This window comes from Schistocerca serialis, chromosome 5, assembly GCF_023864345.2.
Source record: "Schistocerca serialis cubense isolate TAMUIC-IGC-003099 chromosome 5, iqSchSeri2.2, whole genome shotgun sequence".
Classification (NCBI taxonomy): Eukaryota; Metazoa; Arthropoda; class Insecta; order Orthoptera; family Acrididae; genus Schistocerca; species Schistocerca serialis.
In genome coordinates this window covers 558642304-558786482 of record NC_064642.1, presented here as the reverse complement: position 1 = coordinate 558786482, position 144179 = coordinate 558642304, and the positions used below count along the sequence as shown (strand labels likewise).

The 144179-nt window shown below is 43.4% G+C and overlaps 1 protein-coding gene across 1 annotated transcript; it reads right to left on the bottom strand.

Moving 5' to 3' along the window:
* Positions 1-59224: 59224 nt before the first annotated feature.
* Positions 59225-100622, bottom strand: LOC126482078 (uncharacterized). Its single transcript, XM_050106054.1, has 4 exons — positions 100485-100622; positions 100220-100419; positions 59775-59899; positions 59225-59337 (listed from the first exon to the last, which is right to left on the bottom strand). The coding sequence occupies exons 1-4, from the start codon at positions 100620-100622 to the stop codon at positions 59225-59227; spliced, it is 576 nt and encodes a 191-aa protein (XP_049962011.1).
* Positions 100623-144179: the final 43557 nt, after the last annotated feature.

Below are 144179 nucleotides of genomic sequence, written 5' to 3'. Positions count from 1 at the left end.
CGACTGAACAGACATGGTTTAATCGTCCGGAGACCTGCAAGGTGCCTTCCACTGACAACTGGTCACAGGAGAGCCCATAAAGCCTGGTGTCAAGAACAGTACAGGGTCATTGGAACAGCGGTCCCAGTTTATGTTTACAGACAAGTCCAGGTATAGTCTGAACAGTGATTCTCAACGGGATTTCATCTGGCGTGTACTAGGAACCAGAAACCAACCCCTTATGTCCTTGGACCTGTATGGACGTCGTGGTTTGATGGTGTGGGGTGGGATTATGATTGGTGCATTTACACCCCTGCATGTCTTTGACAGAGGAACTGTAACAGGTCAGGTGTATCGGGACATCACTTTGCACCAGCATGTCCGCCTTTTCAGGGGTGCAGTGGGTCCCACCTTCCTCCTGATGGACGATAATGCACGGCCCCACGGAGCTGCCATCGTGGAGGAGTACTCTAGGTCGACGTATCGCTTCACGTCTTTAAACCCCTAGCACACTTCAGGAGCTCCCACAGGCACTGGTGCAAGAATGGGAGGCTACACCCGAGCAGCTGCTCGACCACCTGATCCAGAGTATGCCAACCCGTTGTGCGGCCTGTATACGTGTGAATGGTGATCATATCCCATATTGATGTCGGAGTACATATGTAGGAAACAGCGGCGTTTTGTAGCACATGTGTTTCGGGACGGTTTTCTCAACTTATCACCAATAACGTGGACTTACAGATCTGTTTTGTGTTTGTTCCCTATGTGCCTATGCTGTTAGCGCCAGTTTTGTGTAGTACCACGTTGTGTGGCATCACATTCTGCAATTATTCTTAATATATGAGCATGAGTGTACGTATTAAGCTCTGCATTGCTCATCAATGCCGCCCAGCTACCTTGAGTAAGTGCAGTTCATTTACACTTGGCGTCCGCGGCTCGTGGTCTTGCAGTAGCGTTCTCGCTTCCTGCGCACGGGCTCCCGGGTTCGATTCGCGGCAGGGTCAGGGATTTTCTCTGCCTCGTGATGACTGGGTGTTGTGTGTCTTTCATTCTCCTTGACTCGCAAGTCGCTTTAGTGGCGTTAAAGAACTTGTGGAGTGGCCGCCGAACCGCCCCGCGAGGGGTCTACCCGCAACTAATGCCATACGCTCATTATTATTATTATTATTATTACTAACACCTGACAAACACAAACAAGTTTCAGACTTGAAGAGCGTCACACAGCCGGAGTTGTTGATGCATGTAGCGTCGTAAGTGTGCAACAACGATCCATAGTTTCATATTCCTTCTTTGATGCTGTCATTCTGCCCTACACTTTTGGTCACATTGTTTTTCCGCACCATGTATATAGTGATCTAAGCAAATCAGCTCGTGCTATGATCGTGGCATCAGTTGAGTTTGTCCGTGAAGTTGTCACCGACTCTCTGCAGTAAAAATTTACTTTTTTCTATAGTTAATGGGACACTCGCAGCCCAAAAGTAAACAAGTGCTGAACTCGTCCGTGGCTGTTACGAAGGGGCGTAGCGCGGCACTTGTGTGGAGGCACTCTGTAAATATGGCCTTCACCGCATTTTGGTTCCGCAGCGAGCGACGGGATGATACGCCTGCAGTACGTGACGTGATTGCGCGCAGCCATTATGCGCCCCACAGCCGACGTCAGTGGACAATAAGGGCTGCGAAGTCAGCGCCGCTGGTAAGAGGCGGCGCTAATGGACGCAAAGTTGGCGGCCCTGATTGATCGCCCGGGGTCGCGTAATTAAAAACTCTCGTCCAGTGGCGCAGCGACCCCCGCTTCGATCGGGCCATTATTATTTTTCCGGCCGCGGCGCGTCCCGTGTCCCGCGTCCCGCGTCCCGGTGGATAATCCTCTCGAAAAGTCGTCCGCCAAACGAGAGGCGAGCCCGCCGCGGCGGCACGAGACCGGCGCGGATTACCAATTTGCGAGCGGCGACTTTGATCTCCGTCATTGTGCTCGTTACTGTCGCGCGGCGCGGCGCCTGTCCTCGCCTGGACTGGGCCCCTCCCCAAAGCCGGACGCCGTGTGGTTGTCTGCCACTTGCTCCCGTGCAGCGACTGTTGCTTGCTGGATATGTCCCTCTGCGTCATTCTGTTGTATTCTGTGAGGGACGATGCATGCAACATATTATTGATTAATAAAGAAAATAACTCCAAACTTTGATCTGACACCACTGTCCATTTATGCTATAAAGCCGTCTACTCGCTTAAACCTTTAAGTGACCCTTCTAAATACGCTGACTTAAAAAATCGCGTGGTGTCATCGCCAGACACCACACTTGCTAGGTGGTAGCCTTTAAATCGTCCGCGGTCCGTTAGTATACGTCGGACCTGCGTGTCGCCACTATCAGTGATTGCAGACCGAGCGCCGCCACACAGCAGGTCTAGTCTAGAGAGACTCCCTAGCACTCGCCCCAGTTGTACAGCCAACTTTGCTAGCGACGGTTCACTGACAAATTACGCTCACATTTGCCGAGACGACAGTTTAGCGTAGCCTTCAGCTACGTCATTTGCTACGACCTAGCAGGGCGCCATATTCAGTTACTATGAATCTATTCTGAACAGATAATATTGTGAATCATGTACCGTCAAGAGCGACGTTCATCATTAATGGATTAAAGTTAAGTATCAAACTAATTACGTCCGCTTTCTGAATTCTAATTCCTTGTCATGTTCCAGACCTCACGTCAGTATAGTTCTTCCCTCCTCACGCCAGCCTGCGTGAGCTAAAAGGCGTGCATTTCGGCCTGCACTAGTAGCACGGTGTTGGCTCTTCTGCCAACACAACAAATCGTATTACCAAAAGATAATTAATGTAGAGTAATGAAATTTCCTAAACAGATTTGTCTAGGTAACATATGTAAGTGATCAACGTCGCAAGATCATAGATTAATATAAGCGTGAGATAAGTCATTGCAAATGTGAAATGTTGGTACGTTAATAGCCGGTGTGGCCGAGAGAATGTTGAATACAAGATTGCAAACGTGCATGCATTCTGTTGTACAGGTACCGGATATGGGTTTGTAGGATGGAGTTCCACGCCTGTCACACTCTGTCGGTCAATACAGGGATGGCTAATGGTGGTTGTGGATGAGCAGTTCTCCGACGATGTCCCATATATGCGCGAATGGAGACAGGTCTGGTGCATTAGCAGGCAAAGGCAACATGTCGACATTCTGTAGAGCATGTTGGGATACAAAAGCGGTATGTGGGCGAGCGTTATCCTGCTTGAAAATACCCTCTGGAATAGTCTTCATTAATGGCAGCAGAACAGATTGCATCAACAGTCTGATGCGAGATTTACACAAAATAAACAAACGGCGGAGCTGGTCCTCCTTAGTACACAAAACGGGTTAGAACACTGTTGCAGAAACAACGAAACAAATATGTCAATCCCCGAGATTGGCGATCTTTTGCAGAAGCTCGAAATTTAGCGCGAACTTCAATTCGAGATGCTTATAATAGTTTCCACAAAGAAACTTTGTCTCGAAACCTGGCAGAAAGTCCAAAGAGATTCTGGTTCAAATGGTTCAAATGGCTCTGAGCACTATGGGACTCAACTGCTGAGGTCATTAGTCCCCTAGAACTTAGGACTAGTTAAACCTAACTAACCTAAGGACATCACAAACATCCATGCCCGAGGCAGGATTCGAACCTGCGACCGTAGCGGTCTTGCGGTTCCAGACTGCAGCGCCTTTAACCCCACGGCCACTTCGGCCGGCAAAGAGATTCTGGTCCTATGTGAAGTATGTTAGCGGCAAGAAACAATCAATGCCTTCTCTGCGCGATAGCAATGGAGATATTATAGAAGACCGTGCTGCCAAAGCAGAGTTACTAAACACAGCCTTCTGAAGTGCCTTCACAAAAGAAGACGGAGTAAATGTTCCAGAATTGGAATCGAGAACAGCTGCCAAATGAGTAACGTAGAAGTAAATATCCTCGGAGTAGTGAAGCAATTTAAATCACTTAATAAAAGCAAGTCTTCTGGTCCAGACTGTATACCAATTAGGTTCCTTTCGGAGTATGCTGATGCATTAGCTCCATACTTAACAATCATATACAACCGTTCGCTCGACGAAAGATCCGTACCCAACGACTGGATAGTTGCACAGGTCACACCAATATTCAAGAAAGGTAGTAGGAGTAATCCACTAAATTATAGGCCCATATCGTTAACGTCGATATGCAGCAGGATTTTGGAACATATATTGTATTCGAACATTATGAAGTACCCCGAAGAAAACGGTCTATTAACACACAGTCAACATGGGTTTAGAAAACATCGCTCCTGTGAAACACAACTAGCTCTTTATTCACATGAAATGTTGAGTGCTATTGACAAGGGATTTCAGATCGATTCCGTATTTCTGGATTTCCGGAAGGCTTTTGACACTGCACCACACAAGCGGCTCGTAGTGAAATTGCGTGCTTATGGAATATCGTCTCAGTTATGTGACTGGATTTGTGATTTCCTGTCAGAGAGGTCACAGTTCGTAGCAACTGACGGAAACTCATCGAGTAAAACAGAAGTGATTTCTGGCGTTCCCCAAGGTAGTGTTATAGGCCCTTTGCTTTTCCTTATCTATATAAATGATTTGAGGGACAATCTGAGCAGCCGTCTTAGGTTGTTTGCAGATGCTGTCATTTATCGACTAATAAAGTCATCAGAAGATCAAAACAAAATGCAAAACGATTTAGAAGAAATATCGGAATGGTGCGAAAAGTGGTAGTTGACCCTAAATAACGAAAAGTGTCAGCTCATCCACATGAGTGCTACAAGGAACTCGTTAAACTCCGGATACACGATAAATAAGTCTAATCTAAAAGCTGTAAATTCAACTAAACACCTAGGTATTACAACTGCGAACACCTTAAATTGGAAGGAACACAAAGAAAATATTGTGGGGAAGGCTAACCAAAAACTGTGTTTTATTGGCAGGACACTTAGAAAATGTAACAGACCTACTAAGGAGACTGCCTACACTACGCTTGTCTGTCCTCTTTTAGAATACTGCTGCGCTGTGTGGGATCCTTACTATATAGGACTGACGGAGTACATCGAAACAGTTCAGAGAAAGGCAGCATGTTTTGTATTATAAATATGGGAGAGAGTGTCACAGAAATGATACAGGATTTGGGCTCGAAACATAAAAAGAAAGACTTTTTCGTTGCGGCGGAATCTTCTCACGAAATTCCAATCACCAACTTTCTCCTCCGAATGCGAAAATATTTTGTTCTATACGAGATTGGAATAATAGAGAATTGTGAAGGTGGTTCGATGAACCCTCTACCAGGCACTTAAATGTGATTTGCAGAGAATCCATGTAGATGTAGATGCAGATGCAGATGCGTGGGATAATCACGAGACTGTTACTGCTGTCATACGAAATCGCACCCCAGACCATAACTCTGGGTGTTGGTTCAGTGTGTCCAGTAAACTGACAGATTGGTTGCAAGCCCTTAACTGGCCTTCTTCTGATCAACACACGGCCATCACTGGCACGGAGGCAGGACCAACTTTGATGAGAAAACGCGACAGACCTCTAACCTGGCCTGCACTGAGTTCTCGCTTGACACCACCGAAGTTGCTAATGGCGGTGGTTTGGGGTCAGTGGAATCTTTTCTGTAATATCGCGAGAAGATACATCCAGCTTCTCTAGCCCTATTACACGAGCTCGTTCAAACTCACCGAGCTGCTGATAATGGCGTCTTTGTCGCCTTAAAGCCGTCCTTGACTAACATCATCACATCCAATCTGAGAGGTAAATAACCTTCACGACCGTTCAGCGTGTATTTAAAGTAAACCTGGTTTGTGTCCTCATAGCCGGCCGTTGTGGCCGAGCCGTTCTAGGCGCTTGAGCCCGGAACCGCGCGACCGCTACGGTCGCAGTTTCGAATGCTGCCTCGGGGGTGGATGTGTGTGATGTCCTTAGGTTAGTTAGGTTTAAGTAGTTCTAAGTCTAGGGGACTGATGGCCTCAGATGTTAAGTCCCATAGTGCTTAGAGCCATTTGTGTCCTCATAGTGGTGCTGCTAGTGCCACTCTTATCTGATTGGTGCTAAATCTGAATAGATGTATAGATGTCATCCTTCAGATGCAGAAACACGCCTGATCCCAACTTTCGTTTATGTCGCACAGCTCCTTTTTGGTGTTGCGATTTTTTTTTCGGCAGTGTATTGTAAGTGAAGTGCGTTTACTTGTGTCGAAATTCTTCCAATCCATATGCGGCATACAGCAAACCAGTGCTTAACAGTATTGGTTAAAAACGGTCTTGGTTGCAATTTTAGTTTTTTTTATTTTTCAACGACGCGTTTCGCCTTATTTAGGCATCTTCAGGATATATTTTCCAGATGGACGCGAGAGGCACCAAGATCTGCATAACGCGTTTTCGTTCACAGGAGCGAGTAACAGAGTAAGATGGGGGCTCAGGTAGTAAGCATAATGCGCCACAGCGTCGCAACTACTTGACACGACGCTGTGGCGCATTATGCTTACTACCTGAGCCCCCATCTTACTCTTGTTACTCGCTCCTGTGAACGAAAACGCGTTATGCAGATCTTGGTGACTCTCGCGTCCATCTAGAAAAGATAACCTGAAGATGCCTAAATAAGGCGAAACGCGTCGTTGAAAAATAAAAAACTAAAATTGCAACCAAGACTGTTTTTAACCAATACGTTTACTTGTGTGTGTGTTATCGTAAATACAAACCTGGGAATGTGAGCTGACAACCTAAATGTGCTACTGAACTCAAAAGCCACATCACTTACATAAAATTGATGAGAACCCTGTGTGTGTGAAACTGGTCTTATTCTTAAACAATTAACTAAGCAAACCAATAATTTCAAGCTCAATAGACTTGGTCAATGCGAACTGTTTAAAAAAGACGTAACTGCATAAAAAACTGTAATGTTGATCTCTATAAGAATGTAAACCGAAACACACGAAAATTTCTGCACTGACATATGGCCCTAGTAAAATAAAGAAACGAACAGAACGTACATTGCGGAAAAGGAAATAAAAGAATCACATATTATGAATCTCACCTGCAAAATGAAATACTGGCGGAAACAGCAACACAGCAACAGTCCGCAACAGCTAAAAAAATACTACCATAAACTACAGTTGGTCCAGGGAAATTGGGTTGGTAATTTTGACACATAATGCCAATGAAACACATGACTAAACTTTTAAATTCCGAAATGTCAGTTAGGAAGAAACTTACAAGAAGAAAAAAAAGCTATAGACACTAATAGGAAAATTCATTTAATCTGATAACTTCCATGGTACAGTAAAGTAATTCAGAAGATCGATCAACAGAATAATTATCAAAACTCCACTGTGACGAGGGTGATCTGGACCAACAATACATGTCTAAAAAAATTGAAAGTAAACTTTTTACCTCATGCAATAATACCTTGTTCTTCATTTCAAAACCTTTTCATGTCATTGTGCTGAGTCATAATTACTCCTCGTAATAAATCTGCTACTCACATAGTTCCGCCGGCCAGTGTGGCCGAGCGGTTCTAGGCGCGTCAGTCTAGAACCGTGCGACCACTACGGTCGCAGGTTCGAATCCTGCCTCGTGCATGGATGTGTGTAATGTCCTTAGGTTAGTTAGGTTTTAGTAGTTCTAAGTTCTAGGGGACTGATGACCTCAGATGTTAAGTCCCATAGTGCTCAGAGCCATTTTTGAAGCATAATTCCAAAAGTGCTTCCACGCATTACACTGTGCGCTCAACGAAACTCCGTCTGCTGCACACTGCAGCTATTCACTAATGACTGTCAAAGATTCTACAACTCCACAGCGCTGCCATCGCAGACACAGATACTGTTTGTTGCCTAACAACTTTTTCTCTGACCACAATTCTAGAAAATATATCATTTTCCTTTACAAATATTAACACATCCAATAAAATCGCCAAAAAATATCCATTTTACTGTATATAAGGGACAGTCAAATGATACAGAGACAAACGGAAAAAGTAAGTAAACCGTCAATTATTTCAAACGTAGTTACAATAACTGTTAACAAATTCATCCCTCTGTCAGACTAGATGTGCTATGCCTTCGTGGAAAAATGTTTACGGTTGTTTACAGAGTCATGATTGTCCCAGGCATGCATCACTTGTCCGAAACAAATCGATGGCCACATATAGAAATTGCATGAGGAGAGACGGGGACTGAATGGAGGATGTGTAAGGGCTTCCCAGCGAAACTTCTGCAGCGTAGTCTAAACAACCTTGGATACATATGGTTCCTGACCGTCTGGACGTGATGGTGCGCTCCATTTTTTAGCGCATGGAGCTGTGGGTTAATTGTGATGCCGTGTTCCAGAAAGTCAGTGGGCAGCGGGCCCTTGCGATCAAAGAAGAAGGACACTGTGCCTTCACTGGAACTGGCACCCTCGTCTTTGGATCTTTTCGGTGGGGATGAATCCATATTCTTCCATTTTATACTCTGGTAGTTGCTCTCTTGCTCAAAATGATGGCGCCCTGTTCCAGTGAGAATACGGGACAGGAAACGATCTTATTCATCGTGATAGCGTTCCAGGTGCTGCAGTGATGTAGACATTCTGTTCTTCTGCTTCTTCGTCAGACCGTGGGGAACCCACTGCACACAGATTTTCCGGAACTTTGGATGCTCTGTCATGATGGCGTAAGCGATACCGCGACTGATGCCCAACAAGAGCCGAATGTCGTCCATTGTTCGACGCCGGTACTTTCTGACGGCAACATCCACCGCAGCAACGACGGAATGGCTAACGACGCTATGAGCCTGTCCTCGCTGACTGCTCGCTGAAATCGTTTATTCCACGCAAATACATACACACGTCACATACTGGGTTCACCATACACAGCAGACATTTGGGCACGGATTTCTCTTCCTGACAATCCTTCCGCAATCAAAAACGGCACTACACCTAACTGTTCCTCTTTCCCAGCCACCACAGTGAAGTCGGACGCACACAAGACTAGCTGACATCACGTCGAACACGTGTAACACACGAATGGCACAGCAGTGAACATTTCCGCTGTTCCTTTCTGATTCCCAATACGGGGCACTTCCATACACAAACCTATCTGCCTTACGTCAGCTCCGTGCTTTTTATGTAGTCTGGTTTTCATTGGATGCCCCTAGCTCTTAAATGCTGTGCAATACTTTATTTACTAAAACGATCTATTTTATTGCTATTAACCTATCCACAATAGTTTCTATTATAAGTAAGAATATCGCTTTCATGTTTCTACGTCGGTAGGATTGAGATAGCAAACAAGTGAGCAACAGTATGAATATTAACCGATGATCTTTCATACACTAGTCTTCAGAGCTGGTTTTGCGTCCAGGTAGCATTTGTCATCAGTAGAGTTGCACTTCTGATATCTTCTGACATTAACTATGGCAAGTTCAATTCATAGATACATTTTCTACCTCGTAATGTATAAAATCAACACGGGAATCGCTTGTAAGCAGATTTACAGCTACTTTTCATCTGCGCCGTGCATGTAAACAAATAAATTGTGAATTCAGTTCCTGTTTACATACAATTTTACTCGTTGTATGCTGCGAAATGTTTCTTTTAATGAAGAATGAACATTGCAGTTAATATTGTGCCCCGAATTATCGAAAATGTTAGCCGCTGAGGTAATGTAATTTTCTTCCACCGAGAGTGCACATTTACGATTATTACTGAAAATATACAACAAAACTAAAACAGTTTATGCACGTACTGTAATGTAATAGGCATATTATTAACTTATTTTTGGTTGGCTTTCATAGTTAGAAGAATCATACTGATATTCGAGAATACTTCTCTTAGGTCTTCAATAATTAATGAAGGTAACACAGTACAGTGGCAAACGTTCTGGCTGGTCGTGTAACGAACCGCTGGGAGGATGTTGCGGCAGATCATGCACAAGATTCAGACTTTGAAGGAGACTCTGATGCAGGTGATGGAGAGACTATTTCTACAGTTTCAAACGCTACTACAGTAACTGATGGTAGTCTGGATAACACTGTCAAATTGGTCAGGGCGGAACTTCCAGTTGAGATGCAGCATCTAGGATGGACTGCTCCCCCGTGTCTGATTAAATATTACATGGAAGTCGCGCAGCTGCTAGATACTAAAGCGGATGCAAATATAGATTTATATGCATGGTCTAAAGTTGGTTGTGAGCCCTAGTCCTTTGGGAAGTTTCTACCTGCTGAGGACATACGTTTATTAACGAAAATGTTCAAATGTGTGTGAAATCGTATGGGACTTAACTGCTAATGTCATCAGTCCCTAAGCTTACACACTACTTAACCTAAATTATCCTAAGGACAAACACACACACACCCATGCCCGAGGGAGGACTCGAACCTCCACCGGGACCAGCCGCATAGGTTTATTAACAGATCCAGACATCGCTAATTGTCTCCAGATTTTGTCAATATTTTTCAGCACAGATTTTGTACTCCTGATTGATTAGTATGAATATTTACATCATAACTCATGGTTTGAAATCTGCTGCGGATGAGGATATTGACATAAGAAATATCACAGTAGACATTTCATTTGAAGAGGACGGATATCTCTAAAAATGGCAATCACAGATGTTGGACAGTCAACATGTTACAAGAAAGGTAGCTCCGAAGAGGCATTCGGTAACAGAAGTAACAATACAGGGTGAGTCACCTATCGTTACCGCTGGATATATTTCGTAAACCACATCAAATACTGACGAACCGATTCCACAGACCGAACGTGAGGAGAGGGGCTAGTGTAATTGTTTAATACAAACCATACAAAAATGCACGGAAGTATGTTTTTTAACACAAACCTAGGTTTTTTTAAATGGAACCCCGTTAGTTTTGTTAGCACATCTGAACATATAAACAAATACGTAATCAGTGCCGTTTGTTGCATTGTAAAATGTTAATTACATCCGGAGATATTGTAACCTAAAGTTGACGCTTGAAACCTCCGACGTTCAGTTGCGTATTGTAACAAACACGGGCCACGGTCGGCGAGCAGCATCTGCAGGGACAAGTTTACGATGACGACCGTGTTTACGAGTGGGGCTGTAGTGCACTGATGTGGTTTGGTCTAGCTGTCGCAGTGTCCGCATGTAGCGCTTGCTGCTATTGTTATTCTGCATTCGTCTCCGCACGCAGACCAACTGTAGTACACCGTGTTACCAGACGTCTGTGATAGTGTAGTGTTGTAGGAACTGTGACCATGGTGTATTCGAACTCTGAAAGGGCGGAGATGATACTCATCTATGGCGAGTGTCGACGAAATGCAGCTGAAGCCTGCAGGGTGTATGCAGAACGGTACCCGGACAGAGAGCATCCAACGTGCCGCACATTGCAAAACATCTACCGCCAACTGTATGCAACAGGTATGGTCCTAGCACGCAAACGGGTCCGTAACAGGCCCGTCACAGGAGAAGCGGGTGCAGTTGGTGTGCTTGCTGCTGTTGCCATGAACCCACACATGAGTACACGGGACATTGCGAGAGCCGGTGGACTGAGTCAAAGTAGTGTCATGCGCATACTGCATCGTCACCGCTTTCACCCGTTTCATGTGTCGCTACATCAGCAAATACATGGTGATGGCTTTAATCATCGAGTGCAATTCTGTCAATGGGCATTAACAGAGAATGCGTTGCAGTTCTACCCGTTTACCGACGAAGCGGGTTTCGCAAACCACGGGGCAGTGAATCTACGGAACATGCATTACTGGTCCGTGGACAATACTCGCTGGCTCAGACAGGTAGAGCAACAGCGACCGTGGACTGTAAATGTATGGTGCGGAATCATTGGCGACCACCTCATTGCAGGTGCCCAAACAGCTGCAACATACATCGCGTTTCTACAGAATAATCTGCCAACGTTGCTCGAAAATGTCCCACTGGAAACGCGTCGACGTATGTGGTATCAGCATGATGGTGCACCTGTACATTCCGCAATTAACACTAGGCTGACCCTTGACAGGATGTTCGACGGGCGTTTCATAGGACGTGGAGGACGCATAAATTGGCCAGCCCGTTCTCCTGATCTTACACCTGTGGACTTCTTTCTGTGGGGTACGTTAAAGGAGAATGTGTACCGTGATGTGCCTACAACCCCAGAGGATGTGGAACAACATATTGTGGCAGCCTGCGGCGACATTACACCAGATGTACTGCGGCGTGTACGACATTCATTACGCCTGAGATTGCAATTGTGTGCAGCAAATGATGGCCACCACATTGAACATCTATTGGCCTGACATGTCGGGACACACTCTATTCCACTCCGTAATTGAAAACGGAAACCACGTGTGTACGTGTACCTCACCCCTCATGGTAATGTACATGTGCGTCAGTGAAAAAGACCAATAAAAAGGTGCTAGCATGTGGACGTAATGTGCTGTTCCAGTCTCTTCTGTACCTAAGATCCATCACCGTTCCCTTTGGATCCCTACGTAATTCGGTGCTCTCCGATACACACGATCGAACAGCGGAGGAGTAGTACTCAAGCGTCAATATTTCCGGATGTAATTAACATTTTACAATGCAACAAACGGCACTGATTACGTATTTGTTTATATGTTCAGATGTGCTAACAAAACTAACGGGGTTCCATTTTTAAAAAATCTAGGTTTGTGTTAAAAAACATACTTCAGTGCATTTTTTTATGGTTTGTATTAACCAATTACACTAGCCCCTCTCCTCAAGTTCGGTCTGTGTAATCGGTTCGTCAGTATTTGATGTGGTTTACGAAATATATCCAGCGGTAATGTTAGGTGACTCACCCTGTATAATTGATCGATAAAAGGAGAAAGTACGAAAGTGTCACAAAAACACAGGGAAACAATAATATAAATCCCATAGGAATCAAATGAACAGGGGGAACAGAGCAGCCAAGATGAAATGCCTGCAGGAAAAGTGTGAAGAAATCTAAAAAGAAATGATCGTCGGAAGAACTGACTCAGCATATAGAAAAGTCAAAATGGCCTTCGGTGAAATTAAATGCAAGGATGGTAACATTAAGAATTCATTGGGAATTCCACTGCAAAACGCAGAGGAAAGGGCGAATGGATAGAAAGAGTACATTGAAGCCCTCTGTGATGGGGAGGACTCGTCTGACGAGTTGATGGAAGAAGAAACAGGAATCGACAGAGGATACATAGAGGATGCAGTATTAGGATCATAATTTAAAACAGCTCTGAAAGACTTGGATTAAATAAAGCCGAAGAGATCGGTATCATCCCTTCGGTATTTTTAAAAATACTGGGGAAATGGCAAGTAAACGACTATTCAAGTTGGTGTGTAGAATCTACGAGACTGGCGACGTACCATCAGACTTTCGAAAAAACATCATTCACACGTTTCTCGAAGTTAGCAAGAGCAGATAAGTGCGAAAACTATCAGCTTAATAGCTCATGCGTCCACGATGCTGACCTGGATAATATACAGAGCGATGGCGAAGAAAGCTGAAGATCTGTTCGACGACGCTCAGTTTGGCTTTAGCAAAGATAACGGCACCTGACGGGCAGTTCTGAAGTTGGGCTTCATAACTGAAGCGAGACTGAAGAAAAGTCCAGACACGCCCTTAGGATTTGTCGACCTAGAAAAAAGTATGAAAATATAAAATAGTGCAGGTTGTTCGAAATTCTGAGTAAAATAGGACTAAGCTACAAGGAAAGATGCCTCCGGAATCAATGTGAAAGGGTAAAGTACGGCTGCACCAGCGTAAGGTTGTTGAATGATAGATATTCACAGCTCCCTGCTCTCAGGTGAACCGCAGTTTGTGGTGTACTTGGTCGTACTTGATTCCATTTGAACAGAGTTGGGTCTCACGGTGGATTGATGTAAACATAGTCAGCTTGCACTGTAAAAGGGCTTAATTCAGGAGAGAAGTTCTACAGTTCCCACCCCAATGACGTATACTTTGACAATCAAACACCATCCCTGTTCTCATTTCTGTTTGCCATTTTTTCGGGTTAGATTTATAGGTTCGTTGTAGATATACAATAATTAACAAAACTTGTCACTGTTTTGTAGGCTTAAACACACCACTGTACTGCCGGCCCGAGTGGCCGAGCGGTTCTAGGCGCTACAGTCTGGAACCGCGCGACCGCTACGGTTGCAGGTTCGAATCCTACCTCGGGCATGGATGTGTGTGATGTCCTTAGGTCAGTTAGGTTTAAGTGTTGTAAGTTCTAGGGGACTTATGACCTCAGCATTTGAGTCCCATAATGCTCAGAGCCATTTGAACCATTTTTGAACACCACCGTACTGATTCAAATTCCCTCAACAATTTACAACAGTTCACTGTTTTTATTTTATTATGGTGGTACTTTAGTGCACCATCAATTCAAGGTACAATCTTATTAAATAAAATAACTTGATTACTAATTTGAGTTCTGAAACTGACCATAGGCACAGGCAACAAAAGTACGATGAGTAAATACACTAAGTCGTATATACAGGGTGAGCCGCGTAAGACGTTACACCCCCATTATTCCGTTGGCGATTGCACGTATCGACAAGCGGTGTTCGGCGAGTCATAGCAGACTATGGGGCACATACTTTGGTACAAAAAAAATAAAAAAATAAAAAATAAAAAAAAAATAAAATAAAATAAATGGCTCTGACCACTATGAGACTTAACTTCTGAGGTCATCAGTCGCCTAGAACTTAGAACTACTTAAACCTAACTAACCTAAGAACATCACACACAGCCATGCCCGAGGCAGGATTCGAACCTGCGACCGTAGCGGTTGCGCGGTTCCAGACTGTAGCGCCTAGAACCGCTCGGCCACTCCGACCGGCCGTTGGTACCTGCAAAATCATCACAACGTTTATATTGACCGAGATAATGATTCAAGTACATGTTTTTTAAATGGGACGCTATACTTTTTTACCATCATTCGAACGCTCTGAAAAAGACGCGTATTGTGATGTGACGCTTGTTGCTATTGTGATTCAAACTTCGCTTAAAAGACGCTGGGAAATATTGTACGATTGAAGGTCGAGGCGGTCGGAAGCGGCTGCAGACTGTAAACACGCCTCGCACGACCCGCAGGCTGAATTTCCGTGCTCTATGCAGCACGCACGGCCTACGCTACGTAGGTAAATCTTCATCCGCCCTCTTTTAAGCAAAGTTTGAATCACAATAGCAACATGCGTTACATCACTATACGCGTCTTTTCCAGAGCGTTCGAATCATGGTAAAAAAAGTGTAGCGTCCCATTTAAAAAACATGTACTTGCCTCATTATCTCGGTCAATATAAACGTTGTGATTATTGTGCACGTACCAACGTATGTGCCCCATAGTCCGCTATGATTCGCCGAAAACCGCATGTTCATACGTGCAGTCGCCCCCGGTATAAAGGGGGTGTTATGCCTTACGCGACTCACCCTAAGAATGTAACTCACGATTTGATGGTTATTGAAAAGATAATACTTTTCTTTATGTAAAAATAATAACATTTAGCATCACTCAGACATATATTTATGATTAAAGCAAGTGACGGCTTGCAGTATGAAAGATGGCCGTTTATAAAGGACACCGTTCTACAAAATGTCTTCGTAGACTCGTGGCTTACAGTAAGAAAGTTAAATTGATACACTTCAGTAGACTGTATGTGACTGTGAAAGCTCCTCAAAGACATATTCAAAAATGGTTCAAATGGCTCTGAGCACTATGGGACTTAACTTCTGAGGTCATCAGTCCCCTAGAACTTACAACTACTTAAACCTAACTAACCTAAGGACATCACACACATCCATGCCCGAGGTAGGATTCGAACCTGCGACCGTAGCGGTTGCTCGGTTCCAGACTGTAGCGCCTAGAACCGCTCGGCCACCCCGGCCGGCCTCAAAGACATAAACTGACATAATTATTTAAGCCAGAATCTATCTAGATGAATGTGTGAAGGATATAGTCCTCTCTCTTAAGTTTTTGCGGATTTTGAATGCTATTCTTTCTTGTACCCTCTCCTTGACATTTAGTCCACTTTATGTTGTAATTTTTCATTTTTTCACATCTCTCTTTTTTTGTCTCCATCAGTCCGAAAATTGGGAACCTTGCTCTGTCTTAAACTCTGTCACTACTGCCACTTGCTTTCCTGACGTTATGTGCTTCATACCTTCATTACTTCTTCCCCATGATATCGTCACTTGTTTTACCAGCCACTCTTCGTTTCTCTTCATATTTGATAATTTTGAGTATATGGGTTACAGGTCCACACTTACTTACAAGGGAGACTTCTCATCGATTTTGTTTGTGGGAAGATGGCCCAGTGGATAGGCCCTCAAAAACTGAACACAGATCAAGCCTGAAAACAGGGAGAATGTGTACTGAACTGTGAAAAAAAGGCAAACGGGAAACAGTGAACCATTCAAGAACAGAAAGTGCAATACAGAGTAGCCTGTAAATGGAACGGCGTCTTGGGTAAGTGGTCATGTTATTGACCTGGAAATTATATATATATATATATATATATATATATATACATATATATATATACAATTATGAACTATCCGTCCGGTCATTGAAATGTTTGTTTCCTTCTGTAGTCTTGACAGTTATTGTTAGCTACAGAATATGAGTCGTGTGGTAAGAATACATTACTTCCGCAAGTAAATGTGATGAATAGTGAGAGCAAGCGAGATGTCACATAGAAGTCTCACAGAAACGAAAACAACAAATAAACGGGTGTGAACTATATTGTTGTTGTTGTTGTTGTGGTCTTCAGTCCTGAGACTTGTTTTATGCAGCTCTCCATGCTACTCTATCATGTGCAAGCTTCTTCATCTGCCAGTACTTACTGCAACCGACATCCTTCTGAATCTGCTCAGTGTATTCGTCTCTTGGTCTCCCTCTACGATTTTTACCCTTCACGCTGCCTTCCAATGCTAAATTTGTGATCCCCTGATGCCTCAGAACATGTCCTACCAACCGATCCCTTCTTCTAGTCAAGTTGTGCCACAAACTCCTCTTCTCCCCAATTCTGTTCAATACCTCCTCATTAGTTATGTGATCTACCTATCTACTCTTCAGCATTCTTCTGTAGCACCACATTTCGAAAGCTTCTATTCTCTTCTTGTCCAAACTATTTATCGTCCATGTTTCACTTCCATACATGGCTACATTCCATACAAATACTTTCAGAAACGATTTCCTGACACTTAAATCTATACTCGATGATAACAAATTTCTCTTCCTCAGAAACGCTTTCCTTGCCATTGCCAGTCTACATTTTATATCCTCTCTACTTCGACCATCATCAGTTATTTTGCTCCCCAAATAGCAAAACTCCTTTACTACTTTAAGTGTCTCCTTTCCTAATCTAATTCCCTCAGCATCACCCGTCTTAATTCGACTACATTCCATTACCCTCGTTTTGCTTTTGTTGGTGTTCATCTTATATCCTCCTTTCAAGACACTGTCCATTCCGTTCAACTGCTCTTCCAAGTCCTTTGCTGTCTCTGATACAATTACAATGTCATCAGCGAACCTCAAAGTTTTTATTTTTTCTCCATGGATTTTAATACCTACTCCGAACTTTTCTTTTGTTTCCTTTACTGCTTGCTCAATATACAGATTGAATAACATCGGGGAGAGGCTACAACCCCGTCTCACTCCCTTCCCAACCACTGCTTCCCTTTCATGCCCCCGACTCTTATAACTACCATCTGATTTCTGTACAAATTGTAAATAGCCTTTCGCTCCCTGTATTTTACCCCTGCCACCTTCAGAATTTGAAAGAGAGTATTCCAGTCAACATTGTCAAAAGCTTTCTCTAAGTCTACAAATGCTAGAAACGTAGGTTTGCCTTTCCTTAATCTCTCTTCTAAGATAAGTCGTAAGGTAATATTGCCTCACGTGTTCCAACATTTCTACGGAACGCAAACTGATCTACCCCGAAGTCGGCTTCTACCAGTTTTTCCATTCGTCTGTAAAGAATTCGCGTTAGTATTTTGCAGTTGTGACTTATTAAACTGATAGTTCGGTAATTTCACATTTGTCAACATCTGCTTTCTTTGGGATTGGAATTATTATATTCTTCTTGAAGTCTGAGGGTATTTCGCCTCTCTCATACATCTTGCTCGCCAGATGGTAGTGTTTTGTCAGGACTGGCTCTCCCAAGGCCGTCAGTAGTTCTAATGGAATTTTGTATACTCCCGGGGCCTTGTTTCGACTCAGGTCTTTCAGTGCTCTGTCAAACTCTTCACGCAGTATCGTATCTCCCATTTCATCTTCATCTACATCCTCTTCCATTTCCATAATACTGTCCTCAAGTACATCACCCCTGTATAGACCCTCTATATACTCCTTCCACCCTTCTGCTTTCCCTTCTTTGCTTAGAACTGGGTTTCCATCTGAGCTCTTGATATTCATACAAGTGGCTCTCTTTTCTCCAAAGGTCTCGTAAATTTTCCTGTAGATAGTATCTATCTTGCCCCTAGTGAGATAAGCCTCGACATCCTTACATTTGTCCTCTACCCATCCCTGCTTAGCCATTTTGCACTTCCTGTCGATCTCATTTTTGAGACGTTTGTATTCCTTTTTGCCTGCTTCATTTACTGCATTTTTATATTTTTTCTTTCATCAATTAAATTCAGTATTTCTTCTGTTACCCAAGGATTACTACTAGCCCTCGTCTTTTTACCTACTTGATGCTCTGCTGCCTTCACAAGTTCATCCCTCAGAGCTACCCATTCTTCTTCTACTGTATTTCTTTCCCCCATTCCTGTCAAAAAATGGCTCTGAGCACTATGGGACTTAACATCTATGGTCATCAGTCCCCTAGAGCTTAGAACTACTTAAACCTAACTAACCTAAGGACATCACACAACACCCAGCCATCACGAGGCAGAGAAAATCCCTGACCCCGCCGGGAATCGAACCCGGGAACCCGGGCGTGTGAAGCGAGAACGCTACCGCACGACCACGAGATGCGGGCCCATTCCTGTCAATTGTTCCCTTACGCTCTCCCTGAAACTCTGTACAACCTCTGGTTCTTTTAATTTATCCAGGTCCCATCTCCTTAAATTTCCACCTTTTTGCAGTTTCTTCAGTTTTAATCTACAGTTCATAACCAATAGATTGTGGTCAGAGTCCACATCTGCCCCTGGAATGTCTTACAATTTAAAACCCGGTTCCTAAATATCTGTCTTACCATTATATAATCTATCTGATACCTTCTAGTTTCTCCAGGATTCTTCCATCTATACAACCTTCTTTCATGATTCTTGAACCAAGTGTTAGGTATGATTAAGTTATGCTCTGTGCAAAATTCTACCAGACGGCTTCCTCTTTCATTTCTTACCCCCAATCCATATTCACGTACTATGTTTCCTTCTCTCCCTTTTCCTACTCTCGAATTCCAGTCAACCATGACTATTAAATTTTCGTCTCCCTTCACTACCTGAATAATTTCTTTTATCTCATCATACATTTCATCAATTTCTTCATAATCTGCAGAGCTAGTTGGCATATAAACGTGTACTACTGTAGTAGGCATGGGCTTCATGTCTATCTTGGCCACATTAATGCGTTCACTATGCTGTTTGTAGTAGCTTACCCGCACGCCTATTTTTTTTATTCATTATTAAACCTACTCCTGCATCACTCCTATTTGATTTTGGATTTATAACCCTGTATTCACCTGACCAGAAGTCTTGTTCCTCCTGCCACCGTACTTCACTAATTCCCACTATGTCTAACTTTAACCTATCCATTCCCTTTTTAAATTTTCTAACCTACCTGCCCGATTAAGGGATCTGACATCCGATCCGATGCGTAGAACGCCAGTTTTCTTTCTCCTGATAACGACGTCCTCTTGAGTAGTCCCCTCCCGGAGATCCGAATGGGGGACTATTTTACCTCCGGAATATTTTACCCAAGAGGACGCCATCATCATTTAACCATACAGTAAAGCTGCATGTCCTCGGGAAAAATTACGGCTGTAGTTTCCCCTTGCTTTCAGCCGTTCGCAATACCAGCACAGCAAGGCTGTTTTGGTTAGTGTTACAAGGCCAGATCAGTCAATCATCCATACTGTTGTCCCTGCAACGACTGAAAAGGCTGCTGCCCCTCTTCAGGAACCACACGTTTGTCTGGCTCTCAACAGATACCCCTCCTTTGTGGTTGCACCTACGTTACGGCCATCTGTGTCGCTGAGGCACGCAAGCCTCCCCACCAACGGCACGGTCTATGGTTCATAGGGTTGGCCGGGGGGGGGGGGGGGGTGGGTGGGTGGGGAGGGAAGGAAGGAATACAGGAGTAAAAACTTCCAAAACAGAACGCAACTTCAAAAACGTTAAAAACACATGTTTTGACAGAACACGAAGAAACTCTGTGATTGTGAGACTGTTGCGTTCATTTGTCCCATCTTATGTGACAAATTATTATGTTTTCTTCATTTATATGTTTTCTTCATTTCCTTGGGCCTGATCACATTCACATTCATATGAACATCCATATCGGGAAAGGAGGCATATCTCACTTCTTACTTCTTACCAGTCGTACAAATTAGGTGCGTGATAAGAGATTCCTGTCATATGACACACGTATATGACAAACCATTCGTGTTTTCCGGTGGAGAATTCGGTTGACTTGTCACCTTGTAACGGTTCTCATTTGAAAGCCACTTCCTTTCGGTTGCTAGCAGAGTAGTTATACAGAATCAACTGTCATTACAGGACCCTACCTCAGACCTCGCTGTTGCAAACGGACGTTACACAACGACACAAACACAAATTTGAATAAAGCGATCAGCGAAAAAAAAAAAAGGGCCATGAGGAAGGCTTCAACACGGCTCGCCCGCTTTGCAGTCCAACGCCGTAACCCCTCTACCCTGTGCATGCAGCTCCTCTATATTGCACTTCTTGTTTTTGGACCGCTCACTGTTTCTCTTTTCCTTCTTTTTCCACAGTCCAGTACACCCACTTCCTGCTTTAATGCTTGACCTGTTTTCAGTTTTTGGCGGGCTGTTCATTGGGCCATCTTACCACTAAATCTGACGCGGATGCGATGGGGAGTTTCCCTTGTTGGCACAGACTCGAGGCAGCGCCACTTCAACGGCAGCCAGGATTTGCTGTCCTAGGTCGGTTGGCTTTCCTTCATTCAAACATATCCCCCTTGGTTACGTTGTGGGACACAATTTGTCTAGCACCTCCGTCGAGATTTGTCCGCTTTGGGTGACACCGGCAGCAGCTACACTACCTCCGCTATAGCCCTTGGCTCCGTCAAAGCTCACAAAATATCCTGCCCGGCATTTTAGGTCCCTTCGGTGATGCGGTATCACATTGGAGCGTCAAAGACGAATATTTCCGTGTGTACGGGAACTTCACTTACCCGGACTAGGTGGAGCCAAGGTCTTCCGGATTATCAAAAATCCAGATAACCGGAAAAATTAGAAAGAAAATGTAATTGACAGTGGTTAAATGCCATAAAACATTAGTAATATTTATTTTCACATAAACACAAACGCTATATACGTGGTGATTATAATCAAACTTTCAAACTGCTGTAGAAATAACACCACTGGTCAGAATGATGTCAAATAGCATCGGAATATTATCGGAGAAGGGGGGAAAACGTATGGCGGAAAAAATAGTTACAAAATGTAGCAATAGATGGCGCTGTAAGCATCATAATTTAATAGTGGTCGACTACAAATGACAAATGATTCATTCAACAATGCCTAAAGTGTACGTTTGACGGTAAAGAAACTGTACTACTCAGTGTGCATGGATGTACAGGTGTGACACTGTTAGTTACGTAAGCCCATCCACCACGGTGTTTAATTGTCCCGAGACCTAAAAGCGCACAAAAAGCATCACTCACAACGGTTTTTAACTGTCCAGAGGCCAAAAATCGCATAAAAAGCATCAATCAAAATCAAATCGGATTATTAATTTCCGTGTAATTGGCGAAAACATGTTCAATATGCTGTCCACCGTTTACTGCAACAAATTGAAATCGAGAAACAGCAGGTTCCACAACTGATCGAAGTGTTTCCGGGGTCACGTTCAGAATGTGTTGCGCAATGCGTGCCTTCAATGCAGCTAAGTTTACAATCTAAACACTGAACACAACATCTTTCAGATAGCCGCACAGCCAGAAGACACACAAATTAAGATCAGGTGATCGGGACGGCCAGGCTTTACGGATATGGCGGCTGATAATTCTAGCATTTCCGAAATGGCGCTTCAGCGGCTGCTTAACTGGATTTGCAATGTGCGGAGGTGCGCAATCTTGCATAAAAATGATCCCATCCACACATCCAAGCTGTTGGAGAACTGGAATGACGTGGTTGCGCAAAAGACATTCCTAGCGCTTACCAGTGACTGTGCAGGTAACAGGACCCGAGGCACCTGTCTCTTCGAATGGATGTGGCCCTATGATAAATGATGCCGTAAACCTGCAACATACAGTGACCTTTTCATGATGAAGTGGTACTGGTTGATTTGCGTGTGGATTTTCCGTTGCCCGTATCCTACAATTCTGTATATTGGCGTATCCTTTCAGATGGAAGTGGGCTTCGTCTGTCCACAAAATCTTCCACGGCCAATCATTGTCCACTTCCATGCGAGCAAGAAATTCTAAAGCAAAGGTCTCTCTTGCTGGCAGGTCAACAGGAAGCAACTCGTGCACATGGGTAATTTTGAATGCATAGCAAAAAAGGATGTTTCATAGGATTTTACGCACCGTGCTCACTGGTATGCCCAATATTCGGGCAATTCTCCGTGCACTAGACGTTCGCACACACCCACTCGTCTCCTCCTGCACTGCTGTGGCCGCTGCTTCGATTGACGTCGAATCATTTCGTTTCCTGCCTGCACCAGTTTGCATACCAGAAGAACTCGTTGTTAAGAATTTCCGAATCAATTTCTCCAGACCCACGGCAGTCATCGGACCGACGCCTTTTTTCAAACGGTTCAGTGTCCGGAACTTCTGCAGAGCGACGTGTGCACAGTCATCATTCTTATAATACAGCTTTACAAGCAGAACGCGATCCTGCATTGAGACAGTCATGGCAAACGTCGCAGACGCGAATGGAGAAAAAGCCGTGTACCCGGCGTTTTTTCTCCAACTTCAGTGCGTCGTGCGCATGACAGGTGTTTTGTTTTACGTATTCTAACACATACAGCGGCATCTATTGATCAATTTTCACACAATTTTTTTCTTCTTCTGCCAAACGTTTTCCCCCTTTTCCGTTAATATTCCGTTGCAATTTCACGTCATTCTGACCTCTGGTATTATTTCTACGGCTTTTTGAAAGTTTAACTTTAACTATAACCAACCTCCATTACTTGTACATAAATTCTGCCCAAATGTTGAAAAAAATGCAGTGGGTTTTATACCCAGAAACACTCAGTAAGTTTCTGTAGAGTCAGATTAGTGTGTCGTTTACGTGCAGGACGGTGACGTAGGCGTTTCACCATCATAAGTTCGACTGGAGTTGTTTTCTTGTAAAACGTAAATTTTCGTGGCCAGAAATGTCACAGTTCATAAAATGTTCAGGGATATGATGCTGTGGTCGAATGGATTTCACATAAAAACACAGCCAGTTGCGAGCAAGGGTTTGAATCGGACACTCGAGGAAGCTATGATCCCACCAAAAAATGTACTCCGAAGAGGGAGACGAAACGTTGGTTTTAAGTGTGAAATCCATTCGACCACAGCATAAGAGCCCGGAAAATTCTATTAATTGTAACTGTGGAAGTTGTTTTCGCCTGAACCACTATCTTGTGCAGCTGCGCGTTTTTGCCTCTGTATGTTCGCGTCTTCGGATTGAGTGCCATCTTCGTCAGCAGATCCATCATCAAAAATAAACATTTAATGTCAGTGAATGTCAGTTGGCTGAATTTAATCCTCTGATGGTAACAGGGCTGATGTGTCACCCCAACAATAGTTTTTCTTCTGTGTAGCTGTCTACAATAATTTTACTTTTCTGTCATGTCTGTTTCCCGTCCGGGTCCACCAAGTGGTGTTGGCAAGCGGGGTGCACTCAGCCCTTGTGAGGCCAATTGAGGATCTACTTGACTGAGAAGTAGCGACACCGGTCACGAAAACTGACAACGGTCCCTGCAAGAGCAGTGTGTTGACCACATGCACTTCCGTATCCACATCTGGTTACGCGTAAGGGCTGAGGATGACATGCTGGCCAGTTGGTACCGTTGGGCCTTCAAGGCCTGTTTGGATGGTGTTCCTGTGTTCCTATCTTTTCCTTTGTCATTGTTGCATAAATCAGTTACTGGTCAGTCGCGCTGTTAATTAGTTGCCTTCAACTGATAATTGAGATTGTCGCAGCCGTTGCCATATGTAGCTAAAACTTCTTTGCTAACCTTGATAGCTTTCACAAGCTTTTCATGTATGTAAGCTGTAAATTTGAATGTTTCAAGGCCTTAGCACATAATGAGAAGTGTTTTGGAGGAAGACAATGGCAATCGCAATGAACGCGACGACAATTTAGATATACAATCTGACCATAATTCTGAATTAAAGCTGCAGCTTCAGAAGATGGTGATAATGGGGAGGTGGAGCAGGAGGAGGAGGAGGAGGAGGAGGAGGAGGAAGTGGAAGAGGCATTATCAACAAACACAAAGGTAAGAAGGAATTTTTACTACCGCCTAAGGAAACAAAAACCGAAAGTCGAAACATTTTGGAAAATCCTCAAACTGCTAACTTTGCCTACAAAAACTGCAGACCCACATAACTGCAGTAACAAGGAAGATGTCAGCAAGATGTCATTACTTATGCTCTAGAAATGAAGACAGGAAAGTGAAAAGGGTTGGTGTAAAGTGTGATAGTCCTGCATGCAAGAGCAACAGAATAGAAGATTTTATAAAACTTTTATCCATTCTGGTTTTGGAATACTGCGACTGTCTTGTTAAAGGATTCAGGAATTACTGCAACCAATCGCCGTTTTGTGTCTTGTTTCTATTGAAGCACACTGTCCTAACAATCGTTATTAAATACTCTGAAGTGTTCATATGTTAATACCTAACAATATACCAATTTTCATTCTAAAAGTTTTATAATGCTGCAGTTAATTAGAAAACAAAATAGTGGAGTGATGAGTCACCCCTGTTGCCATTGAATGCTGTAATATTCATGTTAGCAACGGAGGGCTAAATTTAATGACGATCATCGTCGATTGTTAACTCTGGAGTTCCAAATACTGAACAGTTACTGTTCTGTACTAAGAAAATAAATGTATGTGATTTACTTCTATTATCTAATACATTTCTGTCTTTCATTTTTGGGGAAGATATTGGCCAGATAATTCTGACTATAGTGATAACTTTGGTAGTACAGTAACAGCATAAGAAAATTAGTTAATAGTTACTATGGGATTTGTAAATGTCTAGCAACAACAGGAATGATATACGACTGCATGGTTTTGAGGCGGTATTTACTGATAAAACCCTGTCGAGCTTCCAGCCGCGTCAAGTGGTTTAAAATCCACAAGCTTTCGGCTGGGAACTCCTCGCCCATTGTCAAGTGTTGCCTGTCTTTTCGTTGCTACTACCGTCATTATACAGCCGTGCGGCCTTCTGTGACGTCACTGATGTTCGCTGCAGCGCCATGTTGGGGTAGTGTTTTCGTTGCGCTTTCGCCCGATTCAACCTTCTGATGGCCGGGTTCAGAGCCGCGCTGTAGGCCGCTGTCTTTATTGAGGGTGTTGTCACAAATTTTACCTCGTTCTCTTCTTTAATTACGATGTTTCAGAAAGTAGTAGTCCACGGAGTAACAGATGTCTCTTCTAACGCAATACGACGTCCGTTTTCTAGAGCATGCTCCGCTACCACTGGCTTGTCAGAGCACTGAAGGCGAAAGCATGTTTCTTATTCTACACAGCGCTGTTCAGTAACACGCATTGTCTGTCCGATGTAAAACTGTCCACATTCACACGGTATTTGATATACTCGTGGCGTTCTGAGGCCTACATCGTTTATCACAGGCCTCATGAGTTGTAGAATTTTTTATTTTATTTTTATCTCTGAAGACCGAATCAGAGATTCTCTTTGTGAGCCGGCTAATCTTTCCTGTTACTGACCCATAGAACCGCAGAACGCAACTTTCTTCCATTCCTCCTCGAGGTCCTTCCGCTTCCATGTTTTCGGAAAGATTGCTTGCGAAGTCTGGCCGTTTTTCCTAAATACTTTCCGTAAGTGACTCAATTCCTTTGGCCAGTTTTCAGCGTCTGTGACGGCTACCCATCGATGGACCAAGGTCCTCAGAACAGGACGTTTCTGCGACGGATGGTGACAGCGTGCAGATATCGATCAGTGTGATTAGGTTTCCCGTAGACACTGTGGCTGAAACATCCATTTGTTTTACGGCGGATGAGGGCGTCAAGGAGCGGAAAGGCATCATCGGTATTTACTTCCATCGTGAACTTGATGTTATCATGGATATTCTTAAGGTGGTCCAAGCATCCTCCCAGCTTTTCATGTCCTTGAGACCAGACACGAACGCTTCGTCGACATAAAGATAAAAGCAACCAGGCTTTGCAGGAGCTGTGTGTAGTGCGATTCCCTCAAAGTGCTCCATAAACATGTTCGCTGTAACTGGAGCTAGCCATTCGTTTGATTAAAATATTCTTCATCATATAGAAAATATGTCAGAAAGTGCTTAAATAAATCCTCAACAGTGTCACCAAATAACCGGGAGAGCAGATATACCAAATCCTGGATGGGAACGGGTATGAATAACGACGCCACATCGAAGTTGACTATAATATTTCCTTCTCAAACATGTAGGCATTTAATTCGACTTATGAAGTCTGTTGCAATCTATATATGGTGCACACAGTGATCGACGTGCGGAGTGAGGAGATTGGCCAGAGTTTCACGACTCTGTAAGTCGGCGATTCAGTGGTGCTCAAGATGGGACGTAGAGGTGCGTACGTCTTCTGAACCTTCGGAAGGCCTACTACGTAGGTGGTCCAGGTGTCCGAGGGAGGAGATTTCTTATAAACATCTCTAAGCATGCTATAACAACAGTGGGTCATGTACACAACTGGCCATTAAAATTGCTACACCACGAAGATGACGTGCTGCAGACGCGTAATTTAACCGACAGGAAGAAGATGCTGTGATATGCAAATGATCAGCTTTTCAGAGCATTCACACAAGGTTGGCGCCGGTGGCGACACCTACAACGTGCTGTCATGAGGAATGTTTGCAACCGATTTCTCATACACAAAACAGCAGTTGACCGGCGTTGCCTGGTGAAACATTGTTGTGATGCCTCGTGTAACGAGGAGAAATGCGTACCATCACGTATATGACTTTGATAAAGGTCGGATTGTAGCCTATCACGATTGCGATTTATCGTATCGCGACATTGCTGCTCGCGTTGGTCGAGATACAATGACTGTTAGCACAATATGGAATCGGTGGGTTCAGGAGGGTAATACGGAACGCCGTGCAGGATCCCAACGGCCTCGTATCACTAGCAGTCGAGATGACAGGCAGATTATCAGCATGGCTGTAACAGATCGTGCAGCCACGTCTCGATCCCTGAGTCGACAGATGGGGACATTTTCAAGACAACAACCATCTGCACGAACAGTTCGACGACGTTTTCAGCAGCATGGACTATTAGCTCGGAGACCATGGCTACGGTTACCCTTGACGCTGCATCACAGACAGGAGCGCCTGCGATGGTGTACTCAACGACGAACCTGGGTGCACGAATGGCAAAACGTCATTTTTTCGGATGAATCCAGGTTCTGTTTACAGCATCGTGATGGTCACATCCCTGTTTGGCGACATCGCGGTGAACGCACATTGGAAGCGTGCATTCGTCATCTCCATAATGGCGTATCACCGGGCGTGATGATATTGGATGCCATTGGTTACACGTCTCGTTCACCTCTTGTTCGCATTAACGGCACTTTGAACAGTGGATGTTACATTTCAGGTGTGTTACGACCCGTGGCTCTACCCTGCATTCGATCCCTGCGAAACCCTACAATTTCAGCAGGACAATGCACGACTGCGTGTTGCAGGTCCTGTAAGGGCCTTTCTGGATACAGAAAAGGTTCGACTGCTGCCCTGGCCAGCGCACTCTCTAGATCTCTCACCAACTGAAAACGTCTGTTCAATGGTGGCCGAGCAACTGGCTCGTCACAATAGGCCAGTCACTATTCTTGAACTGTGGTATCGTGTCGAAGCTGTACCTGTACACGCCATCCAAGCTCTGTTTGACTCAATGCCCAGGCGTGTCAAGGCCGTTATTACGGCCAGAGGTGGTTGTTCTGGGTACTCATTTGTCAGGATCTCTCTAGCCGGACCGGGTGGCCGAGCTGTTCTAGGCGCTACAGTCTGGAACCGCGCGACCGCTACGGTCGCAGGTTCGAATCCTGCCTCGGGAATGGATTTGTGTTATGTCCTTAAGTTAGTTAGGTTTAACTAGTTCTAAGTTCTAGGGGACTTATGACCTCAGCAGTTAAGTCCCATAGTGTTCAGAGCCATTCTCTCAGGATCTATTCACTCATCTCTCAGGATCTATTGACTCATCATCATCATCATCATTTAAGACTGATTATGCCTTTCAGCGTTCAGTCTGGAGCATAGTCCCCCTTATAAAATTCCTCCATGATCTCTTATTCAGTGCTAACATTGGTGCCTCTCCTGATGTTAAGGCTATTACTTCAAAATCATTCTTAACCGAATCCAGGTACCTTCTCCTTGGTCTACCCCGACTCCTCCTACCCTCTACTGCTGAACCCATGAGTCTCTTGGGTAACCTTGCTTCTCCCATGCGTGTAACATGACCCCACCCTCAAGCCGGTTAGCCCTGACTGCTACATCTATAGATTTCATTCCCAGTTTTCCTTTGATTTCCTCATTGTGCACACCCTCCTGCCATTGTTCCCATCTACTAGTACCTGCAATCATCCTAGCTACTTTCATATCCGTAACCTCAACCTTATTGATAAGGTAACCTGAATCCACCCAGCTTTGACTCCCATACAACAAAGTTGGTCGAAAGATTGAACTGTGCACAGATAACTTAGTCTTGGTACTGACTTCCTTCTTGCAGAAGAGAGTAGATCGTAGCTGAGCGCTCACTGCATTAGCTTTGCTACACCCCGCTTCCAGTTCTTTCACTATGTTGCCATCCTGTGAGAATATGCATCCTAAGTACTTGAAACCGTCCACCTGTTCTAACTTTGTTCCTCCTATTTGGCACTCAATCCGTTTATATTTCTTTCCCACTGACATTACTTTTGTTTTGGAGATGCTAATCTTCATACCATAGGCCTTACATTTCTGATCTAGCTCTGAAATATTACTTTGCAAACTTTCAATCGAATCTGCCATCACAACTAAGTCATCCGCATATGCATGACTGTTTATTTTGTTTTAACCTATCTTAATCTCACCCAGCCAGTCTATTGTTTTCTACATATGATCCATAAATAATATGAACAACAGTGGAGACAGGTTGCAGCCTTGTCTTACCCCTGAAACTATTCTGAACCATGGACTCAGTTTGCCCGCATCTCGTGGTCGTGCGGTAGCGTTCTCGCTTCCCACGCCCGGGTTCCCGGGTTCGATTCCCGGAGGGGTCAGGGATTTTCTCTGCATCGTGATGGCTGGGTGTTGTGTGCTGTCCTTAGGTTAGTTAGATTTAAGTAGTTCTAAGTTCTAGGGGACTGATGACCATAGATGTTAAGTGCTCAGAGCCATTTGAACCATTTGAACCATGGACTCAGTTTACCGTCAACTCTAACTGCTGCCTGACAATCTATGTAAAGACCTTTAATTGCTTGCAAAAGTTTGCCTCCTATTCCATAATCACATAGAACAGACAATAACTTCCTCCTAGGAACCCGGTCATATGCCTTTTCTAGATCTATGAAACATAGATACAATTCCCTATTCAATCGTAACACTTCTCCATTATTTGCCGTAAGCTAAAGATCTGGTCCTGACAACCTGTAAGAGGCCTAAACCCACACTGATTTTCATCCAATTTTTCCTCAACTAATACTCGCACTTTCCTTTCAACAATACCTGAGAAGATTTGACCACAACGCTGTTCAAAGAGATACCTCTGTAGTTGTTACAATCTTTTCTGTTTCCATGTTTAAAGATTGGTGTGATTACTGCTTTCGTCCAGTCTGATGGAACCTGTCCCGACTCCCACGCCATTTCAATTATCCTGTGTAGCCATTTAAGACCTGACATTCCACTGTATTTGATGAGTTCCGACTTAATTTCATCAACCCCAGCCGCCTTATTGCGCTGCAATCTATTGACCATTTTCTCCACTTCCTCAAATGTGATTCTATTTCCATCATCATTCCTGTCCCATTGTACATCGAAATCTGAAACATTACTGATCGTATTTTCACCTACATTGAGCAACTCTTCAAAATATTCCCTCCATCTGCCCAAGGCATCGGCAGGATTCACCAGCAGTTTTCCTGACCTGTCCAAAATACTTGTGATTTCCTTCTTACCTCCCTTCCGAAGACTGCTAATTACACTCCAGAATGGTTTTCCAGCAGCTTGACCCAAGGTCTCCAACCTGTTTCCAAAGTCTTCTCAAGATTTCTTCTTGGATGCTGTAATTATCTGTTTGGCTTTGTTTCTTTCTGTCTACCTGAGTTCAAGCATTTAGCCATTTTTGATATGCCTTCTTTTTCCTTTTACAGGCTGCCTTGACTGTGTCATTCCACCAAGTTGTTTGCTTCATCCTACCTTTACAAACTACTGTTCCAAGACATTCTTTGGCCACTTCTAGTACTGTGTCCCTGTAACTTGTCCATTCCTTTTCCAGTGACTGCAATTGACTACATTCAACTAACTGGTACCTTTCTGAGATCACTGTTATGTACTTGTGTCTGATTCCTTATCCTGAAGTTTCTCCACTCTTATCCTCCTACACATGGACCTGACCTCCTGCACTTTCGGCCTCACAATACCAATTTCACTGCAGATTAAATAGTGATCAGTGTCATCAAAGAATCTCCTGAATAAACGTGTGTCCCCTCACAGCCTTCTTGAATTTCTGATCTGTTACTATATAATAATTGACAGATCTGGTTCCCCTGCCTTCCCAAATATACCGGTGGATGTTCTTATGTTTAAAAAAGGAGTTTGTGATTACTGAGCCCATACTGGCACAGAAATCCAAGAGTTGTTTCCCGTTCCTGTTGGCCTCCATATCCTCTCCAAATTTACCCATAACCTTTTCATACCCTTCTGTTCGATTTCCAATCCTGGCATTAAAATCACCCATGAGCAGAACACTGTCCTTGTCCTTTACTCTAACAACTACATCACTGAGTCCGTCATAAAAACTATCCATCTTATCTTGATCTGTCCCCTCACAATGCGAATATACTGACTCAATCCTAATTTTCTTGCTAGGCACTGACAAATCTATCCACATCAGTCGTTCGTTTACATACCTTATTGCAACTACGCTGGGTTCCATTTCTTTCCTGATGAAAAGCCCTACACCCCATTGTGCTATTCCTGCTTTGACTCCTGACAGGTAGACCTTGTATTCTCCCATTTCCTCCTCTTTCTCACCCCTTACCCGAGTGTCACTAACAGCTAAAACGTCCAGCCCCATCTTACTTGCAGCCTCTGCCAGCTCTACCTTCTTCCCAGAGTATCCCCCATTGATATTAATTGCTCCCCATCTCGTTACCATTTGTTTGCCGAGTCGTATCTTAGGAATCCATTGTTTGTCAATTAGAGGTGGGACTCCGTCACCTCCAAAGGTCCGAGGCATTTTCCTCTGATTGTTGCCAGCATCATATTTATAGTACCAGGGAAGCAGGTTGCTAGCCTTACTTACCCCGGGTCCCATTGAGTTTTACCCCTAACGGTTGAGGGACTAACCGGTGGATTTGGTAGTCTTTGCCGTCTGAGCACAAAGGTGGCCACGACTCGGAATATGTCCGAGATGCCCAGCCTTATTCCAAAGTAACTGGTATCTCGACTGTCAGGACCACTTACTTGGCCACTCATACGTTGCCCGTGGTTCATGAACTAGGACATGATACCAGGAACCCACACCATGAACCACAATGCACACAAATTGCGTGAAAACGTAATCACATGTCAGTTCTAGCATAATATATTTGTCCAATGAATACCCGTTTATCATCTGCATTTGTTTTTGGTGTAGAAATTTTAATGGCCAGTAGTGTAATTAAACATTATATACGTACAATCACTTAAAGTTACTTTTTCAACACAAAAACTATGTGATGCGAAACAAGTGCATGGAGATACGTTTATGCATTATTGATTTCATGTTTTGTTGTTAGTGTAATATTGGCATAAGTTTTACCAGTGGGCTAGTATAGATATACTTGTTGAACAGTGAGAAATCCGTAAATATTCTAGAGAGAGAGAGAGAGAGGGAGGGGGGGGGGGGGGGGAATGGGGACGGAAAATACGTTTACACATAAAGTTTGTGAAGCATGATGAAAAATAGTCTTTAACAATTCAACTATTCTGCTACCGTAATTAAAAATTTAAGTGGTAAAGATATTACAACTGCACAGCATTCATTAGATGTGAATACATAGTTCGCTAGATTTGGAACTTCCCAATAGCACGGTCTTATTAATAACAAATACCGATACAGGGGTTATAATTCGTATGGTTACTCCATCTCAAATACCACGATTAGTCACAGTCATTAAATTTCATGCGTAATTTCAGTGTACTGGTCGTACTGGTATGTCACCGCAATATGTACACGCACGAGCCATTGTTCCGGGGAGAAAGGCGCAGAATGTCGCTCAGACGAAGATAAATGACTGCCGTTGCCAGACAAATGAGCCGCAACTGTTTGCATCTGAATGCAGACGATCGCTTTGTGGAGCGCCGCGCGTGCACCCGTGAACTGCATTTCCGGGCCCCGAGTGTGCGCACCGCTTGTGCACGGGACACCGGAAATGCACATTCGAATGGAAACCATTAATCAACGGTCCCGCGTCTGCGAACAGAGCAGGCGCTCGCGGGGCAGTTGATACGTTTCTCTAAGACCGTGTCCTGCGTGAAGTGAATCCACTATGACCGAACACGATGCTGTTTTATATATTTCTGATTTCAGGTAGCGTTAAACGTGGCGCCAGGTCAAAATTAAGAAGTTGGGCGGTGAAAACAGTGCCTGAAATGTGCTTAGAAACGATTTCCTATGAAACAAGATAAGCAAACGAATTATCCTCGTTGACACGAAACGAATAAAATGGGAACAGGCGGTCTACGGCTGGGGAAACAGAAGAAAAATTGTCGACATAGCGTCTTGGAGTTCAGTACCAGAGGAAAGTTTGATGTGGATGATAATTTGGAGTGGAAAAATGAAGAGGAAAATCAGCTGAGGTCCTTAAAGACAACTGAGGTCAGTAGCCATCTGTTATAGATCTACGTTCCATTACGAACGATAGAAATAAATTGTTGATATACGAGGCATTTCAAATATTGGAAAACAGCCTACTTACAACGTATTAATTATTTACTTTTTTCTTTAAGTATTGGAAAATTATTAAACATTCATTCCCATGCTGCTATTGTCCAAAGGCATCGCCACGTGCTGAAGATATTGCATATCGACTCCACCGGTACACAAACAGCCAGCACAGACTACTGCCATTACTAATAACATTATAATTTTTTTTATCCCCTTAGTCTCTGTCGACCATACTTACTTTGGTTTCGAGTTTCAGCAACTTGTTCATACGACGTTTATTTATTTTTGTTTGCATGGTGCCGCGGAGGGTAGCCGCGTGGTAGGAGCCGCGTTGTCATGGTTCGCGCAGCTTCGCCGTCGGAGGTTCGAGCCCTCCCTCGGGCATGGGTGGGTATGTTGTCCTCAGGATAAGTTAGTTTAAGTTAGATTAAGTAGTGTGTACGCCTAGGGATCGATGACCTCAGCGATTTGATCCCATAGGAACTTACCACAAATTTCGAATTTTTTTTTTTTCATGGCCGTCTTCCGCAGCAGCTGTTACTATCAATTATCATTGGTTTCTCCGCGTTAAGCTTAATGTAATTAATGAGAATTTTATGCCAGGCACGTTTCGCTTTTATTTACCAAAGAATCTTGTGTGGTCATTAGTCTGCCTCTTGTCCACAAATACCGCAAATTACTGTTGTTTACTCTGTTATCGGAGCTTGAGGCCGAAGGAAACCTGGCGGTTTTTTGCCTTTTTTGAAAGCACTGACGTTGCATTGGCGTTATTTGCACTTCACCTCACTTCAGAAATAGAACTGCAGTAATGTGTGTTTCACACTCAGCACAGTATTACTCTGTTTATCTTTATTAATCTGTTTTTCATATCGACAACTATTTAGCTTGAAACTAAAATTTATTTCTATTACTTCTATGGCTGACACGCTTCCATTAATTTCAAGGTATTCTGCAGTTCTTGATTCTATGTTTAAGGTTTTTTTCTACTACGCTGGTCCAGTCAGATTCTTCACGCAATTTCTTGTTTTATATGGGTTTATCTTTGGGTTCCAAAATATGTTTCAGCATCTTCTTCCGTCAGTATGCTGTAGTTCTTCGTCTTCAAACGGACAATCATTCTTCATGAGTTCTCGTACACATTTTAGAAACGAGCTCTAAGATTGTTATTCCTAATTTTCATGTTTCTCACGCAGAAACAACATTCGTTCGTACAAAATGGTAATATCAAATCGTGTCTCCCCACCAAATATTTTTCTAGTTGTAACTATTTAGGGGCTCCTTGTAAGCTTACTTACTCTATATCATGTCCTGTGTCTCGGTGCTTCTCATACACAACCACATTTGAAAGCATTTAAGGTTTTCGATTATTTTATATCATCCTGAGTTGTTTTTATCTTGACTGGACAATTCTTAATGTTGTTCATGCATATCGTTTTAAAGTTGAGATACGGGGTCCTATTATACCCACTTTTTTGTAAAGTTCTTCAGTTAGATGATCAGTTTCTACAAGTAGAGATGCCAAGGCCACAATGCTGTCCTAGAAAGCTAGGCAATATTTGCCGGAACGAACATTATGTCCTCTGAAATTGAGTAAACTTTTGACTTCTTATTCTTTGAGGGCTTGTCTTCGTCCTCTAATGACCTTTCCGAGGTCACACTTTGAAGAGAAATAAGAGTGACAAATTTGAGTTCAGCATATCAGTGAAGTTTGCTTGCACCAGCTTCGTTCTCCTTATGTAACCTTGATGATAAACTGCACTAGGCGTGGGACTGTTCACTTTTCGGCTTTCGCTGATACTGCTATGATACAGCGTTTAGGTCTAAAAAGTATTCGATGGTAGTCTCATACAGACATGAAAACATTTCGTTGACAATGTACCTCGTTTAATTCGATTTTTGGAGTTACTGCTGGTGAAAATTTGATTGCTGTCAGCAACTTTGAAAGTTGCGAGCTCTTTCTTCTTATCTCGTGTTTTCTACTGAAAATCTCGTGATCGTACTCTTGTTGACTTTACTATTACCGAGATCGCCTAAACTTTATTTTATTAAAAAATTGGTCCTGTGCGCAACAAATAACTTACTTGATCTTTCTGCTGCCACTGCTTGATCTGCTGCATTCCATTATTTAACAAAAAAGTAAAGAAACCTATTATTCTTGCTGAGTGCAATGCATGTTCTGTATGGGGGCTCCTGCTGTTGCTGCGGCTGCTGATGCTTACTAAAACTACGTATAATTCAAGAGAAAGGGTTTGGTCAAAACTAAACTCGATAAATGATAACCCAAACAAGTAATTCCTTTTTTCAAAAACTATATTCTGAAAGCGATTGCTTCTCATTCAATTGACAAAACGCTAGAAACTCTTTGAACAATCGCTTCGTATGTAAATCTGCCTCCAGTGGAATTAAAGCAATATTACAAATTAATCAAACTCTTGAGACAGACTGAAATACTTTTCAATTAAATACATAGTGAAACAATTCCCTGATAATTACAAAAGAAATAATCACAAAAATCAATACTTAATCTATTCGCTTAACAATGGTTTCCCTTAAGAATTCAACTCGTATCATTATCAAAATTACCGTCTGCTGCTACGCACATACACAAACCCTTTTCTGTAAATTAATAATCGCGCTGCAAATTATAAAAAATATCAACTCAATACCAAATCCTGTGTCGCTGCTGGCGGACACGGCAGTACGGCAGCTCGGCGACGACCCCTCGCCCAACACACGTGCGCACCACAGCAGGCGGGCTCCTACACTGGCTTCCAAACTGCCACTAATTAATCCGTGCGCTGCGAAGCGCGACAACAATATCTTAGATTCCAGAGCTTGTGTATGCGCGCTGTAGCCAACCTTTAAATCCTAAGATAGTATTGCCAACTCTCAACTTTTATTGAGAGGAACACTGAACGTATTCCGATTGGTGTTCGTTCTGCAGCGATAAAATAAAATTTAGCGTCGCAGTTGCCCTTCTTGAGCGAATATTAATCTGAAGAAAGTTGGCTTCTTCTCGATCGTTGAAGTCTCTCTCATGAGGATCTTAATTCTTGTATTTTTTTATTTGAGTATGCTGTCACTATACTCAGTTCCACAACATTGTTCACAAAATCTGAATAATCAATAGATTTTCTGTGGACGACACGGATTCCGAATACTGTGAGGATCACAGCAAATAGCACCTGTCAGTGACGTGCGGTCTGATTCTATGCATTTGAAAGCATTGCCAAGAACGTAATTAATTTCTGGCGGCCAACACGAGCACATTCTCTAGCAATGTGAATCCGAGAGGGAACACATTTAGAAGCAACGATGGAAAGTGTAGTGCATTTTCATCAGGCATTTTGTAGTTTAATAGTCTCCAATCTGATTAATAACAGCTGAAAACCGTCTAAAACAGCCCCCTCTCAGGAGCAAATACGAAATGAAACGAAGAAAACACATAACAGGGCGCCTGATCCACGTGTTGACTACTTTGCAATAATTATTCTAGTGCCACACAAATTTCGTTTGAGCGGAACAGTAATGCGAGACTCATTTAAGAGAGTAATTTGAGTTCGATAGTTTACATGTGACATTGCCGGCCTATTTATTAATTTATTATTTGTAAAACCTGATGAAATTAGGGCTTTCAGGCCTTCCGTTACATGGGACCAGAGTTTCACACATACAGTACCTTTTTCTACATCAGAGTTACCTAAGAAACAACAACTATTTTAATATGAAGAATACTGTTAAAAGATTTAAGTGTCGGTAGAGACAATGTGTAATAATGATAATAGTAATAATGACAGATAAAAAAGAACTTAGAGGTGTACAAAATAGATATATTCTGATATAGCGAGTTCTGAGGAAGGGAAATTTAAGTAGACTGCAAAGCTAAGAATTCTGGGAATTGAAAGTCTGGTTCGAAAGAAGAACGTACAAGGATAATGAGTGCGCACAGGGATAACGGTAATTCTTATTATTGCTTTAGTAGCCATGTCATTAACTGTCTTCTGAAACTGGAAGCCTCTAATATAATGGGGGAGGTTATTTCAGACTCGGGTTCCTGCTACTAAGAAGGACTTCGAGAAAGTAGGTGAGTGAGGGAGCGGGACAGAAAGGATTTTGCTCTGATGGGAACGCCAGTTTCCGCCTCTTGTTCAAACAAGAGAGTTACGGTCAAGGAGATACACGAGGAACAGTGTACTTTGATAAGATAGTAGATGAGACAGAGCGTATGAAACACTCTGCGCTTGTCTGCACGCAGTCAGGATAGCTGTGCATAAAGGATGACATTGTGAGCAAGTAGTCGAACGTCACAGTTATATCATAAATGGTTCAAACGGCCCTGAGCACTATGAGACTTAACATCGGAGGTCATCAGTCCCCTACAACTTAGAACTACTTAAACCTAACTAACCTAAGGACATCAAACACATCCATGCCCGAGGCAGGACTCGAACCTGCGACCGTAGCAGTCGCGCGGTTCCGGACTGAAGCGCCTAGAACCGCTCGGCCACCGCGGCCGGCAGATATATCATAAACAGGCGTTCATAGCCAGTGAGCTCTCCTGAGGAAGACTTTCCACCACAACATCACTGTAATCAATAGTTGGAAGTATAAGTGTTCGAACAACTTTCTTTCTCAGGTCAAGAGGAAAAAGCATTTTATATTTTTTGGAAGGCATGGAGAAATGTTGATGGTTTCTTGCACATTGCAATTATGTGCTCAGTCAGATTTACATTTTCATCTATGTCATATTTATTCATTCAGTAACTCGAGACTGACTTTAACTGCTTAATGTGGTTCATAAATTAGGTTGTTCAGTAAGTGTCATTTTTTTTAGACAGTCCAAAATGTTTTATTTATGGACCACGGAGTAACGACACTTTGGGGATACTACAGTTAAAATCATTCATTACTAATGTCCAGACAGTAATACAGGACTTCTCTCAAGAGGAATGTTCTACGGTGCCTTAGCCAGATAAACACAACAATTGTGAAACTGATCATGTAAGTCACTCATTTATGTCCTGATTAATAAAGTTCTGATATCAACCATAACAGTTATTAGGCTGGTGCGTATTTTCGCAGCGTTTTTGTTTTGTATGTTGGTATTCCGCCCGCTATGTAGTTATTTATCGCTTGTCATTGTTTATTCGTAGTTCACTGTTGTTGTTTGAGTTTACATGTTGTCATTTGGGGATACTGAGTGGACCTGTGAACGCTAGAAAACGGAGTGCCAAGTGGGGAGATCGGAACATTTCCGACATATTCTTCTGTTTGAGTTCAATAGAGGGCTGACAGGAGCGGAGGCAGCCAGAAAAATTTGCGCCGTGTATGGGGTGATGCTATTGTACAGAGCACGGCAACAAAATGGCTTTCTCGTTTTAAGGAGGGTCGGTTTGACATTAGTGACGCTACGTTCAGGAAGAACCTCTGGGTTTGATGGAGATCGTTTAAACGCATTAATCCACAATGATCCACGTCAGCGTACTCGAGAACAGTCAAATGTGATGAACTGTGATCATTCCACCATCGTGTGTCGTTTGCATGCAAAGGGGGTTACGGGTACCACGTGCTCTAAGCCAAAATCACAAAAATCAGCGTTGGTCATGCGTGCATCTTTGACCGCTCGTCATTAGTCGGCTCGTGAACAACACCAACCATTCCTATCCAGTGTTGTTATTGCTGGCGAGAAATGGCGTCTTTATGCTAACATAAGGAAAAGAAGACTTTTAACAATCGCATATTTCAACCTGTCTGGAAAAATTCCCTGTGTCAGTGATACATTACGTACACCGAGGAGACAAAGGTTGGTTGATTTCGGGGGAAGAGACCAAACTGCGAGGTTTTCGGTCTCATCAGATTAGGGAAGGGTGGGGAAGGAAGTCGGTCGTGCCGTTTCAAAGGAACCATATCGGCATTTGCCTGAAGCGATTTAGAGAAATCACGTAAAACCTAAATCAGGATGGCCGCGCGCGGGATTGAACCTTCGTCCTCCCGAATGCGAGTCCAGTGTGCTAACCACTGCGCCACCTCGCTCGGTGAGACAAAGGTCATGGGATACCTAGGATACCTCCTAATATGGCATCGGACCTCCTTTTACCCGGCGTAGTGCAATAAGTCGCCGGCCGGAGTGGCCGAGCGGTTCTAGGCGCTTCAGTCTGGAACCGTTCGACCGCTATGGTCGCAAATTCGAATCCTGCTTCGGGCATGGATATATGTGATGTCCTTAGGTTAGTTAGGTTTAAGTACTTCTAAGTACTAGGGGACTGATGGTCACAGATGTTAGTGCTCAGAGCCATTTGAACCATTTTTTTTTCAATAAGTCGACGTGACATGGATTTAACAAATCTTTGGAAGTCTGCTGCAGAAATATTAAGCTCCCTCTATAGTCGTCTATAATTAATATAGTGTGGCCAGTGCGGGATTTTGTGCACGAACTGACCTCTCGATTATGTCATATAAATGTTAGACATGATTCATGTCGAGCAATCTAGATGGCCAAATCATTCGCTTGAATTGACCGGCGTGTCGCGAAAAATTGTGACAAAGTGACTCATTGCATTATCATCCATGAAAATTGCACCGTTGTTTGGCAATATGACGTCCATGAATGACTGGAATGGTCTCTAAGTGGCCGAATATCCAGAAGACTAACTCCATTCCATGTAAGCACAGCCCACACTATTATGCAGCCACCACCAGCCTTGTTGACAGCTTGGGTTCACGGCTTCTTGGGGTGTGCACCACACTCGAACCCTATCATCGACTCTTACCAACTAAAATAGGGACTCATCTGACCAGGACAATGTATTCCAGTCGTCTAGTATCCAACAGATATGGTCACCAGCCCAGGAGAGGCGCTGTAGACGATGTCACGCTGTAAGCGAAGGCACTGGCGTTGGTTGTCTCCTGCCACAGCCCAGTAACGCCAAATTTGGCCGCACTGTGCTAACGGGTACGTCCGGCGTAGGTCCCATATTGAATTCTGCGGTTATTTCAGGCAGTGTTGCTTGTCTATGAGCACCGACAATTATTCACTAACGCCGCTGCTGTCTGTCGCTAAACAAAGGCAGTCTGCCACTGCGTTGTTCCAGACGCGATGTAATGCCTGAAACGTGGTTTTCTCGACCCACTCTCGACGCTGTGGATCTCGGAATACTGAATTCCCGAACGATTTTCGAAATGGAATTCTCCATCTACAATTCCGTCATCAAAATCTGTTGATTCCCGTTGTACGACTATAATCGCGTCAAAAACTTCCTCACGAGAATCACCTGATTACAAATGACAGCTCCGCCAGAGTGCTACCCTTTTATACTTTGTGTATGCGTTACTACCGACATCTTAATATGTGCACATCGCTATCCCACGAACATTTTCAGTTCAGTATATGCCCCTAAGGACATTATTTAATAAGACAGAATAATTTTTCAGAATTGCGTTTGACATTCAGTCAACTTTTTTTTTTAGAATTTCTTGATCTATTATTTCCAGTAAAGGATGTTGGTGCTAGTTCAATGTTTTGTACAAAGACCTAGCGGCGTACTACGGTACGATGCAATGCGGATACCAGGATGCATGACGACTACAGCCATATACTTGTGAATAAACTTAATATTAATTACACTACTGGCCATTAAAATTGCTACACCAAGAAGAAATGCAGATGATAAACGGGTATTCATTGGACAAATATATTATACTAGAACTGACATGTCATTACATTTTCGCGCAATTTGGGTGCATAGATCCTGAGAAATCAGTACCCAGAACAACCACCTCTGGCCGTAATAACGGCCTAGATACGCTTGGGCATTGAGTCAAACAGAGCTTGGATGGCGTGTACAGGTACAGCTGCCCATGCAGCTTCAACACGATACCGCAGTTCCTCAAGTTTACTGACTGGCGTATTGTGACGAGCCAGTAGCTCGCCCACCATTGACCACATGTTTTAAATTGGTGAGAGATCTGGAGAATGTGCTGGCCAGGGCAGCAGTCGAACATTGTCTGTATCCAGAAAGGCCCGTACAGGACCTGCAACATGCGGTCGTGCATTATCTTGCGGAAATGTACGTTTTCGCAGGTATCGAATGAAGGGTAGAGCCACGGGTCGTAACACATCTGAAATGTAACGTCCACTGTTCAAAGTGCCGTCTATGCAAACAAGAGGTGACCGACGTGTAGTGAGTGCTTGTTCAGAAGTTGTAGTATTGTTTTGATCGGCTAGACACCAGATGTTGTTGGATTGGGGTGCTGTAATGATCATAGTGTACCTTTTCGTCAGTATATATGAAGGTAAAAAAATTCCTTTTTTTTCATTATTTCAATGTCGTAAACAATAACGCCTATTGGTCACAGGTTCAGTCAACAAAGCATCTGGCTCGTGTTCTTGTATTAGACTGTATATCTGGTTTCTATGTGCCATTATAGTATTTCTGTTTATTTTTTAAATTACTTCAGTATAAATGGTATTTAAAATATCTTGTCGTATTGAGGAAGAACCGTGCCAGATGTGTACGTTGAATCACACTTCCACACACAGAACAGCGACACTTGTGCCTTGTTGTTTCGTAGCTTTCATAGTTGCTGGGGACTTAATTAATTAATTGTGTTAACGGAAATTTCGTTTCATTCTTTGTTGTTGTTCTATGCAGTCAGATTGCATACAAATACTAATCAGGGCCAACCGTTTACGAGACGCCGTAATCGGAGAGACAGCTACTAAAATTAAAAAGTATTTGCATTCATTATATATATAATTAAGCCCCCATGCACGTGGCGATCGCTGCTTCGGATCGTCCCTTGGAGTTCTTCTGATAGCAGACAGTAGTATTGTTGTAGTAATTTGTAGTTTAGTAATTGTAGTCTATATTGCATGTGTAGATTTGGTAATTGTCATTCTATTAATGGTATTTTTTGCAGAATTTAATTTTTGTTGTCTTGTATACGGGTTTGACAATTTTGTACAATTATGAAGATTTCAATTGTTCGTTAATCGTGTTTGAGGGAAGCATTCCGTGTGAATGATATTGTTGGTGATAAAGTGTCATTGTGTGTAATTTTCATATAGTGACGAGTTTTGTATGTTTTGTAAATGATTACGCGATCGATGAAAAAGGCAAAAATGATGGATAGTCAGAATAACGAAATTGTTGACATGGCGAACTCGCCAACACAGGAGAACAGGATGATGAATAATGAAGTGGAAAACAATTTAATAAGTCGGGAAAATAGTCCGGAACCAGTTCAAAATTTTTCACAATCAAAAAATTTTCAGAATACGAGATTAACGACAGAACATTCTGGAATAGTATCGAACACAGATAGCTTTACAGCTTTGTCAGAAGAAGTTGGTTTTGCGGGAAATGTTAGGGGCGAAAAGAATTACGAACCAGTTAATATGGAGCAGTTGATGGGTGCTATATTAAATTTGGGATCACAAATAGGAACAATTAAAACAGATATAGGAACAATTAAAACCAAGATGAAAGCAATGGCAACACGGTTAGAAACTGATATGGGCACAATGGAAACACGGTTAGACTCACGGATAGGGACATGCTTCAAAAACATGAAAGATGAATTAAAGAAAGAAATTAGAGAAGACGTACAACCGATTTTGAATGCTCACAATAATAGATTCATTTCAATAGAAATCAGACAAAAGGAACTGGATAGAGAACAGGAAGAAAGAGATCGCGTGATAGTACAAAAATTTTCAGAGTTAAATTTACAACGTGCACACGATAAGGAAGAAATATTTGAGAGAATCGAGGAATCCGTACCAAATGACAGAATAAATAACCTAACACAACAGTACGAACAGTTAACTACTAAATGTGTCAATACTGAAACCGGAGTCGCGACACTTACGGAAGACGTAAATAAACAGAAGGAACAATTAGGTGACTTATCGGAAAGAGTTGAGGAAATTTCAGATAAATTGACAAGTCTTAGTTTAAATGGGGACAGAGATTCGGATGATACAGCTCCATTACCATTTGCAGAAACCGAAGAGTACCAGAACATAAATAAGCATGTTGAAAAACAGGGAAAATTTAATGAACGCGTCAAAAGGGAATTTGAGGCATTACGAAAGCAAGTCAAACAAATTAAAGGCGAAATCGTAGGAAAAGACAGCAGAAGAAATTTAGAATAACAGATAGCAGAGGGGTTTGAAGAAAGTAATTTATTTCATTTACGAGAAGCAACAAGAGAGCGCCAGGCGCGCGAACTTGACAATGATCGACATTCGAACTGGGACAGACGCGGTAGGTCTTTGTCGCCACGAGGAGAAAACTTTGACTATAAACACTTCTTAACTGTTCGGAAATTTAAGATCTTTCGCAATTCTAAGAATGACATACATCCATGTTCATGGTTAGATCAATTTACGTACGCACTTCCGCCAAATTTGCCACTAAGTCACAAACTGGAAATTATGTGCTGCTATTAAAGTCCTCAGGGGATTCGCTACACTAAGTGAATATGTGCCGTAGCGTGCACAGGGCCCCGAGCTGTAGTGGTGCTATTTCCCTTTTAGTTTTCTGCACCGCTACCTACTCTTCTACTATTCTTTGAGTCTATAAAAATAACTCTTCAACTATCAATCTATCTAGAGAGTCGGTAAAAAATAACCGGATATGACTATTTTACCCAAAGGTGATTTCGGAAATTACCGTTTGGACTTACTATATCTTCTGCAGCATTCATTCGTAGTTTAAACGAAATTTTACCTGTTTACCTTCGTGACAATATTACTTCATATGTTGACGATATTCTTATTGCTAAACGTTCTTGGAGTGAGCATAACAAAATTTTGGATTCATTATTACGTATTTTGCAAGAGTTGGCATTACAGTGAACTTGAAAAAATCTGAATTTGGTCGTTCTCAGGTGAAATTTGTTGGTCATATTATTTCTACAGAAGGTATTCTTCCTGATCCAGAGAAACTAGATGCTATTCGTAATTATGCTGTTCCTACTACAAAACGTGATGTTCGTAGTTTCCTTGGTGTCTGTAATTTTCTTAGACGCTTTGTTAGATTGGACAATTTGGCCTCACCTCGTTTATGTGAACTATCTGGAAAGAATTCTAATTGGTGTTGGGATGAGGAAGCTCAATCAGAATTTTAACAACTTCGTGATGCTTTAGTTGCTGCTGCACTTCTTTCACATCTGGATTTATCAAAAGATTTTTGTTTGGCGACGGACTCATCATACAAAGGCCTAGGTGCACACTTATTTCAAGAGATAGAAGATAACGGCGTTGTAGTGCAGAAAACTATTGCCGATCTGTTCTTGCCAAATGCAAATTATGTCAAAAGGGTAAGCCACCAACTATTTCTCACAGAGCACCGTTGTTTCCTATCATTCCAGCGAAATTAAAGGAGATGGCTGCAGTCGATTTGTTCGGTCCAGTGGTTCGTTGTACTAATGGTTTTGCGTACATTTTGTTAGCAGTGGAATTAACATCAAAATATGTGCGTTTTACACCTTTACGCAAAGCAACAGCTCGTTCAGTATCTAATGCTTTCATGAAACATTTTCTTAAAGAAGTGGGTCATGTTGATAAGGTTATATCAGATAATGGATCACAGTTTCGCTCTAAAATTTGGCTTCATACTCTACGGCGTCGTAAGATTAAACCAATTTTCATTTCACTTTTTCACCCTCAATCTAACGCTTCAGAGAGATGGATGAAGGAAATCAATAAATTGTGTCGTCTTTATTGTCATCAGAATCACAGAACTTGGGATCAGTATCTTCATATTTTTTAAAACATTCTGAATGAACTCCCTAATGATTCAACTTCTTTACCGCCTGTATTGATATTAAAAAATAAAGCACCGACAAATCGCATTTCTGAAATCGTTCTTTTTCCGCCTACACGGAAACTGCGGCATTCTGAAGTTGTGAACCTGGCTCTACAAAATATTGCGTCTGCGGCTGCTAGAAGAGAGAAATCAGCTAAGTGTCCTGGTCGTTTAGAAACCTTGTCAGTTGGTCAAAAGGTGTTAATTAAGTCTCATCGTTTGTCTCATAAAGGAAAAGGCTTGTGTCGCAAATTTTTTCTGCTTTATAACGGTCCATATAGAGTTCGCAAAATTATTCATGATAACACTGTCGAAGTAGAAACTCTTAAATCTCGGCGCTCTAAGGGAATACATCATATATCGAACGTTAAAATTTTTGTGGAATGACATACTTTTGAGAGACTAACAGTTACATGTAAACACGCAGAGAATGCAAGGATACCGCGCCGTGTTCCGGCGGCGGCACATACTCAAAGCAACAGTCAAGTCTGCGCGCCGCACAAGGCAGTCGTTGACCGCAAACAATCACTGTCTACGTCATGCGCCTACAGCTGATCGAGCGCTCAGTGCGAATGCACTAACAGCCGTAAACAAATACACAGTCTAATTTCTCCGATTAAATTCAGTATAAAGCTATAGTGACTTGATTAATTATGTTATTAAGTTCAGTATTTTTCATGATACAGTTGTATAAAATATTTAAGAACTTCAGGTAAATTCTGTGTGTGTCCGACGTTAAGAGGATTTGCCATCGAGAAAATTTCAGGAAGAATGTAATTTCGAAGAAGAAACTAATAAACTAAAAAGGTAACTATTGATTGAGTTTATTTTTCAGGTAACATATTTCCACTTAGGTACGTACTTTAGACGTAATTTGCTGCTCGCGATTACGTGATTCATACTTTGTACTAATTTCATGTTCTATGAATTTACTTGTGAAGCGACGTGCTATCGTACATTAACTGATTTTGACAATGATTGATTAATGAACAGGGTTGTTACTTATGTATATTACGCATCGTTTGGCTGCTATGCTTTTTCACTGACGTCATATTTTTTTTATGTGCCTGCTGTGCTTATTTATTTAAATTAATATTGTCACCTGATTAGTTGTGCTGATATGGTTATGTATGTAAGTTATACTTTGTGATTTATGTGCTTGCGCCTTCATGTTTACTTATTAAGATTACATATGAACATTTATTTGCTTATGCTGATATGATGCTAATGACCTGTTTATTATGTGAGATATATATTTGCTGCTTTGCGTATGGATTGCATATTTACACATTTCTGTTTTGTTGTCATAACTACTATTTAATTTGGTATATAGAAATGCTGATATACTGTGTACGAACATAGAGTTTAGGTCACACTATGGTATTAATTATAGATTGTTTGCTTGGCATAGCCTCGTTGTAGGGATTGTGCTTGACATTCTGTTCTCTACTGGTATATTTACTCGCTACTGCATGTTTTGCTTACGCTCAGTGCCTTATATTTTTAAGATAAGAAAATGAAGTGCTATAATTCGACGAACGACATTAGTACAAGAAACTTCATAGAAGTCACATGAGCTGGAGGTTTTATGAAAGCTGTATAAATTTATGTTAATAGGAAGGAAGCTAACGACATGACATACCAACACTAGGTTTAGACCATTGACAGTTATTACACTGCCTTCTCGTGAGCAATTGAAATAGCAAGTGACACTTGACACAAGAAATACTCCACATGTTTGCTTCTGTTTTGCCATGATTTTTGAAGTGGTGTACACACTGTGAAATATTACGATTTATTCACTCAAAGTCTTATGTGATCTTTCATACTAATTCTTCGCACCTGCTTACTGAAAGTTATTCAAACTGAAGGCTGTTAGAGGTCATGTATGCATTTCTTTTATTTAATGATGGACAAGGTAACCAAAATGTATTTTATAATTCATGATGAGTAGAAGATTTGGCTCAGGTGGACTACACAGAGGTTGTATGTGGACATTATGTCTTCAGATTGTATGGGATGATGAACTGAGGTTTCCACTAGGATTTTATCTGTACTTGTTCGAGGAGACTGACTAGAGGAATGAGTTGTTATGGAAGTGAAATGATATTGGTGATAAGGTTTATATGTATCGACATATTGAAGAGGTATTATTGAGGTATTGAGATTGTGTGAAGTTGATGATTATTGGAGTTTTGGTGGACAAGAGGTAAGGTAAATGATATTGATGATGAGGTTTACATGTATCGACGTAAGAGGTATTATTGAAGTATTAAGATAATGTGATGCTAATGATTATTGGAGTTTTGGTGGATAAGAGGTAAAGTAAGTGAGGAGCATATTTTTTTTTTTTTTTTGTTGGTTTATATGGAACAAGGAGGATGAAGATGGCAGACTAGAACACTCAAGTGGAAGGAAGATTGTCTACACACACACTTTGTTAAATCACTAAGCAGTATACACTTTTTTTTAAGAGAGGAAGCATTTGCATATTTTGGCACACTGACAGTTGTTCAGCAACCGTACATTTGATTTGGCTTGGCTAACATTGGTCTTGACATGATGACTATGACGTTGACTAACTATTATTGACTGTTATGCACTGTTGCCACTATTACTTGATACACATGTCGAACATAAAATCTTTGACAGAATTGCATTTACACAGTTAACACTATTCAATTACACAGTAGCACTTAATGTGGATGAAAGATGAGTGAGTGTGTTTTGTGTGTTTTCCTTTCCTAATCCCAAATAATTGGTACTGACTTATCTCCTAAATATTATTTTACTTGTTTGTTGTGGCTTGCACTGACACCCATAAATATTATAGGTTTACTGATATTTGTATATTGTAATAGTTAATACGACAATTATCTGATATCATTCGTGTGTTTGTTGTAATTTGTATGTTTAGTGTAAGAGCATTGAGAATAATTTTGTAAAAGCAATTGTGTGTGCCTTCAAACTGTTGTACGTGCTTGCACCTGTTCAACATGATGGGTGCACTTGGAAATGTTTAATTTCTGCTGATAAACTCTGATGAACTGTCTGATTAGTGATAGTGAATATTATGGACTTTTACGTGCACTTGTTTAACATGATGGGTGCCACTGTTGGAGCTGTTTAAATACTGCTGATGAAATGTTATGAGACTGCTATTTGCACCTGTTGACCATTGCTGGTGCCACTGATGGAACTGCTTCTACTGAAATAATGTCACTTGTTGGTGTCTGCACCACTTCAACATTGCTGGGTGCCACTAATGGAACTGCTTGTACTGAAATGATGTCACTTGTTGGTGTCTGCACCTGTTCAACATTGCTAGATGCCACTGATGAAACTGCTTCTATTGAAATGATGTCACTTGTTGGTGTCTGCACCTGTTCAACATTGCCGGGTGCCACTGATGGAACTGCTTCTACTGAGATAATGTCACTTGTTGGTGTCTGCACCTGCTCAACATTGCTGGGTGCCACTGATGGAACTGCTTCTAATGAAATATTGTCACTTGTTGCTGTCTGCACTTGTTCAACACTGCTGGGTGCCACTGGTGGAACTGTTTCTACTGACATAATATCACTTGTTGGTGTCTGCACCTGCTCAACATTACTGGGTGCCATTGATGGACTGCTTCTACTGAAATAATGTCACTTGTTGGTGTCTGCACCTGTTCAGCATTGCTGGGTGCCACTGGTGGAACTGTTTCTACTGACATAATGTCACTTGTTGGTGTCTGCACCTGATCAACATTACTGGGTGCCATTGATGGACTGCTTCTACTGAAATAATGTCACTTGTTGGTGTCTGCACCTGCGCAACATTGCTGGGTGCCACTGGTGGAACTGCTTTTACTGAAATGATGTCACTTGTTGGTGTCTGCACCTGTTCAACATTGCTGGGTGCCACTGATGGAACTGTTTCTACTGACATAATGTCACTTGTTGGTGTCTGCACCTGCTCAACATTGCTGGGTGCCACTGAGGGAATTGCTTCTACTGAAATGAAGTCACTTGTTGGTGTCTGCACCTGCTCAACATTGCTGGGTGTCGCTAATGGAACTGCTTCTATTGAAATGATGTTGCTGTCTGCACCTGCTCAACATTGCTGTGTGTCACTAATGGAACTGCTTCTACTGAAATGATGTCATTTGTTGGTGTCTGCACCTGTCAACATTACTGGGTGCCACTGATGGAACTGCTTCTACTGAAATAATATTACTTGTTACTGTCTGCACCTGTTCAACATTGCTGGGTGCCACTGATGGAACAGATTCTACTGAAATGATGTCACTTGTTGCTGTCTGCACCTGTCAACATTGCTGGGTGCCGCTGATGGAATTGTTTCTACTCAAATGATGTCACTTGTTGGTGTCTGCACCTGCTCAACATTGCTGGGTGCCACTGATGGACTGCTTCTACTGACATAATGTCACTTGTTTGTGTCTGCACCTGTTCAACATTGCTGGGTGCCACTGATGGAACTGCTTCTACTGACATAATGTCACTTGTTGGTGTCTGCGCCTGCTCGCCATTGCTGGGTGCCACTGTTGGAGCTGTTTAATTACTGCTGATGAAATGTTATGAGACTGCTATTTGCACCTGTTGACCATTGCTGGGTGCTACTGCTGGAACTGTCAACTACTTGTTTATTGAACCATTGACAAGATTTTATGTGAATATTTGTATAAACTGATTTTTTTTTGTGTTTACTGTTTATGAGATGTTATGAGACTCTCACCTATACCTATTCGCCATTGCTGGTGCCATTGATTGAATGATACTTGTGTAAACCATTATGTAAAATCACATGTATACAAGCATTTGTATTCCTTACTGTATTTTATATATTAGGTTACTGAAGGGTCAGTGCAAAGCCAAAATTTATTTAGTTATGTGATATTTACTTATGAATATTATCTTTTATTTTTGTCGTAATTTTTTTTTCTTCTTTGGACGAATTTAGTGGTATTTTCACCACCAATGCTGGCAAAAATACCATCAAATTCTAGCCCGTGAAGGAGGGGCATATGAAAGGTGGCTACACTGAGCCACAGCGCAAGAGATTGCGCCAAAGAGTATTATTTCGCCGCCTCCACTGGCAGTGCTTATCGAGAAGTCGTGGTGGAGAGTGCTTGTTGAGGTGTGGCAGTAGCGAGTCGTAGTTGAGAAGTTGCGGTAGTGAGTGCTTGTTCAGAAGTTGTAGTATTGTTTTGATGGGCTAGACACCAGATGTTGTTGGATTGGGGATGCTGTAATGATCAGAGTGTACCTTTTCGTCAATATATATGAAGGTAAAAAAAATTCCTTTTTTTTCATTATTTCAATGTCGTAAACAATAATGCCTATTGGTCACAGGTTCAGTCAACAAAGCATCTGGCTCGTGTTCTTGTATTAGACTGTATATCTGGTTTCTATGTGCCATTATAGTATTTCTGTTTATTTTTTAAATTACTTCAGTATAAATGGTATTTAAAATATCTTGTCGTATTGAGGAAGAACCGTGCCAGATGTGTACGTTGAATCACACTTCCACACACAGAACAGCGACACTTGTGCCTTGTTGTTTCGTAGCTTTCACAGTTGCTGGGGACTTAATTAATTAATTGTGTTAACGGAAATTTCGTTTCATTCTTTGTTGTTGTTCTATGCAGTCAGATTGCGTGCAAATACTAATCAGGGCCAACCGTTTACGAGACGCCGTAATCGGACAGACAGCTACTAAAATTAAAAAGTATTTGCATTCATTATATATATAATTAAGCCCCCATGCACGGTCTATGCAAACAAGAGGTGACCGAGACGTGTAACCAATGGCACCTCATACCATCACGCCGGGTGATACGCCAGTATGGTGATGACGAATACACGCTTACAATGTGCGTTCACTGCGATGTCGCAAAACACGGATGCGACCATCATGATGCTGTAAACAGAACCTGGATTCATTCGAAAAAATTACGTTTTGCCATTCGTGCACCCAGGTTCGTTGTTGAGTACACCATCGCTGGCGCTCCTGTCTGTGATGCAGCGTCAAGGGTAACCGCAGCTGTGGTCTCCGAGCTGATAGTCCATGCTGCTGCAAACGTCGTCGAACTGTTCGTGCAGATGGTTATTGTCTTGCAAACGTCCCCATCTGTTGACTCAGGGATCGAGACGTGGCTGCACGATCGGTTACAGCCATGCGGATAAGATGCCTATCATCTCGACTGCTAGTGATACGGCGTTCCGTAATACTCTCCTGACTGCTAACAGTCATTGGATCTCGACCAACGCGAGCAGCAATGTCGCGATACGATAAACCGCAATCGCGAGAGGCTACAATCCCACCTTTATCAAAGTCGGAAAAGTGATGGTACGCATTCCTCCTCCTTACACGAGGCATCACAACAACGTTTCACCAGGCAACACCGGCCAACTGCTGTTTGTGTATGAGAAATCGGTTGGAAACTTTCCTCGTGACAGCACGTTGTAGGTGTCGCGACCGGCGCCAACCTTGTGTGGAAGCTCTGAAAAGCTAATAATTTGCATATCACAGCATCTTCTTCCTGTCGGTTAAATTTTGCGTCTGTAGCATGTCATGTTCGTGGTGTAGCAACTTCAATGGCCAGTAGTGTAAATAACTTCATTTTTTCAAGGTGATAATTAAAACTTTATGATTACCTCCCACCTATAGGTGAGTGAACCCTTATAATAGCCATGAAGATTTCCGGAGAGAAGCTCTACTTCAGTTACTGGACGGCTGGCCTACTCGTCAGACGGTATGTTTTCCTCCGCTCCTCCCGCCGCCAGCCGTGGCAGCGCGGCGAATTGACTCGTGCAGCCCGCGGGCAGAGCGGGGCAGGAACGCGGGCCGTCTTGATGTTTACGGGCCGGGAGCGGGGGCGGCGTGCCTCCCGCATTGTTCTGCCTACCTCGAGACGCCAGGCGCCGCCGCCTCCGCCTCCGCCGCTCTTACACAAGTCTTACTAATTAGCCTCAGCGTTATTCTGCATTAAACTGACGCCCGGCCAAGTTAATTACAAATTACTTTAATAGAGCAAGGATTTAATGAGGCTAGGACCTTCAATTACTTACCCGCCCCCCGTTTTCCCCTTACCCCTCCGGCCATCTCGGTTTAACGGAGGAGCTGACGGGTGGGATTCGTTGGGGGCGGTGCGCGGGAGAAGGGGAAGGAGACGGTCGAACTCTCCAGTCTTCCTCTGCCCTCCCCCCTTCCTTTCCCTCCCCTTCAGAATCGTCCCTCCCCCCCCCCCCCCCCCTCCCTCTTCCTCAACCTCGGTCGACCAATATTGCGACGCGCTCGCCTGCGCCCAGGCAGAGGGAACTTGAGCGTTGCCGCAAAAAGTCGAGGGATCATCTCGCCGACCTTGGCTTTCGTGGGACGTTGACCTGTTTCGCACGGAGAGATTATAATGTCAAACACGTCGGTGTAGAGAGAATCGCCCTGTTCAATAATTTCGTATACACTGAGGTGTAGAAAGTCGGGGGATAGCGATATGCACATTTACCGATGGCGGTAGAATAGCGCACGCAAGGAATAAAAGGGCAGTCTCTTGTGCTCAGGTGACTCTTGTGAAAACGTTGCCGACGTGCGCTTGGGACATTCTGTTTCGGAGACCGTTAGGGAATTCAATACTCTGAGATCCATTGTATCAAGAACAAATTACAGGCATTACCTCTCACCATGGACCTTGCAGTGGCCGACGGTCTTCAACATGTTCAAATGTGTGTGAAATTTTATGGGACTTAACTGCTAAGGTCATCAGTTCCTAAGCTTACACACTACTTAACCTAAATTATCCTAAGGACGGACACACACACCCATGCCCGAGGGAGGACTCGAACCTCCGTCGGGACCAACCGCACAGTCCATGACTGCAGCGGGTTCCCGGGTTCGATACCCCGCGGGATCAGGGATTTTCTCTGCCTCGTGATGACTGGGTGTTGTGTGCTGTCCTTAGGTTAGTTAGGTTTAAGTAGTTCTAAGTTCTAGGGGACTGATGACCACAGATGTTAAGTCCCACGGTGCTCAGTGCCATTTGAACCCAATAGGAGGCAGCTGGTTTTTACCCCCACAGTATTTCTTTCCAGACAGTAAGTAACACGTGTACCATATTTGGTTGGAATCGATCCAGGCGTTTAGGAGAAGCTTTTTATCCGTGACTTTACATGCGTACGCACAAGTCACACACAGTTAACATAAGTCATACGTATTCGTACACATATTTCACTTATTTCTCTAGCGGATTTCGGGCTGCAGTTTCATTTTCACGCAGCTATATGACGTCATATCTTCTGAACTATGTGTCATGCAATAATATAATTTTGTGGGCATGTCCTGTGGTATATGTGGATGCTGTCTGCGAAATGTTACGAATTGATTCAGCAGTAAAGAAGCGCGACCCGACAGTCTTCACTTGACGGTCGACAGTAGACGCGTTTGCGTATAGTTGTCAGTGTTAACACTGTGTTGAAATAACCACAGAAATCAATGGTTGGCTGTATACAGAGACATCGTGCAATAAACTTTATTTACAGATAAGGCTACATTTACACACAACTTAATGTGGGGGCGACGTAATTTAGTGATATCTTTCTTTCATTTGGTTAAATAGTGGTAGTTCTTCGAAGATATATGGAGAGGGTGGCGGACCGAACAGCTGCTATTTTTACTTCCTCCTATAACACTAAAAATTCTCATTAACGTCCGTTTTACCTTGTATCTACTTAAAAGCAGCAGCTCCGGAATTTTCTTCTGCGGCCTTCCGCTCACTAGATGTATAAATTTCTTCAGACCGTGTGGGGTCAATAAGGCATCGTCGTGTGACATAAAATGTTCGTAGTAGGATCCTCAATAGACTTAGTTTCTTCCTCTTACTAAATAAAACCCCACTCCAAGCTTGCAATAAACACTCTATTAAATACTTTTTGATACAAAATTACACTTTTTCCTTCACACAAAAGATAGAGCGTCTCCGCAAAACATCCTAGGGTGGAGGCACCCGGAACAGGAGAAGTGATTCATAAAAGAAAACTACTAACAAATGAACATTAAAACAAAACTGAAATTGCTGGGATAACATTAATTCTATACCACTTGCTGTATAATCTTGTTAGATTTATCTTCCTATAAATTATGAGAAAGAGAGAGACAACCAGATTAAAAAAACTACTGTCATTCAAGTATCCCTGTTTAGATACCTTACAAACTGTATCACGAATAACTGCAATTCTCATGCATGGGCGATGAAAAAGCCATATGACACTCGGGAAACAAAACTGCAAGTTAGGTTCTCAGTGAACGTTTTGTATGGTATGACTAATAACCTAGTGACACGGCCTGTGTTCTTGCCAAATCGCATGACAGCCACAAATACTCATATTTCCTGATAGAAGACGTACCTGAACTTTTGGAAGACGTGACATTAGTGCAACAACAGCAATCAATGTGCGACGTTCGACGAATGTATCGGTCACGACAGTGCGGCGAAATTTGGCATTAATGGGCAGCAGACAACTGACGCGAGTGCCTTTGCTAACAGCGCCGCATCGCCTGCAGCTGTTCTCCTAGGGTCGTGGCCATATCGGTTGGACCCTAGACGAATGGAAAACCGTGGCCTAGTCAGATGAGTCCCGATTTCGGTTGGTAAGAGGTGATGGTATGGTTAGTGTGTCGCACAGACCCCACGAAGTCATGAACCCAGATTTTCGGGAAAGCACTGTGCAAGTTGGTGGTGGCTTCTCTGGTCCAACTGAACCGGTCATTGATTGTAAATGTCCGCCGCGATAGCTGAGTGGTCGCCGGCACGGTAGCTCAGCGTGTTCGGTCAGAGAGCTGGCTGATCTCGGGAGTCAATGGATCAACAAACGATCTTCAACGGATGTCATGTGACGTCCGCTACGACCAAATACAACGAATAGTAAAAATGTGGTCAGCGCGACGGAATGCCATGCAAAGGGGTCCGGGTTCGATCCCCGGCTGGATCGGAGATTTTCTCCGCTCAGGGACTGGGCGTTGTGTTGTCTTCATCATCATCTCATCATCCCCATCGACGTGCAAGTCGCCGAAGTGGCGTCAACTAAAAAGACTTACACGATGCCACCGGTCTATGGAGGCCCTAGCCACAAGACGTTTAATTTCCTTTGGAACTGGTTATGTTCGGTTCCTTTGGGATCATTTGCAGTCATTCATAGACTTCATGTCCCCAAAAATATCGAATTTTTATGGATGACAATGCGCCATGTCACTGAGCCACAACTGTTCGCCATTTTTCTGAGGAACATTGTTGTCTGTTAAAGCGAATCATCTGGCCAACCCGATCGCACAGCATGAATCCTATCGAACATCTATGGGACATAATCGAGAGGCCAGTTCGTGCACAAAATCCCGCACCCCAAATACTTTCTCAATTATGGATGGGAATAGAGGCAGCAAGGCCCCATGTTTCAGCAGCGGGCTTCCAACGACATATTGAGTCTATGTCAAGTCGAATTTCTGCACTACGCCGCAAAAAAGGAGGCCCGACACCATGTTAGGAAGTATCCGATGACTTTTGTCACCTCAACATATGGTACGGGAGCAGACCCAGCGCTTCTCTCACAGAATCGCGTGCCTGGCGAGTTTGACTGTTCAGCAGCTGTTGTCTTTGCGCCTCTTAGTGTAAAATATCTCTATTCGAGGTTACTGAATGAATGTCCAGTAACATGTCACACAATCTGCATTGCGAGACACCTACCAAGTTATTTGAAGCTGCCTCATACACAATCGTAATTTTCCACATGCCACTCAATGGACCTTGAATATCCTATGGCACGGGGACCTCTCTTTCATGCTGCGAGGGTAGGTCAGGCCAATATTTCATAGCTTCTAATTGGAAACTCCATTCGCAGCGTTGTATTCATCCGACATATCGAACAGGGGACTATTCGACGCGCCACCGTGTATGGAACAACGAGTATCATAACACGCAGTGCAGTGTGACCTGAGCTCAAGCATCGTTCACACGTAAACAGATAGCAGCTCTAAACATTGCAATACTTGCACAGTGTTTATTGCCTGCACACCTACCTATCATTTGGAGAGCAGACGTGCAAAAGGACTACGAATGTTGCAATCACAGAAGAGAAAACTGAAATTATCCTGATTTACGGAAAATCTAGGAGAAATCTTGAGGCTGCTGTTGCCCTGTATGCCGAGCGTTTTCCAACAAAAGCTCGCTCTCTTTCGTTCTTTTTCAAGGTTGCGAATGCCTGTCTGTCAGATGGCTGCGTACCGACCGGCAAAAGGAAACGAAGCAAACAGGTTACAGGAGAAGCTAATGAGATAGTTGTACTAGCAGCAGTGCACAACAACCCACGGACAGAACGCAGCATGTCATTCTCAATGGAGAGAAGTCTTCCGAAGTTAGAGTGATTTCAGGTGTGCCGCAGGGGAGTGTCGTAGGACTGTTGCTATTCACAATATGCATAAATGATCTTGTGGATAATATCGGAAGTTCACTGAGGCTTTTTGAGGATGATGCTGTAGTATATCGAGAGGTTATAACAATGGAAAATTGTACTGAGGTGCAGGAGGATCTGCAACAAATTGACACATGGTGCAGAGAATGGCAATTGAATCTCAATGTAGACAAGTGTAATGTGCTGCGAATACATAGAAAGAAAGATCCTTTATCATTTAGTTACAACACAGCAGATGCCAGACTGAGATTCATTGGAAGAATCCTAAGGGAATCCAGTCCGAAAACAAAGGAAATAGGTTACAGTACACTTGTTCGCCCACTGCTTGAATACTGCTCACCGGTATGGAATCCATACCAGATATTGTTGATAGAAGAGATAGAGAAGATCCAACGGAGAGCAGCGCGCTTCGTTACAGGATCATTTAGTAATCGCGAAATCGTTACGGAGATGATAGATAAACTCCAGTGGAAGACTGCAAGAGAGACGCTCAGTAGCTCGGTACGGGCTTTTGTTGAACTTTCGGGAACATACCTCCACTGAGGAGTCACGCAGTATATTGCTCCCTCCTATGTATATCTCGCGAAGAGACCATGAGGATAAAATCAGAGAGATTAGACCCCACACAGAGGCATACCGACAATCTTTCTTTCCACGAACAATACGAGACTGGAATAGAAGGGAGAACCGATAGAGGTACTCAAAGTACCCTCCGCCACACACCGTGAGGTGGCTTGCGGAGTATGAATGTAGATGTAGATGTAGATAAATGGCCGGCAATTACGCCGCCTTTCCGAAATGTGCATAGGTAGCACTGTCACAATATTGCATCGTCGTAGGTATCATCCATACCACGTGTCATTGCATCAAGAATTTCATGGCGCCTATTTCCATACCAGGGTAGTGTTTTGTGAATGGACACGTCTACAAATGCAAACGTGCCGCACGTTCTTTGCCGAGGTACTATTTTCTGCCGAGTCTACATTCACGAGCCATGACAATGTTAATCGGTGTAATATGCATTACTAGACTGTAGACAATCCCCAATGATTTCGGAAAGTAGATCACCAACGTCCTTGGTCAGTTAACGTATGGTGTGGCATCATGGGAACAAACTCATTAACGGCACGACACGTTGACTGGATGCAAATATCGAACGTTTTTGGATCAGGAACAGCCTGTACTACTCCGGGATGTAGCCCTGAAAGTCATGGACTGTGCAGCTGGTCCCGGCGGAGGTTCGAGTCCTCCCTCGGACATGGGTGTATGTGTTTGTCCTTAGGATAATTTAGGTTAAGTAGTGTGTAAGCTTAGGGACTGATGACCTTAGCAGTTAAGTCCCATCATATTTCACACACATTTGAACATTTTTGTTGCCCTGAACGTTTCAGCGTGACTGTTACCCAGCGCATTAAACTATTGAAGCAGGGGAGGTACTGGACCGTGTTTACACTGGTCGGTGGATCGGCAGTGGTGGCCCTATTAATTGGCCCACTACATTGCTGGATTTGAGAGCGCCGGATTTCTTTCTGTGGGACTATTTAAAAGATAAGCAAGTGCAAAGAGGCCGTGAAGCCATGGTCGACCCAATCGGAAATACCTGTGCTGACATTCCCATAGATATGCTTCCGTCCTGTGTACAGGCATTTGAAAAGGGGATCACTAAGTGCATTGAAGTTGGCGGTACTGCGTTTGAACACGTTGTCTAATAGGAAAAGTAGTGTACTGTTTGCCTCGAGCCATGGGCACAGTAACACGTCGAGTGGTCCCTGTTCGGGTCTCATGTGCCATTGCATATTCGAAGGCCACTGAGTAGGATGTCGTAAATTACGGTTGTGTACCCATTTATATTCCTCCGACTACAGTGCCAACTGTGGCGAAACGAAGAAAATACTTCAGACAAAACGTATGTAGATTTTGCCGTAGCATCTTAATCTGCAATAAAAAGGGGGTTTCCATTGAAGATTTTAAAGTTGCGCCCCCACCACCCACACACAGTGTGCAGTGGTGGGTCGAGGCTGTCCCCCTCCGAGAGAAACAAACTGGAATTGTAACTTTTATGATCCTCTGTGTAGCTTTGGAGATATTTCAATATGTTCGAATCAAATGAACATCCTGTATATTCCGCAATACTTAATTTCTCCTGAATCTCCTTTAAGTCTGGTTTGTTCCTTTTGCTGCTCCCAAAATGGTAAATGAGCAGCAGTTAAACTGCCTACACAAACATGTAACCTGCTGGTCAAGTTGAACTGACAGCACAACCTGTTGTCAGACGCAGCAGGCTGAGCACGTCCCTTGAAACTTGCCAGTTTTGTGGGAACCGAAGTTGGCTGCTTTAATGGTTGCGACGAAACCGGCGGCAGGGAGGCTATAAGGAGAATTTGTACACCTCTGCTGGTCGTGCACACTGCAGCATCGACGAAAACCGCAATGTGTTGGCTGCGGTGACACGCGGGTTGCGGCGCCGTCGTGCGGTAGGGGCTCGCGAAGACGACCGTCCGGCGGCAGCTTTAATTAAAACGTGTCGGCGATCCCGCGCCCGCGTGCGTGCTGTCCACGCCGGAGTGCGCAATAACGCAGGCCGGCCCCGCAGACGCCGCCGCCGCCGCCGCCGCCTCCGCACCTGGACCCGCCCACAACATATTAACATTCCTCGCGCCGCATTATTTGATCAGCAGGTGCGCGCCGGACCGCCGCACTGTATCCATCTCCGCGCCGCCGTAATTCCCGTGTTTCGCAAGATGAGCAACGTCGAATGCTCGAGCAATTACATCTCACCGGGCTCAGCTAACTGTGCTTCTGGCGCTCCGGAACGAGGCCCGGTGAAAGAGTAAAAGGGCGAGGGCGGAGCGGGCCTGCTGCGTGCTCGAAATATATTACACGTGCCGGCAGCGGTATTCTGGTCGTCGTGCGGCGTTCTGAGCTCTCTCAGCGGTGGGCAAAACATTTACCCCGCCCTAGCTGTGTGCGATTTCTCTGACGTGTCCTGCACCAGCTGTGCATGCCGCGACGATGAGGCAGATCTTTTTTGAACGTTTCACATCTCGAACAATAACTCACCTCTCATGCTCCCTTGATTGAAGTCGGATGCTGGTTTTGCTTCTGAGAGTGTGGGATATATGGAAATATGTGCCTTTTTACCCTGCCTGGAGATACTGCCTCCCAGGAGAGCTCTCGCACATACTCTACAGCGTTTTAACAATTACAGCTGTGTTGGGGTCTCGCTACAACAACAGTAATAGCGAAAGTGGAAAACAAACGGGAACTTCACTGCTTTAGAGATAGTGTGCGTAAACGAGGTCTCAAAACACCCGAGCCCGTACGTGATGGGAGCTGACCGCATGGTTGTTGATCCTCTGTGTAGCTTTAGAGATATTTCAATATGTTCAAATCAAATGAACATCTTCTATATTTGTTATTCGTTACCGAGTAACAAATATTATACAAGAACCTAAGTGCCATTTCTGTACTGACTGAAATGCTTCGGTACTGACTGAGACGTTGCGTTATGCAGAAACGTTATGTTACCGACAAACGTTTCGTTACTGAGAAACGTTTCTTTACTGAGAAACGTTTCGTTATCAGCTAAGGTTTCATTGCCGACAAGCATTTCGTTACCGACAAGCATTTCGTTACCGACAAGCATTTCGTTAGTACCGTCAGGCATTTCGTTACCAACTAATGTATCGTTGCCGACTAACATTTCGTCACCGACTAAAGTTTAGTACAGACAAGAGTTTTGCTACCAAATTATATTTTTTTCGGACAAACATTTCGTTAGCAACAAACATTCTGTTACTGGCCGCCATGTTTTGCTAGTGACCGAAAATTTTCATTACCCAAAACTTTTCATTACCGACAAACGTTTAGATATAGACGAGCGTTTTACTAAAATAAATAAATAAATAAATAAGTAAATAAATACAATAAAAAAACCTTTCCTTTCTGACAAACGTTTCGTTAGCAGCAAACGGTTTGTTCCTGACTGAAATGTTTTGTTACTGACTGAAATGTTTTGTCAGTGACTGAATAGCTACGTTACCGACAAACGTTTCATTATCGACAAATATTTCGTAACTGACCGAAACATTTCGTTAGTGACTGAAACGTGTTGTTACTGGCTGAAACGTTTCGTTAGTGGCATGTTTTCTTCTCGCATGAAGTCGTGGTTTTTCTAGTGGTTCAAATGGCTCTGCGCACTATGGGACTTAACTTCTGAGGTCATGAGTCCCCTAGAACTTAGAACTACTTAAACCTAACATCACACACAACCATGCCCGAGGCAGGATTCGATCCTGCGACCGTAGCGGTCGCGCGGTTCCAGACTGTAGCGCCTAGAACCGCTCGGCCACTCCAACCGGCGGTTTTCGTAGTCTTCCACTTCGTTACTCTCAGCGGTCTTGGAGTAACGGAAAAGTTTCACTACTCGCGTATCTTCTTTCTCACACGTTCTTGGCGATTCGGAAGTTTTCGTGTCTCTCCAATTTCCTGTTATCAGCAGTGCAAGTCTTAGGTGTCATTCGCCATGTTTTCTCTCCCCACATGCAATTCGTGCCTGACTCGTGATCGGTAGTCCAATTCCTTTTTTTGACACGTGACAGTTTCCGCCGTGCGGCAAATCGCCGGGATTTCGACAGTCCACAGCGTTAAAATAGAGTTTTAAGAGAGCTACAGGAAGTGGCCGGAACATAGCTACTCGTACTGCCGGCGACCATATGGTATACACTGCAGAGACCGGCTGTCGTTCGGCAGAACTGCCGTATCTGCTTGTGGTGGGATACGTGAGGCAGTTGCACGCCGATTCGGTATCAAATTATTTTCGTATGACAAAGAGTTCAACTTTTGCAACTTCAGCCGTTACCATTAGTACCAGTACAACCGAGCAGACTGCATCAGTACGTAGAACCTATTCAAATGGCGCATTTACGTAGGTGATTATAGCCACAACATGATAGGTTAACAAAATAGTATTTATATATAACGGCCACATCGCTAACGGCGTTCAGTTCCGAAAGTAACGAGTAAGGAATACTTTGAAAGGGCATGCGCCTGGAGAATACAGAATACACAGGGTGCAGACGATAACTGTTTACAACGTACGACAAAATGTACGGGAAGTCGAAACGAACAATTTGATGCATGATACTTGTGGGCTATCGACTCGGGAAATAACATAAAATTGTCCGGCAAATGCTACAGCGCATGCGCATTGCACGCAATTTTCAATATCTTCTCGCCCTCTTACGTCAGGTACTCAGTCTGTCTTGTCTATTAGAAGCTCCTTTCTCTTTCTCGTTAAATTCGTCCTTTAACAGTAGACGCTCTCTCTGTCCATCTTCTCCTGACCCCTCTATCTCCTTCTCCTACATCTCCTCCTCCCCCTCTCTCTGTCCATCTCTTGTTCCTCGCTCCCTGTTCATCTCTTCCTCCCCGTCTCCCTGTACATCTCTCACTTCCCATCTTGCTGTCCATCTGCTCCTCTCCCATCTCGCTGCCCTTTTGCGCGGGGTTCCGGGTTCGATTCCCGGCGGGGTTAGCGATTTTCACCCACCTTGAGATGACTGGGTATTTTTGTTGTCCTCATCATTTCATCATCATTCATGAAAGTGGCGCGTTTGGACTGAGCAAAGGTTGGGACTTTGTACGGGCGCTGGTAACCGCGCAGTTGAGCGCCCCGCAAACCAAAACATCATCATCATCACATCATCGCTGCCCTTTTCCTCCTCCCTCTTCTATGTGTCCATCTTCTCCCCCTTCTCCCCTCTGTACTCCTTCCTCCTTTCTCTGTCCATGTCCTCCTTTCCCCCTTTGTCCATCTCCTTCTCTTCCCTTTCTCTGTCCCCCTCCCCCCATTCTCCTCCTCCCCCCCTATCTATCTCTTCCTTCCCCCTCTGTGTCTGTCCATCTCCTCGCCCTTTTTCTCTTCACGTTATCACTCCTACCCAATAGGAGGCAGCTGGTTTTTACCCACACAGTATTTCTTTCCAGACAGTAAGTAACACGTGTACCATATTTGGTTGAAATCGATCCAGGCGTTTAGGAGAAGCTTTTTATCCGTGGCTTTACATGCGTACGAACAAGTTACATATATTTAACGTAAGTCGTACGTATTCGTACACATATTTCACCTATTTCTCTAGCAGATTTCGGGCTGCAGTTTCATTTTCTCTATGACCTCATATCTTCTGAACTATGGGAATGCAATGATATAATTTTGTGGACACATCCAGTGGTATATGTGGATACTGTCTGCGAAACGTTACGAATAGAGTCAGCAGTAAGGAAGTAATAAATTAAAATGTCATGCATGATACGGCATTTTTATGAAGCGGCAGTTTTTCGCGCACGACAGTGTTTATGACGTCCTATCACCCAATTATGTGTCTTTTGCTGGTACATTCATTGGTATATGTGAATTCTGTCTGCAAAATGTTTCGCGAATACAGTTAATAGTAAAGAATTTATAATTTAAAGCGCCACGCCTCTTGTGGCAGTTTTACGGCATTGTTGTTGTTGTGGTCTTCAGTCCTGAGACTGGTTTGATGCAGCTCTCCATGCTACTCTATCCTGTGCAAGCTTCTTCATCTCCCAGTACCTACTGCAACCTACATCCTTCTGAATCTGCTTAGTGTATTCATCTCTTGGTCTCCCTCTACGATTTTTACCCTCCACGCTGCCTTCCAATGCTAAATTTGTGATCCCCTGATGCCTCAGAACATGTCCTACCAACCGATCCCTTCTTCTAGTCAAGTTGTGCCACAATCTCCTCTTCTCCCCAATTCTGTTCAATACCTCCTCATTAGTTATGTGATCTACCTATCTACTCTTCAGCATTCTTCTGTAGCACCACATTTCGAAAGCTTCTATTCTCTTCTTGTCCAAACTATTTATCGTCCATGTTTCACTTCCATACATGGCTACACTCCATACAAATACTTTCAGAAACGATTTCCTGACACTGAAATCTATACTCGATGTTAACAAATTTCTCTTCTTCAGAAACGATTTCCTTGCCATTGCCAGTCTACATTTTATATCCTCTCTACTTCGACCATCATCAGTTATTTTACTACCTAAATAGCAAAACTCCTTTACTACTTTAAGTGTCTCATTTCCTAATCTACTTCCATCCGCATCACCCGACTTAATTCGACTACATTCCATTATCCTCGTTTTGCTTTTGTTGATGTTCATCTTACATCCTTCTTTCAAGATACTGTCCATTCCGTTCAACTGCTCTTCCAAGTCCTTTGCTGTCTCTGATAGAATTACAATGTCATCGGCGAACCTCAAAGTTTTTACTTCTTCTCCATGAATTTTAATACCTACTCCGAATTTTTCTTTTGTTTCCTTTACTGCTTGGTCAATATACAGATTGAATAACATCGGGGAGAGGCTACAACCCTGTCTCACTCCTTTCCCAACCACTGCTTCCCTTTCATGCCCCTCGACTCTTATAACTGCCATATGGTTTCTGCACAAATTGTAAATAGCCTTTCGCTCCCTGTATTTCACCCCTGCCACCTTCAGAATTTGAAAGAGAGTATTCCAGTTAACGTTGTCAAAAGCTTTCTCTAAGTCTAAAAATGCTAGAAACGTAGGTTTGCCTTTTCTTAATGTTTCTTCTAAGATAAGTCGTGAGGTTAGTATTGCCTCACGTGTTCCAACATTTCTACGGAATCCAAACTGATCTTCACCGAGGTCGGCTTCTACCAATTTTTCCATTCGTCTGTAAAGAATTCGCGTTAGTATTTTGCAACTGTGACTTATTAAACTGATAGTTCGGTAATTTTCACATCTGTCAACACCTGCTTTCTTTGGGATTGGAATTATTATATTCTTCTTGAAGTCTGTGGGTATTTCGCCTGTCTCATACATCTTGCTCACCAGATGGTAGAGTTTTGTCATGACTGGCTCTCCCAAGGCCATCAGTAGTTCTAATGGAATGTTGTCTACTGCCGGGGCCTTGTTTAGACTCAGGTCTTTCAGTGCTCTGTCAAACTCTTCACGCAGTATCTTATCTCCCATTTCGTCTTCATCTACATCCTCTTCCATTTCCATAATATTGTCCTCAAGTACATCGTCCTTGTATAAACCCTCTATATACTCCTTCCATCTTTCTGCCTACGGCATAAACAGCGAAAATATAGTAAGCGAGTAATCATTGTTTCATCATCTTGTGAGGGGTTTGTCAGTGAGAAAAAGTTTCATTAAAGTCTGAAATAATGTGTTAAGTCTGTTGCAAGTCAGTAAATGTTCTCATTCTCAAACAATGTATGAATAAAGTCTGGATATTCGCGAGACTTGAGCTACAATTCTCTTTCACACCCACCCCTTTGATAGGTACTTGATTCTTACCACCACAGCGATTTTTTCAGACGGTAAGTGATATGTGTACCAGTTTGGTTGAAGTCGGTCCAGTGCTTGAGGAGGAGATGTGGAACATACATACATTTTTGTAATAAAGACTGGGTGAGAAGTGCCCTTACCCCTGTAACCCTTGTTTAGTATCAAATGTCATTATACAGGTTGGTAGCTACGTTACTTCTTTTGTTAGAATCAATTGTTGGAATTCGTAAATATATGTTTTCGCAGTTGCAGTCGAGTTTTAATTTGTAACCATGGCAGATGTGAGCGGTCATAGTTACACCACAGAGGAACGCTTAGTGACATGTGTGTGGATGCACGAACGATAATTCACAGGGCAGACCATGAGACAAATTATAGGAGCATTCCAGGAAAGATTTAATAAGGTTCCACCGTGAAAGGCAACAGTTGTGGATTGAGAAAGACGTGCTCTTGTTTCTGGTACTGTTAAAGACAGGCCGCGGAGTGCGAGGAAGAAGACACGAGAAGGAATAAGTGCCTCAATCTCTCTGCTTCGATTGAACGGTCTTCAATGAAGCCATCACGTAAACGTACTTCGGAACTCGTGTACCGAGGGCGGCGACGCGGAATGTCCTGAAAGAGGACCTTAAGATCAGACGTTCGTAAACGAGTTACCGGATGCAGATCGGAATGAGCGCGTTTTGGTACGACGTGCTTTGCAAACTCAATTTCGGAATGAAGTGAACCGTGCCAAGGTCACGTTTTCAGATGAACGTGTCATTTATCGCAGCTCACATGCTAAAAATATTTTTGTACGTTCAGCCTTGTGATAGAAGGTCTGGGGGGCATCGGCCGTGTAAGAAAATGGAACGCCTACAGCCGTCCTTATGATGTCATTAATTGTATGGCTACCAATTTCGGTGCTTCAGTGCACTATGTTCAGGCCTTAGCTCACTTTAAAGGGGTTACCACCGTCTGCGTACACGATGCATCAGTGGCCAACATAACTGGTTTACGCAGACTACCTGTAACTGTCATGTTGTCTCTTCAACCATCAAATATTGTTGGAGAGACAACATCAACCGTTCCAGGCGGTCTGCGTGAACCAGTTATGTTGGCCACTGATGCATCGTGTATACGGGTGGCGCTAATCCCTTTATTCTCAGCTAAGACCTGAAGATGGTGCACCGATGAACCGAAACTGGTGACCATACAATAAATGACATCATAAGGACGGCTGTAGCTGTATTATTTTCTTATTTGTTAGAAATATCGTCGTTTGGACCAAAGGGAATTCTCATTACGCAGTAGAATTAGAAAGGAACCCGCCTCACGTAATGACAAGGGCAGCGATGACGTCACAACATCTACTTGGACCGTACTTTTTTTGCAGGGACTGTGAATGGCGCAAATGATTTGCACATTACCTCAGCTTAGGGAAAGGGGCCATGCGGAACGCATATGGTTGCAGCAAGGCAGAACGCCTTCTCACTACGCTCCTGCAGTTCTTGAATTCCTGAATGCACACTTTCCAGGACGGTGGATAGGTCGTGGTCCATGAGCAACACCAGCTCCGTTGAAATGGCCACCAATGAGTCCAGACCTCACCACACCTGACAACTCGTTATACTGAGTCATTAAGATGCATGTATCTGCACGTCGCTTTGCTGCTGTTTGAAGATGCATTTGGCACTCTAACATCGGACATGCTCAAAAATATGTCAAGAAGAAAATGGAAGCCCTTGGAAATTTGTTTACAGCATGATAGGAAACACATCGATATATTGGACACTTAATTCGTGAGTACTTGCGCTAAAGCATTGTCTCGAAATTTGGTAGAAAATCCGAAGAAATTCTGGTCGTATTTAAAGTACACAAGCGGCAAGACGCAGTCAATACCTTCGCTACGCAGTGCCGATGGTACTGTTACCGACGACTGTGCCGCTAAAGCGGAGTTATTGAACGCAGTTTTCCGAAATTCCTTCAACAGGGAAGACGAATGGAATATTCCAGAATTTGAAACAAGAACAGCTGCTAGCATGAGTTTCTTAGAAGTAGATACCTTAGGGGTTGCGATGCAACTCAAATCGCTTGATACGGGCAAGTCTTCAGGTCCAGATTGTATACCGATTAGGTTCCTTTCAGATTACGCTGATACAATAGCTCCCTACTTAGCAATCATATTCAACCGCTCGCTCACCGATAGATCTGTACCCACAGATTGGAAAATTGCGCAGGTCGCAACAGTGTTTAAGAAGGGTAGTAGGAGTAATCCATCGAACTACAGACCTATATCATTGACGTCGGTTTGCAGTAGGGTTTTGGAGCATATACTGTATTGAAACATTATGAATCACCTCAAAGGGAACGATCTATTGATACGTAATCAGCATGGTTTCAGAAAACATCATTCTTGTGCAACGCTATTAGCTCTTTATTCGCACGAAGTAATGGCCGCTATCGACAGTGGATCTCAAGTTGATTCCGTATTTCTAGATTTCTGGAAAGCTTTTGACACCGTTCCTCACAAGCGACTTCTAATCAAGCTGCGGGCCTATGGGGTATCGTCTCAGTTGTGCGACTGGATTCGTGATTTCCTGTCAGGAAGGTCGCAGTTCGTAGTAATAGGCGGCAAATCATCGAGTAAAACTGAAGTGATATCAGTTGTTCCCCAGGGAAGCGTCCTGGGACCTCTGCTGTTCTTGATCTATATAAATGACCTGGGTGACAATCTGAGCAGTTCTCTTAGGTTGTTCGCAGATGATGCTGTAATTTACCGTCTAGTAAGGTCATCCGAAGACCAGTATCAGTTGCAAAGCGATTTAGAAAAGATTGCTGTATGGTGTGGCAGGTGGCAATTGACGCAAAATAACGAAAAATGTGAGGTGATCCACATGAGTTACAAAAGAAAAGAAGTTGGAATTCGATTACTCGATAAATAGTACAATTCTCAAGGCTGTCAATTCAACTAAGTACCTGGGTGTAAAAATTACGAACAACTTCAGTTGGAAAGACCACATAGATAACATTGTGGGGAAGGCGAGCCAAAGGTTGCGTTTCATTGGTAGGACACTTAGAAGATGCAACAAGTCCACTAAAGAGACAGCTTACACTACACTCGTTCGTCCTCTGTTAGAATATTGATGCACGGTGTGGGATCCTTACCAGGTGGGATTGACGGAGGACATCGAAAGGGTGCAAAAAAGGGCAGCTCGTTTTGTATTATCACGTAATAGGGGAGAGAGTGTGGCAGATATGATACGCGAGTTGGGATGGAAGTCATTAAAGCAAAGACGTTTTTCGTCGCGGCGAGATCTACACTCCTGGAAATGGAAAAAAGAACACATTGACACCGGTGTGTCAGACCCACCATACTTGCTCCGGACACTGCGAGAGGGCTGTACAAGCAATGATCACACGCACGGCACAGCGGACACACCAGGAACCGCGGTGTTGGCCGTCGAATGGCGCTAGCTGCGCAGCATTTGTGCACCGACGCCGTCAGTGTCAGCCAGTTTGCCGTGGCATACGGAGCTCCATCGCAGTCTTTAACACTGGTAGCATGCCGCGACAGCGTGGACGTGAACCGTATGTGCAGTTGACGGACTTTGAGCGAGGGCTTATAGTGGGCATGCGGGAGGCCGGGTGGACATACCGCCGAATTGCTCAACACGTGGGGCGTGAGGTCTCCACAGTACATCGATGTTGTCGCCAGTGGTCGGCGGAAGGTGCACGTGCCCGTCGACCTGGGACCAGACCGCAGCGACGCACGGATGCATGCCAAGACCGTAGGATCCTACGCAGTGCCGTTGGGGACCACACCGCCACTTCCCAGCAAATTAGGGACACTGTTGCTCCTGGGGTATCGGCGAGGACCATTTGCAACCGTCTCCATGAAGCTGGGCTACGGTCCCGCACACCGTTAGGCCGTCTTCTGCTCACGCCCCAACATCGTGCAGCCCGCCTCCAGTGGTGTCGCGACAGGCGTGAATGGAGGGACGAATGGAGACGTGTCGTCTTCAGCGATGAGAGTCGCTTCTGCCTTGGTGCCAATGATGGTCGTATGCGTGTTTGGCGCCGTGCAGGTGAGCGCCACAATCAGGACTGCATACGACCGAGGCACACAGGGCCAACACCCGGCATCATGGTGTGGGGAGCGATCTCCTACACTGGCCGTACACCACTGGTGATCGTCGAGGGGACACTGAATAGTGCACGGTACATCCAAACCGTCATCGAACCCATCGTTCTACCATTCCTAGACCGGCAAGGGAACTTGCTGTTCCAACAGGACAATGCACGTCCGCATGTATCCCGTGCCACCCAACGTGCTCTAGAAGGTGTAAGTCAACTACCCTGGCCAGCAAGATCTCCGGATCTGTCCCCCATTGAGCATGTTTGGGACTGGATGAAGCGTCGTCTCACGCGGTCTGCACGTCCAGCACGAACGCTGGTCCAACTGAGGCGCCAGGTGGAAATGGCATGGCAAGCCGTTCCACAGGACTACATCCAGCATCTCTACGTTCGTCTCCGTGGGAGAATAGCAGCCTGCATTGCTGCGAAAGGTGGATATACACTGTACTAGTGCCGACATTGTGCATGCTCTGTTGCCTGTGTCTATGTGCCTGTGGTTCTGTCAGTGTGTTCATGTGATGTATCTGACCCCAGGAATGTGTCAATAAAGTTTCCCCTTCCTGGGACAATGAATTCACGGTGTTCTTATTTCAATTTCCAGGAGTTTATTTACGAAATTTCAGACACCAACTTTCTCTTCCGAATGCGAAAATATTTTGTTGAGCCCAACCTACATATGTAGAAATGATCATCAAAATAAAATAAGAGACATCAGAGCTCGAACAGAAAGGTTTAGGTGTTCGTTTTTCCCGCGCACTGTTCGTGAGTGGAATGGTAGAGAGATAGTATGATTGTGGTTCGATGAACCCTTTGCCAAGCACTTAAATGTGAATTGCAGAGTAACCATGGAAATGTAGATATAGATGTAGAAAACAAATCAAATGATCTTACCATTCGATACTAGGGGATACGGGGACTCCTCGGCAACCCTGTAAGTATGGATTCAACAGACCAGAGCAGAGACTCACCTTTAGGTGAAGTGTAACTTTAACTAAGGACGGACATGTTTGCCAGCGGGTGCGCTCGTGTGAGGTGGTCGCGTAATGAAGGTCGAGTCTCCGCGAGGCCTCAGCTTGAGACCTCCGGACTTAATCTCTTTCTGCCTCTGCCGCCCGGCTGGCTGCTCGCCGGAACAAAAGATGCGGAATTACGGCTGGAGCAGTGCAGGGCAGGGCAGGGCGTCGGCTCTTCCCTACATTTGGAGAATGCAATTTAAAAGTTTCGTAGATAAAGCACGGCGGCGTCTTTTCGCTCCCTTCCTTTTTGGAAGTTAATTCAAACCTCTCCCCTTCCCCCCCCCCCCCCACGCGCCTGTCTCCCCTCCCCCTTTTCCCCTCTTCGCGCTTCAGAGCAACACCTCACCCCTCCTCCCCCGCCACCCCTCTGCCCCGGCGGAAGAATGGAAATGTGACGCGCAATATATTTCTTTACGGCTTTAATTTTGCAGTATTTTCTTTGCAAGCCCGTAATGGAGCCATAACATTATTCTCGACTACAAGGAGCTCCAGAGGTGTGTAATTACTTTTCTGGTGCTTTGCAGGCGCTGATTAAACGCAATACTAACTTTATCAAATTATAAGACGTCTTTTTAAGCCAGCGTCATCTTTGTTCCGTACAGAGTGCGCCAGCCGGAGGAAAGGCGAAAATTAAGCTTAATAAAGCCGCCCACAATCGAATGCATTCTCATCTTCATTTATATAGAGCGGATAAATTTGAAATTATATCTTCACGTATATTTTCCGTTTGGATTAATTTCAAGGGCAAATGATGAATGAATCCTCGTTGTCTGTGACTGTGCATTTCTCAATTTATATGCACACGAATAATAAAAAAGAGGGAATGAAAGTAAGGTGTATTGTGCCAAGGAACTCAACTTTTAGTATACACTACTGGCCATTTAAATTGCTACACGACGAAGATGACGCGCTACAGACGTGAAATTTAAGCGACAGGACGAAGACGATGTGATATGCAAATGATAGCTTTTCAGAGCATTCACACAAGGTTGGCGCCGATGGCGACACCTACAACGTGCTGACACGAGGAAAGTTTACAACCGACTTCTCATACACAAACAGCAGTTGACCGGCGTTGCCTGGTGAAACGTTGTTGTGATGCCTCGTGTAAGGAGGAGAAATGCGTACCATCAAGTTTCCGACTTTGATAAAGATCGAATTGTAGCCTATCGCGATTGCGGTTTATCGTATCGCGACACTGCTGCTCGCGTTGGTCGACATCCAATGACTGTTAGCAGAGTATGGAATCGATGGGTTCAGGAGGGTAATACAGAACGCCGTGCTCGATCCCAACGGCCTCGTATCACTAGCAGTCGAGATGACAGGCATCTTATCCGCATGGCTGTAACGGATCGTGCAGCCACGTATCGATCCCTGAGTCAACTAATGGGGACGTTTGCAAGAGAACAACCACTGCACGAACAGTTCGACGACGTTTGCAGCAGCATGGACTATCAGCTCGGAGACCATGCCTGCGGTTACCCTTGACGCTGCATCACAGACAGGAGCGCCTGCGACGGTGCACTCAACGACGAACACGTCGGTCACCTCTTGTTCGCATTGACGGCACTTTAAACAGTGGACGTTACATTTCATATGTGTTACGACCCGTGGCTCTACCCTTCATTCGATACCTGCGAAACCGTACATTTCAGCAGGATAATGCACGACCGCATGTTGCAGGTCCTGTACGGGCCTTTCTGGATACAGAAAATGTTCGACTGCTGCCCTGGCCAGCACATTCTCCAGATCTCTCACCAACTGAAAACGTCTGGTCAATGGTGGCCGAGCAACTGGCTCGTCACAGTACGCCAGTCACTACTCTTGATGAACTGTGGTATCGTGTTGAAGCTGCATGGGTAGCTGCACCTATACACGCCATCCAAGCTCTGTTTGACTCAATGCCAAGACGTATCAAGGCCGTTATTACGGCCAGAGGTAATTGTTCTGGGTACTGATTTTTCAGGATCTATGCATGCAAATTGCGTGAAAATGTAATGTCAGTTCTAGTATTATATATTTGTCCAATGAATACCCGTTGATCATCTGTATTTCCTCTTGGTGCAGCAATTTTAATGGCCACTAGTATAAATAGTGTAACTTAATGTTCCTAAGTAGAAGTTCGGTTATCGTTCGACCGCGAGATCGGCGATCAGTCTCTGTCATCCGCCAAAGGTTCAAGTACCTGGGACTTTGTCTTCAGAGCAGTGGTAAATTGGATTGACAACGTACATCTGGCCAGGAGGCAAAGCATGGGGCTGGCAGATACCGGGCTCAGATTTATTCGGAGAATCCCGGAGAAGTTTTATTCACACACGACTCAGGTCGCTTTTTATTTTCAGCCTTTCACGGCGCTATGAATCATGTATTAACCATCGGGCACGCTGCCGTGGAGAGTCGTAGTTGTACTAATGCTTGCACATCCCTAAGTTAGACTGCATTATGTGTCATTACAATAACGTTTAGTCTACATGACTCCTTATAACGCATTGATGATAGTTGCACTGTCAGATGAAATCTAGAACTGCAGTGGAATAAGAGATGCAGATGACACTACGACCGAAGATGACCCCCCCCCCCCCCCCTTTCTGTTCTGCATTACATCACTATTGTGAGGCACTATTGTTCCGTGTTGTGTTTTTTGGGAAGTGTTGCGAACGGCCATCATACTGTCGCTGAGTGTGCCTTTTATCTCTTGCGAGCAGAAACCAGACTGTCGCCGTGTTTTTTAATTGTGTGTGTGCTATGTTACTTGTCTGATTCCTGTGTCTTTTATCATCGTTGCCAACCCCTTTTGCTTTATGTTTTAACTTTCCGCATTTTTCCGCCATTTTACACATGACGTCACCGTTTTATCGCCTGTTTTTCTTGTTTCTTTTCTTCTTCCGTTTTTTTAAAATAAAAGTCTGTAGGCTGTAGAGCAGCGTACTAAGCTGCTGCCAGCCCGCCCCCTTCGGGGGGAATTGAAAATCAATAAAGGGAAAAAAAGGCCCGAGAGAGGCAAAAAGTTTGGAGATTGGCGGTAGCGTCGCGACAAGAGGTGGTCACGAGGTCCGAGCGGCCGAAGCCACGAGCTACGAAAGGAGGGCCAGCGCAGAGCGAAGATACTGGAGTACTTCGCCGGGGTCAGCCAGAGCGAGAGCACCAGCAGCAGCGAGTACTGTTTGTATAAAGCGTTTATTTTGCATTTTGCTTACGACCATCCACTAAGGAAGGGATTCTATTTGTGTTTATCTGCTCTGCATAGTAACTAACAGTTCTTGATAAAACTTTACGTAGTTTTCGTGTTAGATTTCTTAGTGTTTTCTTGATCGTATAGAACAGAAAGCGCCCTAAAACCGTCTTTTGTTTGTTTCGCGGCCGTTAGCCACTAGTCACTTGAATCAGCAGTTGTCTTGTGACAGCCAGAGCGAGAGCACCAGCAGCAGCGAGTACTGTTTGTATAAAGCGTTTTTGTACTTATTTGCTGCGCTTAGCTTTTAAATAGTTTTTCTGGGAAAACCTAGCGTAGTTTTCGCGTCTCGTATTTCAGTGAGTGTTTCTTGATTATCAGAGTAGCTCATCAGAAGATTATCTTGGGAATTTGTCACCGTATAGAGTAGGGTAAACATAGTCATGTGTAGGGACTGTGGTTGTTGTGAGCGGACGCAAGGAGAATTGGCCACTCTTCGGGGGCAGGTGGAGGCTTTGTCTGTTAGGCTCATCGAGCTCGAGGCGCAGGCGTCGGCTCGTAGTGGCGTTGGGGCAACTGTGGTGAGACCTATGCCTACTTCGGTGGCCTTGGAATCACATGGAACCCCTGATGTCGCTGCGTCTTCCGGCAGTGAGCATCTTACCGGTCAGCCATCACTCCAGGGTGAATGGCGGACAGTGGTGGGCTCGCGCGTGCCTGGCCGAAAGGCAAAGGTGGGATCTGGCCGCGTGGCAGCTGCCTTACCCCTTTCCAACAGGTACGGGGTGCTTCCTAGTGGTGATGACATCGTTTCCGAGCCACCACAGGATGCCTCGCCTGTTGGGCCAGTGGCCGATTCTCCGGCAAGGTCCCGACAGTCACAGAGGGCGGGCCTATTAGTTATAGGGAGCTCCAACGTTAGGCGGGTTATGGAGCCCCTCAGGAAAATAGCGGGTAGGTCGGGGAAGAATGCCAGTGTGCACTCGGTGTGCTTGCCGGGGGGTCTCGTCCGTAATGTGGAGGAGGCCCTTCCGGCAGCTATTGAACGCACTGGGTGTGACCGGCTGCAGATAGTAGCACATGTCGGAACGAATGACGCCTGCCGCTTGGGTTCTGAGGCCATCCTTGGTTCCTTCCGGCGGCTGGCTGATTTGGCGAAGACAACCAGCATCGCACGCGGAGTGCAAGCTGAGCTTAATATCTGCAGCATAGTGCCCAGAGTCGATCGCGGTCCTCTGGTTTGGAGCCGTGTGGAGGGTCTAAACCAGAGGCTCAGACGACTCTGCGACTATAATGGTTGCAAATTCATCGACCTCCGTTATTGGGTGGAGAACTGTAGGGCCCCCCTAGACAGGTCAGGCGTGCACTACACACCGGAAGCAGCTACTAGGGTAGCAGAGTACGTGTGGCGTGCACACGGGGGTTTTTTAGGTTAGAGGGACCCCCCCCTTGGGCGAAACGATAAAATACCTGACGGCTTACCAGAGAGGACATTATCATCGTTGATAAAGAACGTCCGTCCTCAGAGTCCAAAAACAGGAAAAGTTAACGTAATATTGGTAAACTGCAGGAGTATCCAGGGCAAGGTTCCTGAATTAGTATCTCTTATTGAAGGAAATAGTGCGCATATAGTATTAGGAACGGAAAGTTGGTTAAAACCGGAAGTGAGCAGTAACAAAATCCTTGACACAGAATGGAATATATACCGCAAGGATAGGATAAACGCCAATGGTGGAGGAGTATTTATAGCAGTAAAGAATTCAATAATATCCAGTGAAGTTATTAGCGAATGCGAATGTGAAATAATCTGGGTTAAGTTAAGTATCAAAGGTGGGTCAGATATGATAGTCGGATGCTTCTATAGACCACCTGCATCAGCAACCGTAGTAGTTGAGCGCCTCAGAGAGAACCTGCAGAACGTCGTGAAGAAGTTTCGTGATCTTACTATTGTAATAGGGGGAGACTTCAATCTACCAGGTATAGAATGGGATAGTCACACAATCAGAACTGGAGCCAGGGACAGAGACTCTTGTGACATTATCCTGACTGCCTTGTCCGAGAATTACTTCGAGCAGATAGTTAGAGAACCAACTCGTGAAGCTAACGTTTTAGACCTCATAGCAACAAATAGACCGGAACTTTTCGACTCCGTGAATGTAGAAGAGGGTATCAGTGATCATAAGTCAGTGGTTGCATCAATGACTACAAGTGTAATAAGAAATGCCAAGAAAGGAAGGAAAATATATTTGCTTAACAAGAGTGATAGGGCACAAATCGCAGAATATCTGAGTGACCACCATCAAACGTTCATTTCTGAGGAAGAGGATGTGGAACAAAAATGGAAAAAATTCAGAAACATCGTCCAGTACGCCTTAGATAAGTTCGTACCGACTAAGGTCCAAAGCGAGGGGGAAGATCCACCGTGGTATAACAATCATGTACGAAAGGTACTACGGAAACAAAGAAAGCTTCATCATAGGTTTAAGAGTAGTCGAATCATAGCTGATAAGGAAAAGCTGAACGAAGCGAAAAAGAGCGTAAAGAGAGCAATGAGAGAAGCATTCAACGAATTCGAACATAAAACATTGGCAAACAATCTAAACAAGAACCCTAAAAAGTTTTGGTCATATGTAAAATCGGTAAGCGGATCTAAATCCCCTATTCAGTCACTCGTTGACCACGATGGAACCGAAACAGAGGACGACCGAAGAAAGGCAGAAATACTGAATTCAGTGTTCCGAAACTGTTTCACTGCGGAAAATCGTAACACGGTCCCTGACTTCAGCCGTCGCACGGACGCCAAAATGGAAAATATTGAAATAAACGATATCGGAATTGAAAAACAACTGCTATCACTTAGTAGCGGAAAAGCATCCGGACCAGACGAGATACCCTTAAGATTCTACAGTGATTATGCTAAAGAACTTGCCCCCTTTCTATCAGCAATTTATCGTAGATCGCTGGAAGAACGTAAAGTACCTAGCGACTGGAAGAAAGCGCAGGTCGTTCCCATTTTCAAGAAGGGTCATAAATCAGATGCGAATAATTATAGGCCTATTTCGCTTACGTCCATCTGTTGTAGAATAATGGAACATGCTTTGTGTTCTCGTATTATGACGTTCTTAGATAACACAAATCTCCTTCATCATAACCAACATGGATTCCGCAAACAGAGATCATGTGAAACTCAGCTCGCCCTATTTGCCCAAGAAATTCACAGTGCCGTAGACACTGGCGAGCAGATTGATGCAGTATTCCTGGACTTCAGGAAGGCATTTGATACGGTTCCGCACTTACGTTTAGTGAAAAAAATACGAGCTTACGGAATATCGGACCAGGTTTGTGATTGGATTCAGGATTTCCTAGAAGAAAGAACACAACACGTCATTCTTAACGGTTCAAAATCTGCAGATGTAGAGGTAATTTCGGGAGTACCGCAGGGAAGCGTGATAGGACCTTTATTGTTTACAATATACATAAATGACTTAGTTGACAACATCGGTAGCTCCGTGAGGTTATTTGCAGATGACACGGTTGTCTACAAGAAAGTAGCAACATCAGAAGACTCGTACGTACTCCAGGAGGACCTGCAGAGGATTAATGCATGGTGCGACAGCTGGCAGCTTTCCCTAAACGTAGATAAATGTAATATAATGCGCATACATAGGGGCAGAAATCCATTCCAGTACGATTATGCCATAGGTGGTAAATCATTGGAAGCGGTAACGACCGTAAAATACTTAGGAGTTACTATCCGGAGCGATCTGAAGTGGAATGATCACATAAAACAAATAGTGGGAAAAGCAGGCGCCAGGTTGAGATTCATAGGAAGAATTCTAAGAAAATGTGACTCATCGACGAAAGAAGTAGCTTACAAAACGCTTGTTCGTCCGATTCTTGAGTATTGCTCATCAGTATGGGACCCTTACCAGGTTGGATTAATAGAAGAGATAGACATGATCCAGCGAAAAGCAGCGCGATTCGTCATGGGGACATTTAGTCAGCGCGAGAGCGTTACGGAGATGCTGAACAAGCTCCAGTGGCGGACACTTCAAGAAAGGCGTTACGCAATACGGAGAGGTTTATTATCGAAATTACGAGAGAGCACATTCCGGGAAGAGATGGGCAACATACTACTACCGCCCACATATATCTCGCGTAATGATCACAACGAAAAGATCCGAGAAATTAGAGCAAATACGGAGACTTACAAGCAGTCGTTCTTCCCACGCACAATTCGTGAATGGAACAGGGAAGGGGGGATCAGATAGTGGTACAATAAGTACCCTCCGCCACACACCGTAAGGTGGCTCGCGGAGTATAGATGTAGATGTAGACTACAAGCAGCAGGCCGACGTCCCGTAGTGGGTTGGCAACATTCGGGTCGGATGACGGCTCGTGGCCTGGCTGTCCCCTCCTACCTGGCTGTCATCGGCACCACTCAGTAACCGCTGCGACGCACCGTGGATCCATGGAGCTGCTTGCTGATAAAGGGGAGTAATATTCTGCAATCCTCACGGTGATTTGTTTTATTGTCTACTTGCTCTCCTTATTATTACCTGTTTTGTACTCGACCCTCAGAGTTTTACTGGTCGGCTCTTTGGTCGTAAATACAGGCAGTCGTGTTGTACCTAGATACTAGTTGTCGTCTGAAAATTTGTCCCGCTGTTACATTAACTTTCCTTTCTGGTTTTACCCAATCGTTAATGTTCTAATTAATCAGCTCTTGGTCATAAATACAGCCGGAACAATTGCACTAAGGCACAGGTTGCCGTTAAACAAAATACGGGTCTTGTGCTTAGATTTAGCTGTTAACCGGTTCAGTTCTTTGTAATTGCATTTTTCAGTCATTAGTTACAATCTGAACAACCTGTTGTATTATGCTGTTCGATTCTGTGTTCGAAAGAACGGGTAATTATTGGTGTATTTTAGCTGGATCTTGTGGTTCCGCCGAGTGAGTTCTCTTGTAATAAGTGTTCAGAAGTAATGTCTTAAAACGTTCCTTCAGAGCGGTTTTAATAACTGACAGTCAGTTTAACTTTGAAAATATTAATAGCCAGCTTTCACCAGCGCTTTAGTCAAAATAAAATTGTCAGAAGAAACGGGTTGGGATCCAGTCGCACCTTGGTGGCCGATTGAAACTAAGAAGTTGATTGCTTTGAAGTGAGCCTTATCATTGTCATAGTGTTTGCTAATCTGTTTAACCTTTAAGCACAGGTGCGCATCTTAACCCCGAACCTTTCCACATATAGCTTTCAAATTAAAAGTTACGCCATCTGTTTTGAGTGATTGAATCACTCTTGTCATCAATGGTGCTCGTATAGTTTTCATGTGTTGCAGAAAGGCATTTAATGAGACTGTGTCCAGCGCGGTAGTAAACACCGCTGTTTCACCTGATAACGGGCGGGCTGCAGGTCCGGCCGTCTTGTAATCAAAAATGGTTCAAATGGCTCTGAGCACTATGGGACTTAACATCTATGGTCATCAGTCGCCTAGAACTTATAACTACTTAAACCTAACTAACCTAAGGACATCACACAACACCCAGTCATCACGAGGCAGAGAAAATCCCTGACACCGCCGGGAATCGAACCCGGGAACCCACGTCTTGTAAGCATTGTCATATTGTTTACTGTTTTTCAGTACAGAATTTCAGATTTCTTTTACAAAGATTAAAAGCTCATTCAACTTGGTGTTTAAGGTCAAAAGAATTTTGCAAATTTGTTAATTTTGTTAAAGAAAATTTTATGGTTAAATGCTTCGATTATCTGTGAAACACGGTTTATGTATTGTTAAATAAACAGGTTGTGTGAAAAGAAAGTTGTACGGATGGGTCCTCCCTTCCGCGTTTTCCTTAATTCCACTAAGTACCACGTATCAGCGTAGACCTGGTGAGCTGCCTATTCCAGCGTCCATTAGCTCACGACACTCGATTCCTATCCATGGCTTCTTGTGTGTGTGTGTGTGTGTGTGTGTGTGTGTGTGTGTGTGTGTGGGGAACGCGGGCGGGGGGAGGGGGGGGGGGGCAGTCACATTGCTGTTTTTGCAGGGTGAAGTAAACTGTGCCTCTTATATTGTACAAGCTGTTATGCATGTGCTACTGCCATTTCTTCGACAAGAAGGGATGTGCTTTCTCAGCAGGACAATGTACGTCCACGTACAGCTGCTATGATGCAACGTGCTCTTCGTGGTGTACAACAGCTGTCCTGGCCGGCCAGCATGTGAGCGACGTGCGGGTGCTATTCTGTCATTCTGCGCAAAAGATTAATCTGAGATGTACCCTTTACCCTGTGGCTCCTGCAAGATGCAATTTCCACCCCCACACTACTACAGAAGTCAGACAGACGCTCCTAACGTTCTAAAGAGAAATGCCTGAAAAACCTTCAGCAATAAATATCTTCTGAAGTCGTCCACTGTAAGGAAATGACACAAGAATTCACAAAATTTCTTACGTAACTAGTGGGATACTTGGGTACTGGAGTAGTGCTAGTTATTGTAAGAAAAGCATGAAACTAACGAAAATTATTATTTTTTTTTACAAAAATTCTGAGAAATCACAATGGCACTTTTAGTTATGAACTGAACAAGTTATTTCCGGGTTCTTTTCGGAATGTGAAGTTACCTCTTAAGGATAGGATTCGCTAATGAAATTTCTATACAAAGTTTAAGATTGTTATTGACTTGGCAGAATGGCTGAGAGCCACGCCTACTCAACTTGAATAATTATCCATCAGAATGTTGCTAGGTATGGTCGAGGCTGTCGCGTATGAAATGCAGTGAAGTGTACTGTTGTGGAGGAAATATGGGGCTCGCAAGAGCTGTAGCGCACAATACCGTAAGCTGCGATGACTGCTGTCTGCGCCGCTCACTACTGACAAATAAGATAACTCTCATTCTATCTGGATTGACCTTCGCCAATCAAACTCTCCCTACGCATTGATGAAATCAAGGACTCCTATTCGCCCTAGTCTAACTATTGGCGTGGTACACCGATCAGATAACCAGTCCATCGCGATGCCACTCAAAAATTCGCTCGCAGGCGTTTAACTATAACTCAGTCCGTTCACACCGCACAATAAGTGTGGCGGCCAACACAGTGAACAACGCTTAATCGCAAGGACTCAATATAGAGTCGCACTCCGATTCGCTCTCGACAGAGGTGCTCTCCCAGTGCAGTACTGAGGAGAGACTTGTTCCTTGCTCTTTGAGTACACGCACGAGCACACAGATTATCTTTGTTTTATTGAAGGCTTTCGATAGGATGCTGTTAACAGATGTTTTAAACCTGCTCTACAGTTCTGGAATTCTCACAAATTTAATAAAAACATTTGAAGAAATTTACATCAGGAATCCGCTAAAACATCAAATCTCCGACATCGCTGTGGCCAGGAAAATATCCTGCAAGAACAGGACAAATGACGACTGAAGAGGATCGTTCAACGTGACAGAAGAGCAACCCTTCTGCAAACTGCTGCAGATTTCAACGCGGGGCCGTCTAGTATTGACGTGCGAACCATTCAACGAAACATCATCATATGGGCTTTCAGAGCCGAAGGCCCACTCTTGTGCCCTTGATGACAGCACGACACAAAGCTTTGTGCCTCGACTGGACCTTGTCAACACCAACATTGAACTGTTGATGACTGGAAACATGTTGCCTGGTTGGACAAGTCTCGTTTCAAGTATCGAGCGAATGGATGTGTACGGGTATGGAGACAACCTCATGAATCCGTAGACCATGCATGTCAGCAGCGGACTGTTCAGGCTGGTGGAGGCTGTGTACTGGTGTTGGGCGTGTGCAGTTGGAGAGATATGAGACCCGTCTAGATGCGACTCTGACGGGTGACATGTACTGAAGCATTCTGTCTGATCACCTCCATCCATTCATGTGCATTGTGCATTCCGACGGACTTGGGCAATTCCAGCAGGAGAACGCCAAACCCCACACATCCAGAATAGCTACAGAGTGGCTTCAGGAACACTCTTCTGAGTTTAAACACTTCTGCTGGCGACCAGACTCCCCAGACATGAACATTACTGAGCTTATATTGAATGCCGTGCGGCGTGTTGTTCAGAAGAGATCTCGACCCCTTGTACTCTACAGATTTATGGACAGCCTTGCAGAATTTATGGTGTCAGTTCCCTCCAGCACTACTTCAGGGATTAGTCGAGTCCATGCCACGTTCTGTTGCGGAACTTCTGCGTGCCCGCAGGGGCCCTACTCGATATTAGACAGGTGTACCAGTTTCTTTGGCTCTTCACTGTAAAATAGGGGACGACGATATAAAAATCATTCATTATGCAGACGATGCAGTTCTGCTGGCAAACAGTGGATATAACCTGCGGATACTATTATATATATTTAAAATGGTAGCCAAAAACCTAAATGTGGTCATATCTACTCAAAAAAGAATTCGAGGGTATGACCACATCTGTGGAACCAAAAATGGTTCAAATGGCTCCGAGCACTATAGGACTTAACTTCTGAGGTCATCAGTCCCCTAGAACTTAGAACTAATTATACCTAACTAACCTAAGGACATCACACACACATCCATGCCCGAGGCAGGATTCGAACCTGCGACCGTAGCGGTCGCGCGGTTCCAGACTGTAGCGCCTAGGACCGCTCGGCCACACCGGGCGGCACCTGTGGAACCAATTGGATGTAAACTGGAAGTGGATGTAAAAATAATTCAACGGGTAATTACATTTAAATATCTTGGTATTGAACGGTCCAGCATTGGAAACTTCGGAAAGGAAGTTAGAGAACAAATAGCAAAAGCAAACAAAGTGGCACAGAGTTTAAATAGTACTATTTGGAAAAACAAACATGCAGAAAAAGTTACAAAGACAGGTATATACACAACAGTAGTGAGCCCATTTATGACATACACAGCTGAGACAAGACCGGAAACATCAAAAACAAAAAGACTTCTGGAAACCAAAGAAATGAAAATCCTGCGAAGGATTACATGAAAGACACGAGAGACAGAGAGAGAAGTGAAAGCATTAGAAAAGGGTGTAAAGTGAATTATATAAATGAGTGAGTACTTAAGAGAAAGCATGGGTGGAAGAAACACATAGGCAGGATGGATGAACGGAAGATTGTGAAAATCGTAAGAAATAAATCACCAGGTCATAAAAGAAACATAGGTCGTCCTAGGAAAAGATGTGGTACCTCAGGGTAGACTAAGATGTGCTGAGAAAACAGGTTTTATCCCATGAATAAAGGAAGAAAAGAGAAAGAGGAAGATTGTCAGTGTTATTTATGTTTCTGCAAAGCTTGAACTGTGTATTTAAATAGGTTTTTTTTTGTGTGTGTTTCATGTCGAGGGTGAGTGCCGTAACACGACGTCGGCAGCATCTTCGGCGCTACCACCAGGAAGAAAATTGACTGCTGCTGTTCACTAAGTGAAGGCCAAATCGCGGTAAAAGATTCTGTCGGCGTGTGTTACCACCCTCTGATCTTAATGATGATTAGTTCTTGCCTTACCTCATACGACTAACATCGTTGTTAATAACTTCCACTTTAATAAAATTCATCGGTGGATGTGATTCGTTCATACTTTATGACTTTTTAAAGCAGATGTATATTAGCTAGTAGCAGTTTGAATCTGAATCTGATTTCATCAGGAGAAGATTTTTTTTTTTTATTATAAAGTCTTGTTGAGAATTTTGGAGCTGTTGATGTTCGAAGTGAACCGGCGATCTGTGTATAAAGGCAAGAGCACAGATAATACCCCAGTTATAAATTTTCGGGAAGCAGGGAACTTTTATGGAACTGGTAATACGTAAAACGATTTAAATTTTATTTCTACTTCCGAGCTTGCAGAAAGTAGTGTAACTATTTCATTGAAGTAATTCAAATTCGTTGTGCGATGTGTCTCCGCAGTAGGACTTTTATCAGTTGAGAGCAGTTTACTTTAACTTGAAACCCCGACGGTTAGATGAAGAAGTAATTTTTGAGAATACTTCTCGTGGAGTAACAGCGGTCTGGCTAAAAGTATTATAATATGGATTACAGACAGTCTCGGCCGCAATAAAACATTTATTTGAACGTTTACAGGTTTCGGCCGGCCGCTGTGGTCGAGCGGTTCTAGGCGCTTCAGTCCGGAACCGCGCTGCTGCTACGGTCGCAGGTTCGAATCCTGCCTCGGGCATGGATGTGTGTGATGTCCTTAGGTTCGTTAGGTTTAAGTAGTTCTAAGTTCTAGGGGACTGATGACCTCAGGTGTTAAGTCCCAAAGTGCTTAGAGCCATTTGAACCACTTGAACAGGTTTCTGTCAGAATGTGACCATCCTCAGACCCTCCTTATACGGTGGCGGTAAACAGAGCAGGTGTTATTACTCCACGAACAATAACTGCAACTGATCAGCTGACGTTCATGGAATCTTAACACCTGCTCCGTTCACCGCCGCCGTCTAACGTCATGGTATAAGGGTCTGAGGATGGTCACATACTGACCGAAACCGGTAACCATTGAAATAAATGTTTTACTGCGGTCGAGACGATTTGTAATATATTTTTAATGTTAGATGAACGTTTTTATCTGGGCTATACTAGCTACTACTTCTTGTACGTTCTAAGGGAATTGAGCTTAGGAGCGTTTAGTTGGAGATGTACGTGGATAGATTTTAGAATCATTGCGCATCAACGTCCTGAAAGGAGCGAAGTGAAATGGCTGCTAACTCAGACCGCAATATTTCTCCTTCCGATAGGAAGACTGCCACAAGCGACAGTGAAACTATACACTACTGGCCATTACTACACCGAGAAGAAATGCAGATGATAAACGGGTATTCATTGGCCAAAAATCTTATACTAGAACTTACATGTGATTACTTTTCACGCAATTAGGGTGCATAGATCCTGAGAAATCAGTACCCAGAACAACCACCTGTGGCCTTAATAACGGCCTTGATACTCCTGGGCATTGAGTCAAACAGATCTTGGATGGCGCCTATAGGCACAGCTGCCCATGCAGTTTCAACACGATACCACAGTTCGTCAAGAGTAGTGACTGGCGTAATGTGACGAGCCAGTAGCTCGGCCACCGTTGACCAGACGTCTTCAATTGGTGAGAGATCTCGAGAATGTGCTGGCCAGGGCAGCAGTCGAACATTTTCTGTATCTAGGAAGGCCCGTACAGGACCTGCTACATGCGGTCGTGCATTATCCTGCTGAAATGTAGGATTTCACAGGGATCGATTGAAGGGTAGAGCCACGGGTCGTAACACATCTGAAATGTAACGCCCACTGTTCAAAGTGACGTCAATACGTACAAGAGGTGACCGACGTGTAACGTATGGCACCCCATACCATGACGCCGGGTGATACGTCATTATGGCGATGACGGATACACGCTTCTAATGTGCGTTCACTGCGATGTCGCCAAACACGGATGCGACCATCATGATGCTGTAAACAGAACCTGGATTAATCCGAAAAAATGACGTTTTGCCATTCGTGCACTCAGGTTCGTCGAGTACACCATCGCAGGCGCTCCTGTCTGTGATACAGCGTCAAGGGTAACCGCAGCCACGGTCTCCGAGCTGATAGTCCATGCTGCTGCAAACGTCGGCGAGTTGTTCGTGCAGATGGCTGTTGTCTTGCAAACATCCCCATCTGTTGACGCAGGGATCGAGACGTAGCTGCACGATCCGTTACAGCCATGCGGATAAGATACCTGTCATCTCGACTGCTAGTGACACGAGACCCTTGGGATCGAGCAAGGCGTTCCGTATCACCCAGCGATTCCATATTCTGATAACAGTCATTGGATCTCGACCAACGCGAGCAGCAGTGTCGCGGTACGGTAAACCGCAATCGCGATAAGCTACAATCCGACCTTTATCAAAGTCGGAACCTTGTTGGTACGCATTTCTCCTCCTTACGCGAGGCCTCACAACAACGTTTCACCAGGCAACGCCGGTCAACTGCTGTTTGTGTATGAGAAATCGACTGGAAACTTTCCTTATGTCAGCACGTTATAGGTGTCGCCACCGGCGCCAACCTTGCGTGAATGCTCTGAAAAGCTAATCATTTGCATATCACAGCATCGTCTTCCTGTCGGTTAAATTTCGCGTCTGTAGCACGCCATCTTCATGGTGTAGCAATTTTAATGGCCAGTAGTATACTCTGCTGATGCTTACAGCTGTTAGCAGCAAAACAAATTGCTGCTTCTTAAATCCCCAAAGCGCGTCCCCAGTCTTACCGAAAATCCCGCGCTCTGTAGGGAACCAGAGTGAGAGAGGACGGGGAGACAGGCGTATTAAGAAGGCGGTGCCTGGTTTGCGGCGCAGCCGGCTCGCTGCGGTTCTCGGGTGCAGCTGGGGGTCTTGTTGCGGTGTGAAATACAGCGGAAATTGTGCCGGACAAAGTTTTAATTAGCTCGTCCCAGGCCAAGGGCGGCGGCGCGCGCCGCGCTAAAGAGGGAGAGGGATCTCCTTAAGGAGAGATACCAGGCCCCAGGACGAGGCGCAGCCGTCTGCTGCGCGTCGCCTTTAGTGCCTAGTTAGCAAAACGACCCGACGCTCGGATTACCGGTATCTTGTACAAAATTTTAGCTTAATAAATCGCATTCACAAAGCTGTAACTCTAGTTCAGCTACTAAACGAAGGAAATCTCGCCCGCCCTTTAAATTTTTTTGCACTGCGCAAGATAATTAAAGGTTGACTTTTTCGAAATCCCGTAATTGTTTCTAATTGCGGTGTACAAGTTTGAAATTTGGTTCAAAGGCGCCTACAGCCTTGCTCTGTAGTGATGCACAAGCGTGGCGCCCTGCGACGTCACCTTTGGGCACTGTGATGCTTCAAACTGCAACGTGTGGACACATACGAAAAAGGCAAGAGCTAACAAATTCGTGTGAGGTGTAAAGTGGCTTAATGACGTCACATTCGCACCAAGCTTTATCAAAATTCTGCCTAACGCCATCGAGGACACGTCACATGCCTCCTTCTTTTGACATATTCACGATGGAGGTTAGATCCACTAAGTCCAGCTATGAAATCACGCGTTTCTTTTATTGAGGCTGTCGGAAATATTTTAGACACGCCGCCGCTCAAAACTGACACAGAAAGGTCTCAGGGGGTAACATAAAGACCGTCGACGGAACCACCCCTTCCCTTGAGACGTTGATCCTCACATATTTTGCGGCCCGAAACGATAATTTATGGTGCGATGAACAGTGCGACTGCATTCTTGACCATCTTTGAAACTGCTGACATCCCGTAGGCTCTCCAATCGTTCCTAAGGACTTTGTGTACCAGCATCTCAATTAAACGAGATCGCGCCCTTTTGGAGTGCAGTGCGACCTCAAATTTTGCTCTGGTATACAGTTTGGAACCAACAAAGACCGTCTAAAGACATTCCACGAAATCTGAATATGATAGGAAGCAGCAAAGGGTGCTTACGTTTTCTCCGACATCCTGTTTCGTGCCCTCCTCAGGCGTGATCTACATTTATACTCCGCAAGCCACCCAACGGTGTGTGGCGGAGGGCACTTTACGTGCCACTGTCATTACCTCCCTATCATGTTCCAGTCGCGTATGGTTCGCGGGAAGAACGACTGCGGAAAGCCTCCGTGCGCGCTCGAATCTCTCTAATTTTACATTCGTGATTTCCTCGGGAGGTATAAGTAGGGGGAAGCAATATATTCGATACCTCATCCAGAAACGCACCCTCTCGAAACCTGGACAGTAAGCTACACCACGATGCAGAGTGCCTCTCTTGCAGAGTCTGCCACTTGAGTTTGCTAAACATCTCCGTAATGCTATCACGCTTACCAAATAAACCGGTGACGAAACGCGCCGCTCTTCTTTGGATCTTCTCTATCTCCTCTGTCAACCCGACCTGGTACGCATCCCATACTGATGAGCAATACTCAAGTATAGGTCGAACGAGTGTTTTCTAAGCCACCTCTTTTGTTGATGGGCTACATTTTCTAAGGACTCTCCCAATGAATTTCAACCTGGCAGCCGCGTTACCAACAATTAATTTTATATGATCATTCCACTTCAAATCATTCCGTACGCATGCTCCCAGTTATTTTACGGAAGTAACTGCTACCAGTGTTTGTTCCGATATCATGTAATCATACAATAAAGGATCCTTCTTTCTATGTATTCGCAATACATTACATTTACCGATGTCAGTTGCCACTCCCTGCACCAAGTGCCTATTCGCTGCAGATCTTCCTGCATTTCGCTGCAATTTTCTAATGCTGCAACGTCTCTGTATTCTACAGCATCATCCGCGAAAAGCCGCATGGAACTTCCGACACTATCTACTAGGTCATTTATATATATTGTAAAAAGCAATGGTCCCATAACACTCCCCTGTGGCACGCCAGAGGTTACTTTAACGTCTGTAGACGTCTCTCCTTTGAGAAAAACGTGCTGTGTTCTGTTTGCGAAAAACTCTTCAATCCAGCCACACAGCTGGTCTGATATTCCGTAGGCTATTACTTTGTTTATCAGGTGACAGTGCGGAACTGTATCGAAGGCCTTCAGGAAGTCAAGGAAAATGGCATCTACTGAGGGTTGCGACATTCTCACATGCAAGATTAAAGCAGCAAAGGCCCTCTAAAACCCTCCAGTTCGGCGCCCCTATCAGGGCCGTTCGCCTATGTTTGTTGAGTACTTTAAACATGTATTTGCACAGAGAAAACCTGTGAAGAGAGTCCTATGCACCTTAAGGTAGGCACGCCCTTGTCATCTATCTGGTCCTTCATCCCTACTAACACGCAGCCAGGACAGTCCCTTCTCACAGCTGCCTAGATGACAACATGCGGTTAGTATGGACATTTTGTCTTGTGATAGTGGAAAGGGCACACTCATTCAACTTCGTTTTGGATTAGAGTGACATTGTTGCTTGCTGTGCACATTACGTCGCATTTCAGATTGTGAAGAATTATATGTATTTTTGCGCTTTATTTCATAGTCGCGTTTAACGTGGAAAACATTAGGTCTTGTTTGTGTGTTCATCTTTCTTAGAACATGTGGGGATCAATATCCAATTTCCATTCAGTCATCCGGGGTTTCAAGTGGTTTATCTCATTGCTCTTTCACACATAAAATAATATTTCAGATATTAATACTAGTATGTACTGATTTTATTTTGTGTATTGTATACAATGATAATGTAAACACATATGGTCTGCTGAACTGTACATGCACTTGAAATACATTATCTTGTACTCGAATACTGGTCGTTATATTACATTTAGCAAAACCGAAATTTTTACAAGTTTAACACCTTCCCTACTCTTTATTTAAGTTAACCTCCCACATGTTCCATACCTCCACATGAGTTCACTCAAAAACTACTTTTCGAAACGTGCAACGTCCGTTTCTATTTGTATTTAAAGCTATCAGGATAGATTGAATAAATAATTTTTTGCTTTTACACTAGCTCAAATTCTCCGATTATTAATTAGCGACGTAGGGCACAGACTGCAAAACATTTTCACTGAATAAATTATATCTACAACGTGCGATTCCTTTACGTGCATAGTTAGTACCTGCATGCGGCCTACGGTGTGGACTAATTTCAATTCTGTCTTGGTGAACTCTGGTTAACCCTCTTTTTCTTAAAATTCCGTTTCCCTTTGCAGAAGTACGTGCCAATCCGAAACTTAAATCTTTTCAGCCAAATCACATTTATTCACGCATGGGTCAGATTTAATTTAAATGGGTAAAATTTCAGGGCATAGAAAATGAAGTCATAGCCTCTTGTGATCTCAGAGCTTAAAGTGTAAGGAGGAGGGCAAGCTTTACACTGTTCGAACAAACCCAAGACGAATCGAACCGTTCTTCTTTGTGTCTTCTCTCTCTTCCGTCGACAGGGCTTGGTAATCGCGGACAATACTTCAGAATCAGCCAAATGAGAATTCTTCCAGTCAGTGCCAATCTGTAACTTTCTGGCAGGTTAAAATTGGGTGCCGCACCGTATTCGAATCCTGGACCTCGCATCTGGCAACCAATGTTCTTACGAACTGAGCTATCCACACTCACGGCTCGCCCTCACACTTCACTCTGTCAGTACCTCGCAACTACCTTTCAGACTACACAGCTCTTCCACATATCTCGCAGAACTAACACTTTTGTATGCAAGAGTACTGCGCAGACATTGTTTTGTTACAGCTTAAGGAAACGTTTTCAGAACGAATCTTTCTTTAAAACAGTGGGAATGAAGCTGTGAGATGAGGTCTCTCGAAATAGCTCAGTCGATAACAGGACTGCCCACAAAAGGCATGGTTTTCTGTTCGAATCCCAGTCTGGCACTCAGTTTTAAGCTAGTTTATTTCAAAAGTGCGAACTTTCTACTGCGAAAATCTGCTATGGAAAATTCAGTCTGTTATCTCCTTTCCCCAAGACTTGATTTTTATGTTCGTTCCGCTTTAAATCATTCTCCACACACACGCACCCGCACGCACGCACACACACACTGCTGAATACTTGATGCTTTTGACTGATTCCACTGACTGTAGCAACAACACATCAGGTCATTTGGTAGACTTACGCATGTTTATTTGTGTTTAAGGACACCTGCCAATCCTTGCACCGAACGCTGATCATCTTTTAGTCTATATGCATTTTGCAACAGCTTTCTCGAATCACTATTCTCTACATAATTACGGTTAATTCTAGCAGCAACATTAAATTATGTAACGTTAATTTAATCGCTTCACAGCATGTACTATAGTTATTCTACATAACATAACTCTGCTCTTATGCACACATAGTTATCGTATTTCTTTGTTATTTGTATATCATTCAATCCTTGCAGTAAAAAAAAAAAAAATGTCGTGTGACGAGGGCCTCCCGTCGGGTTGACCGCTCGCATGGTGCAAGTCTTTCGATTTGACGCCACTTCGGCGACTTGCGCGTCGATAGGGATGAATCCTTGCAGTGTTTGAATACTTTGTTCTGTTGCAAAATCCGTCCACATATAGCACGCAGTTAACAATTGCATATGAGCGTATGTATTTCTGCATTACTGTATAACCCTCATCATTACCACTGCCAGATGAAGGCCTGGTTTAGACTTTCTCATGCACTACCGTGTCAGAGACGCGCATGCATGTTACTCCATCTTTGATAATCCCGTCCGCAATGGGCCCATTGCCTTTCTCTCTTCCTTCCTTTCGTGTTGCTTCTGCATGTTTTCTACTGTCATCTGCCCGTCTTCTGTTATGTCTGTATGTTGGAATTTTCGTGTAAGATAATATTCACTAAAAATGGTTCTAAATACAATGGGAATTAACATCTGAGGTCATCAGTCCCTTAGATTTAGAACTACTTAAACCTAACTAACCTAAGGACATCACATACAGCCATGACCGAGGCAGGATTCGAACCTGCGATCGTAACAGCAGCGCGGTTCCGGACTGAAGTGGCTAGAACCGCTCGGCATAATATTCTCTGAAGAGCAGCGTGTAGTTCACAAAATGAAATCTGATCCGCATATCCATCTCTACGATATACACAATTTTCTACTACATTGTTAAGATAACTATAATCTAAGCAATATGTGCTGTCAGTGTGGGTTCATGATAACGTACGTATTTTAATCTGTAAGTTTGAATACTTGTAACATATTTTTAAATAATCATTCTCACTCTTTCCACAAAATTAGGATGGTAAATCATTTATTATTCTTCAATATATCTCATTCACAACTTTACTTTTATATGCAAGTGCCTCTGTCAAAGCAGTTATACCCTACACTGGCACGCAAAACTTAAGGACAAAAGTAACTTTTGAGTATGAAAACATGATCCAAGAATACTGCAATCTGTTTATTATCTGTACAATTAGCCAGCTTCAAACGTGGGTGATTCTCAAGCACATATTTTAACCTTCACGCTTCATTTCACATTTTACTGCATCGCTGGTACATATGAACAGGAATACATTATATTTATGAACTTATGTGTGAGGCACATATGCCACAGCCGTGCACGCCAGCTCCTGGAAAGTCATAATGACGTTTTCCTGTGACTGCAATGGCCGGCTGCTCATTGACTTTCTGGGACACAGCGCCGCAATTAAACGCACAGCGTTAAGTGGACACTTTGCAAAACTTGAAGCGTGCAGTCAAGCCCGAAAGCCCAGGAATACTGATAGATGGCATCGTTTTGCTGCAGGATAATGCCCGCCGAGATGTTGTCAAGGTTGTTTCGACTACGCTGTAGAAGTTATACTGGGAACCCCTTACGCATCCTCCGTACAGTCCCGATCTCTCGACATCCCATTCCCACATTTTCGGAGCCCTGAAGAGATTTGTGGCCATTGATTTGCTTCAGACAAAGAGGTGCACACCTGGGCACAACCATGGTTCCATTGGCAACCGACTCATGAAGGCATCGCCGTCTCATTTCACAGTGGTATATACAGCTACAGCGACTACTTTCGAAATAATAAACAGTTCACTTATCTTTTTCAGTCTGTCTCGTTTTCATTTGATTATCCCTTATAGTTAAACATCCACGGGGTTTCGGGCGAGTGCTCCTTGGCCATTGTCAAGTGGTGACCATCGTGCGATTGGTGACGTCTTGCTCACACAGCCGCCGCCTCTGACGTCATTGCTGCCTTGAGGAGCACTTTGTCGAAAGCTTGTGGATATTTAGCCCCGTGAAGCAGTTGGGAGGTCGGGAAAATTTTGCCGGTATATATCGCTGTGAACCATCTGTTTATTTCTTTACGACAACAATCAGAAAAGCATTTCCGAGATCAGTAACCAGTTTTGGCCAGACAACGGTCATCATGAGACTAAAAGCACAAGCTCCAGATTGTGACCTATTACACGTTGCATTGTCAGCACAAAATTATGCTGTAAAAAATTGAAGGAAGACGAAGGAACGTGAGAAATTTTTTACACGTTATCAATCTACAAAAGATGGAAACATAAAAGGAATCGTAGACTGGTATTGCGCAACAAACGCTTCCCGGTTCTTCGTGTTCTTTCAATTTTAATTACAGATCTGATGATGGCATTAGCCGAAACGACCGTAGCGCACATGAAAGTAAATGTGTCTGAAAATAGGAGCTGCATTGCATTCGTTTGATTAGCCACCGTGAGATGGCAAAACAGATATTACCAGCAACAAAGGAAGACATCGATATAACGGATACAGGTCACATGACGTCTCTAGTATTGTACAGTTCACTGCATGGTAAAAGTGTCATTTCTTCCAAGAGCAACGACTTTTCATTGTTTAACAGTATTTTGTCATTTGTTCGTATGCACGTGTTGTAGACGCATTTCGTGGGAAATATCCAAATACGGCAATGCTGAACAATTGAATAATAATCAGATTAATCGCAGTTTTCGGAAATGAGGATCAGTTGTAGACAAGAAAAAAATCAGGAGACCCACCATTTTGACGGACGCTATATTGGCTGAGGTGTAGAGATGCGCTTGCCTACAAAAAGTTTGAGGAGACTATCTGTTCAACCTCAGATTTCGAATGGTAGTGGTCTGAGAGCGACACAGAAGTTAAAATTCCTTGTACCTCATGTTCGTAGTCTGCAGAAACTGAAGGCACAGGATAAGTAAGAGGATCTATCGTGCTTAAATTAACGTTGTTTCCGGCATTTGTTGATGTCAAGTGAATCTCTGAATCAGACCATGTTTTCTTCATTGATAAGGTTTGATATCATCTTACTGGATACGAGAATACTCAAAACACAAGATTTTGGTCAACAGTAAATCCACATATCTTTCATTGAAACTCCTTGTACCGCAAGGAAACTGCAGTGTGTATACCATATCGCATCGTCAAATAGTGAGTCCCATTTTCTTTGGAACTACAGCAAATAGTGCTGTATGCCAACACGACATTACTTTTTGAGGCTCATGTCGACAACTTATCAAGCATCCTGTATTAAAAGATCTACACGGTGGTAGTCAACCGTTTTTACCTATCGCCCACGTTTATATCTCTGTTAGTTGTAAAGTGTTATAACCGCCTAATGGTTCCCCTATACTGATGATTTATAAAACAGGTATGCAATTTTACTTTATAAAATTTAGACAGCAGAGTTTCAGGAAGATTAATCACATAATAATTACTTACCAGATACTTTAAATCAAAATTTAATGAAAACATAATGAATTTTTTTTTAAATTCATACCACCTACCGCTCACCATAAAAGCTGGAACGCCCACTAGTGGACGATAGGGACCAAGAGGATTACCAGTCACTGATCTAGGCTGCTTTACAAGCTATTCGTACATTACCGTTACAGATTTCTAGGGCTTATAGAGGGGAGTGAGTACACAATATTTGGAACAGGAACCCATGTCCATACTACGACTGTTTCAATTCAGAAGTTCATCTCATCCACCTCTACTTGAGGAATTGAATTTGGGGTGACACAGTACAATAACTAGGTAACAGCTCGAAATGAAACATCGCGAAACTTCCATTTATCACTTAAGTACATTTGTTTGTATTAACACTTAGTCATTACCTGTTTACATTATTCCAAAACAAAAAAGAACCCAGCATGCCGTACGTACAGAACAGTACTGATGCATGACAACAGCGGCTTGGTGTAGCGACCAGTAACGTTGTTACAGGCATTGTACCTACGAAGCATGTTCTGGTACACACTCTGCCTCCCACCTGATGTCTCTTCAGTTCCTAGTACATTGGTGAATTAAATTTTGCATACGACCCCACAAGAAGCAGACCTTAAGAATTAAATCGGGCGACTGCGGCTGCCTCACGGTTGGACCACCTCGGCCTATCCATCTTCCGTCAAATCGTCTGATGAGATATCTCCGAATCGCACGCGAGAGGTGACGCGATGCACCATCATGCTGACCTGCATTTCCTGATGGACATTCAGTGACACGGATTCTAAGAACGGGTCCAGTACATTTCGTAGGAAGTTCAGACATGCAGGACCAGTTAGCTTGAGTGGAAGGAGGTATGGCCAAATCACATGACCGTCCAGGATACCTGCCCACACCTTAACACCAAACCGGAGCTGAAATCCCTGAACATGCGTGGCACGAGGGTTTTATTCTACCCAGACATGGGTGTTTCGCGAATTCAGAACGTAGTCTCTAGCGAACTCAAATTCACCTGTGAGCAGCTCTCGACGTGGAAACAGGGGTGTGTCTACATTTACATCTACATTTATACTCCGCAAGCCACCCAACGGCGTGTGGCGGAGGGCACTTTACTTGCCACCGTCATTGCCTCCCTTTCCTGTTCCAGTCGCGTATGGTTCGCGGGAAGAACGACTGCCGGAAAGCCTCCGTGCGCGCTCGAATCTCTCTAATTTTACATTCGTGATCTCCTCGGGAGGTATAAGTAGGGGGAAGCAATATATTCGATACCTCATCCAGAAACGCACCCTCTCGAAACTTGGACAGCAAGCTACACGGCGATGCAGAGCGCCTCTCTTGCAGAGTCTGCCACTTGAGTTTGCTAAACATCTCCGTAACGCTATCACGCTTACCAAATAACCCTGTGACGAAACACGCCGCTCTACTTTGGATCTTCTCTATCTCCTCTGTCAACCCGACCTGGTACGCATCCCACACTGATGAGCAATACTCATGTATAGGTCGAACGAGTGTTTTGTAAGCCACCTCCTTTGTTGATGGGCTACATTTTCTAAGGACTCTCCCAATGAATCTCAACCTGGCACCCGCCTTACCAACAATTAATTTTATATGATCATTCCACTTCAAATCATTCCGTACGCATACTCCCAGTTATTTTACGGAAGTAACTGCTACCAGTGTTTGTTCCGCTATTATATAATCATACAATAAAGGATCCTTCTTTCTATGTCATCGCAATACATTACATTTGTCTATGTTAAGGGTCAGTTGCCACGCCCTGCATCAAGTGCCTATTCGCTGCAGATCTTCCTGCATTTCGCTGCAATTTTCTAATGCTGCAACTTCTCTGTATACTACAGCATCATCCGCGAAAAGCCGCATGGAACTTCCGACAGTATCTACTAGGTCATTTATATATAGTGTGAAAAACAATGGTCCCATAACACTCCCCTGTGGCATGCCAGAGGGTACTTTAACGTCTGTAGACGTCTCTCCATTGAGAACAACATGCTGTGTTCTGTTTGCGAAAAACTCTTCAATCCAGCCACACAGCTGGTCTGATATTCCGTAGGCTCTTACTTTGTTTATCAGGCGACAGAGCGGAACTGTATCGAACGCCTTCCGGAAGTCAAGGAAAATGGCATCTACCTGCGAGCATGTATCTAATATTTTCTGGGTCTCATGAACAAATAAAGCGAGTTGGGTCTCACACGATCGTTGTTTCCGGAATCCATGTTGATTCCTACAGAGTAGATTCTGGGTTTCCAGAAATGACATGACACGCGAGCAAAAAACATGTTCTAAAATTCAACAACAGATCGATGTCAGTTTTGCGCATCTGCTCGACGACCCTTCTTGAAAACTGGGACTAGCTGTAGTCTTATCCAATCATTTGGAACCTTCCGTACCTCTAGACACTTGCGGTACACGGCTGTTAGAAGGGGGGCAAGTTCTTTTGCGTACTGTGTGTAGAATCGAATTGGTATCCCGTCAGGTCCAGTGGACTTTTCTCTGTTGAGTGATTTCAGTTGCTTTTCTATTCCTTGGACACATTTCAATGACAACCATTTTTTCGTTCGTGCGAGGATTTAGAGAAGGAACTGCAGTGCGGTGTTCCTCTGTGAAACAACGTTGGAAAAAGGTGTTTAGTATTTCAGCTTTACGCGTGTCATCCTCTGTTTCAATGCCATCATCATCACAGAGTGTCTGGGATGCAGCGGTGCAGGAATCACGGCAGTAGACAAGGCGTTGTGGAAAATCGGCCAGACCCATAGCGTGTACCCTTTGTAAGTGGTACGGATGTAATTGTTTCTCACGCAGAACGTCCCAGATGATACTGTGACTAACAAAAATTGCACGCGCAATTGTTCGAGTACTCATTGACAGGTTCCCTTCAACGCGGTCCAGTACATCTTCGTCAAATTTGGGCGTTCGGCATTGCCGTGGAGCAACACAGTCCTGCCTTCTCACGGTGAAGGTACCTGTTTCCCGGAGCTTCTATGTAACTTGGTCAAAAGGTTTGTGCGATGGCGTACTATATTATGGAAAACGTTCGTGATACTGCCGACTTGCAGATCTTCCGTTACCTCGAGCATCGCCATTCACAAGGAACATGTCTGCGTATTCCTAAAACTTGTACCGGACCATGTTCACTGTGTAAGGTGGCTAATTTCGCACCTTACAAGTACTCATCTATATACTTAGCCGTGATTTACAACCGGTTCATATGGCTCTGAGCACTATGGGACTTAACTGCTGAGGTCCTCAGTCCCCTAGAACTTAGAACTACTTAAACCTAACTAACCTAAGGTCATCACACACATCCATGCCCGAGGCAGGATTCGAACCCTGCGACCGTAGCGGTCGTGCGGCTCCAGACTGTAGCGCCTAGAACCGGTCAGCCATCCCGGCCGGCTTTACAACCGGAATTAGGTATCAATTGATAGGTTGTGCATCGTTTATATGAATATTTAAAGAAGAATGACATTGTCACGTACACCTTGTAAATAATTGTTAAACGCTTATTGCATGAAATGTGACGGAGTGTCTTTATTATCTAAACGGCGCAATGAATGATTCTCTATACTAGTAGAGGTTGGAACGACAGTGGAAATGAAACGGCAGGCGTAACTCAAGCCCTGGGTGGAAAAGCCCGCACAGGTCTGTTGGTCCTGGTAAAAACGGAAAGTATCCCAAGATGGACGGTCTGGGCACCCGAGCGTGGAAGCACAATACAGCGGCGGCCGGCCAGTTTTGTAGTGGGCCCGGAAGGATAACCGGATAATACTTCTAACTCTGAAAATCTTGGACGCAGCAGAGAGGAACCAGGAAGCGCTACCTCCGAAATCGCAGGCTGGATTATTTCCGAGAATTTTTACTCTGAGAAGCGTACCATTGTATGACTATAGGTATTCCCTCGCAAACTTTCCGCGCTGGACGAAAAAAGGCTAAAGTATGGTTGGTCGGCGTTCGGGAGAATCTGTAGAGAGGGAGAATATTCCGTGTTTTCGGGAATATGATTCGCCTTCTGAGTTACGAGGGAGGGGAGCCGAGTTTTGCTGGGAAGCCATCTTTTGTTGGTACAGACGGACTTGCTGTCGTTGCTCTCAGGAGATTTTATAGTTAGAGCGTTTAGGCACTGCACTGTTGCGAACTTATACGATTCTCGACTTCGCATCCAGGTAGGAAGTCGTCGTTGAGCACGCAGCGTTCAGTGAGACGTTATCTGAATTCCGTCCTTGTGGCTGGGAGTTCGCGTTTCTTGTCTGTAGAACACAGGGAGGAGAAGACAGTATTAGGTTATAATAATCAGAGGACTCCCCTTCTGCCGTCCTAATGTTTGAAAGAGTTTTATTTTGTGGCTGGGGTCCTTCCATCTTCGCAGACGTGTACGAGAACCATCACTCCGACGCACCGGACACGGTACATACGGTGATATCACTAACTGCTTCAGCTTATTAGGGCTATAAGACTAAACGGCTGTGATCACGTAAATTTTATTTCCACTGAGGTTGCACACCACTGTAGATCATCTTTGAAAGCAGTGGCTTCTAGTATTTGGTACGTAGCTGATGTCAGTCATTTAGCATTATTTATATTAGATCGCATAGCTATAAAAAGGGGCAGATTTGAGCAATTGATCAATCGTATTAGTTAGGGGATAAATGTATTAGCGTAAACTGCATTTATCATTTGATACTTACTAGCTCCCTTAATCATTAATTTATGTTTATGTTGTAATTTATATGTTAAAGAGCAAGAAGGAGATAATCACCATTAACATATCCTAAGATCTGCTTCAGGGGGTAGTCAAACAGGGTCAAGTCTTCATTTTCGCGTTCAGTACTTCCGTTGCGCACTTTCATTTTACACACGGCTGGAGTAGCATCTTGGAACTGTATCGGAGAGGCACAGGCATTGAATAAGTCTCGCAGCAAGGCAAACGTTGACATTAGTTGACCGTCTGACGTAGTGCGCCGGCCGTGGTGACCGAACGGTTCTAGGCGCTTCAGTCCGGAACCACGCAGCTGCTACGGTCGCAGGTTCGAATCCGGCTTCGGGCATGGATGTGTGTGATGTCCTTAGGTTAGTTAGGTTTATGTAGTTCTAAGTCTAGGGGACTGTTGGCCTCAGATGTTAAGTCCCATAGTGCTTAGAGCCATTTGAACCAACATTTCGTATTTTTTTTTTTTTTTTTTTTTTTTTTTTTTTTTTTTTTTTTTTTTTTTTTTTTTTTTACGTAGAGCACGTCATACTGTCTATCTGAGAAGAAGCAGGTTGAGTATCGAATCTCATCTGCTATTCTGCAGAATTCTAAATTTTTTGCTAAATTATGATAATGACAATATGATGGTACCTAGTACCCAGTGAGTGTACAGTAATTTCAGATTCATAAATAAGCTTAGTCCCACTGAATTCCATTGCTCATTCCACACTGCATACTAATATAGTTGCAATGATCTAATTAGTTCTCAGAAATGTTGTTAATTATGAAAGATTGTTAATTGAAACTCTTTATACAGTTCGACAGTACATATTTAGTGAGCGGTAGGAAACATATATCGGCATATTAACGCCCATCATTTGACCGTATATATCTTCAAATTTTCCGTAAGATATCTAAAATTGTCTGAAACTAATTATCTTCGGAATTAATTAACGTTGAAGCTTTAGACCTTTGCTAACTTCAGTCAAAATTACTGCATTTTGGTATTATAATTTTGTTGATAAATTTTTTATGTTTTGTTTGACGTGTAGCATTTGATAATTGACTCACTAATTACATTTTGAGAGTCATAAAATATTTTATTTAAGATGTCTGCCGCCAATAATGAGTAAGGTAAACACACTGTTCATAGGTGAAACTATACGTAGACCTAGTGCATCTGAGATCAGGCTGTCTGCCTGCGGCTGAGAGTAAAAGGAGCAACACCTGTGCCCCTTGTCGTGAGCCATGTGCCGTAGTCCAGTTGCTAATATCCCGAAGTATTCGCATATATCGAGTACAGTTCGTTTTCTTCTCTCGTGGGTTTAATTCACGACTTCTGTGACAGTAGTTACTAATTAACTTCGAGTGAGAACTTATTAGAGGAACACAGTGATTATTGATTCTTACGAACAACTACTGGTTACCAGGGCAGAGTTTGCAGACTTAGAAATTGTTTTTGCGCACTATCCTTAAATGTATATGAGGACAGTGATATGGTGAACTGATACATTAAATTTTTGGCACATGAGTATCGTTTTGAACCACTGAACGGTGTTCTGTGTTTACTTCACTAGGACAATTTACCAATCTATGGACTAATGTAGTATGTAACAATCTTCTTTCCTTTAATTCGAACTATATTTGAGACCTGAAACTGGCCATATCATACACCAAGAGTACACTTTAAGTGTTTTAAATGTACCTGTGGTGTCGAAAACAAAATTGCTGTAGACTGTTAGTACAATTAACATTTTTCGCTACCGAAAACAGAAGATGCTTATGCAGAAGCAAGCAGGTTTGTTCCCTACCCTACCGCATACCAGGACAAGCAACTTTTCTTTTACCCTCAGCAGATGAGGACGCGTTACAAATCTGAATTGGAACTCCTCTCTACAAGTCCTAGAAGTTTGTAATGGGAATTCCCGAACACAATACGCTCACAATGATCACAGACTCATACAGGAAATGTATTTCCTTTATTAATAACATAATCAGTCAGTCACAGTTCTACATCGCCAATACGTCATATTTACCGAAGAGGAACGCCTCCCGCGAGTCACCTGTTCAGATTATGGCCGTGGCGGCAACGCGCGGCTCGGAATGGGTGGGTGCGTGGATAGCCGCGCGACAGACGAATGCCGGCGACTCGGTGGAGGGCGGCCGGCCTCGTCTGCGCGTGCGCGACAGCCGCTGGCTGGTGGGGGTGCGGGCCCCACGCGTGGAACAGCCGCGGCGGCGGCGGGGTGGGGGGAGCGCGCCACTGTAGCGCACCAGCCGTGGAATGCCAGGCATTTCAATTAATCCCACGAATCAAAAGAGACGAGCGCACGGCTTTGTGTCCCCTCCGCCTCCGCCGCCGCCGCCTCCGCCTCCGCCGCCGCCCGCGCCGGGGCTGACAGAGACGGCGGCGGCGCTCAGTTCCACCTCCTCCACCTTGTTACACTGTGACCGCCCCGCCGACATATTGCGAGGCGGCTTTTATTTATGGAGTAAGCCGCTTTTCTTAGCGATAGCGCGCCGGCTATTAGGTACGCGAGGGGGGAGAACGGACGGGACTGCGTGGCGGCGAGTGAGAGGGGCTGCGCTAGGGGTGCAGCAGCGGCAGTAATCGGGCCCGTGACGTGACGCCTAATTGCACTCGCTAGTCGCTGCAAACCCGCTTCATCCGTAACGAGGCGCGCCAGCTGTACAAACTATTAACCCCGCGTACATCCCAGATTTCCCTCTCTACTACACGAAATACTCGCCTTAAAACAAATTCTCTTCATTTCAGGAGTCCTTAGACAGCTTCTTGTAATGGTTACAAAACACTACAGCCAAAAGTAATTTCGCATAAAGACGAGTAAAAAATGCGTGTACGCCGGGAGGTTTCAAGTGTGACCATGTATTGTGGCGGTGCATCTCATCTGCCGAGCAGTACCTCTAACACAGAGATAATCAAAGTGTGTTCCGCAGTGCCCTAGGACTCCGGAAGGATTCTTCGTGGGCTCCATCGAAATAATATCAGCCTAAAGAACGAAGCACATCAAGCTTAGTCACACACTGAGAAAAACACCTCTTATAAAAATAGATCAAAGTTGACTTTATAAAAGTTACATTTTTCTGTCAGTGCGTAATAGTCGGAAATGAGACGAAAAGCATCGCAATGGGGCGACAATAATACCACATTACACACGCACGCATCGGCTGTACTGACAGTTTCTTTCTCTCTTTCTCTCTCGCTGCGTGCTTTTCACCAGTACACAGGTTACGAACATTCCATTACGATTTTTATATATAGTGAAAACCAAGATAGCTTGATTTTAATATTTTTGTTCCAATTACTAGTTTCGACAGAATCGTGCTGTCGTCTTCAGACTGGCATTACACTTGGCGTATATGTTCACATACATGTGTCCTCGACATTTTGAGAATAAATTGTAAGTAAATTAAAAAACTCCATTTTGTTCTCAAAATGTAGAACTTACATGTATGTGAACATTTGCGCCAAGTGTAACGCCAGTCTGGAGATGGCAGCACGATTCTGTCGAAACTGCTAATTGGAATAAAAGTCTTAAAATCAAGCGATTATACTTGCTTTACTTACATGTGGCAAGGGCCTTATCGACCATACGCCTGCTCTATGAGCCTCTTCCACTTCTGCCTGTCCAATGCGCTGTTTGTCCAGTTGCTGTTGCTGTTCATCCTAGTTGTGTCCTCCCGAATGTTATGCCGTCATCTGATTCTGGGTTTCCCTCTTCCTCTCGTTCCACCTATTGTTCTGCTGAATGCCATTCTAGGTAGTCTATTCTCTGTCATTCTTGCTATATGGCCTGCCCAAATCTTCTCCTCTTGAGCACTTCGACGATGTTACGGTGTTTTTACAGCCCTCTTAATTCTTCATTTCTTCTTATTCTCTATTCCATGTTATTTTCGTCGTGTACAGGTTCAAAAATTTTTCTTAGTATTTTCCTTCATCTTTCTTTCTAAATATTAATGTTTCACATCCATATAACATCACAGGTATAATGGTCGATTGATATAAGCGGCGCTTCAGTCTGGAACCGCGAGACCGCTACTGTCGCAGGTTCAAATCCTGCCTCGGGCATGGATGTGTGTGATGTCCTTACGTTAGTTAGGTTTACGTAATTCTAAGTTCTAGGGGACTGATGACCTCAGAAGCTAAGTCCCATAGTGCTCAGAGACATTTGAACAATTTGATACAAGCGGATTTTGAAGTTACTGCTAAGTGATATTTTTCTTAGAATTTTGATGAAACTAAAAAGTGTCTTGTTTGCTGTTGATAAACGGGCATCTATTTCTATATCTGTTCTGTTGTTATTACTAAAAAGACTTCCTAGGTACTTGAAGTGGTCAACAGTCTTGAAATTGAATCCATCCACTGTCAGGGGTGCATCTTTTCTGGTTTTCTTACTTATGGGCAAGTATTCTGTCTTGTCTTCATTAACATGGCTTTCACAGAAAATATATGTAAGCAGGGATCGCCCCAACATGTGTAAGTCATCCGTTACGCTCTCCCTCTCTCTCTCATCCGCAAACATCTCGAATCTCCTCGAAGGATTTTGTTGCTTCGCTATTTATGCTTCAGTGATCCGGGTTATACGAGGGTGTGCTGAAAAGTAATCTCTCCCAAATTTTCACGTGAAAAATCTTAAAGCTTTTCTGAAGAAACAAACATTTTACGTCTTTATTATTTTTGCTTACATATTTATTTCTCAACATAGTCAGCCTGGAGCCGAACACATTTCTCCCAACGAGACACCAGTTTGTTGATGCCGCCACTCCAGAATGTTTGTTGATGGAGCCATAACGTCACCTTTTCTTGCACTGCTTCATCTGAATCAAAGTGCAACCCTTGAAGGTGTTCGTGTTTTGCAAACAGCTGAAAATAGGATGGGGTCGATGGAAGATGGTCGATGACAGTGAGCCCAGGGCATTGCATTGCTGTAGGTCTCAGAGTGCTTCTGTTTGGTCCGGCATAGTCATGCTGAAGGAGACGGTGTTCCAGTTGTGGACGAACTCTTAGAATTCGAAACTCGATTTCAGCACGCTGTTTCTCGCTCACCGACAGTAAAATGGTTAGCACGCTGGACTCGCATTCGGGAGCTAATCTAAGTTTCTCGAGATTTCCCTAAATCTCTTCAGGCAAATATCGGGATGGTTCCTTCGAAAGGGCACGGCCGATTTCCTTCCCTAGTCCGAGCTTGTGCTTCGACTCTAATGACCTCGTTGTCGACGGGACGTTAAACAAAAACCTCCTCCTCCTCGTCCGACAGTTGTCTTACACGCCATCATGTTACAGATTACAAATCGGAGGCCTCTAGCAGCAAAGGGCTGCAGATTTGTCGACATGGAGGAGAAAGATGAAGAATATTTATATTTTATTTAAAAAGCCTTAAGAGTTTCCACATAAATTCGGAGATACTAATTTTCAGCACGCCCTTCTATAAACCCATGCCACACAGCATAGAGTACATTTCCTACTCGAGTCTGCGACGGCGATGCGCAGTTGTAAGTTGTCGGTTTTATATTTATTGGTGGCGGTGGTTTGAAAGTAAGAAGCTTGATTTGGATATACTAAAATGGCCTTGTGTATTTCACATAATTAAATCGCAAATCCACCAAAACAATGATCAAGGAATTAGTTTTCTGTGAAATTAAAGAAGGATCTCAGTTAACTAAAGTTGTTGCTGTTGTTGTTGTTGTGGTCTTCAGTCCTGAGACTGGTTTCATGCAGCTCTCCATGCTACTCTATCCTGTGCAAGCTTCTTCATCTCCCAGTACTAACTGCAACCTACATCTTTCTGAATCTGCTTCGTGTATTCATCTCTTGGTCTCCCTCTACGATTTTTACCCTCCACGCTGCCCTCCAATGCTAAATTTGTGATCCCTTGATGCCTCAGAACATGTCCTACCAACCGGTCCCTTCTTCTTGTCAAGTTGTGCCACAAACTCCTCTTCTCCCCAGTTCTATTCAATACCTCCTCATTAGTTATGTGATCTACCCATCTAATCTTCAGCATTCTTCTGTAGCACCACATTTCGAAAGCTTCTATTCTCTTCCTGTCCGAACTATTTATCGTCCATGTTTCACTTCCATACATGGCTACACTCCATACAGATACTTTCAGAAACGACTTCCTGACATTTAAATCTATACTCAATATTAACAAATTTCTCTTCTTCAGAAACACTTTCCTTGCCATTGACAGTCTACATTTTATATCCTCTCTACTTCGACCATCATCAGTAATTTTGCTCCCCAAATAGCAAAACTCCTTTACTACTTTAAGTGTCTCATTTCCTAATCTACTTCCATCCGCATCACCCGACTTAATTCGACTACATTCCATTATCCTCGTTTTGCTTTTGTTGATGTTCATCTTATATCCTCCTTTCAAGACACTGTCCATTCCGTTCAACTGCTCTTCCAAGTCCTTTGCTGTCTCTGACAGAATTACAATGTCACCGGTGAACCTCAAAGTTTTTATTTCTTCTCCATGGATTTTAATACCTACTCCGAATTTTTCTTTTGTTTCCTTTACTGCTTGCTCAATATACAGATTGAATAACGTTGGGGAGAGGCTACAACCCTGTCTCACTCCCTTCCCAACCACTGCTTCCCTTTCATGCCCCCGACTCTTATAACTGCCATCTGGTTTCTGTACAAATTGTAAATAGCCTTTCGCTCCCTGTATTTTACCCTGCCACCTTCAGAATTTGAAAGAGAGTATTCCAGTTAACATTGTCAAAAGCTTTCTCTAAGTCTACAAATGCTAGAAACATACGTTTGCCTTTCCTTAATCTTTCTTCTAAGATAAGTCGCAGGGTCAGTATTGCCTCACGTGTTCCAACATTTCTACGGAATCCAAACTGATCTTCACCGAGGTCGGCTTCTACCAGTTTTTCCATTCGTCTGTAAAGAATTCGTGTTAGTATTTTACAGCTGTGACTTATTAAACTGATAGTTCGGTAATTTTCACATCTGTCAACACCTGCTTTCTTTGGGATTGGAATTATTATATTCTTCTTGAAGTCTGAGGGTATTTCGCCTGTCTCATACATCTTGCTCACCAGATGGTAGAGTTTTGTCAGGACTGGCTCTCCCAAGGTCGTCAGTAGTTCTAATGGAATGTTGTCTACTCCCTGGGCCCTGTTTCGACTTAGGTCTTTCAGTGCTCTGTCAAACTCTTCACGCAGTAACGTATCTCCCATTTCATCTTCATCTACATCCTCTTCCATTTCCATAATACTGTCCTCAAGTACATCGTCCTTGTATAGATCCTCTATATGCTCCTTCCACCTTTCTGCTTTCCCTTCTTTTGTTGGAACTGGGTTTCAATCTGAGCTCTTGATATTCATACAAGTGGTTCTCTTTTCTCCACACGTCTCTTTAATTTTCCTGTAGGCAGTATCTATCTTACCCCTAGTGAGATAAGCCTCTACATCCTTACATTTGTCCTTTAGCCATCCCTGCTTAGCCATTTTGCATTTCCTGTCGATCTCATTTTTGAGACGTTTGTATTCCTTTTTGCCTGCTTCATTTACTGCATTTTTATATTTCCTCCTTTCATCAATTAAATTCAATATTTCTTCTGTTACCCAAGGAGTTCTACTAGCCCTCGTCTTTTTACCTACTTGATCCTCTGTTGCCTTCACTACTTCATCCCTCAGAGCTACCCACTCTTCTTCTACTGTACTTCTTTCCCCCATTGCTGTCAATTGTTCCCTTATGCTCTCCCTGAAACTCTGTACAACCTCTGGTTCTTTCAGTTTATCCAGGTCCCATCTCCTTAAATTCCCACCTTTTTGCAGTTTCTTCAGTTTTAATCTACAGTTCATAACCAATAGATTTTGGTCAGAGTCCACATCTGCCCCTGGAAATGTCTTACAATTTAAAACCTGGTTCCTAAATCTCTGTCTTACCATTATATAATCTATCTGATACCTTTCAGTATCTCCGGGATTCTTCCATGTATACAACCTTCTTTTATGATTCTTGAACCAAGTGTTAGCTATGATTATGCTCTGTGCAAAATTCTACCAGACGGCTTCCTCTTTCATTTCTTACCCCCAATTCATATTCACCTACTATGTTTCCTTCTCTCCCTTTTGCTACTCTCGAATTCCAGTCTCCCATGACTATTAAATTTTCGTCCCTCTTCACTACCTGAATAATTTCTTTTATCTCATCATACATTTCAGAAATTTCTTCATCGTCTGCAGAGCTAGTTGGCATATAAACTTGTACTACTGTAGTAGGCGTGGGCTTCGTGTCTATCTTGGCCACAATAATGCGTTCACTATGCTGTTTGTAGTAGCTTACCCGCACTCCTATTTTTTTATTCATTATTAAACCCACTCCTGCATTACCCCTATTTGATTTTGCATTTATAACCCTGTATTCACCCGACCAAAAGTCTTGTTTCTCCTGCCACCGAACTTCACTAATTCCCACTATATCTAACCTTAACCTATCCATTTCCCTTTTTAAATTTTCTAACCTACCTGCTCGATTAAGGGATCTGACATTCCACGCTCCGATCCGTAGAACGCCAGTTTTCTTTCTCCTGAAAACGACGCCCTCTTTTCCGCCCGGAGATCCGAATGGGAGACTGTTTTTCCTCCGGAATATTTTACCCAACAGGACGCCATCATCATTTAACCATACAGTAAAGCTGCATGCCCTAGGGAAAAATTACGGCTGTAGTTCCCCTTGCTTTTAGCCGTTCGCAGTACCAGACAGCAAGGCCGTTTTAGTTTTTGTTACAGGGCCAGATCAGTCAATCATCCAGACTGTTGCCCCTGCAACTACTGAAAAGGCTGCTGCCCCTCTTCAGGAACCACACGTTTGTCTGGCCTCTCAACAGATACCCCTCCGTTGTGGTTGCACCTACGGTACGGCCATCTGTAACGCTGAGGCACGCAATCCTCCCCACCAACGGCAAGGTCCATGGTTCATGGGGGGGAGGTAACTAAAGTTACTGAATAAAAATGCGGAAGAAATGGTTTAACGATCATTGTTCGGCCGCAGTGGCCGAGCGGTTCTAGGCGCTTCAGTTTGGAACGTTCGAATCCTGCCTCGGGCATGGATGTGTTTGATGTCCTTTGGTTAGTTAGGTTTAAGTAGTTCTAAATTCTAGGGGACTGATGACCTCAGATCTAAGTCCCATAGTGTTCAGAGCCATTTGAACCATTTTGAACAGTCATTGACAGTAATATGCTAACGCCCTGACAAATGTATTCTTGGGATCAGAGATGTGATCCAAATCAATGCGAGTCTGAAGAACACAGTTTTATTCACAGAAGTCGTACCGTGATTGACTAAAGTTAGTACGTAAAGATAGAAATTATTACAGAATGGCATGCATTTACATTATTGCCAGAGTTGAACCTGTAACTTCAAATAAGTCTTCAAAGTGAAGATTGCTTGTACTGAAAGTCATTAAGAAAGACCCGACTTTCGTTACGATTCACCTCGCTGTTACAGCATGCAGCACAACATTCCACTCCAAGCAGCTACCATGTCTGAAATTGACATTTCGACATGTGAAATTAGACTGCGTCCGGGGAAATCAACTTTAACTTTGTATATTCTCTATTTTCCTAGACATTTCCAATCATTTTTTATTAGGCGAGCGTCCTATAGTACCGACCGTCTTATAGTACCGACCATCGATAGTTCTTGTTTCTTGTAACTAGTGGCAACACATACAAGTGGTAAGCCGAAAGACGCCATGATCCCATTCGTGACACGTCGGGCATTTTGTCTTGCGTTCAGCTGCTTGTGAGTTCTGCGTGTTTAATGTTGTTCGTGTTAGAGGAGTGCGTAAGAAGTTAGTATCAAGACCTTGATAAACGTTTATGAGATGAGTGACTGAATTTGTTTTTACCTTTATTGTAGCTGTATTGTTTAAGGGTACTGTAGTTGTGTATTAAACAATACGCCATACGCATCGTTTTTATTGCATGATCGTCGCACAGTATCAGCCGGCCAGTTGCTTTCCAGTATCGACCAGACAGAACATTAGGGGAAAACTAATAATAATAACTCTTTCTCTTTTCATAGTGAAGTGGCGGAGAATAAGGGGAAAATGAAAGGAAAATGGGCTAGAGAGACTATGAGGATGTCAAAAATGAAATAATATCGCGAATAATGACAGTAAGGCAAGGAGCTGAGCCTTTTCATGGTCCCGAGGAGCACTTAAAAGTAATTAGAGCAGGGGCATCTGTGGATCTAACTCCACAGATGGGCAGGAAAGAAAACACTCAATGATATGGAAACACATTTAGTCCTGACCATGAAATATTTATACTACAGGTTCATGCTATTTAGTAGGATTAACTCTTGAGGTTAGCATTTAAAAGTACGTCACCAATTCAGGAAACAAAAGAAAACTGCCAGCAAGCAATTTTAGTACGATTTTACGGTACAGCATCCTGAACTGTCACTTACATATTCTGAGTCTAGTAGCCTTTAGGCAGCTTTGGGCTTCAACAGACGTCAAGCTAAGCTGCGCTTTACGAAATATAGAGAACTGATTTCTAAATACAGTTTCTCTGTTAGCAGAATTCATAACCGCGACAAGACTGGAATTTCAATAGTTCATGCGAATGATATGAAGGTCACATCACAAAGGGGAAAAAACGAGTGAGCAAAATCACGTCAGGAGAGAGAGGAAGGAACGTGACCGTCCTCTTATGTAAAAATGCTGCTGGAGGTATTTTTGTTCAAAATGATTTCAATGGCTCTAAGCACTATGGCACTTAACATCTGAGGTCATCAGTCCCATAGACTTAGAACTACTTAAACCTAAATAACCTAAGGACATCACACACATCCATGCCCGAGACAGGATTCGAACCTGCGACCGTAGCAGCGGCTTGGCTGCCTAGGACCTCTCGGACACAGTGGCCGGCCCCTATTTTTGTTCCTCCTCTTTTGTCTTCCCTAATAAATCGACAATAGACAAAGTGTTGAAAAATGATCCTCCTTCAGAAGGTATTTTCGCAGCTGAAGAAGGTGGTTGGATATCTGCATCATTTCTAAAGTAGTTAGTTTTGTTTGTGGAAAAAACGAATCTTACTAAACCCAGCGCTTCTTATACTGCATGGTCACACAAGTCACAAGGATCTCGACGTAATCTTGTGCGCAAGACAACATCACGTACACATGATCAGATTGCCTCTTCACACAACAAGCAATAATGCGGCCATTCAGAGCAGCATACAATCAAGCCTGCAGTGTGTGGATGAATAAATACCAGCCGTTGCAAAACTCCCAAAAAGATGTTGGTGGACTGGTGAACATTGCCTACTCTTCTGTGTGCAGACTGGATCTTAGCGGAGTCTACAGTTACCTTGACCCTTGAACACAAGTATGGTCATCGTCTTGGATTTTATTGCTGCTGAACATTTTAAGGGACCTGAGCCTATGAATGATCATAAATTCAGCTCTGTTAGCTCGGAATCAGGAGCTTCATCAGCTATCCTTCCAAACTGCGTCCTATAATAGGTAACACATTTAAACCACGAACTTCAACAACTACTGCAACTAATTTCTGACGTTAGAATTCCCATCAGAATATTCCGGCACGCCGGCCGGAGTGGCCGAGCGGTTCTGGCGCTACAGTCTGGAACCGCGCGACCGCTACGGTCGCAGGTTCGAATCCTGCCTCGGGCATGGATGTGTGTGATGTCCTTAGGTTAGTTAGGTTTAAGTAGTTCTAAGTTCTAGGGGACTTATGACCTCAGATGTTGAGTCCCATAGTGCTGAGAGCCATTCGAACCATTTTTGAAGAGAACGCAATGTGTGGAAGGCCGTGAATCGTCTGAAGAAAAATGGGTACAATGCGCTAAATGTAAAAAGTGGGCAGTTATTGGTTGTGTTTACCAAGAAAGTATACTGTATTTTATTTGTGATCCTTCCAGTAGGTGAACAATGGTTTTTGGAATTAGTGAATTTTGTTCATATAATAAAGTGTTTAGCGGTTTTCTGTACTTGTGTGATGTTATACATCAATAAAGCCTGAAAATCTTCCTCTGGAGGCACTGGCCGGAACTGGAAGACTCTTTCTGTACCGACTGAAAAACCACCTGTTTTTACTTCTACATGACCTGTCACTTTTGTAAACTTTCAGGGAAATCATTCATGTACATCCACAAGGCATTAGTTTAAGTATCAGATTACTGTACTGAATTTCCAAATTTTTAAATATTTTACATTTTACAAGTGAAAGGCCTGTACTATGGGACACTCCCCTAAATCAGCTGAACTGTTATTCCTTGAGCCTTGCTATTAGAAGTTTTTATAATTCCTGAATTTGTGCTCCATGTTAAATAAAGTATTTTCTCTGTGTTATGGTAGCATAGTACGAAACCTTGTGGTCCTGTGCTAGTGAACTCTATTTTTTTTTTAATTCTTGGCATGTAAATTACTCGGAAAAAATCAGTTCGGTGAGCAAACGATCATGCGCCATAAGTGGGCTATTGTCTTCTCATTTCAGAATCTGTAAGTCGCATTTGCAGTCTGTGTTATTAACGACGTCTGATTGTGATTATTATCATCCTGAAAAACTAACTTTTTGCAATAATGATTAACAGTAAGGCGGTTTTTCGCAGGTTTCCAACAACAGCTGCTAAGCCTGAAGCTAGAATCATTTTATGCCGTAAGAGTAGATTCAAGAATGTCTATGGTTTTTTCCCATTACATGTTTTCCATTACATGTTTTCTTTCCTTCTCGGCAATGTAATGTATCCTTTATCTCTGCAATATTTTATCATCAGTAATAAATTTAAAATAATTATCCATATTGAAAGAAAGCGGATATATTACTCTGCCGACCGTCTGACAGGACACATTACACGGTCCACCATCTTACAAGACCATTTTATAAATATTCTGTGTATGAAATTTTAATTATCAGTATAATATTACAAATTGTTTTTCTGAGTTTCATGTATTAAATGGCAACTATGAAATATTGAAAAAATGCACTGAAGTTGAAGCAAATTTATTTTATTTGAAGGAAACAATATTTGTACAAAGCAATTTATGATGCAAAAACAAATTTTTTTAGAAGTTAATATTTGTGCTCTTCATTGTGGTGCAATGAGCAAGGCAACGACAACATTTGGACATGCCTTTTGTTGCCAGTCAAAATTAATTGTTCACAGCCCATTTTCATTCAAAATTTGTTATTTAAATTTTTTGGTAATTATTTAAGATGTTCATAAAATTAGGTTGCACAGTATGGCTAACTTTATGTTGGGCGTGCACAATATGGCTTAAAGCTGTCACAGTGTTTCAGCAGATTTATATCTTCTTGCTGCAAAGTTCACGTTCTACATTATTATTTGCATTCTGTTATTAAACTAAAATACGTTATTTTATTTCATAATTTTAACCATTTTTGTGTCTTGGTAAATATAGGAAAACATGTAAAAATATAACCTGAAACACATAATAACGTAGAATCATACACTGAAGCCAGCGAATTCGCTGATGCTGCGATCGAAAATATTGAGGCTTCAGCAAGCTAAATGGAGTTGCAGGCTGAGAATGAAGAACTTATTCTAACATCTAGTTCCACAAGATCCATTCATGGCATTATATCGAAGTGTAGAGCCAACGATGGAAATGAATTTTGAGCACTTATCCTTACAGGAAAGTGAAATGTCATCTAAGCAAAATGAAATGCCGTCTAAACTGACAAAATTATCAACAGACTTAGCAGACATGTCATTGCAATACGATATTCTAACAACCGAAATTTCGGATCTGAAAACCACACACTTGCCATTCCTGACGCCATACGAAATATAACTGATGATCAAACTTGTATATAAGAATCTGTTCGGAAGCTAAGTGAAAACGTATATAATTTTATTGCTGAAGAAGAAATTATGTTAAGGAAACAGTAATACTAGATATTGGAATGAACCAGTTTTGCACAGTGGTACGATACAAATACTTAAGCCAAAGTTGCCTCTGGACGTAAGAGAAAAGTTAGTCCACATTCCAGAGACAAACTTAGAACATTACATGTCAATACTCCATTCTATTGATTTAATACATGAAGATTCTAAGCTGAGCAATAACAGTAATAGTGGAGGCATTTGTCAGTCCACTCCTCCACGCACACAGTTCCACAATCACGGCAGATCAAACGACTGTCTTGTTAACTTTGTGATGCAGTCAGTGGCGTCTTCACTACACAACACTCAGCGTGGTAGCTGAGGCCCACTGCATTATAATAAAAGAAGAAGAACAAATAATACGTACCACGCCGGGTGCTATAGTAACAGAGTTTATCAGTGGTATCAAAACTACAATAATCATTGAAATTTCAACAATTAAACATAAATGATACTTATCAGCCAGGTTGTCCCACACAAAATCATGCTGTTGACTGTAGCTGGCGAAAAAAAAATCTAACGGTGGATGTTACTGAGGTGACTGAAGAATCCTGCTCTACTCCTTCAACAAACTAGAACCAACTGCATTATGTCCTCTAATGATGGCCATAGGTTGGAGTGGGAACAAAAAACTTGATTCAGTGAACCTGTTAAGATATAATGAAGGCACAGACATTCGAGATGACCTAGATGCCATGGCCAATGTAAAAATATAGTTCAGGCTACTGTTAATGCTACTGTGGGAAAAGTTCTGACTACATATGTGATACAGGCACTACTGTAAGTGTAATGTCAGCGAGTCTATTTAGAAAGATTAGTGAGGTTACAAGGGTACCTACTTACTCAGTACGAAACTGCAAAATTACTAGAGCAGCCTGTGTCAGGTTACAACATATCAAAGTGTAGATGCAGGTTGAGATAGTTACAGAAAATGGAACCATAGTCCACTCAGTCAAATTGATTAACACAGGAACTTCACAAATTAGTAGCTAACCATCTCACTGTAGTACCTCACAACAGCAGGCCAAACATGAAGAACTGTTACTGAAATATGTACACACTTTTAATAAAAGGCCAGGTATCATATGTATTTATCAACGTCATATGAAAGTATTACCACACTAAATTTACTGCCAAAACTCATACTCCATCCTTTGGAGAAAATGGGAGGTGGTTACCAAAGAGATATGACAGATGTTGGAATAGAAAATTATAGAAACATCACTGTCACCTTATTGGAGCCTTTATTAGCAGAAGCCAGACCCGATGGAAACGTCTGCCCTGTACTAGATGCATTGGCTGTTAAACTACATTCCCATAATGATCTTAACAAATATCCGCTCCAATGATTAATTTTGTTTATTTTTTATTAATATTTGTAAATACATGAACAGTTAGTACTATATAAGTAGCTAACTTACGATACTAGTAGACAGTCTTGGAACCACATTTATACAGAGAATCCTCTTGGACCAGGGGAAGTTGCGGTCAGCAGTACCATCTGTACTTAAGCAGTTGTTGCATGTGGATAACTTAGACGACTAGTAGATTAAGCATCTTTGGTTTGCTACAGCATCTACGCACATTAGATGGACTGAATACTGAACGCTGCACTGGCCGTATCTCATAATGAATGACTGGAATGTATATATGTAGATAATATCTAGTAGAGACACAAAGCTAAAATACATTCTTCATGTTAGTTTGTGTCTCGAGTACGAACTATGAACTGCAGCACTGAAGACCACCTGCTGTAGTGTTTCATAATGTCAATGTTCAGACTCAAGATCTGAAGAAGGAATTTCCACTGTATTTCGTAGTTTAGTAAAATTGCTTTGATGTTGCCTGATTTAAAGTTACTATACCTGTGTCCTGAAGAAAGGGATAAATATGTTTATAAAACGAGATCCTTCACTGCGTACGTAATTTAGTCGTACTCTTTTTATAGTACTAAATATTTTGCTGTAAGAAGTATTCATTTACCTGTTTTTCCTAGTGCCATTGAACCAAATTAAATCGGAGCTTATTATATAAGGGGGATGCCTTCATTACTGGTCATTTGTACATATGTAGTGTAATTTGTTACTACAACGTGAGGATCAATTTTTCAATTTGTGTTAATGGCATTCAAATTCCTATGAATAACTGTACTATTAAATGTATATGGACATCTAACGATTACGTTTCAATTTGCCACTTTCTGTTTTGAGCTTGCGCTCTGTCCTTTGTGTTCTGTGGCATTTCCTGAAATCTGAACTAAACTTATTCTCTCATTAGGCTTATACTGATATTTGTGTCAGTAAACGAAGTCAAAAACAAAGACAATTTATAAAGACATATATATATCTATTTTCTTCAAATGATTATAAACTGCACATGCAGAGATCTTTAAAACATTTTCTGAACAATATGCATTTTTTAAAATCAACTTCCCAACAACAATCACTAAAAGATTCATCATTTATACTGTATTTTGTGCAGAACTTATAACAAATATGATCTATTTTGCAATCACCTGCGACGTTTTAATCATGTTAAGTGTTAGTCTGAAGGCCCCCTCAAAGTTTTTTTTCTCTGTTGTCCTGTTGACTTTGACCAAATGAGAAGGGGTGGGGAGCAAAAATAAATTAAATGTATCCCTGAGTGTAAAATTAAATCCAGATGTTAAACCCAAGTTATGACGCCTAATGTTCTATTGCAAAATTTTATCAAATGTGTAGCTTCCAAATCCCTTGCATGTACGTCATGACAGAGAGATTATTGTTTACCATATTGATTTACTGAACTGCTTTTCTTTAGAGAACATTATTTCCTATAATAAGGCAATTGTTTCTACAAAATTACTCCATCTTCCTTCGGAAATGATAAACAATGTTGTTGTGTGTCAAATGTCCTGACTGACGTGGGGGAAGTGATATTGGATGGTGATACCTGTACTATGATAGACATTGTCTCCGCCATTCAGTGGGGCTGTGTAGCAAAACACTCTGTCTGAAACTGATACTTCGATATTAGAGATAAGATTACGTTCCAGAAAATCAATTTTATCGTTCTATATTCACTATCTATGAAAGACATTTTCGATGTTTTCTTGCTAAACAAGTTGAACTGATATTCGTTTCTTCTTCTTCTTCTTCGAGCCCTGGTATCAGAAGCTTGCATTATTTCTTTAACTTGTATTTTTATGTTCTGTACTGTTAGAAAACATTATGATCATTATGTTATTATGTCTTGTACTCTACTGTATATACCTGTACAGCATCTTGCCGTAGGCCGGCAAAATTCTGTTCAAATGGTTCAAATGGCTCTGAGCACTGTGGGACTCAACTGCTGAGGTCATAAGTCCCCTAGGACTTAGAACTACTTAAACCTAACTAACCTAAGGACAAGACACACATCCATGCCCGAGGCAGGATTCGAACCTGCGACCGTAGCGGTCGCGCGGTTCCAGACTGTAGCGCCAGAACCGCTCGGCCACCAACGGCCGGCGATTCTGTTCAGGCACAACTGCTGTACAGCAGGCGATTTCCTGACAAGCCATTGCCTTCTCGTGGATATTCGGTCGTCTCATTTCTCGTGTAGGTAAAACGATAAGTTTAAATGCAAGACCTTGAAACTGTCGTAGAACACGAACGGACGAAGCTGTTGAGGTCGCTGTGTTCGCTGCCGTGGTCGTGAATCCTCAAGTCAGCACACGACGAATTCAACATGAAGTTGGTATGTCGAAAAAAAGTGCACATCACATTCTGAAACGCCATAAATTCCGTCCTTGCCATGTTCACTTACACCAAGAACTTCATGGAAATGACTTCAACGATAGGGTTCAGTTTTGTCAGAGGGCTCAGGCTCAGCAGCAACTTCTGACTAATTCTAATTTCTTCTCTGACTTTTTTTTTATTTTTATTTATTTTTTTATTTTTTTTTACGAGGAGCCATTCTTCCACAAAGGAATTGTCAATATGAGAAATACGCATTATTGGTCCATCAACAATCAACGATGGCTCTGGCAGGTAGAAAGAACATCAATGTCCATGGAAAGTTAATGTTTAGTGAGGAATTATCGGAGATACAATTATCGGAAGTTCCCTTGTAAATGGCAATCAAAATGGCAGACAATATGCTTGATTTTTAAGACACACTCTTCCTGTTATCTTGGACGCCGTGCCTCTGAATCAGAGGATGGTCACGTGGTGTCAGCATGATGGATGCCTGCACATAACGCCTTACGAGCACGACGAATTCTGGACCGTACATACCCTGGTAAGTGGATTGGACGTGGTGGGCCAGTTAGTTGGCCTGCCCGATCTCCGGATCTTACACCGTTGGATTTATTTATTTACTTTTTTTTGTGGGGAGCAGTTAAGGATTATGTCTAACAAAATGTTCTAACAATACCAGAAGACATGGAAGAATGCATCATTGATGGTTGTATGGCCATCACAGACGAAATAGTAGCACGATGTAGGACGTCCTTCGTCCACAGAGTGACCTATGTATGAATGCCAATGATCACCATTTTGAGCATGTGATGTAAACGCTCTGTTTTTCATGTAGTGGGAGTGTCACAGTAAAAGTTACTACAAAGGGTCGTGTTGCTTTTTTCACTTCATAAGTACTGTAATACGGTACTGTACGACAACAAGATCCAGTTACTGTGAGTAACTGAATCATGTTGTTGTACAGCGCAGCATTGTTGCATTCGATGTTAATTGGTAACATGAAAAGAAGAGGTTAACAGATTTAGTTAATGAAATCCATTGAAGTGATATTTAAATTATAGAAGTTACGTGTTATTTGTGATGTCCTTAGCCACTAAAACTTTTCTGGCAGATTAAAACTGTGCGTTGGATCGAGACTCGAACTCGGGACCTTTGCCTTTCGCGGGCAAGCGCTCTACCAACTGAGCTATCCAAGTACGACTCACGACCCGTCCTCACAGCTTTAATTCCGCCAGTACCTCGTCTCCTACCTTCCAAGCTCCACAGAAGCTCTCCTGCATACCTTGCAGAACTAGCACTCCTGGAAGAAAGGATATTTTTAATAGCTCTTTGAGCTCTTTGAGAGGATGAGCATGTTCTTGAATAAAATGCAGATGGTTCCATTTTAAAAAATTAGGCTCTACCCCGTATCTCCTACATCTGTGGGGATACATACGACGTCTGCTCAAAAAATTCTGGAAAATTCGTAATGCCGGCCGGAGTGGCCGAGCGGATAAAGGCGCTACAGTCTGGAACCGCACGACCGCTACGGTCGCAGGTTCGAATCCTGCCTCGGGCATGGATGTGTGTGATGTCCTTAGGTTAGTTAGGTTTAAGTAGTTCTAAGTTCTAGAGGACTGATGACCTGATGACCTCAGAAGTTGAGTCCCATAGTGCTCAGAGCCATTTGAACCATTTTTTTTTTTTTTTTTTTTTTTTTTTTTTTTTTTTTTTTTGCCACTACAGAGGGGGAAGACCAACATGTTCGGCGTGTTGTTCTGGTACATCGTATTGCATCTGGAGAGCAATCTGAACAGCAGCTGACACAAAAAACTGTAAAAAATTGGTTACTTCAAGGACGCCCTGTAGCGTGCTTTCCACTTACCCCAAAACACCGCCATTTCCGACTTCAGAGGTGTCAAGCGAGAACTCATTAGATGGTAGGGTGGAGGTCAGTTTCCTGATGACAGCTAGTTCTGCCTCAGTGCCAGTGACGGCAGTCTGTTGGTTAGGAGGCCAGTCGAGTACCTGCAACCAACCAGTCTGCGTGCGAGACACGTTGGACCTACACATGGGGGTTACGGTCTGGGTTGCGATTTCGTATGACAGCAGGAGCACACTTGTGGTTATCCAACGCACCTTGACTGCAAATTTGTGAGTCAGTCTGGTTACTGGACTTGTTGCGCTGCCATTCATGAACATCATCCCAGGGGATGTTTTCCAACACGATAACGCTCGCCCATATATCACTGCTGTAGCCCAACATGCTCTACAGAGCGTCGACATGTTGCCTTGGGCCGGCAGCGGTGGCCGAGCGGTTCTAGGCGCTACAGTCTGGGACCGCGCGACCGCTACGGTAGCAGGTTGGAGCCCTGCCTCGGGAATGGGTGTGTGTGATGTCCTTAGTTAGGTTTAAGTAGTTCTAAGTTCTATGGGACTGATGACCAAAGAAGTTAAGTCCCATAATGCTTAGAGACATTTGAACCATTTTTGAACATTCTGGCTGTTATACCGGTTATTAATGTACCAACATTTCATATTTGTATTCACTTATCTCACGCTGGTACTAACCTGTAATGTCAATCGCTTAAATACGATGGCTATACAAATGTACTCCCGAACTTTAATTGCTTTACACTAATTATTTTTTCGTTTTGCGGTATTTCATCCGTCAGTGTGTTTCTACTTTTTCTAGTTTTCAACGCATTGCATTTATTACAAGACACAGAATAATGAAGGTACTTTGTTCACCTTCTTCAGAGAATTTGCGAGCGTTCTGAAAGTTGTCCTCATTTTGTAAATGCTGTTATTACGGTACTCTGAAGGCTGGTGCATCATCTTGAATACAAGCGGCAAGTCATATGTTAGTGTCGGGCATAACTGGTTGGTTTATGAGCTGCAGGAAGGCAATAAACTTAACGGCTTCATTCAGTTGCGCCAAGTCGCGCGGCGTGCACTTTGTCTGCGGTGTGAATAGCGCCGGCGGAGCCTCATGCGAACAATAACTCAGCCTCCGAGCTGAAGCCTCGCCTCCTGAAATACACAGCCACGCCAAGTGTACACTGCTCCCACCTTGTGGAAATTACGCTGCATTTGTCTCCTCCGCGCAGCGCTGCTATCACAAGACCCAGAGGCGCGCCCTGGGTTCCAGGGCTCTGCCTGGATCAAAGCAGCCACGCTGGTGCCGGAGAAAGTGTGCGATCACGTTGATAAAACTTCCGAAATTCGAGCGAGTAATCCACAATACCTACAAAAAGTATACGGAAGAAAAAAGTGAACGAATGAAAAAATTTAATTTTGTCTTAAGCTCGCCACAAATAGAAAAGAACGTTTAGTTACACTACTGGCCATTAAAATTGCTACACCACGAAGATGACGTGCTACAGACGCGAAATTTAACCGACAGGAAGAAGATGCTATGATATGCAAATGATTAGCTTTTCAGAGCATTCACACAAGGTTGGCGCCGGTGGCGACACCTACAACGTGCTGACATGAGGAAAGTTTCCAACCGATTTCTCACACACTAACAGCAGATGACCGGCGTTGCCTGGTGAAACGTTGTAATTCCTCGTGTAAGGAGGAGAAATGCGTACCATCACGTTTCCGACTTTGATAAATGTCGGATTGTAGCCTATCGCGATTGCGGTTTATCGTACCGCGACATTGCTGCTCGCGTTGGTCGAGATCCAATGACTGTTAGCAGAATATGGAATCGGTGGGTTCAGAAGGGTAATACGGAAAGCCGTGCTGGATCCCAACGGCCTCGTATCACTAGCAGTCGAGATGACAGGCATCTTATTCGCATGGCTGTAACGGATTGTGCAGCTACGTCTCGACCCCTTAATCAACAGATAGGGACGTTTGCAAGACAACAACCATCTGCACGAACAGTCGACGACATTTGCAGCAGCATGGACTATCAGCTCGGAGACCATAGCTGCGGTTACCCTTGACCCTGCATCACAGACAGGAGCGCCTGCGATGGTGTACTCAACGACGAACCTGGGTGCACGAATGGCAAAACGTCATTTTTTTCGGATTAATCCAGGTTCTGTTTACAGCATCATGATGGTCGCATCCGTACCGGCGTATCACCCGATGTGATGGTTGGGGTGCCATTGGTTACACGTCTCGGTCACCTCTTGTTCGCATTGACGGCACTTTGAACAGTGGACGTTACATTTCAGATGTGTTACGACCCGAGGTTCTACCCTTCATTCAATCCCTGCGAAACCCTACATTTCAGCAGGATAACGCACGACCGTATGTTGCGGGTCCTGTACGGGCCTTTCTGGATACAGAAAAAGTTCGATTCCCGCCCTGACCAGCACATTCTCCAGATCTCTCACCAGCTGAAAACGTCTGGTCAATGGTGGCCGAGCAACTGGCTCGTCACAATACTACTCTTGATGAACTATAGTATCATGTTGAAGTTGCATGTTCAGCTGTACCTGTACACGCCATCCAAGCTCTGTTTGAATCAATGCCCAGGCGTATCGAGGCCGTTATTACGGCCAGAGTTGGTTGTTGTGGGTTTTGATTTCTCACGATCTATGCACCCAAACTGTGTGAATATGTAACTACATGTCAGTTCTAGTATAATATATTTGTCCAATGACTACCCGTTTATCATCTGCATTTCTTCTTGGTGGTGCAATTTTAATGGCCATTAGTGCATTTGCTTCTTGTTGTTGTGGTCTCCAGCATAAAAACTCGTCTAGTTCGCTTGCTGTTTCATTTCCTATCTTACACTAAGCTGACAAAAGTCACTAGGTAGCAATATGCACAAATGCGGTCCGCCTGTTTAGCTGGGTGACCCGGCACGGTAGCTCAGCGTGTTCGGTCGGAGGGATAGCTGCCCTCTGTAACAAAAAACTTAGTTAATGGATCAACTATGAACTTGAACAAGCGTCATGGGACGTCGACGCCCACCAAATACAATGAACCATAAGGAAGAAAATGAAATAAAAAAATGTGGGTACGTGCTTGGCTCCCATGCAGCGGGCACGGGTTCGATTCCCGGCTGGGTTGGAGATTTTCTCCGCTCGTGGACTGGGTGTTGCGTTGTCGTCATCATCTCATTAAAGTCACGCAAACCGCCCAGTGTGGCGTCGACTGAAATAAGACGCACTCAACGCCCAAGCTTCCCCGGATGTTGCCTCCCTGACAACACTGCCACACGCTCATTTCGTTTCATTTTTACAGCAATGCGGATGGCGGTAGTATCGCATTTTTTTTTTTTTTCCATCTGTCTACTGACTGGTTTGATGCGGCCCGCCACGAATTCCTTTCCTGTGCTAACCTCTTCATCTCAGAGTAGCACTTGCAACCTACATCCTCAATTATTTGCTTGACGTATTCCAATCTCTGTCTTCCTCTACAGTTTTTGCCCTCTACAGCTCCCTCTAGTACCATGGAAGTCATTCCCTCATGTCTTAGCAGATGTCCTATCATCCTGTCCCTTCTCCTTATCAGTGTTTTCCACATATTCCTTTCCTCTCCGATTCTGCGTAGAACCTCCTCATTCCTTACCTTATCAGTCCACCTAATTTTCAACATTCGTCTATAGCACCACATCTCAAATGCTTCGATTCTCTTTGTTTCGGTTTTCCCACAGTCCATGTTTCACTACCAAACAATGCTGTACTCCAGACGTACATCCTTAGAAATTTCTTCCCCAAATTAAGGCCGGTATTTGATATTAGTAGACTTTTCTTGGCCAGAAATGCCTTTTCTGCCATAGCGAGTCTGCTTTTGATGTCCTCCTTGCTCTGTCCGTCATTGGTTATTTTACTGCCTAGGTAGCAGAATTCCTTAACTTCATTAACTTCGTGACCATCAATCCTGATGTTACGTTTCTCGCTGTTCTCATTTCTACTACTTCTCATTACCTTCGTCTTTCTCCGATTTACTCTCAAACCATACTGTGTACTCATTAGACTGTTCATTCCGTTTAGCAGATCATTTAATTCTTCTTCACTTTCACTCAGGATAGCAATGTCATCAGCGAATCGTATCATTGATACCCTATCACCTTGTATTTTAATTCCACTCCTGAACCTTTCTTTTATTTCCATCATTGCTTCCTCGATGTACAGATTGAAGAGTAGGGGCGAAAGGCTACAGCCTTGTCTTACACCCTTCTTAATACGAGCACTTCGTTCTTGATCGTCCACTCTTATTATTCCCTCTTGGTTGTTGTACATATTGTATATGACCCGTCTCTCCCTATAGCTTACCCCTACTTTTTTCAGAATCTCGAACAGCTTGCACCATTTTATATTGTCGAACGCTTTTTCCAGGTCGACAAATCCTATGAAAGTGTCTTGATTTTTCTTTAGCCTTGCTTCCATTATTAGCCGTAACGTCAGAATTGCCTCTCTCGTCCCTTTACTTTTCCTAAAGCCAAACTGATCGTCACCTAGCGCATTCTCAATTTTCTTTTCCATTCTTCTGTATATTATTCTTCTAAGCAGCTTCGATGCATGAGCTGTTAAGCTGATTGTGCGATAATTCTCGCACTTGTCAGCTCTTGCCGTCTTCGGAATTGTGTGGATGATGCTTTTCCGAAAGTCAGATGGTATGTCGCCAGACTCATATATTCTACACACCAATGTGAATAGTCGTTTTGTTGCCACTTCCCCCAATGATTTTAGAAATTCTGATGGAATGTTATCTATCCCTTCTGCCTTATTTGACCGTAAGTCCTCCAAAGCTCTTTTAAATTCCGATTCTAATACTGGATCCCCTATCTCTTCTAAATCGACTCCTGTTTCTTCTTCTATCACATCAGACAAATTTTTACCCTCATAGAGGCTTTCAATGTATTCTCCTCTGCATTTAACAGTGGAATTCCCGTTGCACTCTTAATGTTACCACCGTTGCTTTTAATGTCACCAAAGGTTGTTTTGACTTTCCTGTATGCTGAGTCTGTCCTTCGGACAATCATATCTTTTTCGATGTCTTCACATTTTTCCTGCAGCCATTTCGTCTTAGCTTCCCTGCACTTCCTATTTATTTCATTCCTCAGCGACTTGTATTTCTGTACTCCTGATTTTCCCGGAACATGTTTGTACTTCCTCCTTTCATCAGTCAACTGAAGTATTTCTTCTGTTACCCATGATTTCTTCGCAGCTGCCTTCTTTGTACCTATGTTTTCCTTCCCAACTTCTGTGATGGCCCTTTTTAGAGATGTCCATTCCTCTTCAACTGTACTGCCTACTGCGCTATTCCTTATTGCTGTATCTATAGCGTTAGAGAACTTCAAACGTATCTCGTCATTCCTTAGTACTTCCGTATCCCACTTCTTTGCGTATTGATTCTTCCTGACTAATGTCTTGAACTTCAGCCTACTCTTCATCACTACTATATTGTGATCTGAGTCTATATCTGCTCCTGGGTACGCCTTACAATCCAGTATCTGATTTCGGAATCTCTGTCTGACCATGATGTAATCTAATTGAAATCTTCCCGTATCTCCTGGCCTTTTCCAAGTATACCTCCTCCTCTTGTGATTCTTGAACAGGGTATTCGCTATTACTAGCTGAAACTTGTTACAGAACTCAATTAGTCTATCTCCTCTTTCATTCCTTGTCCCAAGCCCATACTCTCCTGTAACCTTTTCTTCTACTCCTTCCCCTACAACTGCATTCCAGTCGCCCATGACTATTAGATTTTCGTCCCCCTTTACATACTGCATTACCCTTTCAATATCCTCGTACACTTTCTCTATCTGTTCATCTTCAGCTTGCGACATCGGCATGTATACCTGAACTATCGTTGTCGGTGTTGGTCTGCTGTCGATTCTGATTAGAACAACCCGGTCACTGAACTGCTCACAGTAACACACCCTCTGCCCTACCTTCCTATTCATAACGAATCCTACACCTGTTATACCATTTTCTTCTGCTGTTAATATTACCCGATACTCATCTGACCAGAAATCCTTGTCTTCCTTCCATTTCACTTCACTGACCCATACTATATCTAGATTGAGCCTCTGCATTTCCCTTTTCAGATTTTCTAGTTTCCCTACCACGTTCAAGCTTCTGACATTCCACGCCCCGACTCGTAGAACGTTATCCTTTCGTTGATTATTCAGTCTTTTTCTCATGGTAACCTCCCCCTTGGCAGTCCCCTCCCGGAGATCCGAATGGGGGACTACTCCGGAATCTTTTGCCAATGGAGAGATCATCATGACACTTCTTCAATTACAGGCCACATGTCCTTTGGATACAGGTTACGTGTCTTTAATGCAGTGGTTTCCATTGCCTTCTGCATCCTCATGTCGTTGATCATTGCTGATTCTTCCGCCTTTAGGGGCAATTTCCCACCCCTAGGACAAGAGAGTGCCCTGAACCTCTATCCGCTCCTCCGCCCTCTTAGACAAGGCCGTTGGCAGAATGAGGCTGACTTCTTATGCCGGAAGTCATCGGCCGCCAATGCTGATTATTTATCAAAATTTAGGCAGTGGCGGGGATCGCATACCCAAGGTATAAAAGAGCAGTGCATTGGCTGAGCTGTCGTTTGTACTCGGCTGTTTCATTTAAAAAGGTTTTTGACGTGATTAGGGCCGCACGACGGGAATTAACAGATTCTGAACGCGGAATGTTATTTGGAGCTAGACTCATGGGGCACTCAATTACGGAAATCGTTAGCGAATTCAGTATTCCGAGATCCACAGTATCACGAGTGTGCCAACAATACAGAATTTTCGGCAGTTCCTCTCACCACAACAACATTTAACGACGGAGAGCATCGGCGTTTACATAGAGTTGTCAGTGCTAACAGACAAGCAACACTGCGAGAAATCTATATGAGACGTACGATGCACGTATGCGTTACGGCAGGTGGTGATATTTGGGGTTAATGGGCTATGGCAGCAGACGACCGACGTGAGTGCTTTTGCTACAGCACGGCATCGCCTGCAGCGCCTGTCCTGAGCTCGTGATCACATTGGTTGGACCCTAGACGACTGGAAAACGGCGGTCTGGTGAGAAGTCCAGATTTCAGCTGGTAAGAGCTGATGGTGGGCTTCGAGTGTGCCGCAGACCCCACAAACCCATTGTTGCAAGTTGTCAACAAGGCACTGTACAAGCTGATTGTGGCTCCAACTTGTGTGTGCAGTGTTTACGCGGAATAGACTGTTCTCTCTGGTCCAACTGAACCGATCATTATTGACTGGAAATGGTTATGTCCTGCTATTTGGAGACCATTTGCAGACATTCAGGGATTTTATGTCCCCAAACAACGATGGAATTTGTATGCATGACAATTCTCCATGTCACCGAGCCACAATTGTTCGCGATTGGCTTGAAAAACTTCTTGGACAGTTTGGGTGAATGATTTGGCCACCCAGATCGCTCAACGTGAATCAATCAAACATTTATGGGACATAATGGAGAGTTCAGTTCGTGCACAAACTCCAGCACCAGCAACACTTTCGCAATTATGTATGGCTATAGAGGCAGCATTGCTCAATATTTCTACAGAGGACTTCCAACGACTTAATCAGTCCATACGACGTCGAGATGCTGCACTATGGAGGAAAGGAGGTCCGACACGATATTAGGAGGTATTCCATGACTTTAGTCACCTTAATGTAATTCCACCAGCATCACCTAATTTAATTCGATCACATTCTATTACCCCGGTTTTACTTTGTTGACATTCTTCTTATAATCTCTTTTGAAGACTTTATACGGAGTGAAAAGTATTTAAACCAACAAACTCTGGGAGATTGTAGGGGAAATCAAAACAAATATTTTTCCCTAAAGTCATTTTTCCTATGATGAGTATTTAAACCGGCAGAGTAAGATTTCTCTGGCGGCAAATTAATTAAACCAACAAACACTTTTCCATGTTTTATGACCAAGAGACAACAACTAGGTAGCAGATACGGCCCAATTAAACAGTCCCCAACAACACCGATCCACACATTAACGAAGAACCGCACTTGATGAGCGCTAGTAACCGTGGCATGTCGGTTATCCTCACTCCAAACATGCGAATTGCGCATGTTGAAGACTCCATCACGCCCGAACGTTGGTTCATCGGTAAACAACACAGAGGATGGAAATGTAGGATGCATTTCACACTGTTCCAGGTACCACTGCGAAAACTGTGCTCTGGGTGGATAATCAACTGGTTCCAGGTTGTGGACACGCTGTAAGTGAAATGAACGTGACAACTGCTCTCGAAGGACTGTTCTTACATTCGTCTGATTCGTCCCCAAGTTACGTGCAATTTCACGGATGCTGATTGAAGGATTCCGCTCCACATGCTGCAAGACAGCTTCCTCAGCTTGCAGCGTTCTTACCGTGCGACGGTGTCCCTGTCCAGGTAATCTGCTAAATGACCCGGTCTCACGCAGACGTTGGTACACAGCAGCAAAGGTCGTATGATGCGGGATACGGCGATTAGGATATTGTTGTTGATAAACCCGCTGTGCAGCTCGTCCGTTGTGGTGCGGTACGTAGAACGCACCAACCATATCAGTGTACTCACTCCAGGTGTATCGCTACATTAGTAAACAAACACAATGCACTACTGCACTGGTGGACAACAATTGCCTACAATTGAAGAGCGTAATACGCCCTCTAACAACTGAAGATAGTTATACGGCCTCTAACAACTGAAGAGCGTAATACGGCCTCCACCGGTTTAAATAAACCCCATAGGAAAAAACGACATTAGGGAAAAATATTTGTTTTGATGTCCCCTACAACCTCCCAGAGTTTGTCGGTTTAAATATTTTTCACCCTGTACATTCCTTTAAAATGGTGTTCGTTCCAAGTCTTTTGCTGTCTTGCCAGAATTACAATATCACAGCGAAACCTAAAGACTTTATCTCCCTTTTCAAATTTCTTTTTGTATTTCTTTACTGCCTGCTCAATAAAGGAATTCAAGGAGAAATTTGGAACGCGACCTTAAGTCCAGGGGAAGAACTCAAAGTCTTTAGATTAGGCAATCATATCATAATGTCCGGCTCTGGTAGCTGAGTGGTCAGCCCGACGGAATGTCATACCTAACGGCCTAGGTTCGATTCCCGGCTGCTTGGAGATTTTCTCCGCTCAGAGACTGGGTGTTGTGTTGTTCGTTTCATCATCATTTAATCCTCATTGACACGCAAGTCGCCGAAGTGGCGTCAACTCGAAAGACTTGCACCAGGCGAACGGTCTACCAGACGGGAGGCCCTAGCCACTCGGCATTTCCATTTTATGTCATAATTCTGAGAGAGACTACAACTTTCAGTTAAGTTTCACTCTGAACACGGAGCTCAGAGAGAAACTTAACGGAAGCACACTTTGCCGTTACAAGTGCCCTAAGCTTATCAACTGAAGACATAAAGTCTGTATATGAGTCCGCAATCATTTTGTTTTGATCACTTTTATTTTCGCAAGTCCGTCTTGATCACGTAGATTTCTTTACACTTTATGACCGGTTTCGGCTTATCGCCAACTTCAGATCTGTTGTAAATATAAATATTGTGTAAGCGACCAGGTTCAATTACCCTAAGTATCTTGGTGTCAACCTTGACCGAACTCTTTCATATAAAAAACATCTTGAAAATACCGCTGCCAAGATAAAAACTCTTAACAATAAGGTTCCAAAATTGTGTGAAATGACATGGGGAGCTTCAGCAGATGCATTTCGCACAACGACCATTGCGCTGCTCTTCTCGGCAGCCGGGTATTGTGCCCCGATGTGGCTAAACAGCTGCCACACCAACTTCATCGACGTCCAGTTAAACCACATTATGCGGTTAATATCTGGGACAATCCGACCAACACCCATCTATTGACTTCCTCTGCTGAGTAACATCCATCCACCAGCAATCCGTAGAAGCGAGGGTTTGGTTAGGGAATACAGCAAGCTATAGGAGAACCTGGTATTAACCGTACAGGAAGACATAGCAAGTCTACGACGAAATAGACTCCGTTCAAGGAATCCACCGTTACGGCAAGCAGAACAGCTAGATACCACTAATATCGAGTGAGAGCCCTGTGGGATCAGAACTGTCAACTTACTGAAAATCCTGAGGAGCGTGGGTGCTTCTAAAAACATAACCGCGATAGTGCTGGCACAGAACTCGACTGGAAACTGGTGGTCAATTTGAACAGACCCTTCACAGGGCATGCTCGGTGCGCAGACTCACTCTAGAAATGGGATGCTATAGTGTGTCCAGTTTGTGACTGTGGGGCTCTGAACCAGACAATCAAGCACATTAGAGATGGTTAGTTGGTTGATTTGGGGGAGGGACCAAATAGCGAGGTCATCGCTTCCATCGGAATAGGGAAACAGGGGAAAAGAAGTTGGCTGTGCCCCTTCAAAGGGAACATCCTGGCATTTGCCAGAGGCGATTTACGGAAAGCACGGAAAACCTAAATCAGGACATTAGAGATGAATGCCCCTTGCTTTCCTATCAGGGGAGTTGGAGCGACCTCATGAAAGCTGACGATACACCTCTTATATGGATTACGAACTTAGATATCGACGTTTAGTTAGTTTTATATGTAGTTTCGTCGTTCTGTATTAATGTTATATACCTTATTTTAACTCTTAGTGTGAGCTATACGAATAAATAAATAAATAAATAAAACTGCCTGCTCAGCGCAGACTGAGTAGCACCGAAGCTAGGCTACAATATTCCCTTCTTCCCTTCTCCACTATGGCTTCCCTTTCATAACCTACAACTCTAATAATTGCCATCTGCTTTTTGTGCAAGTTGGAAATATCCTTTCACTCTCTCTATTTCATCCTTGCTACCTTAAAGATTTCAAAGAGTATAGTCCAGACAGCATTTTCAATAACTGTCTCTAAATCTACAAATGCAATAAAAGTAGCTTTGCCTTTCTTCAGTCTATATTCAAAGATTAGTCGTACGAAAAATATTCTCTCGCCTTTTGCTGTATTCCTCTGAAAACCAAATTGATCTGTTGCGAAGTCGGCTTTCACCAGTTTTCTCATTCTTCCAAAAATATTACGTGGCAATTTTTTTCCAACCATGACTCATTAAATATGATTGTGCGGTAGTTTCACACCTGGTTTCTTTGGAGATGGAATTATTACATTCATCTTTAAGTCTGAGGGTATTTTATCGGTCTCCTATATCGTGCACAGCAGGTGGAATAGTCTTCTTATGGCTGGCTCTTCCACGAATTTCAATAATTGTGAGGGATTTCGTCTAACCCAATGTCTTATTTGCACTTAGATCACTCAGTACTTTGTCAAATACTTCTCGCAGCGTCATACCTCCCATCACCACGTCTTCATTTTCTTCATCTTCCCTCTCTATAATATTGCCTTCATTTCCCTTGCGTAGCCCTTCTATATATTTCTTTCAGCTTTCCTTTCTTTGCTTAGCAGTGGCTTGCCATATAAGCCCGTGATATTCATACAGTTACTTTTTCTTTCTCCAAAGATCTCTTTAAAATTTCTGTGGCAGCATATGTCTTCCCCCTAATCATGCATACTTCTACAGCCTTTCATTTGTTCTCTAGCTATTCCTGCTTAGCCATTTTCTGTCAGTCCCATACTTAGACATATATATTCCTTTTAGCCTGCTTCTTTTCATGCATTTTTATATTTCCTCCATTCGTCAATTAAATTCAGTATCTTGTGCGTTATCCAAGGATTTCTACCTTTTCGTTTATGTTCTTTTATTTATCAAATTGTTACTCTGCTGCGTTCACTATTTCATTTCCCAAAGCCACCAATTCGAATACTATTGTTTTCTTTCCCATGTTTCACTCAAATATTGCTTAGTGATACATTTGAAACCCTCAACAGCCAATAAATTATACTCAGTCCACATCTGTCCTTGTGAATGTTTTTTAGCTTAAAATCAGGTTTGAAAATAGTTGTTTTACCATTATATAATCTACTTGAAACATTCCGGAATCTGCAGGTCCCTCCCACGAGTGCAGACTTCTTTCGTGAGTTTTAAACCAAATATTAAGAAAGAAAAATTGTGCTCGGTGCAGAATTCTATACTGCGGCTTCCCATTCCATCCTTCATCTCCACTCTATGTTCTCCCACTACTTTTCCTTTTTCTGCTATCGAATTCGAGCCCCCCCCCCCCCCCCCCCCAAAATCACAGTTATAGAATAGTCTCCCTCTAATTATCGGAATAATTTCTCTAATCTCGTCATACATTCTTTCAAACTGTTCATCATGTGCTGAGCTGGTTGAAAAACTTGAATTACTGTGGAGGGTGTTGGTTTTGTATCTATTTTGAATACGATGATGCGTTCAATATGCTGTTCGTAGAAACTTACCTGCATTCCTATTTTCTTATTCTTTGTTAGACCATTGCTGCTTGACGTGTATTCGCGCTACTGTTGGTAACCCAGTACTGACGTGAACAGACTGTTCCTGCCACCGCACTTCACCACTTACCAATGTAGGAGGAGTGCAATGGACATTCCCCGTCATAAGAGGAGAACAATGACAGTTCTGGGTCGTGGGAGGAGAGCAGTGGACATCACTAGACGAATGCAGTGGATCAATTTCGACTTCCTCTGTCAGTTTTACTACATGTAGGGACCAACGCATGACATCATCTTGCCCCTGCCCGTGGCCAACGACAAATACAGACCTGATCGCACGTCTGTGTGACGTCAGCAATGTAGTTTCCCTGCTGGCCGACAGAATCGCATGAAACCTGTGAAAGATTTTGTCAAACTTCTTTGACCAATCACGAGGGGCGTTCGCCAGATAATGCAACACATTTTTTCTCGGTCAATATCTGATGGAAAAAACGCGGAATTTGTTGTGTGACATCGTTCAATATTTCCGTATTTCCGCCTCAGTCCCCTTAGTTTCACCAAGTTCAGAATGGTGGCGCACTGTACATAGCCTCCAAAATGGCGACTGTAGTCGATGTGCGTTCCATGCAGAGAGCTGTCATTGTGTTTCTTTTGATGGAAACGCAGAGCATCTTGGAAATTCATAGGCGCTTTCAGAATGTTTACGGATCCATGGCAGTGAACAAATGCACGAAGAATTGTTGGGCGAGGCGTCTGCCATCATCGCAACAAGGACGCGCAAAAATGTCCGATGTCTCGCGTGTTGACCGACCGCACACAGCTGTGGCTCCGTCATGTTGGAACGTGCGGACACTCTTACTCGAGCTGATCGACGGTTCACAATCAAACACCACGTTGCTCAACTACTGACACACTCGTCCAACTGTGTTTTAGGAAGCACAGAGACACTAGGCTACTGGCCTACCATTGTTGCTATTCCTTTGTTACATGTTTATTTAATTTGTTTATGTATTTAATACGTGTTTTAGAGCGTGTTTATGGTCCAGCCGTAGGAATATTTAATTAATTTCAAGTTATTTAAACGTAAACAGTATTTAGAATGTGTTTCATTATGACTGTGAGTGTGCATTGGCTTGAAGACAGGGCGGGAGTGCTGTAGCCAATCACAGCGTTCATGAATGGGGAGACTGGATGGAAGTGAGTTCGGAACAGTGCGGCGCGAGGGACGGTCGCACAGGACATGGAGAGTTGCACAGGACACAGAGAGGGCTGGACGTGACGGCGCGACGGATGCACGGTCGCGCCAGAGACTTGGGGACTGTGGAGCGGCAGATAGAAATACTTCGGAGTGCCGACTTGGCACTTGTGAGATTTCCGTGGCTTCTACAGTGAAAACGTAATGTGCGTTTAGAAGTGAATATCTCGCGAGCTATGTTATTGTTCATTACTAATTACGTGCAGCAGGGATCTATTGTTTCCCTGTTATTCACCTTACATTTTATTTAATTGCTCAACCATCGACACCAATAAGTGTTTTGCAGAAACATACCGGGTTCTCAAAAGTACTTCTACTGTTGTACTCATCATTTAAAGTCGTTAATATAGTACCTACAGATTTTATTTAATTGCAATCTTTCATTTATAAACGTCCATATTACGTTCAATATTCGCAATTGCGGAGTGATAGGAACCTTCGACCACTCGATTCATGTGTATATTCATATTGTGTACTGTAGACTCAGCAGTATTTGGTTTGTAATGCGGCAACTACGTATCCCAGCCCCTAGACAGCGAAACCAGCGAAAACTTTGAATATTTCAACACTGAGTCGGAGGGTACGTAGTTGAGGGCCACACCACACCATCATTTCATTCTTAATTTGAAAGCCCGCACCACGGATGGCAATACAAGATCTGCAACGTGCTCCCATGCTGGCCACTAGGTTGCAAGATGTTCTTGTGGCAGGTCGTCCCATTCCTCCATCAGCGCCGAGGACAACTGGTCGATGGTAGTTGGTGCATATGGAGCTGCTGCAGTACGTCTCCTAACGCATCCCACGCGCGCTCGATGGGATTTTAAGTCGGGGGGGGGGGGGGGGGGGCGGGAAAGCCATTTCATTAGCCGAGTATCATCTCATTCCAAGAGCTCCTCCATGTGCGCATTTCGACGAGGTAGTGCATTGTCACACATAAAAATGAAGTCAGGGCCGTAAGCATCCCAGTTAGACGTACAAGGGGTAGGAGTACTGTGTCACAATAATACTGACTGGTGAGTGTTTCGTGTCCAACGATTTGGAGCTCAGTACACCCGCGCAACATTATGCCTTCCCGATAATAACACTTGGATCACCAAGACAATGTTTTCGGCAATGTTACTACGTGCTCTACGTGCTCCCTCTCTCGCTATATGAGGTTATGTCCAGCATTGTCGAACACGATCATTTTAGTGGTCTAGGGGTTATGGTGTGGGGAGGCATACTGTTGTATGAGCAAACTGACATCCAAATCTTTGCACAGGGTACTATCGCCGATCAGTCAGAGAATTGCACAGCGATCTGTAATTCCAAAACAACTCATCAGTGATGCAAATGCCCTTCGCAGGGAAACGTGGTCTGCAGATTGGACTGCAGACCAATGGAAGAATGTCATTTGCTTGACTGACTCTTGTTTCAGACTGTTTCCCACTTCTGGCCGAGTGTACGTTTCAAGAATTAAACATGGCCGGGGATCGGTGATGATTCGGGTAGTTCCACTATGTGACCAGAAGTATCCGGGACGCCAAAAACATGCGTGTTTTCATATTAGGTGCATTGTGCTGCCAACGACTGCCAGATAATCCATATCAGCGACCTGAGTAATCATTAGACATCATGAGAGAGAGAAGAATGGGGCGCTTCGCGGAACTCACGGTCTTTTAACGTGGTCAGGTGACTGGGTATCACTTGTTTCATACGTCTGTACGCGAGATATCCACACTCCTAAACATCCCTACGTCCACTGTTCCCCATGCGATAGTGAAGTGGAAAGGTGAAGGGACACGTACAGCACAAAACCGTACAGGCCGAACTTGTCTTTTGACTGACCGTGCCGACAGTTGCAGAGGGTCATAATGTGTAATAGGCAGACATCTATCCGGACCATCACACAGGAATTCCAAACTGTATCAGGATCCACTGCAAGTACTGTGACAGTTAGGTGGGAGGTGAGAAAACTTGGATTTCATGGTCGAACGGCTGCTCATAAGCCACACATCACGCCGGTAAATGCCAAACGATGTCTCGCTCGGTGTAAGGAGCGTAAACATTGGACGATTGAACAGTGGAAAAATGTTGTGTGGAGGGACGAATCACGGTACACAATGTGGCGATCCGTTGGCGGGTGTGGCTATGGCGAATGCCCGGTGAACGTCATCTGCCAGCGTGTGTAGTGTCAACAGTAAAATTCGGAGGCGGTGGTGTTATGGTGTGGTGTGGTTGTGTTTTTCATGGAGGGGCCTTGCACCCCTTGTTGTTTTGCGTTGCACTGTCACGCACAGGCCTATATTGATGTTTTAAGCACCATCTCGCTTCCCACTGTTGAAGAGCAATTCGGGGATGGCGATTGCATCCTTCAATACGATCGAGCACCTGTTCATAATGCACGGCCTGTGGTGGAGTAGTTACACGACACTAACACCCCTGTAATAAACTAGCCTGCTCAGAGTCCTGACCCGAACCCTCTAGGACACGTTTGTGATGTTTTGGTACGTCGACTTCGTGCCAGGCCTGACTGACAGACATCGATACCTCTCCTCAGTGCAGCACTCCGTGAAGAGTGGGCTACCTTTCCCCAAGAAACATTCCAGCACCTGGTTGAACGTATGGCTGCTAGAGTGGAAGCTGTCATCAAGGCTAAGGGTGGGGCAACACCATATTGAATTCCGGCGTTACCGATGGAGGGTGCCACGAAATTGTAAGTCATTTTCAGCCAGGTGTCCGGATACTTTTGATCACATAGTGTATGTCATGGTATTCAGTAGGCTGCAAGGTTACTCTTCAAGCTCGCATTACTACTGCCAAGGATTATGTGTCCGTTTTGATCGATGAGATCCATCCCCGTGGCACAATGTTTGTTTTCCAATGGGATGCTCTGTTCCAAGACGACAGTGATTCCAAGACGACAGTGACCTGATCGCACAGCTCGCATCGTTCCGGACTGCTTTCGTGGGCACGAAGAAGAATTGTGCCAATTCGGCTGGCCACAACAGCGTGTTTCAGTACTACTGAGCCTTTGTGATCTACTTTGGAGAGAAGTTTGCGTGATTGCAATCACATTCGTCATCGTTACGTGAACTTGCCACTATTTTTCTGGAAGAATGGCCTAAGATTTATTTGAAATCCAAGCAGGACCTGTGGTTTTCCATTCCGAGACAACTGGAAGTTTTTTTTGTTGTGCCAACGGGTTCATACACGGTGTTAGGCACGCTAATGTGTTACGGTTTGGTGTTCCCATATTTTTGTCCAACGCTTGTATTTGTTTCCTCGTCCATTCTGCGGAGAACTACCTCATTCCTTAGTACATCAGTCCACTTAGTTTGCAGAATTCTTCTCTAACAACCCATCTCAAACGTTACGATTCTTTTCTTTTCCTCGTAGTATGACATCACATCGTAATATAACATACTTGGCAGGTTTTCATCAAGTAATGCTTATTTAAGACTGTTCCTATAGTTGATTCCCGGTTTGATTACGCAGTGCTTCTTTGTTTGTTCCTGTGTTATTATTCTGCAACCAGTTAATTATATAGTTTTCCGTTTGTAGGTAAAAAGGTGCAACAGATATTAATGGCTAAAGCTTCTCTGTTGTGTAAGTCACCGTGTAAGAGGTCCATGATTAAGGAATTTGTCGTTAGCGCACTCGAGCAGATGTAATTTCGATGGCTTGCTCACGCGCTGCCTGCGATATGTAAGCTATAACAGAATCTCAGACCAAAGAGCAGTGTTGTATGCAGTAGGAACTGTGTAGTAGTTGGAGTAAGTAGTTGCTAGCGAGCAGTCTGGTGTGTCGTGTTGGCTGGGCCGGTGGTGGGGAGCGTTGGCGGAGCCTGAGCGTCGTAGTATAAGGTAAAAGCAGCGTCGCGCATATGTAGTATTATTATATCAAGTCCCATGTAAATGTTTTAAAAAAATCTGTTAATAATAATCTTTTTCATAAAAAGTAACTTTTGGCATTCATCTCAATTTAAAGAATTCACTAATTACTCCAATCCATGGTCATCCCGATTATTGTAAAGAAAAATCAGTTGTTTCTTTTTATACATGACAAATCTATCGGCCAGCATTGCACTGGGCTGTGCCAGAAAAGTTTAGTTTCTTATAGGAGCAGATATATATGCGTTATCCGGCGACTAGACTGAGGTAAGAATTTTCAATTTATTCAGTACGATCTTTCAGGGCCATGACGCAGCACTGCTGACGTCCAAATTTTACCAGGTTAAATTGACAGTCAATTATTGAAAGGTTATAAGTGAGTCACATTTTTTATTATTGAGAGATTAGTCACATTTTAATATTGTCAGGTTACGCAATTTTCCCGTTGGTAGGTTATACTGAATGTGAACGACATAATTATATTTTTTACTGTTGAGAGGTTTAGGAATTTTTCTGTTTTGAGGTTACACTAAATGTGAATATTATTCATATTATTTTATTGCGGGGAGGTTACAACCGATACATAGCTAACGCCGAATTCGGTTACGTAATATTGACCCTGAAATGGAAAGTATTTGTACGCCAAATTTTTCGAAAGGAAGTATGAAAATTAACACTGTGCATCTCAACATTAAACGCCACGGCTTGTTTTACCTCCACATCCCTTGTTATATAGCGGGAAACGCTTCTCGTGGGCGCCACGCATTGTAAGGCGAGAGTAAAACAGTGAGGAACTGCAATGGTGGCAGAGGCAGCAAGAGGTAAACTTATTTTTTTGAAACATTATTTCATGGCACAGTATTACGATACTACTCATACTTTATGTAGCCATTCAGCAGCCGTAAACGTGTGGAGTACAAAGCCAGCCAGTGTATCGTACCAGACAGCCCAGTACATAATGTGTTAGTGTGTAAGCCTATTGTGCAGTGATATTAGCGCAACAGTTTGTAAACCTGTTGTGTAGCTCTTACTGGGAATGAAGAGAGGTCCAGGTGTGCTCTGTGACACTTTCCCTTTATGCTTGCAATTAAATAGCGCAATTCCATTATCGTAATACGACGTGACAGTTTTTCAAATGAAGGATCTCAGAATCATAGTAAAGTATGGCGCTTTGTACTCAAGCATCAAAATAATTTACGGTTTTAATCTTTGTGGTATGCAACGGCTTAGTGATTTTTAATTGTGAAATGAATGCATTTGAAGCTAAACTATGGTTTAGCTCTATAAACACCATGTCAAAAGAGTATATAGAAGGATTTTGTCAGTCTTTTTTTTAATAATTCTGGAGGAACACCATTGTCATTGGTGGGCCGATGATCAATGATACTTGAGTAGATTAGTTTGTTCGAAACATTTCAGAAAGTTAGCAGTGACCCAGATTGAAAATTACGAAGCACATTGACTAAGACATAGGACGCTGATTAGGAACGGTTGTGGTTCAGATCTCCGTCCGGTCATTTTGATTTAGGTTTTCCGTGATTGTCCAAAGTCGTTTTCAAGGGAATTGCTGGCATCCTTCCTTCCAATCGGACTTCCTCGATTTTTTTCGACATCATTTTTTTATCTGAACTTGTGCTCCGTCTCTAATGACATAGTTGTCGACGGGAAGCTAAACACTACTGTTCTCTTAAATCGGTAATCATTGTTATACTACACGAAAAAAAGAAGGAATATAAGAAGACGGAAATGAAAGTGTAAAACAACAGCTACGGAAGAAATTAATTTTTCTTTTTATGACCAACACTGTATTCTGTACCGTTTTCCAAATTTGTCGCCGATCACCCATGTGTAGGTTTCCCACACCACTTTTAATCACATTCAGGATATTTTCAAAATAACACACGAAAATTCACAACAAATGAAAAAAAATGAAGACACTGGAGACGATAGCATAGGCTCATTGGAACTTGAGTAGTAACTTTAGTGGTATAGAAGTTTTACATTAGTTATGAAATTGTAGACCACCATAAAAGGAAGCTAACAAATAAGATTTTCATCATTATTAGAGATTTTATGCATTCATGCATTGTATTGTATAAATGAGTGAAAATTACCTGCCATTTTTCACTGACACTAAAATTTAATTTCATATTCCAGTGAAGTTGTTTGCCTTCACAGTACTGACTTACACAACAGTATACTTCAATTTCCTTCATCCACAGTGAATTGTTCACTGTTATAAAATCTACTGTGATCAACATTAATCGAGCTGATGGTTTTATTTGGGGCAATCAACTTCATTGGCTGAAGAGATTCTAGAAATAGTTCGTCATTCACGAATATATCCTAAGCAGGAACCACACAAAGCTGTGATGCTGTTGTTAAACTCATAAAGAGTCACTAGCGCCACACTTGCCATCTCGTGCAACTTCTGTTTTACGGCAGATGTCAAAAATCTAGCAGTTAATTTGTAGAGCAACATACTTTTCGTTTGCCATGCACTGAATGTTATTGGAGAAGATGCTTAACTGGCTTCTGTTTTACGGCAGATGTCAAAAATCTAGCAGTTAATTTGTAGAGCAACATACTTTTCGTTTGCCATGCACTGAATGTTATTGGAGAAAATGCTTAACTGGCTTGAGAAGAAGTAGAGGATGATAAAGGAGAATATTGTATAATGCTTAACTGGCTTGAGAAGAAGTAGGGGATGATAAAGGAGAATATTCTACACGATGATAAGTCACTTATAGTTTTTCAATATGTGCAGCACAAACATGGAAATGTTAGTAGATGTTACCAATTGAGCTGTATGTTAACGGGTAAGCTGTCTGCGCCAGATTGGACAGCATTACGCACTGTACGAGCAGGGCATCCTATGCCTCACTCTTTTCTTACAACCTAGAAATAAAGACTGTTCTTACCTTTCCTTTTCTTTCCTTCCTTTGGCATTTGTGTTATCACTTGATGTTTTCTACAACTTTTTTCTTAAGATCGACCTTCTCTGTCGCCTCTAAGATATACACCGTCGAATTCTCTACATTTTCAGTTCCAAACTTGACCGGCTCCAACACTCTCATTAGGCTGGATTTGTATGGATGGTAAAAACCCTAACCACGTAAAGAACCAGCTTGAAGTTTGAGTGGCTGGAAGAATCGATCGCCACGGAAGTAAACTGTACTTGTTTCACTTCCTTTAAAAAAAAAATGGCTCTGAGCACTATGGGACTCAACTGCTGTGGTTATCAGTCCGCTAGAACTTAGAACTACTTAAACCTAACTAACCTAAGGACATCACACACATCCATGCCCGAGGCAGGATTCGAACCTGCGACCGTAGCAGTCCCACGGTTCCGGACTGCGCGCCTAGAACCGCGAGACCACCGCGGCCGGCTCACTTCCTTTATTATTTGTTGTGTAGCAAACGATGCAATCACGCTCACAGAGATTGATTTGGTTCTCATCTGCGAGTACGAAAACATTTTTCCAAACAGTTATGTAATTACATCAGTGGTTCAACTCATGGACTTGAAACTCTGGTTACGCTTCGCTATTTGGTGTGAAAATATGGCTTCTTGTGGCCAAAGTTGCTTAACCACGTCTGAAACTATCTTCACCGACAAGTAGTTACAATTTTTTTACCTTGAAGAGTTAAGATAAAGCACAACATTATGATCATTGCTCTTTATAAGAGCTATTGTATCGGTGCGTCCTCCGCGTCCAGTGCTACATTTCGCACCATAAACTGTACAATCAGTATTCCCACAGTGTCCTTTAATAAACGGGAATTCTTGCAGCATCTTACTATTTAGAGTGAACTTACAAATTCCCATAATTAGCACAAATAACATAGTTTATCAAAATCACTGCCGCAAGCACTGGAAACGTTAAACTACTTGTAACAGTACAACACACCCAAGTTAGAATAAATGCAGTTGTTTACAAGGCCGTGGAACCATCGAGTTCCCGAAAGGATATTACGATGGCTATTCGGAAAGTAAGGGACGAAAGGTCGCGAATTGGAAATCACAGTGAAAATCAAAACTGTTTTATTTGCAACGGTTAGCTGCAGCTTCCAGCTACTTCTCTACATAGTCGCCGATCCGACTTAGACGTTTGTCGTAGCGTTGTACCAACTTTCCAATACCCTCGTTATAGAAGGCAGCCCCAGTGCTTTCCGCCAATTCTCTACGCTGGCCTACAGCTCGTTATCTGTGCGAGAATGTTGTCTTCATAGCCAGCGGTTCATGTGAGCAGAGATGAAACTCAGAGGGAGACAATTACGGGCTGTATTGTGGGCAATCAAACATTTCCAGTTGAAAACGATGCAGGTGCATCTCCATTGCCCCTGCATAATTCGGCTGAGAATTGTCTTGAAGAAGAAAACGCACGACAGTTATGTAATGTTGGCTGCATTGCTTCAGGCGAAATTTCTCACCAGTCCCTCGTACCTGGGGGGAGACATTTTTGTTCTAGGTATTTTTATGTGCTCCCTGTGTGCTCAGAACTAAAAAGAACGACGTAACGCGATCGACGGGCATACTAGAGACATTTCCCAACACACCTGTGCAAACCTTCATCGTATTTTCACTCTGGTTTCCATTTCGCGACCTATCGTTCCTTACTTTCCGAATTACTCTCGTATATGGAAGTTGACAACCAATCCTGGTCAGTTTCTTTGTACGAATAAAGCACATTGCTAACATTCCGCAGCGCTATTTAAGACGAAAATCTAGGACATTTCGTTATGCCCACAGAGAGTTTGGGGACGCCGGGACATTTTATCAATTACTGATCCGGGCCGGCCAGGGTGGCCGAGCAGTTCTAGGCGCTACAGTCTGGAACCGCAGGTTCGAAATACTGTCTCGGGCATGGATATGTGTGATGTCTTTAGGTTAGTTAGGTTTAAGTAGTTCTAAGTCCTAGGGGACTGATGACCTCAGATGTTAAGTCCCATAGTGCTCAGAGCCATTTGAACCATTTTTGTGGTCTTCAGTCTGAGAACTGCACTGATGCAGCTCTCTGCGCTACTCTATTCTGCGCAAGCCTCCCCATCTCGGAGTAACTGCTACAATCCACACCCATTTGAAACTATTTACTGTGTCCGTCTTTAGATCTGAGTTCTATCGTCAACACATACCTCCAATACTAAACGACGAGTCCTTGATATCTCAGAATGTGTCCTGTCAACCAAACCCTTCTTTTAGTAGAGTTATGCCATAGATTTCTTTTCTCCCCGATTCTGTTCAGCACCTCTTCATTAGTTACGAGATCTACCCATGTAATCTTCAGCAATCTTCTGTAGCACCGCATTGCAAAAGCTTTTATCCTCTTCTTGTCAGGACTGCTTATCGTCCACGTTTTACTTCCATACACGGATACAGCCCAGGAAAATGCCTTCAGAACAAACTTCCTAACCTTACATTTTTCATTCGGTGTTTCCTCTTCTTTCCATTGCAAAACTATATTTTAAATCTTCCTCTCTACTTCGGTCATCATCAGTTATTTTATAACATAAGCAGCAAAACTCGTCTATTACATTTAGTTTCTCATTACCTAATATAATTCCCTCAGCATCACCTGATTTAATTCATCCCATTGCCAGTGTTTTGCTTTTGTTCATGTTCAACTTATATCCTCATTTTAAGAGACTTACATTCCGTTCAACTGCGTTTCCAAGTCCTATGCTGTCTCTGACAGTGTTACAGTGTCATGATGCTGTCCGCTACGAATTCCTCTCCTGTTCTAGCCTCTAAAGAGTAGCAGTTGCAGTCTAGTTCCTCAACTATTTACTGGACGTATTTCAATCTCTGTCTCCGTCTACAGTTTTTACCCTCGATAGATCCCTCTAGTACATGGAAGTTATTTCCTGATGTCTTAACAGATCTTCTACCTTCCTGTTCTTTCTTCTTATCAGTGTTTTCCATATGCTGCTTTCCTCTGAGATCCTGTTGAGAACCTCTTCATTCCTTACTTTATCAGTCCACTAATTTTCAACATTCTTCGCAGCACCACATCTCAAATGCTTCTATTCTCTTGTCTCTACAAGAAGAGAATATAAACTTTTGAAATGAGGTGCTACACAACAATGCTGAAAATTATATGAGTAGTAAATTGGAAAGACAAGAAATTTGTGGCACAATTTGACACATTCTGAGGCTTCAGGGGCTCACCAGCTTAGTATTGGAGGGAAATGTGTGTGGGGGGGGGGGGGGGGGGGTAAAAATTGCACAGGGAGACCAAGAGAAGAATACAGTAAGGAGATTCAAAAGGATGTATATTGCAGTAGTTATTCGGAAGTGAAGAGGCTTGCACAGGATATAGCAGCATGGAGAGCTGCATCAAACCAGTCTCTGGACTGAAGACCATCAGCAGAACCACAGCAACAACCACAACTGTCTGAACAATTTCTATTAACTGATCATACTTTCCTTCAACCTCATCTCTGGAGCTAGTTGCCGTAAGACCTAGTACTGCTGTGGTGGATATTGGTTTTGTGTCTTTCCTCTGTACGATAATGCATTCGCTGTGCTGGTCACACTAGCTTATCCGCATTCCTATTTTCTTACTCATTACTGGACTTACTCCTGCATTACGCCTATTTCGTTTTGTATTTAATCCTGTACTCACCTGATCAGAAGTCCTGTTCATCCTGCCACCTAACTATACTATCCGTACCATATCTAACTTCAACCTGTCCATTTCCCTTTTCAAATTTTCTAACTTACCTACGCTATTAAGGGATGCAACATTCCACGCTTCGATCCGTAGAATGCCAGTTTTATTTTCCTTGTGACGACGTCCTCCTGAGTAGTCCCCGACCGGAGATTCGATTCAGGAACTACTTTACCCCCGCAATATTTTACCAAGAGAAAGGCATCATCATTTAACCATCCAATAGAGCTGGATGTCATCGGGAATATTAACAGTTGCAGTTTCCCTTTATTTCATCCGTTTGCAGTACCGGCACAGCAAGGCCGTTTTGGTTGATGTTACAAGGCCAGATTAGTCACTTATCAAGATTGTGCCCCTGCAGCTAGTGAAAAGGAGCCACTCCTCTTTAGAAACCACACGCTTGCCTGGTCTTTCCAAAGATACATCTCCGTTATGGTTGTACCTACGGTACCTCTATCTGTATCCCTGGGGCACGCAAGCCACTGCACCTCGGCAATGTCTGTGGTTCATGCGGTGGGTATTGTGGCTATAAATCTTAGTAAGCTAAACTGTAATAAGTCTGGAAGTGATATGAATGTATAACATACATGGAAGTGGTCAGGTAGTATTATCGGTTTGAGAAAGTCATTGTCTCTACTCTTCGTACAGCTGAGAGTCGGGTGCGAATCAGTGAACAGTATAAAAGGACAAAACCTATTTCTTCAAGGAATCGAGAACTTTGTTGTCAAGAACCAAAAGTCGTAGGAAACACATCTGAGAAACGAGATCTTTAACGAGTACAGGAGCTCGTTTTTTTGAAACTAATCCACTTGCGTCTCTTTATGCAGTTAAGAGATGTATGTGTACCTTCCAGACACCGATTAACTATTGTAGTGCTAAAATAAGAATTGGATCCAATCCTCCCAGATTAAACGAACGTTCAGCGGAAGATACAGTCTGATAAATAAGAGGGTGGTCGGTATTACACACCGATAGTACAAGATATCGTCTTCGTTCTTTCACATCCCATGAGAGGTAATCTTTGTCCTTCATGCAATGTCCATAAAACATCAGTTTACCTTGAATTCTTAACTGAGATAAACAAGAAGAGACGCGTTTATGGAAGATGTTAGATGGCGACTGCCAAAAGTTGGTTGATCGACAAAAATGAAGACAGGCGACTGCAGGAGGACAATGATCCGAAATCCCGCTGCAGGGTTTAGGGCGACAGGAAAAAGGAGAAAGGTGTGCAAATACTGGATTGGCCCTCACAGTCGCCTGACGCTAATCATATTGAAAATGTATGGCCTTACATCAAAACGAAGTTGCAATGAAAAAAAATCTTCGCTTTGAAACAGCTATCAACAAATTCGACGCATTTGAAGATATCTCGCAAGTGAATAAGCGGGAAACCCGGTTTCAAGCGTGCCTCGAAGATGCCAAGCAATTATCGGCGCTGAGGGTAACTGGACGTTTCATTCATTGTAATTGCATTTTCTTTTGTTCTTATATGATGTATATGTACGTTTTACTTTGCTGTCGAATACATTTTTCCACTGATTAATCCGACAAGGATCTTACTTAACAGATCGTAATTTTTCCCGTGTCAAGCAGCAAGTACAAGTTCAATCACTTTCTATAGTTTTGATGTGTTTTATAGAAATAGGAAGGTGGAATTTAAATAGTGGCAACTATTTATGCACAACCGATACGAAGGAGTTACATGTTTTCACCTGTTACTGTCCTTCAGTCACCAGCGTTGTGTAGAACCCGTTGCCAGCTATGTGGAAGGCGTAGTATTCCGTTAGCAGAACCTGTTCTGTTGATGGTGCGAATGGAGTGGTCTAAAGTATGGTGATTCTCGTGTACGACTGTGATGGTGTTATCCTAACGCATTACGTTCCTCCACGGCAGACCGACAGTGCACACTATTACTGTTCGTTTTTGGAGCATCACCTGCGACCAGCTTTGCGAAAGAAGCGACGACACTTTCCGCGCAGCCCACCCATCATTTTGCACAACAATGCGCGGGCGCATACAACGCAAGCTGTGGCTGCTCTGTTCGGTCGATGGGTCTGGGATGTACTGTACTATCCACTCCCGGGGCTGAAGTCCTTGTGACTTTGATTTGATTCCGAAGATGAAGGAACTACTTCGTGGCATTCACTTCAGAAATGTTCCAGAAATTCGACAGGCTGTAGACCGCTCCATTCGCGCCATCAACAGAACAGGCTCTGCTAACGACATACTACGCCTTCAACATCGCTGGCAACGGGTTCTACCCAACGCTGGTGACTACTCTGAAGGACTGTAAAAGGTGCAAACATGTAACTCTTTTGTATCGGTTGCGAATA

Bases quoted from the DNA above. Each gene is read 5' to 3' on its own strand.
- LOC126482078 (XM_050106054.1), bottom strand. From the start codon at position 100,622: ATGTCGGCGGGGCGGTCACAGTGTAACAAGGTGGAGGAGGTGGAACTG. The intron at 100,420-100,484 runs GCTCGTCTCTTT...GGTGCGCTACAG, and splicing joins GAGGGGACACAAAGCCGTGC to TGGCGCGCTCCCCCCACCCC. The intron at 59,338-59,774 runs GTGAGTTATTGT...GGGCGGGTCCAG, and splicing joins CAATCAAGGGAGCATGAGAG to GTGCGGAGGCGGCGGCGGCG.